At 35.6% G+C, this 144179-nt stretch overlaps 1 protein-coding gene across 1 annotated transcript; it reads right to left on the reverse strand.

The window, feature by feature from the left end:
- Positions 1-16346: 16346 nt before the first annotated feature.
- LOC143256520 (uncharacterized) lies at positions 16347-98823 on the reverse strand. Its single transcript, XM_076513859.1, has 17 exons — positions 98146-98823; positions 50140-50211; positions 46158-46229; positions 43099-43170; positions 39516-39659; positions 38760-38831; positions 38291-38362; positions 37517-37585; positions 37071-37214; positions 34359-34499; positions 33070-33135; positions 29560-29703; positions 28143-28214; positions 25494-25786; positions 24041-24220; positions 20879-21121; positions 16347-18869 (listed from the first exon to the last, which is right to left on the reverse strand). The coding sequence occupies exons 1-17, from the start codon at positions 98439-98441 to the stop codon at positions 16528-16530; spliced, it is 4494 nt and encodes a 1497-aa protein (XP_076369974.1). The 5' UTR covers positions 98442-98823; the 3' UTR covers positions 16347-16527.
- Between the last annotated feature and the right edge of the window lie 45356 nt (positions 98824-144179).

Here is a 144179-nt window from a genome sequence, read left to right on the forward strand (position 1 = left end):
CAATGTCAATGTAAAAACAAAAAACACTTTATATTAATAACAACACAAATATTGAAGCCTCAGGGAAGCTGTTAAGGAAAAATAATCTTACAATTATATTCAAGCATCTGAATAACGTTAATATAAGGGGCCCACCTGAGGGGGATGGTAACAAAACGGGCATCTACCTCCCTGAATTTGCAGTGCCAAAATGAAAAAAAAAAGACCTAAAAATTCTAATTAATGATTTAACTTAAGATTTATAGTTATTTAACAGCTACAATAATTATATACATATATTTTTTTTTATGTGCATATGCGTCTCTATTAAGCCACCAACCGCTGTCGAGGTTACGGTCCTGAAAGGCACCATAACTTTAAACAGAACAACAAGGTTAAAGATAAAATAAAAGTTTGCTAGTAACAGAGTATTTATTTAATTTCTTGTTCTTGTCAAACAAAGGAATCTGTTTCAGTTTGTTTGTTGTTCAGCTTGAAACGCTTTAGAATACAAAAATATCTCAAATAACATTAGAAATAACCTGACTTTAAATAGAACAACACTCAAAGGTACAAAATAAGGAGTTTTTTTTACCCATTCCATTTCTGTAAGAACTGCTCTGTAGATGAAATCGTAAGAAGTGTAAATAGTAAAATTTTTGAACATAACAAAGCAAAAAGACATTAACTATAGAAAAACGAACGATGCCATTTTACTTCATATCAGAAGAATTTCATAATGTTCATAATGCTGCGGGCCCGGCATGACCAGGGTCGCGGGTCCGAATCCCGGTCGCATCAAACATGCTCGTTCTTTCAGCCGTGGGGGCGTTATAACGTAACAGTCAATCCCACTATTAGTTGGTAAAGGAGTTACCCAAGAGTTGGCGGTGGGTGGTGATGACTAGCTGCCTTCCCTCTAGTCACTGCTAAATTAGGGACGGCTAGCGCAGATAGCCTTCGAGTAGCTTTGCGCGAAATTCAAAAACAAACATAACGCTGCTGTTTGAACTACCTATTAGTCATCCTGGCAAGTTATTATGAAAATTTTGTTACAAGTCTTTTAAAACTTTTATTACTTTACTTTCTGAAAATGGCCATAATGTCAAATAACTCGAAACCAGGACTGGAAAGGCCAACTTCGGTTGACTAATGATGGTTTTTGAACTTAACTATCAGTATTTCTGGCAAGTTATCATAATTACAGTTATGCTACAGAAAGTCCTTTACAACTTGTATTACTGTAGTTTTTCTCTTACTGCTATAGTCTGGATATAAACATTGGTTTTAATGCTATTTAGGTTTTGTTTTACCTTAACTTCCGTTTATAAATTTTACTAAATTTACTTTAATTTTAACTTTTTAATGAATGTTTGGCGCAGATAGTCCAGCTGCTTTGTGCCATAAAACACTAAACCAACCAACTTCATATGAGAGATTCTGGGCACCAGATCGAATGGTAATCAACAAGAAACTTATTACAAATGGATAGTACTCACAACAGAAGAGTTGGCCAAAGCCAAAAGTATCTATTTTCAACACCTCTTTCAGCTAAACAATTTCCTGACCTCATGTGTTCCTTAAGGAGTTTTGAAATATTGGAATCGCAGAGAAGCTTGCACCCTGCGGAGAAGTTTTGGTGTCCTGAGACGAGGGGAGACAGACGATGGCACTATTCCTTCCAAACTGGTTTTTCCCCTTGACAACGAGGAACTCACTTCTTAGAAAATAATTTTAACACAGTTTAACTGAATAACGTAAAAACTTTATAATAAACGTGCAGAGTTTCAACAAGGTTTTGTCATCCTCGGATATATTTATAATAAACTATTTTCATTACCCAGCCAAGCCCTCTTTAAACTTTTATTTGGTTTCTTCACTATTAAGACTTCTGAACATTTGTTTCATTTAGTACGTTTCTTTAATTAACTATTTCGTTATTACAATGACAATGTGCTACATGTCTGCAGATTTATATCGCTAGAAACTGGGTTTCGATACTCGTGGTGGGAAGAGTACAGATGATCCATTGAGTAGCTCTGTGCTTAATGACAAACAAACAAAGCTGCTCTGAACTTACAGTTCCAGCACAAATAAGTTTGCACTCCAATATATTGTAGCGTCAAATAAAATATACGTATTTAAAAAAGAACGAAGTCATTTTTTCCAGAAGATTAGTGCTTGTTTCAGTTTTCGTGGAAAGACTTGTATTCTTTAAATACTAATTAAACTGAAGTTATTTACTATTACAGCGAAGAGTTAACCATCACAGAGCACATTTAATGTTTTTGCTTTGTCAAATTAATATTTTAGACATGATTTAAACTCGTCAAGAGATGGCATCACATACTAGGTATTTTTTGCTAACTGGAGTGCAACAAATGGAATGGTGATGATACAGCTATTGCATACAAACTGTCTTGTACCACGAAACAAAGACAGAGCAACAGAAGTTTCATTTTTTAAACTTCAGTTCATGCACCTACATATCATGTTTAACTTAATTATCAATATGGTAGGTTTTTCTCTCGCGAACAAACCAGAATACAAAAAGTCAATAAAGTTTTCAGAAATCGCATAATTTTATTGTCATGTAGTAGAGATACTGAAAGAGTTGGCATATCATGCAGTAAAGATATAGAAATACTGAAGGAGTTGGCATATCATGTAGTAGAGACACTGAAAGAGTTGGCATATCATGTAGTAGAGATACTGAAAGAGTTGGTATATCATGTAGTAGAGATACTGAAAGAGTTGGCATATCATGTAGTAGAGATATAGAGATACTGAAGGAGTTGGCATATCATGTAGTAGAGATACTGAAAGAGTTGGCATATCATGTAGTAGAGATATAGAGATACTGAAGGAGTTGGCATATCATGTAGTAGAGATACTGAAAGAGTTGGCATATCATGTAGTAGAGATACTGAAAGAGTTGGTATATCATGCAGTAGAGATACTGAAAGAGTTGGCATATCATGTAGTAGAGATATAGAGATACTGAAAGAGTTGGCATATCATGCAGTAGAGATACTGAAGGAGTTGGCATATCATGCAGTAGAAACACTGAAAGAGTTGGCATATCATGCAGTAGAGATACTGAAAGAGTTGGCATATCATGCAGTAGAGATACTGAAAGAGTTGGCATATCATGCAGTAGAAACACTGAAAGAGTTGGCATATCATGCAGCAGAGATACTGAAAGAGTTGGCATATCATGCAGTAGAGATATAGAGATACTGAAGGAGTTGGCATATCATGTAGTAGAGATACTGAAAGAGTTGGCATATCATGCAGTAGAGATACTGAAAGAGTTGGCATATCATGTAGTAGAGATATAGAGATACTGAAGGAGTTGGCATATCATGTAGTAGAGATAGAGATACTGAAAGAGTTGGCATATCATATAGTAGAGATACTGAAAGAGTTGGCATATCATGTAGTAGAGATATAGAGATACTGAAGGAGTTGGCATATCATGTAGTAGAGATATAGAGATACTGAAGGAGTTGGCATATCATGTAGTAGAGATATAGAGATACTGAAAGAGTTGGCATATCATGCAGTAGAGATACTGAAAGAGTTGGCATATCATGCAGTAGAGATACTGAAAGAGTTGGCATATCATGCAGTAGAGATACTGAAAGAGTTGGCATATCATGTAGTAGAGATACTGAAAGAGTTGGCATATCATGTAGTAGAGATACTGAAAGAGTTGGTATATCATGCAGTAGAGATACTGAAAGAGTTGGCATATCATGTAGTAGAGATACTGAAAGAGTTGGCATATCATGTAGTAGAGATACTGAAAGAGTTGGTATATCATGCAGTAGAGATACTGAAAGAGTTGGCATATCATGTAGTAGAGATATAGAGATACTGAAAGAGTTGGCATATCATGCAGTAGAGATACTGAAGGAGTTGGCATATCATGCAGTAGAAACACTGAAAGAGTTGGCATATCATGCAGTAGAGATACTGAAAGAGTTGGCATATCATGCAGTAGAGATACTGAAAGAGTTGGCATATCATGCAGTAGAAACACTGAAAGAGTTGGCATATCATGCAGCAGAGATACTGAAAGAGTTGGCATATCATGCAGTAGAGATATAGAGATACTGAAGGAGTTGGCATATCATGTAGTAGAGATATAGAGATACTGAAGGAGTTGGCATATCATGTAGTAGAGATAGAGATACTGAAAGAGTTGGCATATCATATAGTAGAGATACTGAAAGAGTTGGCATATCATGTAGTAGAGATATAGAGATACTGAAGGAGTTGGCATATCATGTAGTAGAGATATAGAGATACTGAAGGAGTTGGCATATCATGTAGTAGAGATATAGAGATACTGAAAGAGTTGGCATATCATGCAGTAGAGATACTGAAAGAGTTGGCATATCATGCAGTAGAAACACTGAAAGAGTTGGCATATCATGCAGTAGAGATACTGAAAGAGTTGGCATATCATGCAGTAGAGATATAGAGATACTGAAGGAGTTGGCATATTATGTAGTAGAGATACTGAAAGAGTTGGCATATCATGCAGTAGAGATACTGAAGGAGTTGGCATATCATGTAGTAGAGATATAGAGATACTGAAGGAGTTGGCATATCATGTAGTAGAGATATAGAGATACTGAAAGAGTTGGCATATCATGTAGTAGAGATACTGAAAGAGTTGGCATATCATGTAGTAGAGATATAGAGATACTGAAGGAGTTGGCATATCATGTAGTAGAGATATAGAGATACTGAAAGAGTTGGCATATCATGTAGTAGAGATACTGAAAGAGTTGGCATATCATGTAGTAGAGATATAGAGATACTGAAAGAGTTGGCATATCATGCAGTGGAGATACTGAAAGAGTTGCCATATCATGCAGTAGAGATATAGAAATACTGAAGGAGTTGGCATATCATGTAGTAGAGATATAGAGATACTGAAGGAGTTGGCATATCATGCAGTAGAGATACTGAAAGAGTTGGCATATCATGCAGTAGAGATACTGAAAGAGTTGGCATATCATGTAGTAAAGACACTAAAAGAGTTGGCATATCATGTAGTAGAGGTACTGAAAGAGTTGGCATATCATGTAGTAGAGGTACTGAAAGAGTTGGCATATCATGTAGTAGAGATACTGAAAGAGTTGGCATATCATGTAGTAGAGATACTGAAGGAGTTGGCATATCATGCAGTAGAGATACTGAAGGAGTTGGCATATCATGCAGTAGAGATACTGAAAGAGTTGGCATATCATGCAGTAGAGATACTGAAAGAGTTGGCATATCATGCAGTAGAGATACTGAAAGAGTTGGCATATCATGTAGTAGAGATACTGAAAGAGTTGGCATATCATGCAGTAGAGATACTGAAGGAGTTGGCATACTTAAAGTATTTTGGTTTGTTTTGAATTTCGCGCATGTTTACACGAGGGCTATCTGCGCTAGCCGTCCCTAATTTAGTAGTGTAAGACAAGAAGCAAGGCAGCTAGTCATCGCCACTCACCGCCAACTCTTGGGATACTCTTTTACCGACGAATAGTGGGATTGATTGTCACATTATAACGCCCCATGACTTGGCTTAAAAGGCGAACATATTTTGTGTGACAAGAATTCGAACCCACGACCCTCAGATTACGAGTCGAGAGCCTTAACCATCTGGCCATGCCAGGCATTACTTTAAGTGCTGTATTTGGAAATAAGATACGAATGTAGTGATGAGATATAAATCGTTGTTATGGTTTAAGTAGTCTAATTGGTCATCCAAGTGTAATTATTAATTAATTATTAATATACACTATTTATTAGTTTATTTTATTCTCCATTTTTGGTACTCATCTTTTACTTTTTTCGGAAAAGTTTTAAGAAGAAAAAAATCTACGATAGTAAAATTCATGATTCCATCCTGGGTCTACAAGCCATAGAAATTCATAAAGCCTCAATGGTATTCACATCTGGACTACTGGGACTTTTCTGGAAACGATGTTGTGTTTGAGAGTGTCTTATTAGTTTGTTTTTGTTCCAGGTATCATTTTAACACGTGCTAAGGATGGTTGTCTCTCTGGTATTCTTTCCAAGAGAGTAATGGGTAACGAGTTCAATGTATGTGTCAGTTGTTGGGATGCTATTACATTTATATGAATCTCCAATAACACCGGCAGAAATTCAGCCTACATATTTTTCAACGTGTTTCACAATAGACGTCGTAGAACGTGACACCATTCTTGTTTCCGTCGTTATATTGTTGATGTTGCCAAGCAAGTTGGAGTTGGTTTGATCTGTAAAAATGTGCACTCTTCCAGCTTTGACTATCAGATTGTTTAAGTTTGATACCCATTTCAACCTTCTGGTTTGATTATATATATTCTGAGTGGTGATTTTAAGTTCTTACAAATCCATTGAGACTAATATGTATATTACTACTGTGGAAGTAGCATACACACTTGTAATTCCAACCGGATCATTACATAATATCACTTTTAAAAAGCTACATTTATTATTGAAGAGTCATATTTTTATCGAGAGCACTAGTTTCTTGTACATTCTTTAAAGTTTCAATACAACTTCTACTGAAACATTAAAGGTTACATCAACCTGCTCAAAACATTGATTTCCATACGTTTATCACCTTGTATTTCTCTCCTGGGAGCCGTGGTTGCATTCACCACACTACTGCTGGGAATAGTTTGATTGCTTGTAATATAAGAAGCGTCACGCTGATGTCAAATTGTCTGAATGGTTAAATGCTCACCACAAGTGTTAAATTTGGTCATAAGCTCTCAGACTTACTGATGAGCCACCAAGGGTCTTATTCGATTTTTTGTTTGTTTTGTTTTTGAATTTCGCGCAAAGCTACACGAGGACTATCTCCGCTAGCCATCCCTAACTTAGCAGTGTAAGACTAGAGGGAAGGCAACTAGTCATCACCACCCACCGTCAACTTTTGGGCTACTCTTTTACTAACAAATAGTGAGATTGACAGTCACCTATAACGCCCCCACGGCTGAAAAGGTGAGCATGTTTGGTGGAACGGGGATTCGAACCCGCGCCCCTCGGATTACGAGTCGAACGCCTTAACCCACCTGGTCATGCCGGCCCAGGCTCATTCAAATTTGCTTTAAATTATCCTCACAGCTAAAACGATCAGGACCCATCCATCTTGAAATAGACCCCTTAAAATGAATTTACTGGAAACCAAAGAGAGAAAGCGATTGTTTCAGGAATATTATCGTAATGGGTAAGAAAACTGACTAGATTTGTAGCTGTTAATATTTAATTTTTTTTAATAGAAATAAATACCGACTGCGATGAAAGATGTTTTGTATAAAGGTTTTATGTCATTCGTAATATGTGATCATTATTAAATGTATCATAACATGTTAATACAATCAAAGACAGTTCTAATTTGTTTCCTTCGTGTTTAAACAGAACGCGTTTCGTTCACACACACACATACACACACACATAAAATCGATATAATATTGGTATAGATTAATATTAACAGCAGTTGAAGCATGCTGTATTCGATCTTTTAAATGACACCATACGTTTAAAACTGGACAAAATTTACCCCGTCTTATTGTTGAGTGGCTTTTAGCATGATTTATTTAAACGCTCAAAAAAACTTTTCGCGGTGGGAGGACATTAAGAGCTTTTGGGCCAGAGTGAAAAATGATTTACTTTTAAAAGTCCATGAACTAATTTATATTGATATATTAACTTAAAGTGTTTCTGTCACTAGGGGGCTGGTGCTTTCGTTTGATTAACTTGAGCATTTCCCATCACTGAAGGCGGGTACTTTTGGTTAAGAATGTATATATTTATAAATCTAATAAAACATTTTCAATTTAACCAAATAATGATAAACAAAATGAAATAAACACAATAAATTAATATCAAACTTGTTATCGTTGTTTGCTTATCGACGACAAAACCTAGTAGTTGCATCACTTTACGTGGGCTTTTGAAGTTAAGCATTGAATAATTCATTAACCCTAACATATAACGGAAATATAAGGATGTTTATACAATGTTATATCAGACGTAATTAACAAATGTTTTGTTGTTTTTTTATATTAAAATAATATTAAATACTTTCTAACTAGATAATCCAGTTGGGAGATTTTGATCTTAAAATCTTCAGAAACGAAACTAGATACGTAGGAAAAAAATTGTATTATAACTACCTCAGAATCATAGTTTCAATTACATTAACTCTCACCACTCCAGCTAAAACTTAAAAGTAAATATTTGTATATTTTCATCACAACAACAAAACGGTTGATTTTAATTCTGCGAGCACAGTAAACTTTTTATATTGCAAAAGTGGTATTTGTTATTACCAAATTAGGTTAATTCAAGGGCCCTGACATTGCCTGAATATGTTTTATATTCTAAATATGTATATATTTTAAACATTGTATTAATTAGGTGGTGTTAATCGCCAAAATAATTTTTAAAGCATTTACAAATTTGGACAAAAGGTTGGCTTAAGTTGCTGTGTATAATGCAGCTTCTACTCACCTGAAAATTAAAAACGAAGATATTGCTGTTTTGTGTTTTCTTATAGCACATCCACATTGGACTATCTGCGGAGTCCACCGAAGCGAATAAAACCCCTGATTTTAGCGTTGTAAATCCTTAGACTTACCGCTGTATCGACGAGGGACAAGAGCTGTTGTTGTCCCAAGTATCTAAGATCAACAATTATTCAAAAACACAAACGATCGTTCGCTTAAAATTTCGAATTCGATTGAATTTAATAATGACCAGAGACTTCTGGATTTTCAGTTATACTACTTGTTTAAGGTGATTAACAGAAATACTATAAAAACAATTGAAAGTTTTTCTGTGTATTTTACTACTTTCAATAAAGGGAAATTAATAAAGTTTGTAGGAGTCGAGCTAAAAGGTGATTTGGATTAAAAAGTAGAATCTGATATACAGTTTTCTCTTGGAATATTTAAAAAACAATATATATTTCCAAAAGTTTACATAGTGTTCACATTTTCCTTATTAAATGCTAAAACGTTTTTTTTTTTTATTTTCCCTTTTCTTATTTTCATATTTCGAAGTTCTACTCAAATAAGTGGTTGAGTCTAACAACGCAAAATGCATTGTTTTTCTTCATGTTGATTGGTCTTAAGATTTTGGCCAGCAATGTATAACTATCACCTACTGATATTTTACTTTATCACTTGATGGCGCCACGTATGAATTTTTTTTTCACCAGGTAAAAAGTATATAAACTGAGTTATTTAACATAGTTTCAACTAATTTGCTATTAACTAAATATAGGTTAATTAAAACAGCAGGAATAAATATTAATATATTGATTTATAAATATGATTCGAATTAGCTAGAGTAAACCAATGGTCAGCACCAAAACGCAAAATGCAGTTCTTCAAATCTATATTATTTGTTCAGAATTGAAGCTGACTAGACCTTTCGCTCAACAATAGCTCTGTTCCCCATCCCTCATTTCACAGAAATCACCTGACGTACGTTATACAAAAATGTGCAAAATTTAATATATGTGTGAGCGCATAATGGTTTCTATTGGTTTTAAAAATTTGGGCTTAAATTTCCGAAACATATGTAAAAAATTGGCAGGAAGATGACGTTGCGTAACTAGATAGGTTTTGAAATGTGGCGTAAGCCCATACTGAGGCAAGTATTGTTAGATACCATCAACAGAATTCCAGAACGCACGTGACGTTAACATTTACGTTTCTTAGCTTGTCTAATTCTTGTTATGTCTATCCTTTTTTTTTCTTTCTCTCGTTTGTAAATAAAATGAGATAAAGTCCACAGAAAATGGGCGATGGAAAAACTGGTTAAATAATATATTTCTTTGGTTTACAGTTATCAGACTTCGTTAAGAAACAAGAATAATTATCACAAACTTTGACCATTTGTATTTTGTTTTTGAATTTCGCGCAAAGCTACTCGAGAACTATCTGCGCTAGCCGTCCCTAATTTAGTAGTGTAATACTTGAGGGAAGGTAGTTAGTCTTCACCACCCACCGCCAACTCTTGGGCTACTCTTTTACCAACCAATAGTAGGGATTGACCGTCACATTATAACGCCCCCACGGCTGAAATGGCGAGCATGTTTGGTGCGACTAGGATTCGAACCCGCGACCCTCGAATTACGAGTCGAACGCCTAAACCCACCTGGCCATGCTGGGGCCTTTGACCATTTAAAAACTTGTTGTCATTAAAACATTAACATTCATTTTATTTGCTAGTTTTTTTCTATTTGTTTGTTTTAGCGCTAACTTATAAAATTGTCGATGTGAATTGGTCCTCAGACGCACGCACGTCGGTATGTTTACCGAATCACACCGCTAGAAACTGGGTTTAGATAGCAGTTGTGGGCATTATGTAGTTTCGTGCTTAATTCTAAATGAAAAATTGAAATATTCTGTCTGCGTTCTGTTCACCACGTGGAAATCGACTCGCCGATTTTTGTGTAGTAGGCCCATAAATAAATCTACCGCTGATCCACTATGGACATTAATTTAATTAATTAACTTAATAATGAATTTATAATTTAAAACAAGTAGTGTTTATCTGTCGGTCATTTATTTTTGACTAACCATTTAATACTCACACATTTGAATTTCACTGATGACGCTGACGTAAGCAAGGCGAGTTTTTGTTTGCAATTTATTTATTAATTTATTCCTATATGTAAAACAGAAAACTAACATATCCTGAAATAGCGTTTAAACTGAAACTTAATCTAGTCTTTAACTAATAAACTCAATATCACACCAAACATGCTCACACTTTCAGCTTTAGGGGCGTTATAATGTCACAGTCACTTCGTTGGTAAAACAGTAGTCCAAGCGTTGGCGGTGGGTAGTGATGACTAGTTGCCTTTCCTCTAGTATTACACTACTAAATTAGGGACGGCTAGCGTAGATAGCCTTCGTGCAGCTTTGCAAGAAATTCAAAACAATCAAACGAACGAACTCTGACGGATATTTATCATTGTATAGAATGTGAGTCATTCACTTTTAAATGAAACTTTTTTCTCACGTCTACAATTCTAAATATTTGTTACCTTTATATTATTGATTACGTAAGCAAGGCCTTTTTTATATTCTGAATTGAAAGTTGTTACTATTATGTCTCAATAAACTGGGCACTCTATTATGACTGTCAGCAATCATGTGACAAACTAAATTCAGTGCGCAAAGGAGACTGACACATGCTATGTCAAGCGACAGTTTTGGTCTTGAATGCAGAAATATAGTAATATTTATTTGATTTCGTTTGCAGCAAAATAGATGAGAGCACGAAGCTACAAGACTTGGGTATGATGGTGGGTCTAATAATAATGTAGCTATTGAGAATTATTTCTCTGACCAGCTGTTCAGAGTAATTTGTCATCAGAGTCCGTCAAGAGTGTCAACCAACTAGGAAAACTTCTGTTGAACAAAACTGTGGCTACCAAATTCTTGAAAGTGCTTAAAGAAAATGGCAAATCAAACACTGTTTAAGCGTAAAGAGAATAGTTTGTTTGTTTGTTGAATTTTAACAAAGCCCCTCGAGGGATATCTGCGCCAACCGTCTCTAATTTTGAAATGATAAGCCACATGGAAGACAGCTAATCGACACAACCTACCGCAAACTATTGCACTACTTCTGTCGCAAACTATTGCACTACTTCTGTTAAACCAAACAGTTCGGTTCTCACCATCACACTTACAACACATCTACGGTTAACAGTTGCCAAGTGTGATTTTTCTTTTGCTATAAACTAACCACTTGACCTGTAAAGACAATAGATCGTGTCCTAGTTAGCTGATTCAAACAAAGAGGGAGGACATGATAAAGTTTCGCATTACAATCGAAAATCTGTATCAACACTGCACGCATCAAATGCAACCTGAAAAACAACAACATGTTTTTAATGTGGTCTTTACAACGCAAACTAAATCACTGAAAATGTTTAAGTTGGCCTGTTGAATTACTATACACCTTTTTCGCTCCTAATAATAGGTGAAAGTATAAGGAAAACCATGTGAAACATTTATTATTTCTGTAGTGTGAGGTGCTGGAAAAATTTAAATAGCATAGGTAGCTTTCTTATATCATGGAAAGAATTCTATGACTACTTTATGAAGTGAATAACTCCAGAATAAATACGGACGTCGTTACTGAAGAAGTTCACCCAATAATGTTGGAGTTCAATAATGATAAACAAAGATCCTTCTGAGATTACGTTAAAACAATCCACAGTCAGTGGTCATGTTGTTCAACATTGTTTCAAAGAGCGTGACAGCGGTTTCTTTCATATTGTTTAGTTAAACAGTATCCATATAAATATAACAGTCTGTCTGTTTTAAGTTCATGTATCTACTTCGCAGGGTGTGAATAAATCTTCACCAAAATTGGTATTGAGGTTCATTACATCCATGCAAGGGTAAATACAAATTTTGTTTTGGGTTTTTGTGGGCATTTTTTGCGTTTTCTATCACTACTTCACCCCCTGTTGACGGACCTTCACCAAATGTGGCATGAAAGTTGTTGGTTCATGCAGAAATACATGTAAATTTGCGGTTACGTTTTTGTGTTTTGCAATTTTTGGACTTTTTACATACAATTACATATAAGGGAAGTAACTTTTCATATCCTAAAATAACCTCTCATTAATCATGAATTTACACAACTTCCGTCCAATGGACGGGTACTCCAACTGATAATAACTAGATTTCAATTCAGTTGAATAATTTTGGAATGAGATTGGATACAACAGTTGAAACCAATTTCATCTTTTGACAGATGCGAACCCAGTTCTTTTCATACTCTGATGAAAGGGTTGTTACCAAATAAAATACATTCAAGTATCTTGTATAAAGTTGTTTTTTCACGTTGAAACTCAGCTGTTACTGTGGTTAAAGACGGTTCAATCTGATATAAGGTAAGTTTTTTTTATATAAAATAAGATAACCAATCAATAAATTCGATTGATTATTTTTCTCATGTCTTGCAGCTCTTGGGATGCCAGTGTGTCCACTCTTGATAACGGACTTTAAGATGCAATTAAGATTTGGGACCAAAATGTGTTTTGTTACCCCTTTTCGTTAGTTTAATCGAAATTAGTTGCTTTGTGTCTTGTAAACTGGAAAGCCTTTGAGAGGCACTGCATCACCATGCCCAGGATATACTAATAAAATACTGCCTCTATAACTTATTAATCCAAGCGCCCTCCAGTGGCACAGCGGCAAGTCTATGTACAAACAACACTGGAAGCCGGTTTACATCAGAAGAAGAGTCAACTCCAATACAATATTTTTTTTTTTTTTGGCACGAGCAGTCAATTGTTTCTCGAGTAATAAAAAAACAACAAAAAACACACAAAAAACTTATAACCTTTCGTCTTATTTAAAAGTGACACAAAACTAAATTTACAATTCTAGTTAATGGTTCTTTCGTTACATGAACATTTTATTTCTACACCAAATTTTACAAATAATTTAAATCCGATCTTAAAGAGAATGAGGCATAGAATGAGTAACGTATCATTTAACTAGAAAACAAAACCATTAACTTTTACTAAACATTATTGAGTAACAACAAAACTAACATATAGTTGTTCACGATTTTCCTACCAAAACAAACATTTGTGTTAAAATCATAATGATCCGAACCTTCTATGTTTCTTAAAACACTTCATCCAGTTTTATAACAATAATAGCGATAACAGTTTTCTAAAGTATTGTGGATTCAAAACACAGGTGTTTTAGGAACTGTTTAAAATAACCACAAAAAGTAGAAGGAAACACATGAACAAACCCAGGAACAGTAGACGCTGGTTTAATTAGATATATTAGGTAATAAGCTGAGAACAAATGTTATTAAAGACAATTAATATTGTTTCTTACACAATATACATGCATTGTATACGGACGTACAGATTGAAAACGAACAAATATTAAATACACATAGTTGTTTGAGAAGTTTTAAAGTACAAGCTGACCACGTGCAAGAAACACACGATTTAAATTACTAGAATCTGAATTACATTCTTAATTTCCGTGTGAGCACACGAAGAGCACGTGTGTAACTTTGAAACTAACTTCGAACCTAAAAACTTGCTTGAATTATCACTTAGGTCCTGGTGGTAAATTTTAACACTTTAAAACTCGTAATGCTCGTTTTATATCTGGTTTAAATAACGAGAAAACTATCTGAGTAAGACGACTGGTTTTGTGATTGATATTATGCAGAACCTAGTTAGTTCTGAAACAGTTTGTTTGTTTGTTTTTAAATTTCGCACAAAGCTACTCGAGGGCTATCTGTGCTAGCCGTCCCTAATTTAGCAGTGTGAGACTAGAGGGAAGGCAGCTAGTCATCACCACCCACCGCCAACTCTTGGGCTACTTTTTTACCAACAAATAGTGGGATTGACCGTTACATTATAACGTCCCCACGGCTGAGAAGGCGAGCATGTTTGGCGCGACCGGAATGCGAACCCGCGACACTCAGATTACGAGTCGCACGCCTTAACACGCTTGGCCGTGCCGGGCCGGTTCTGAAACAGAACAGAACGTTTAGTTAGCTTACAACAACAACAACAAAGTTTTAAAACATCGGTGAAATTTCTGATTTAAAAAAACTGTGAGTACGTTGATCATTTTGTTAATAATTATTATATAATATCTGTGATTCTGGGAGCAACAGCCAAAAATAAACCAATATTCCATTGTTTATTATTGTCTAAGAATGACGCAGTAAAAACTGTCATAGGAGCTCGTCGTACTGTCTCCTACTTGTTTCAAAATCAACACTCTGAAAACATACTTTAGTCATTTTAGCTCCGTTTAACTTAAATAAAATTGGTTGATTTTTGTCGGAAATGTGTTGGATCTTTTGAATAAAAAAGATCTTTCCGTACAGTGTTTAAAAAGTCTTTATAATACATCAAAGTTCTCTACACTTTGTTTTTAGTATCTTGCAGCTAGTGCTGTTAAATGCTTATCGTTGAAGAGGCAAACTTGCTAATAAACATACTTACGTAAACATATGGTACAAATACAGGTACAGGTTGTCCCTTACTCAACAAAGAACAAACAATTCCTAACGCAATTTCGACGACGTAGATAGAAATAACTTTTCTTATATCTTCTAGAGAACATTAGAGTACACCAATAAATACCATAATCTAACCCCAATATCACTTCAGGAGAAGAAATAAACCTGATAAGAGTGAGGATTTTAACATGAGAGACAAAAGAAAAACCTTAAAAAAAAAAAAAAAGAGATGACAAACGCACTTGTTAAGTTGTTGTTTTGAATTAAGCACAAAGCTACACAATGGGCTATCTGTGCTCTGCCCACCACGGGTATCGAAACCCGGTTTTTAGTGTTGTAAGTCCGCAGACATACCGCTGAGCCACTGGTGGGCCGCACTTGTTAAGAGAACAAACTTAGTGACTACCAGATAAAAGAAAATATAATAATTATTCTTACCTGTATCAATGATTTGATAAATCGAACTGTGGTGTCAGAAGTTAGCAAAATTTAGAATAACAGAGTTACTATAACGGTCAACAATTTATTTGTATATTAACAACGGATAAGAAATTATACCAAGAGTAAAACCAATGGACCAAAGTACAGGAAATTTCAGGCGTTTCTTGACCTACTTCAATTAATAAGTTTCATTATCTAGCTAACTTTAAGATCATTAACCCTTATTCATAATATTGTCAATTTTGCTGTTAAAACGTTCACGATACAAGAATTACCTCTGTTAAATGTTAATTTAAAGCTGGTCATATAACACTTACTGCCTCTGTTTTTTTCTTAACTCACGTAAACGTTTTGGATCCGAGTTATCGATCATCAGTGTTTCTCTAAATACAGGCTTCGTGTATTGAAATTAAACATCAATGATAAATGAATTATATTATAATAATTGTATATATTTGTGACAAGAAAGTTTTATGTATTTCTTGCTATACGAATTGATAACAAAAAAAATAATGACCCATTCCCGTTATTCAGAATTTTTAGCTTTTTTTTAAACTCGTGAAACAATGGAGTTTATTGTTCACATTGTTGTTACTGTACGTTTTCTTCTAATTATTTTATAGCACTAAATCGGTTTGTTGGTCTATTTTTTTAATATCACGTATGTATCCAAATTAAAAATATCTATTAGTTAGACTGATATCTAAGAAAAAAACAACAACAATCCACTTACACGTTAAGCTAATGTTACCAGAGAAAAACGTTTCAAAGATATTTTCTTAGATGTGACTTAAGATTTTGTTTAACACTAGCTTCTTTAGTTTGAGAAATTCGAAAAGCATGATGTGAAACAAAACTATGCACTTATCGGCAAGACAACAACACTGCTTTATTATGCACGACAGAGCTTTCGAAAGAACTAGAACTTTGAAAACAGAATCTATTAACCTAATACAACGTAAGTTTACGAGGAATATTCTATATTTCACACTTATCACAGTATTATATGACTTAGTCGTCAGTGTAGGAAACGCTATCTGTGTATGTGTTACTCTAGCTTCCACTTTGTTCATGAGGGTCACCTACAGAATATTCCTCGTTGAATAGTCTAGAAGTGTTCTTCTGAGCATCAGGTTTCCCTGTAAAGCGTGTAGATTGAGCTACACCAATCTGAAAGGTAGACTGACCTTTTATCTCGTTGCAACTATCGTATACATCAGAGCTGGAGTATCTTTGAGCGGAACGATCCAGCTCTTTTGAAGATGACAGTTTCCATTCTGTAAAGTACTCAGGAAAATATTGATGTATTGTGATTTCAGTTTTAGAAGATGGCAAGTTTCCCGCGAGGCTAGCCGTCAAAGGGTAATGGCTTCTGAAGTTTAGTTTTTGGATTTTTGTTGTGTTTTGACCAGATAGAGATCTAACTAAATCTGGAAGGATTTTGAGTGAAAATTTGTTAAGGTAGTCGTCAGACGCTACTTTCCGGCTGGGATTCAACTTATCGTTGATTTTGATACTGGTCATGTTTTGGGATTTGGGATTATGTACATTATCAGCACTAACGAACAGGTGCGAAGGATCATGGGTGATGTCAGCGTTTATAAGGAGCACCCCTTGACCTTGTTGAACGTTTTCTTGCAACCACTGGCACACAACACCTCTCTCACCAGTTTTGTCTTCTTTGTTTGTTGATTCCTGGTTAATTGCGATTTGTGGATGGACAGTGACATTACCGCCTTGGTCATCTTGAGTGGAAGAATCGGGAACGGAGATATCGTGGGTGTTCGACGGGTCTACCTTTTGACCTCCCGTGGACTGACCACTAGACATAATTACTTGATCGTCTTTATAAACAGACATGTCGCTGGCCTCATCGTGGTTAGATTCTTCTAACGTGCTGTAAAAACGGTTAAATTTCTCTTCGAGGTCTTTGCTCTTCAAGGTTAAAGGTGGGCTTCTGGAACAACTTGGACACAGGACATCTTGTCGTAAAGAAGAAAATGGTGGAGACTTCTGAACTCTCCTTGCGTCGAATCCCACGGCTGTTTCTTTCTGGCCGCACGTTTCGTCCACTGCAGCTTGTCGGCAAAGACGAGGGACGCTCACTATATTACGCATCACAAGAGATGGCGGATCTCCAGTGATGGCTGCTTTCTCACGACCACTTCCCAGAGGCCGGCTTGAGATACTTGTTTCTACGGGACTCGAACATTCTCGTATTCCAGGAAATATCGGTCGTTGATTTGAGGTGTCGCTGCTGACGCTTGACCGGGACATTCGAAAAGTGGAAGTAGAGGAGGACTCCTGGCGACTGGAGGACATGTTAGAATCCTGTGAAAACTTTCGGGGGTCATTAGAGTGCCCTCCTCGTTCTAATAAACGTAGTGGAATATTGGTTTGTCTCCAACTATCTGAACGAGAAGAGAAATTTTCGCTTGAGATACTTGAGGCTCGCTTCGCTCCACGTTGAATGTTTTTCTGAATCTGCGCTATAGCATACGTATAGTCGTTAGTTTCCGATTCATCCACGTGATCCTGGCACATAAAATACCTCATAGCCAACCTTTTCCACCGGTTCCTTCTCCCTAACAACCCAGTTCCGTCACTGACCTTATGTACAGTGCAGCGACAAGACGGCACGTCACTTCCGGCACTCTTTTTTTCCACAGCGGAATTCGTGTTAGCTGGTGTGTGTCTGTTGGAAAAATTTGAGCTGTGACGATATCGACCAATCCCACGAGTCACCCGCGATTCCTCTATTCTCTTACAGATCAACACGCACTCTTTCTTAAACTGTTTAGTAAAAATAGCGTAAAGAAACGGATTGGCACAGCTGTTTAGAGGCAAAATAAATATGGTAAATATCTTGGCTTCTTCCAGAGAGACGAGATTCAGTCCGAAGACAGCCGTTAGAGAGAAGAATGCTATTGGAGCCCAACAAATAAAATCAGTAAAGACAAGAAGAGCCATTCGTTTAGCAATTCTCGAATCATTAGAATTCCAAGCTTGAGATCCCCTTATGGCACAATACATCCTCAAGTAACAGCCCATCAAAATAAGAAAAGCCACGCCGTTGATAAGAATCAAAAATACGACGTAAGTCAGAGAGGCCGCTAGCTCAGTGTCAAAAGGAAGACAGACAGCAAATCTTTTGTAATCACTAATCCCAAATAAAGGCATTAAAGCCATGGCCAGAGCAAATATCCATCCGCAGATCATGATGTAACCAGCGTGTTTGAGAGAAAGCCGTTTGTTGAGGTGCATGGCATGAGTGATTGCGTAGTTCCTTTCCAGGGTGATCACGGACAACGTGTATACTGATAGTTCAGTGCTAAATACTCCGAGAAAACCAGCTATTTGACAGCCTACCGATGTTTGCCAGGCAATGGCAAAACCTGTAATTATAACAAAATATCTGGTTATGAAATAAGCAAATGATTACTTTTGACATCAACAACTGACTTCGTGAACTTTGGTAACACAAAATTTTTTGTTTGTATCTAAGTGACAGGAATACGCGAACAAACAAGTTCAGAAAAGTATTATCTCTAAAAATCGCATAAAATTAAAAAATCTATATATCTATATATATATACGAGTGAACCTATTTTAATGAAAAAACATTTTTTTGTAGAAGTTTTAAGCAAAACTTCACAAAGGTTATCCGCACATAAACTAACCTTACTTTTATCTGACAGACCAGAGGGAAGGCTGGTAGACAAAAAAGCTGACCACTTGTTCTTGGGCTACTTTTGCCTAACTGAATAGTGGAATTTGACCTTCACTTTCTTATGTGCAGTACTCATGGACCCAAAGTCCTAAACTTATTTCTGTGGAAAACTGGACGCAAGTCCAGATCCTTTAGAGTGGATTCACAATTTGGGCACACTAATCATCTAGCCTCGTTCTACCCTAGTGTTTTCGTAAAACCAACAGTGAATCAAAATGTTTTTTTTTTACTTATAATGCATAACACAAGAAGCACCTGCTTTATATTTTAAATAACACGACAAAAAAGAGTTTTTTTTCAAGTTCTTGTCTTTATTTCTACATTGTAATTGTTAAGTGGCACACCGATGACATGGTGCTTAAGGGCATTCGACTTCACAACCTGCGGAATCCAGTCACCGAACGTAGTCTACTTTCAACTGTAGAAGAATTATAATGTGATGGTCAGCCCACAATTTGATTATAGTTGCTCAAGATTTCGCGGGGTGTTGACTAGCCTCTAGCCTCCTTCCATTTAGTCTCTCACTTCTAAATTAGAAACAGTTAGCGCAGGTAGACATAGTCCTCGATTAGCTTTGCGCGAAATAGAATGAAATAGAACAACAGAAAAAGACATAGGGCTTGAATTTTTTCGTAAAGCTACACGAGGGCTACTTGCGCTAGCAGTTCCTAATTTAGCAGTGTAAGACTAGAGGGATGGCATCTAGTCATCACCACCCTCCGCCAACTCTTGGGCTACTATTTTACCAACGAATAGCGCAGAGGACCGTCACATTATATCGCCCTCCCCGGCTGAAAAGGCAAGCATATTTAGTGCAACCGGGATTCGAACCTGCAACCCTCGGATTACGAGTAGAGCGCCTTAACCACCTGGTAATGCTGGGCCCAAGACATAGGGAAGATGTCATGGAGCAAACAGTACTTAAAACCTTAAAACCTCGGAACAACTACTATATGTCTGAGGAAAATAATCAAATATATATTTTAATTTGACTTAAAGTGTTGACCTGAATACATCTAACACTACATACTGAAATGATTCAAAAAGTTCGTACAGAATTTTATTTCGCTGCCGTCTAATGAACACCATCTTTGTACTAAATGTAATTATAAACGAAAATGACATAAACATGATTTAATTTGACTTGAATTATTAGCTGAGATATATCAAACGCTACACATTTAGTGTTTCAAAAATTTCTTACAGAATATTAAGGCCCGGCATGGCCAGGTTGGTTAAGGCGTTCGACTCGTAATTTGAGGGTCACGGGTTCGAATCACATCACACTAAACATGCTCGCCCTTTCAGCCGCATGGTAGTTATAAAGTGACGGTCAATCCCACTATTCGTTGGTAAAAGAGTAGCCCAAGTGTTGGCGGTGGGTGGTGACGACTAGCTTCCTTCTCTCTAGTCTTACATTAGGAACGGCTAGCTCAGATAGCCCTCGTGTAGCTTTGCGCGAAATTCAAAACAAACCCAACAAAAACGGTTCAATGTAAAAATAAAGAACGTAATTGTTTTTCAAACCACATTTATTTATAAGGAAATGAAATTGTAATTTAACCTTACTTAACAGCTTTTCGTAATCTTAATGCGACACACTACCAGTAATAATACTGTATTGATAAAATCAGGTTGTGAACACATAATTTTATTGAGGTAGCATCGGTGTACTCACTCGAAACTCTCCAAGGGTTGAAGCGTCTACAACTGCCAAAATTCCTAAATAAACACCCATACAAAAGTCCGCTACTGCCAGATTGCAGACCAAAAATCTGGGAACATCCATTTTGCTCCTGCCACAAAGAAGAACAATAACAACGACTCCGTTTCCCAACATAGCAAGCAGGAAAACAATCCAGACTCCGCATCGTAGAGACCACCAGTCAAAGAGATCTTTGCAAGGCATAAATGGACCTGCGAACCATCCAGAAGAGAAGACAATATAAATGTTTCGTTTCTCTCAGTTTTTTTTTAACTACTCTTTAAATTTGATATTCTACTTAACAGCTAGGACTGGCAGTTAAGACGCTCTTCACGCAATCTGAGTGTTACGGTGTCGAATCCCCTTCACCGAATACGCTCTTTCAGTCATGAGGGCTTATAATACTACAATCAATCCCACTGTTTGTTGGTAAAATCAGCCCATGAGTTGACGGTAGGTAGTGTTGACTTAGCTACCTTTTCTCTAGTCTATCACTACTGGCCCGGCATGGCCAAGCGCGTAAGGCGCGCGACTCGTAAACCGAGGGTCACGGGTTCGTGCCCGCGTCGAGCCAAATATGCTCGCCCTCCCAGCCGTGGGGACGTTATAATGTGACGCTCAATCCCACTTTTCGTTGGTAAAAGAGTAGCCCAAGAGTTGGCGGTGGGTGGTGATGACTAGCTGCCTTCCCTCTAGTCTTACACTGCTAAATTAGGGACGGCTAGCACAGATAGCCCTCGAGTAGCTTTGTGCGAAATTCCAAAACAAACAAACAAACTATCACTACTAAATTAGGAACCGCTAACGCAGATAGCTCTCGTGTAAATTTGGGCGAAATTCAAACAAAACTTAAAACCGAGTTTTGCTTGTTGTTAAGTGCGAAGCTACACAATGGGCTATCTGTGTTGTGCTTATGAGAGGTATCGAAATTCATTCAATTTTTAGCATTGTAAGCCCTCAGACTTATCGCTGAGCCACTGGGGAGTGAAGAGATGTACTTGGAACTAATTTCATGTTGCTATATGATCTTTCTCAAGATGATTTACTCATTAAGTACAAAAAGAAATGAGTTCAAACAACGTTCTATAAAAAACCACGACAATATGAGTACTTTAGGAAAGTGTTTCTTGTAGAAAAGGCGTGGTGACCAACATGTCCACCTTCTGGAGAGTCGTGGTGACCAACATGACCACCTTCTGAAGAGTCGTGGTGACCAACATGTCCACCTTCTGGAGAGTCGTGGTGACCAACATGTCCACCTTCTGGAGAGTCGTGGTGACCAACATGTCCACCTTCTGGAGAATCGTGGTGACCAACATGTCCACCTTCTGGAGAGTCGTGGTGACCAACATGTCCACCTTCTGGAGAGTCGTGGTGACCAACATGTCCACCTTCTGAAGAGTCGTGGTGACCAACATGTCCACCTTCTGGAGAGTCGTGGTGACCAACATGTCCACCTTCTGGAGAGTCGTGGTGACCAACATGTCCACCTTCTGGAGAGTCGTGGTGACCAACATGTCCACCTTCTGAAGAGTCGTGGTGACCAACATGTCCACCTTCTGAAGAGTCGTGGTGACCAACATGTCCACCTTCTGGAGAGTCGTGGTGACCAACATGTCCACCTTCTGAAGAGTCGTGGTGACCAACATGTCCACCTTCTGGAGAGTCGTGGTGACCAACATGTCCACCTTCTGGAGAGTCGTGGTGATCAGAATTTACCGATATTGGTTTCTTTGTCATTAAAACCAAGTAACTGTGTTTCTGGCATTTGTACTAAAGTTTTCATCTGCTGTTCTTAATTTTGAACTACAGATCGGATGGTTTGTTTTGAATTTCGCGCAAAGCTACATGAGAGCTCTCTGCAAAGGGAAGGCAGCTAGTTATCACTACTCACCACCAGCTCTTGGGCTACTCTTTTACCAACGAATAGTAGGATTGATAGTGACTTTATAATGCCCCCATGGACGAAAAGGCATTGTATATTAAGCACATTACTATAAAATTTACCTTAAAAATAGAAACGTTTCTCAGTGCAGTATAAATCTCGACGTTCCGAGAGCAGAAATTTGTCGATTTTGTTGTTGTTTTGAATTAAGCACAAAGCTACACAATGGGCTGTCTGTGCTCTGCCCATCACGGGTATCGAAACCCGGTTTTTAGCGCTGTAAGTCAGCAGACATACCGCTGAGCCACTGGGGGACGTTTATCGATTTAAAAATGTGCCCACTCTGAAATATTCGGCGATATTATGTTTGTAATAAAATGTGATCAAAGTTCGTTGGTAGAAACAGTTGAACACTTGGGCTTGGAGAACAAATAGCAAGATATATTGAAGGTATTAAAAATTACATAGTAATATTGATAGTAGTAGAAAATCAAGTGTTTGTAGTCAAGAAAGGGACAGGAATTTTTATAATAGTATTCGGGCTAAAACATCATAACAGAGTGACAACAATAATGCCCCTAATACTGTCAGATTAGAATTAGTGTATCTACCATTACTACAAATTGTCTCTTTATCGTTAAATTATCAATGTTCGTATGACTGTAGACACTGTCAGAGTAACTTAGTTGTATTAAAGATTTGAATATCGTAACAGTGATAATAGGTATGGATTGTTAAAGCAGAAGACAGTAAAAAATAATGTTATAGAGACTAACATTATTTATGTTAATATTATAAAGACTAACATTATTTATGTTATGTTAATGTTATAAAGATTAACATTATTTATGTTAATGTTTATAAAGATTAACTTTATTTATGTTAATGTTATAAAGACTAACATTATGTTAATGTTATAAAGATTAACATTATTTATGTTAATGTTATAAAGACTAGCATTATTTATGTTAATGTTATAAAGACTAGCATTATTTATGCTAATGGTATAAAGATTATAAAACCTTTGGAATATATATATATTTGTGACAGAGAAAACATTATGTTTCTATCGAACTTATGTGAAGATGAAAATAAATATAATACCATAATCGTATAGCTAGAAGGGTAATAAATATAAATAAATAAATAATAAATTTTAACAATGTTATTAACACTGGAAATGTATTGTTGAACTGTCAACACTGTAGCATCATGTCCAAAGTAAAATAAGTTGTTTAATACACACCTGGTTCAGGTATACACTTGACTGGGTAGGTGGTAAGTAGAGTCTCTTCATTGTTATATCCTGAATAATCTTCAATGTATTCTTCGACGTAAGTATTTACGTCGTCAGGAGCAATGTAATCCGAACCTCTCGATTTCCACAGAACATCAGCAAATTCGCCAAATTGAGATGAAAAGTTTGCTGTAAAAAACATTCGTTATTGTTTATATATATATATAACACCATGTTGTTTTATAAAGTTCTAGAAAGTTAGAAACACTGACATTTAATCTGAATGTTTGTTTGTATTTTGAATTTCGCGCAAAGCTACTCGAGAGCTATCTGCGCTAGCCGTTCCGACGTTAGCAGTGTGAGACTAGAGGGAAGGCAGTTAGTCATCACTACCCACCGCCAACTCTTGAGCTACTCTTTTACTAACGAATAGTGGGATTGACCGAACATTGTAACGCCCTCACGGCTGAAAGGGAAAGTATGTTTGGTGTGACGGGGATTCGAACCCGACCTAATCTGGATGTTACGAGCTGAACAAATTATAATATTTTATTAATTTTTGTTCATGGATGTTCGTTTTAATCGCTAATTATTTTAGAATAATGCCTCAGTACCTTCCAGAGTTCTGTATCATCGTTTCATAATTAAGCTTCTAGAAATGGATTAAAACATGAATCACATTTGGTAATAACGTTATTTACTAAATTAAAACATAAAAAAGATATTTTATTGTTTATTAATTTTAGTGATTTAATCAAGTGTAAAATACGTATTAATATTTCTTATTTTGTAGTTTATTTAAGAAAAAGAAACGTATCATTATCTCGCAGATTTGATATCCTATAATGTTTATATTGTAGCCGATTTCATTTAGATCGTTTAACTTGTGCGTGTGTTTTCTTATAGCAAAGCCCCATCAGACTATCTGCTAAGTCCATCGAGGGGAAATCGAACCCCTGATTTTAATGTTGTAAATCTGTAGATCTATCGCTGTATTAGCGTGATACCGTTCAACTTGTGTTCGGTTTTCATGATTTTTTTGTTTTAAATTTAGCGCAAAGCTACACGAGGGCAATCTGCGCTAGCCGTCTCTACTTTAGCAGTGAAGGACTAGAGAAAAGGCAGCTAGTTATCACACCAAATTTCGAGTTACTCATTTACCAACGTGTAGTGGGATTGACTGTTAGATTATAACGCCCCCACGGCTGAAAGGGCAAGCATGTTTGGTGTCATAGGCTTGATCAAACAATCAAATTGTACAGTTTTTGTACTATTAGCACTGATGAAGCCTTAATGGGAAAAAAATTAGTTAGAATAAAAGTTTTTTTTTTATATTATGAGCTGAATATTAAAGGTCGTTTTTGACGCTTTTGCCAAAATATCTCAACCTGTCCAGCAAACATTATAAATTCTAAAAGAAAACTAAATATTCATCAGACAATGGTACATAAAGAAACTCTACCGTAGTCCGGCCAAACGGTTGAAATATTACTATTCCAAATACTCATGTCCACTTCATCCTCGGACAGCCACACTATTGTCTCTTGCAGTGAGATAGGGACTGGAGTGGACTTTGGAATAACGTCTATGAAAGCGCAGCAGTGATAGGAATACGACAGAGCCAAAGTATGGATCCGGGGGAAGGAATCGGGAGAAAGAAAATCCTTCAGGTTAGGATTGTTGAATGTTTTAAGTTGACGTAAATTTTGTAAACCTTTGGTTGGAAGTACAGAGAAGTGGTTGTTTCCAAGATTTCTGAAATTAGAAAAAATATACCCAGTCAAACAGAATAGTATCCCATAACCGTGATTCTAGAAGTCTTAAATTAAATGGGTGATGTAATATAATGTTAAGTTATAAAACACGCGCTTTGAAAAACACGTTTTTTTTATACCTAGAGACACGATGAAGATGTTTCAAAGAATGGATATTGTAAGCTGTTTCCAGATAACTGTAGACAAGGAAAGGTTACCAGGGAAGGAAAAGTAATTATAACCAAACATTCCTTAATTATGTATGTAATATTGTCTACATAAAAGGTCAAGATAACTCTGATTTTGTTATGATATTAAATGAATTATACAATGTTTACAAATAAGTCCTCTTTAACATACTTTATGTTAATGATAAAGAAACTTATTTAAAAGATACCTGTATAACTGTGTTTGAAGACATCTTTGGTTGTAGTTAAAGGCAAAATTTACACGAGGGGCTCTCTGTACTGTTCCTCTCACCACGAATTTTTCTTCTTTTTAGCATTGTAAATTTTCAGACATACAGCTGAGCTACTGGTGTGTGTGGGGTGAGGGGGTGGGGAGAGCGTTTGTAGAAATACCGAGAGAGTCTTATTTCATTTCATATAGTAATAATTCGAATAAAACAAATATATATAAGTATAGGGAAGACATTACAACTCTATCAGCGTGGATGTAACTTCTGTAATCATCTTACTCTGTGACTCAAAGTAAACATTTCATGAACAGAAACAAATCAAACATATATTTTGACAGAAATAAATTGATTCACCTGTAAACAATTAACAAAATCAAAACCTGTATATTTTTATTTAATAGTGACGAAATAAGGTATCTGATAATTTTAGCAGAAAATAACATACGACTACTGAAATTATTTAATATTTTAAATAATGTGTAAATAAACACTTTTCTTATTGTGACGCGTTCCTGGTTTTTAATCATGTTTTTCGTGGACTGTTCTAATAACCATACATATATGTGTTTTAATAAGAGCTTTGAGGCCTTTAAAACCTTAATGAAGACATAATATTTTTACACAAAAATGTTTTAAATCGAGTGTCTTCCAGAGGCACAGCAGCATGTTTGTGGATTTACAACGCTAAAAACCAGGTTTCGATACCCGTGGTGGTCAGAGCACAGATAGACCGTTGTATAGCTTTGTGCTTACCTACAAACAAACATTTCAGTAGAAAAGATTTTCTTTACTCTATAAATTAATTACTTTAATTTTTGATACTTTGCATATCTTTGATGGGAAAAAACGAAACTGAATTTATAAGAGGTTATCAAATAACAATTGAGCTGAAATCAAAATTGAAAACGGACGGTTTTAAGTACACTGCTAACACATTTCTGAGTTACTTGTAGTGTTTTCGTTGTGACCAGAAACAAGATTAACGTATCGAACTTCAGGGTTATTCAGATGAAACTTATCCTGTTCTGTCAAAGTGACCTGAAGACATCTTAGATTAAAACGCTCTTTTTACGTGTAAAAATTAACAAATTTTGAGAGAAATCAATGAAAACACGCAAAAAATATTTAGTAAAGTAAAAATAGACAGAGATAGAAAAATCTAAGACCCACCATCTAGACTCATGATTGTTGTACTAAAAATCTTGTAGTCCAAAGGTACAATAACATTAAAGTAATTGTAAAAGGAAACATTGGCTCTAATCGGGAATTGGGTGTGAATTACTACAAATAAGTAAACGAGAAATGAATTCCACTAATTTCTTTTTTAGTGTACCTCAGAAACAGTAATATAAGGACAAAACCATTCGGTAAATGTACTACTCAAGTAGTTTAACGTTCCTCATTACGTAACAATGACATTAATCAGGTAGCTTAACGTTCCTCATTACGTAACAATGACATTAATCAGGTAGCTTAACGTTCCTCATTACGTAAAATATCATTGATCAGGTAGCTTAACGTTCCTCATTACGTAAAATATCATTGATCAGGTAGCTTAACGTTCCTCATTACGTAACAATGCCATTAGTCAGATAGCTTAACGTTTCTCATTACGTAACAATGTCATTAATCAGGTAGCTTAACGTTCCTCATTACGTAAAATATCATTGATCAGGTAGTTTGATCAGGTAGTTTAACGTTCTTCGTTACGCAATAATGTCACTTATCAGGTAGCTTAACGTTCTTCGTTACGTAACAATGTCATTAATCAGGTAGTTTAACGTTCTTTATTTCATGTAATATTCGACGTTTGCGAAATCACAGGATACCTTAACGTTAAGCTCTGTCCGTGTAAGCTTTTTTCTATTTTGAAAACTACTGAATTTTCTTCCATATGAATATTCAATAATAACTTTTATTTCCATAAAAATCAACTTACAAATCTCGAAGTCCGGTCACTGGCACAAAAGCATCATAATCAATATATACAATGCGGTTGTTCTTCAAATCTCTAAAACAAAGAATTGATCTTTAGTAATGCATAACATACATATAATTATATGTTTCCAAGAGAAGTTTTATTGTTTCAAATTAGTATTGAGAAGTAATTGATTTGCGAGGTCGGGAAATCATAATGATTCGGTTTGGTTTGGTTTGAATTTCGCGCAAAGCTACACGATGGCTATCTGCGTTAGCCGTCCTTAATTTAGCAGTGTAAGATTAGAAAGAAGGCAGCTAGTCATCAACATCCAACGCCAATTCTTGGGCTGCTCTTTTACCAACGAATAGTGGGATTGACCATCACATTATAGTGCATCCATGGCTGAAAGGGCGAGCATGTTTGGTGCGATGGGGATTTGAACCCACGACCCTCGGATTACGAGTCAAGTGCCTTAACCACCTGGCCATGTAGGGCCGAAATCTTTAGGTGGGTCCACATAATGCAGCGCAGATACAACCATTACTCTACAGGTTCTCTTTATTGTCTTCTCGTTTCCCAACCTTGAGTAGCTCTGGCAGTTTCGTCAAAATGTTCTTTCGCAAACAGATAATACTGTCATGCCTTTATCCGAAAACAACAGAAATATTTAAAGCAATAATCATAACAACAAACCAAGAAATTATTAAATATGTCGATAAAATAGAGTTAATCTTGTTCTAGAGCCAACAGTATGAGCAGAACAGTCGTAAAATCTTATAGAAGAGCATGCGAAACGAGTAGAAATCATATACGTATGCATTCAAGTGTAATGTTTTCATGCCTTGTTAAAAATTTCTCCTTTATTGTGCGTTTTGTTTTTTAAATTGAAGAAATGTATTAGTTCACATTCATGGTGGTTCAAACGATTCTTGGCCCATAAAATATGTAAGATCATTCAGCGCTTAAGAATGAACATTATTATGTATTCTTAAATGTTGAATGTTTTTACTTAATTTATGAAATCTGTCCACAAATACTGTCATATAATATACTGATGTTAGGCTTAGATTGACAAATAACAACTATTACCATTTGATGTTATATATCAAATATTATCTACACAAAGTAGATTCAAATGTGAAGAAACTATTTTTGGTGTCACTCTATATAAATGATGTTTTATAAAAATATAACCAACTGTAACTTTTGTGTCACTATATACGCAAGTAAATCATGTTTCATAAAAAAAATATAATCATTCCGCATTGTTATACTTTTTTCTGTTGTTAGATGACTTGGTAATTTAGTTTCAGTTTTAATGTATTACAGCAAAGTTATGTTATATACCACACAGGGTTTACTGAACTAAACAAACATACGAGAAAATGTTTACCTCTACAATACAATAAGAAATATAAGATTTTCTTATACTTACAATACTTGAAGACTTGTTAATCCAACAAATGTATTCTGGAAGATGCGCTCGATAAAATTATTACCAAGAAAGAGATCGATTAAAGCATTTTGAGTTCTGAATGAGAATTCTCCCAGGTATTCAATATGGTTGTAGCTCAAATCTCTAAGACATAAAAATATTTTTATTTCATAGATTCTTCGGTGGAGATATTCGCCATGTTTTGTGAAACCTAAGAGCTACATCACGTACAATAACTTTCATACTAGTATGTTGTTCATAACCTCAAGTTTAGCGAAGACTACTAATTAACTAAAAAGATAAGTGAACTGTTTAATTCATGACGATATCAACTAATAGTTAACTTACAACTTGTTTCCGTAAGTTGAGAGTTAACCTGAAACGTAAACATGTATTGTTTGCTTGTTTTTTTGAATATTTCCGCCAGTGGTTCCAAATTTAGCATTGTAACACTAGAGGGAAGACAGCTAGTAATCACCACACACTGCCAATTGTTGGAGTACTCTTTTACCAACGAATAGTGGGATTAACCATCACATTATAATGCCCCCACGACGGAAAGGGCGAGCATGTTTGGTTTAACGATAATTTTAACCCGCGACCCTCAGATTACGAGTCGAGCGCCCTAACCACCTAGCCATGTCGGGCCTTAAACATTTATAGAAGACTTGATGTCTAAAACAAATCTTTTGGAAGAAAACTCGAACTTGATTTAACACTGCCTCCTAAGAAACAGCAAAATATTTCTTAAAGAAACTCTTCTTTCGAGTTATTCATAAATACGGTTTATTAGTAAACAATCGTTAAAGTAGGAAATAACACTAGTGACGAAACTTCGTAATTTCCAGAAACATCTAATAAATATTATTATTTATAAAGTTTATACACAAAGTTAGAGTTACTTGACTGTCCTATCGCCCGTAAACCGAAAACTACTCATCTCCTGTAAAGCATTACTACAGTGCTAATAACAACACTAGGATAGCTTTACAATATCTCCTGTAAAGCACTGCTACAGTGCTAATAACAACATTAGACTAGCATTAAAATATTTCCTCTAAAGCATTACCACAGTGCTAATAACAACATTGGAATAGTGTTAAATTATCTCCTGTAAAACATTACTACAGTGCTAATAATAACATTGGAATAGTGTTAAAATATCTCCTGTAAAACATTACCACAGTGCTATTAATAACATTGGAATAGTGTTAAAATATCTCCTGCAAAACATTACTACAGTGCTAATAATAACATTGGAGCAGCCGTAAATATCTTCTGTAAAGCATTACTACAGTGCTAATAACAACATTAGACTAGCATTAAAATATTTCCTCTAAAGCATTACCACAGTGCTAATAACAACATTGGAATAGTGTTAAATTATCTCCTGTAAAACATTACTACAGTGCTAATAATAACAATTGGAATAGTGTTAAAATATCTCCTGTAAAACATTACCACAGTGCTATTAATAACATTGGAATAGTGTTAAAATATCTCCTGTAAAACATTACTACAGTGCTAATAATAACATTGGAGCAGCCGTAAATATCTTCTGTAAAGCATTACTACAGTGCTAATAACAACATTAGTTTTACAATATTACTACAGTACTAATAACAACACTGGAGTAGCGATAAAATATCTCCTGTAAAACATTACTACAGTATTAATAACAACACTAAAATAGCTTTACAATATCTCCTGTAAAGCATTACTACAGTGTTAATAACAACATTAGAGTAGCATTAAAATATTTCCTCTAAAGCATTACCACAGTGCTAATAACAACACTGGAGTAGCGATAAAATATCTCCTGTAAAACATTACTACAGTATTAATAACAACACTAAAATAGCTTTACAATATCTCCTGTAAAGCATTACTACAGTGTTAATAACAACATTAGAGTAGCATTAAAATATTTCCTCTAAAGCATTACCACAGTGCTAATAACAACATTGGAATAGTGTTAAATTATCTCCTGTAAAACATTACTACAGTGCTAATAATAACATTGGAATAGTGTTAAAATATCTCCTGTAAAACATTACTACAGTGCTAATAATAACATTGGAATAGTGTTAAAATATCTCCTGTAAAATATTGCTTCAGTGCTAATAACATTGGAGCAGTCGTAAATATCTTCTGTAAAACATTACTACAGTGCTAATAACAACATTGGAATAGTGTTAAAATATCTCCTGTAAAACATTACTACAGTATTAATAACAACACTAAAATAGCGTTAAATATCTTCTGTAAAGCATTACTAAAGTGCTAATAACAACAATGGTATAGAACCAAGATGCTATGAAAGCTGTGAACAAAAGGAACAACCCATAAACGAGGCTTCTTATTCTAAGTGTAATAAACCGTAGTTGGACAAATTGGATCTGTTGTTGATTCAGCTTTCATAATGATCGCTCCATACCACTAGGTGTAGTTGTGGCATAAATTAGATAAACAGTGGTTGCTTTTAAAGGAAATCGCTAAATACTTAGGTGTTTTGGTGTGATGTGGGATTAGAACCTGCAACCTTCAACTTGCGAGGAAAGTGCCCTTACCACCTGGCCATGTTGTGTCAAGACGTTGCTGCTCAACTCCACATTACAGGGGCTGTCAAGACGTTGCTGGTTGACTCCACATTACAGGAGCTATTTAAACGTTGCTAGTTGACTCCAGATTACAGGAGCTATCTAAATGTTGCTGGTCGACTCCACATTATACGGACTGTCAAAGCGTTGCTGGTCGACTTGAGATTACAGGAGCTATCTAAACGTTGTTGATTGACTCCAGATTACAGGAGCTATTTAAGCATTGCTGGTTGACTTCACATTACAAGAGCTGTCAAGACGGTGCTGATCGACTCCACATAATGCGCTGTCAAAACGATGCTGGTCGACTCCACATAATGCGAACTGTCAAAACGTTGCTGGGATGAGGGAGCGAGCGATCAGCTCACATTTCTGTCGTTTCTTGTTGTAGTTTACATCACGTATATCGTGACGGGCCCGATACCTTGATAGACACGAAGTATTGTATCAAACACGAAGCACAACCTTTTGAAATTCTGACTACAAATACTCTTCATCAATGTCGTCATGTTCTCTCACAGTACAATGAAAAGTCGTCATACAGAACGGTTTTCCTGGTAGTAAATAATTTTGGCGCTGCAATCGGCTATCTTATCATTTCGTTAGTTAATCTATCAAATATTCCAATCCTGTGATAATAAATTTTTAAGCTTTGAGCGTTGGTGTTGAACAATTAATAATTAATGTTAGGTTCGGATCAAAGCAAGCTACGTGCTCAGACGAAAACTAAACTTTAATTTTAAACTAGTATAGCTAATTAAAGATATTTTTCTCAGATTTTTATTTATAATAATTATAATGCACTGTTTCATAATTTGGATACCCTCTATTTGAACGACATTTTCAGCCATAGCATTATAATAATCTTGTACAGAACAAAATAAAAGTTTCAAAGCGTGAAAGGCCTTACATGAGTCGTAGTTCCGTACAGTTTATGAGCTCAGGAAGTTTCGAAAGTCGATTTGATTTAAGGCTTCTGTGAAAATAAATAAGAACATATTCTTCATCAAATCAGAAATACTTAAGAAACTACTGAGAACTGAAAGAAAGAAAAGTAAATAAATTTACTTTAAAAACTGAAATTTTAGTGCTCGAATAATTTTATAAAAAGTAGTAAGCCATTACAAAAATCTGATATTCATTTCTGTGAGTTCCTGACACTTTAGATTTGCACGTGTGCATATTAAAACATGTAATGAGTCATCTTAATCAAACTGGTAATATTTTTTCACAGTTTACCACCGCCACTACCATTAAAGTAAACGAGCTGTTATAACGCTATTAATAAAACTACTATGAATTTTTCCTAGAAGAATAATTATTACTAAGTACGGTTTTAGCAGCTTGGTTCTGGATCTGTAGTTTAAAAACAACAGAAGTTTACTGCTATAATTCATACGAAAGAAAACTAGGACACAAATATTTGACATTAACTAAGATAACAAAAGCGTGAACTGTAATATTAGGTATAACTTTTAACAGCTTCATTAATGGTGTAATATTATCAAGTCATAAAGACAATTGCTGAAGAAGACGTAATCAGGTTTTTTGCGTTCTATTATATTAATGTTTACGTTATGTATGATTGGATTTAAAATAATCTCAAATAAAAACAAAACACAGGTTTAGAATTTCTCTTCTAGTGTAAAAGAGATTGTATTTCCAAATGGATACCTTTCTGTCAAGTAATTTAGTATAAAAAATCCAATTATCAATGAGTCGACCTATTGAAACAAAACCACATGTAATATAAATGTCAAAAGTAAAAGTTCAATGCCAGTCTTATTTTTCTAATTACTTTGAGAAAAAAAGTCCTTTACAAAAGTTATATCCATGTAATTAAAATTCTCCACAAAATATTAAATATTGTGATATTTTTTTCATAGTGATAAATGTTTGATGGAAAAGTAAACTAATACTGTAGGTAAAGAATTATAATCTCAGTGTTGTTTATTCTAGGAAGTTTAGCATTAGTCATATTCTCACAGTAAGACATAACACTGGAGCAGTGCATGTCAGTGGGCTATAACGCTGAAGCAATACGCATGTGTGGGTTATAAAAGTACATCTTCTTACGTAATAACGCTCACAGAAAAGAAAAAAAAAAAACGAATCTGATCACATAGAATCCCTCAAAATGATCAATAACCGTAGCACGAGCATATAAAATATCAAATATTATTCAAAACTATTTCTTACAAGCTTCTCAAGAGTGGAGTCTCTGTGCAAAACTTAGTAGGCACTTTTTCCAGTAAGCCTCTGTCCAAACGAAGATATTCCAATGCACTTGTACCAGTTAGATCCGGGAATTCTTTTAGATGTCGAGCTTCTCCAAGAACTCTGGAAAGTTAGAGAAAACACAAGTATTTTAAAAACGACTTCTGTGTTTACATTCAGTTTTCCGGTCCGGCATGGCCAGGTCGGTTAAGGCGTTCGACTCGTAATCTGAGGGTCGCGGGTTCGAATCCCGGTCGTACTAAACATGCTCGCCCTTTCAGACGTGGGGGCGTTATAATGTGACGGTCAATCCCATTATTCGTTTGTAAAAGAGTAGCCCAAGAGTTGGCGATGGGTGGTGATGACTACATGCCTTCCTTCTAGTCTTACACTGTTAACTTAGGGACGGCTAGCGCAGATAGCCCTCGAATGGCTTTGCGCGAAATTCAAAACAAACAAACAAACAGTACATTAAATTTCAATATAGAAACAGATTGATCAACTTTGAATCTGTATCTATGAAATTTATCTTAAAAGTTCGTCAGGCATGGCTAGGTGGTTAGGAATCGCTTGACTCGCCATCTGAGGGTCACGGATTCGAATCTGCCTCCCACTACACATCCTCGCACTTTCAGTTATATAGGGACGGCTAATCTGCTATCATTGGTAAAGGAGTAGTCTAAGCGTTGGTAGTGGGTGGTGGTGAGTAGGTGCCTTCCCTCTTGTGTTACATTGGGGACCACTAGTGAAGATAGTCCTCGTGTAGCTCTGCTCGAAATTCAAACCTCAGTTTTAATTAACATTGCATGTCGTTGCTATTTTTACTTTTCTACAGATCGTATGGACGTCTTAATGAGTTAAAGTGTTAAATATTGTGTTTATAGCACCAGATCTACAGATCGTATGGACGTCTTAATGAGTTAAAGTGTTAAGTATTGTGTTTATAGCACCAGATCTACAGATCGTATGGACGTCTTAATGAGTTAAGGTGTTAAATATTGTGTTTATAGTACCATGTCTACAGATCGTATGGACGTCTTAATGAGTTAAAGTGTTAAATATTGTGTTTATAGTACCATGTCTACAGATCATATGGACGTCTTAATGAGTTAAAGTGTTAAATATTGTGTTTATTGTACCAGATCTACAAGTAATTAATTTTTCTTCTGAAACATTTTGATAATTTAGAAACAAACGACCTCTATCTTCAGATAATAAAACAAATACGGTTTTACAACTTCATGAAGATTTACTGTTTATAAGGTCTCATTATTACGAGCAGCTGTAGCTGTTGATTATGTTGTATATCTGAAACGTTGGGAAATTAACACATATGTGTATAAATATAATGCTGTAAAAATATTCAGACAAGAGAATATTTAGTCATTATTTCTATTTTATGGACTACTTCTTCCATGTCATTACAGAATGTAAATTACAACACTATGATAATGCTTCACTGTTGATAACTGAATAAACCAGGGTAAGAATACTTATCATTCTTTATAATTATCATATACTTGTACCAAGGGCATGTCATAAGGGTTCTGTTTGAATGAACACAGTGGTCAAATTTATGGTCTGATATAACTGTCATGGTATACCATGAAGTGTCTTTACTATATGAAAAGAAGCTAGCAAGGAGCTGGCATATGGTACTGGTATATGCTAGAAGAAATTAATTTAAAAGCACATCACAGAGAAACCTTGATAAAAACAGTGTTTGACACTATATATTAAAGTTATGTCGTCATGCCACGGCCCAAAAAAGCGTAGAGAATTGTCTGTATAAGAGAGAGTTTTCATAAAAGCTTTACGTCATGCTGGCTGAACCCTCCCATAAATTGCTGCAGATATGAGATGTTCCCCAAACAAGGTCACGTACATCCTATATCGTGAGACCTAGACAAGCAAACTTGAAGATGGGAAAGTAAGAGGTTGAACACCTAAACTCAAGGATACTAATGTTAAGTATCTTTGTTTATGTTGCCTTCAGGACAAAAGAAAGACTGGTACTGATCTCAAGCATGAGATAAACAACCATGAACCAAATAATAGAAAAGTGTCCAGATCTACAGTATCATGAAGACTCAACCAGAATGGAATATTTGGTTGTGTGGTAGTTAAAAAAAAAAACTTTTACTTTGATCTTCAAATATTGTAAAGAGGTTAACATTTTCTATAAAAACTGGACCGCTGATAACTGGAAAAGGGTATTATGGACGGATGAGTCCAAGTTTGAAATACTTGGTTCATAACCTCTTTATGTAACCTCTTCGCAGGGTGATAATGAATCTTCCTCCAAATTAGTATGGAGGTTCATTAGACTCACACATTTTACATTAGTTTTCTGTTTTGCGTTTTTTAACACTACCTCGCCTCCTGTAGATGGATCTTCAATAAATTTGGTATGAAGATTTTTGGGTTCATGTGGAGTCGAGGTACATGAAAAGGCGGGATTTCACATTTTGTGTTTTACAGTTTTTATGGGCATTTTTACGTTTTTACAATTGCATATAACAGAAGCAGCGTTTCACATTCTAAGATAATATTTCATTAATCATGAATTTACATAACTTTCATCCAGAGGGCGGGTACTCCAGCTAGTATATACGTACATAAAACTGAAGATATAGTTTATGTGCAATATGTTAAAAAACCTAAAAAAACTACAAATAGATTAACCGGTCTTACAGCTCTTTTAGGTCCGGAAGGTTGGTAAAGGTGCGTCTTCCTACATCTACAATAGGGTTATGACCCATTTCCAACAGCGTAAGTTGTCGGTTATTCTGGAAGGCATTTGCTGATATGTAGGTAATCTGGTTTTCGACAAATGTGCTGAAAGAGACAGAATAAATTGGTTAAAAAATGACACGTTTAGAATGGAATCACCTACCTGTGGTGAAGATTCCTTGATATCTATTCATTTATTTTCAGAAGTACTTTTTGCTTTCTTCTTGCTGATAATACCCGTTCCTTATCAGTGGTAACTTAATAAAGTGTATTCTATACAGAATCTCATCAAGGGTTTAGATTAGTTTCTCAAAATATCCACAAACGAGCTTTAGAAATCTGGCATGTAAGTTTTGAACGTTAGATCATGTAATGTTAACTCAGTTATGAATTATAACTGTACTTACAGTTCTTGTAAGTGTGGAAGACACTGGAGGGCTTCAGGTATCTTCTTTAGTTTATTTCTGTTTATTTCCCTAAAGATACAACAATATAAAAAGTAATTTATTAACATATATTTTCATATGAACCAAAAATCTCACTTGCAAACTCTCGCTGGTGCGCATTTTACATTATTGAAACCACAGAACTGCGGTTGTTTGTTTTTTCGAAAGCGTTTCATTCAAAACGGGGCCCGACATGGCCAAGCGTGTTAAGGCGTTCGACTCGTAATCCTAGGGTCGCGGGTTCGAATCCCCGTCGCGCCAAATGTGCTCGCCCTTTCAGCCGTAGGGGCGTTATAAAGTGACGATCAATCCGACTATTCATTGGTAAAAAAAGTAGCCCAAGAGTTGGCGGTGGGTGATGATGACTAGCTGCCTTCTCTCTAGTCTTACACTGCTAAATTAGGGACGGCTAGCGCAGATAGCCCTCGAGTAGCTTTGCGCGAAATTCAAAAAAACAAAACAAGCATAAAATATTTCATATCGAACAGTAACGTTTATCTTCTGATACATATTAGTACCTTCATCTAGAAACCTCAACGTAAAATTTTTTAAATGTGACCCGATACTCAATTACTTTAATCGACTGAAACTTGTACACAAGTCATTCATTGAAAATTACACTTGTTTGACGATCGCGTTGCATGGAAGATGGTAAAATTACGAATGAAGCTATATTTCAAATTTATCTACACCAATATATATTTGTAATATTAATATAATCTATAGTATACTTACAAAACTTTGAGAGAGTAGAGACCTTCGAAGGCTTTTGGTTCAATTACCTCGATACTGTTTCCTTGAAGTATCCTAAAAATTAAAGACACGGTTACTTATGAAATATTATTATTTGTTGAGTTGTTTTAGTCTGTAATTTTTTTTCAAGTTCACAACTCTTAAGAAATTAATTGATCTTTTTTGAAAGATTTGGATCAACTTGAAATATGAATCTTAAAAGTAAAAAAGTAAAAACGTCAACGGTCCTAAATATCTCTTAAAATTAATAAGTTCGATTACAGAGAAGACGTTAAAGTTATTTTCAATTCAGTACCAGAAGTATTACGTAAACAAAATTCCATAAATATATCATTCAGTCATATATGTATAATTATTTGTAAATTGGTTGAAAAACCACGACGTTATGTACTTACAAAATTACAAGCTTGGTTTGTAGATTGGTTGAAAAACCACGACGTTATGTACTTACAAAATTACGAGCTTGGTCAGATTTGTGAAAGCATAATTCGGGATTACACGAATGTTGTTAGCAGCTAGGTTTCTACAGAAAGCAAAAAAAAAAAAACAATTAAAATATTTATCAGATGAAATTTGTTACAGAAATGACGTTTGTTTTGTTTTTAATGTAAACACCATTTGAAACTCTACAAAGATATCACTTAGCAAATTAATATCCACAAATAATTAGAAATTACTTTTGGAGCATTCATCTATTTTTCGAAATAATTTTGAAGCATAGTAAAATGTGATTAATGCCTCCTTGTAAATTAAGAATAGAGCTACAAAGTAACACAGGCTGTGCCTCTGACGGGCAATTTGTTTACAAAAGAGAAGAAAACTGTTCGCCGATAGTTTGTGGATTTATAACGCTCGAATTTCGGATTCTAGCTACGAAAATAACAGGAACATTAACCAACTATCATTATATTTCTTAAGTTCCATGTTGACCAACAGAGAAGAGCGAAGATGGTTAAAATTAGAATTTAAACCCTTTTGGTGTTTCGCAAAGTTTTCAAAATTCCTTTCTTATTACACGTGTTTCAGAATATGTAAACGAAACAAGTCCACAAAGATATATTTCTGAGTTTTTTATTTTTTACATGTAAAACTTAAGCTGAAACTAATAAGCGCGTCCGTACAAAAATGTTTAAATGCACTTCGGTAAACACTAATAGATATCTTTGAAATAGCAAATATCTTAATCGTAAACGAAATATTGACGTACACGGCCTGCAACTGTGTTAAGTCCGCTAGGGCTCTTACTGGAACTTCCGTCAAGAGATTTCCATCCAGCCATAGCTTCTGTAAATTCTTTAAACTCGACAGGCTTCCCTCGGGAATATGTGTGAGTTTGTTCCCATTAATATGTCTGAAGAAATATAGCCAACAAACGTATAAATATTCTGAAATTATCTAAACATATTACATAAGCTTACTAGTTTAATATATCAAGCTAATTAGGAGTACGCAAAGTCATATAATAAACACTCACAAAGTTTAAAAAAAGTATCCATTCATCAGCTGGATTCTATTGCTGTTATCGGTATTTTTTGTCACAATCACGAGGTTCGCGACTTTTAGGGACTTGCGTTAATTTAAAATTCAAGCATCAAGCTAACAAAAGCACAAAAATTCTCATAACAATTTCTTAATATACAATAAATAAATGAAAATAATAACAAATATATATCTACACATTTTAAGCAACACTCTTAACGTAATTAACCTTAAAGTAAAATATAAGTTAATTCACAAAACATCTCAAACCCCAGTTGCTTGGTTCAGGCATTATCATTATTTTCTTGTCTTCTAAAACACGTGAAACCGGTTTCACAGAATATATATTTATGCAATCCTCTCTAACAAAGTTCAATGTATACTGAAAGTCCATTAAATGGCTGTGACTTGGCATTTGAAATGAACAATCGTAATTGTTTGTAAAACAACAATGCCCTCTGTATGTCACGGAGAATCGAACTTTGGAGCTCAAGGTTTTATGTCCGTAAAGATAGCGTTACACAGGTTGTTGTTTACCTAAAGTGTCGCTTAGCAAAATGATGCAGATAATACAGTAACTTATCGTTTGCAGGGAAAAATAGAATAAATAACAAAATTATGCAAGAAATAGTAAACACATGAAAAATCCAGTTAAAAGCAACCAATGAAAAGGTCACACATAGAGTACTCAATTGTCTCAGTGGTCAGCTTAAGGACTCATGATGGTAAAAGTTCGGGCTTCAATTCCACATCATGACCACAGCGAATATAGTCTATTGTGTAGCTTTGTGCTTAAAAACAACAACAAAAAGCAACAAAAAGAAAAATAAATTATTAAACATTCTATAAGTTGTGTTGATACACATCAGGTTAGCAATGTGGTATAGCTATGGATTTCGGAGCCGCAAAGCAGGGTTCGAAAGCTTGTGGTCCGGCATGGCCAGGCGATTAGAGCGCTCGACTCGTAATCCGAGAGTCGCGGGTTCGAATACCCGTCACACTAAACATGCTCGTCCTTTCAGCCGTGGAGGCGTTATAATGTTACGGTCAATCGCACTATTTGTTACTAAAAGAGTAATGGCGATGACTAGTTGCCTTCCCTCTAGGCTTATACTGTTAAATTAGGAACGGCTAGCGCAGATAGCCCTCGTGTAGCTTTGAACGAAATAAAAAAAAAAAAACAAACCAATCGAGTGCATGCGGGGCCAAAAATATATATTCTCTTCGCTTTAAAGTGGACGTATTATAAAAGTGTCTATCAATCCTCGGTGTGGATTGCAGGTGGTGGGTACTGGCTGCCGTATCACTGATTAGAAGTTCAAAATTAGAAATAGCGATAAACATTTCTGGTAGTTTTCCCATAAATATAAATAATTTACCCAATTAATACGACTTTTAAGACCTTTCTTTGTACACGTGGTCAGTTTAAAGTTCACGCAGCCAAAAGCAATAAAGTCAGAACTGAAATGTGTGTAAGCGATTCTAAGAAATTATGAAACTTGCGATAATAATATTGACTTTAACTTTTAAACAAAAAAGCAGAGATGGTAAGCGTGACAGCTAATGCTGTTAATAAAAACATATTTAATAGCTAAGTTAATGGATTAATAGTGTAGTACTATATTTAAAAAAGAATAAATAATTACAGTTTAAAATAACGAAAACAAAGTAAAACCAACAGTGGACGCCATACTAAGTGTGTTAATTATCAACTAAATAAGAGAGAATCCTCAATAGCCGCGGCTTGGATTTTGTTTTGAATTTTGCGCTAAGCTACTCGAGGGCTATTTGCGCTAGCAGTCCCTAATTTAGCAATGTAAGATAGCTAGTCATCACCACCCATCACCAATTCTTGACACTACTCCCACGAGTAGTGGGATTGACCGTCACATTATAACGCCCCTACACTAAAAGGGCGAGTATGTTTGGTGTGACGGGGATTCGAACTCGCGACTCTCAGATTACGAGTCGAGCGCCTTAACCACCTGGCCGTACCGGGCTATAACCGCGCCACTTGAGATTATATTAGGGAGGGTTAGAATAAATTATCTATGAGACTTCCCCCCCTATTTTGTATTAGCTGTATTTTTGGACGCCATCTTGGGACGTTCATACACCCGATTCGATTTTGTTAACAATCAGGATCTCTACATACCTACTGTCAAATTAAATTTTTTTAAGCAGGATTAGAGTAAATTAATCTATAAAACTTTACTCATGGTCAAATAAACCACTCGAAAGGGTTTGACTTCCCGAGTCCAAGACTGTAATTAGATCTAAAATCAGTCAAGAAATGACGGAACTATGAGCAAAAACTTTGGAAAAAATCAATTCAGTTCTGTTCTATGAGTCACTATGCTGCGACTCAAATAACAAGTAAATATATTAAGTTACATATGTAATAGTTTTAAAGACTATTGAAATTATCACAAAATAATTACATTTTTCAAAAAATGGTAAATGATACTTTCTTTGTGTTTGTTTTGGTTTTTTTTAGGCGCAAAGCTACACAATGGACTATGTGTGCTCTGCCCATCGCATGTATCAAAACCCGAACTTTAGCATTATAAGCCTCCAGAATTGTTGCTGAGTCGCTAAAAGTGAGTAAATTCTTCATGAAAAATAAGAATAGATTTATGAGCTATTTCAATAAAACCATGTAATGTTGGAAAAGTTTATGATATCTAATGAACTGCATGAGACTTATTTGGTGATTTGTATTCGAAAAATTGAGAAATTATATTCTCAAACTAGAAATGTCTGTTTTATTGGAAATGTTGATTTCTACGTATGATTATAAGTCTAGGTAGTGCGTTTTGTTTGTACTGAAATAATATTTCATACAGCGTTTAAATGTGTTTGTTATTGGTGAGAAACCCCGATAATTCGATATAACAAAACATCCATCTGTTGACGTTTGAGACTAATAATATTCATCTCGATAAACAACAGGCTGTTAAATTAATCAATAGTCGCCCTCCATAGAATTTGTTTTTGCTTCAACGGGCCTCTCCAAAGCACAGATAGCCCTCGAGTAGCTTTGTGCGAAATTCAAAAACAAACAAAGCCTCTCCAAATATACATTTCAAAGATCCAAAGAAGCTGAAAATTTGTACGTTTTTAGGCCTAATTCTATATTAAGTAACACTTTCGATAATTCATTTAAGAGCAATATTTCCGCATATTTTACATCTCATTGTGCACAGTATCTCCAATTTATTCATTGTGCACGGTATCTCCAATTTATTCAATGTGCACAGTATCTCCAATTTATTTATTGTGCACAGTATCTCCAATTTAGTTTTACGTACAGAGTTTCTAAAGTTGGAATTTCACGCAAGGCTTCAATTGGCACCTTCTGTAGTTTGTTGTTTTCCAGTGACCTGTAATACAAACAAAATATAAGTAATTATTTTGTAAGTAGATAATCTATCAATGCGTACTATTACGAGAAAGCAAACTACATAAAGTATTTTAATTGGATGATTTTGCAAATGAAACTGATAAACATTATTGATGTTTATGGGAACCTTTCTGCGTAGTCGTAAGTGTTATAAGGCTTAGACGTTAAATAACCCAGTTATTCTTTAGGTAAAGCGTAGTATATTATTAAACACGTTTTGAAAGGTATTGTACTAACAATGGTTTTCTGTAACAGCCACCAGAACTACTTGTTCTCATTTCATGTTATTAATCTTCCTACAAAATTGTATGATCCGAGCATTTATGAAAGGAGAAACTAGGTAAATAAAGAGTTTATTAATTGCATGTTAGAAGTGCAAATGCAATACATTTGCGAACAAATGAAGTGCATGATATGAACAATACAGAAATGACCAATGTAGTGAAAAAACTCAGACAGCCAATAAAGAATTCCTTGTTACAAAGGTTAGCAATTTAAAGCTCCAACTAACAGCAACGTATTGAAACAGATAAAAAGGCTCAATAACATATGTTGTTGTTGATGTTGTTGGGTTTTGCACAGTTACACAAGAATTATCTGTGCTAGTCGTCTTTAAGTTAGAAGTGATAGACTAGAACGAAGGCAGCTAGTCAACACTACCCACCACCAACTCTAGGGCTACTCTTTTACCAACGAAAAGTGAGACTAACCTTCACATTATAGCGCTCTCCTAGCTGAAAAGACGAACATGTTTGCTGACGGGATTCAAACCGGTAATAAGCACATTGCGAAACAAACGCCCTAAGAATCAGGCCAAACTAGGCCTGCATAACAGAGAAATACAGAAAATAGAGATGCGAAAACAAGACATGCAAACATAAGGAAAAAACTGCTTCGTGTAATATCGTTTTTGTTTTACTCCCAGTTTATTACCCGTTCTTTTTATGACAAAGATAATTAAAATGCCTCTTTAGAAAACCGGAAAAAAGAATAATGTAGATTTAGTACCACCGCATTATGGTACCTCTGTAGAGGTACAGTTGCCAGTGTCGACATTGGTATTTCAAATGAAGATATACAACTACACCAGCATTGCACATAGGTATCGCTAAATGAAATTGTAACGAATGTAACCGCAATACGCGTACACGAATTAAATAGCACAATCAGTTCTACCATCACAGATGGTGAAGCAGGTTTCTTTGAACATGCGCAAAGTTGTATATGACGTCTGTGTACGCAAGCCGTCTCTAATATAGCAGTAACAGACTAGAGGAAAGGGCCCGACATGGCCAGGTGAGTTATGGCGTGCAACTCGTAATCTGAGGGTCGCGGGCGAGCATGTTTGGTGCGACAGAGCTAGCGGTGGGTGGTATTGACTTCCTTCTAGTTTTGTTTGTTTGTTTTTTGAATTTCGCCCAAAGCTACTCGAGGGCTATCTGCGCTAGCCATCCCTAATTTAGTAGTGTAAGACTAGAGGGAAGGCAACTAGTCATCACCACCCACCACCAGCTCTTCGACTACTCTTTTACCAACGAATAGTGGGATTGACCGCACTTATAACAACCTAACAGCTAAAATAATGACAGAGATTCGAACCTCCGACTCTCAGATTGTGAGTTACGTAAGTTAACTACTACGTCATACTATGGATGAAACGCTAAAAATTAATGTAGAAATGCACAGGTGGTAAAGTATAACCTAAATTTTACAAAAAACAAACAATTACCTTAATAAAATTGATAAATTACTGAAAGATTTGGGATGAACTTTCAACACAGTGTCCCCAAACACAGTGTCCTCTATATCAAATAAAGTTCTTTTTTAACTGTATATTTACACAATGTTTATGTAGCTCAGGGTTCTGGTGGTCAGAAACAGTCTGCGGGTCAAGCACGTTCGCGGTAGTGAATTGGTAGCGAGCGTTGTCGACTAGCTGTCTCCCTTTCAGTCTATCACTTTGCGTGAAATTACTTCCCATGATGTGCAATTTAATATAATGATTTTTATAAATGCATAAATAAATTATATACATGTGTGTGTGTGTATAGGGAGAAATAAAGAATTTGTGTCTCACTTGAAATGAAAAGTGATAACCGATTAGGACATGTTTAGAGATTACCACGATAACAATATTGTGTAATTATACCCTAGAGATACGAGCCAATTAGAGTCAACATGACATCAAATGATTTAACGATGGGTTACTTGGTTATATTTGCCTTAAACTAGTTGAGCGAGTTTTATCTCAGCAAAATTTTGAAACCCTACGATACTTGGGAAAAATGATGCCAGATAGAAACATTGAATTAAAGACACAAATGGAAACAGAATTTCAAAGAAGGGATAGGACAGACTTTAGAGTTGAGTGGAGATAAAAGTGTAATAAGCAAAAGATAAAACGCTTAGAGAGTTATAGATAGAGCCAAGTCCACGTGACAACGTGGCTTGTTTTGTTTTTGAATTTTGCGCAAAGCTACACGAGGACTAGCCGCCTCTAATTCAGCAATGTAAGATTACAGGCAAGGCAGATAGTCATCACCACCCACCTCCAACTCTTAGGCTGATCTTTTACCCAAGAATAGTGAGATTGACCGTCACTTTCCAACGCCCCCATGGTTAAAATGGCGAGCAAGTTTGGCACGACGGGGACTCGAACCCGCGACCCTCGGATTACGAGTCGCACGTCTTAACACGCTTGGTCATGCCGGACTGGGAGTGTAAGGACATAGTTTATGTATTACCATATATGTAGTATGGACATAGTAAAAAAACTACTTAAAATTATCACTAGTATTTGTTACACAGAGTTTATTAATGATAAATATAGGGATATTCAATACAATTTCGAAAATATTTTGACGAAATATTTCTGTACAGAGAGAATATGTTTGAATTCAAATAAGTCGGGTTTATCATATTTCTAAAAATATTTTATTACACACTAGTTATTTTTTAAATACTTACAGCGTTTTGAGATGAAAAAGTCCGCTAAATACGTTTGGAGGTAGGGTTCTGATGCTATTACTGCCCAAATCTCTGAAAAGAATACAACAGAAATAAAATACTGAATACATATAATGTGGTAGGCCTGATTATTAAAACAACAATGAAAAAATGTAGGATTTATAAATGTTTCTCTTGCCCAACATACGACTTTTCATTTGAATTTATCTATGTGCTTCCTTTGTATAATGTCAGTGTATAGTGGTATATTAGCTGTGTGCTTCCTTTGTATAATGTCAGTGTATAGTTGTATATTATCTATGTGTTTCCCTTGTCTAATATCAGAGTATAGTGATATATTGTGCATGTGCTTTCCCGGTCTAATGTCAGTGTATAGTGGTATATTATCTATATGCTTTCCTTGTGTAATGTCAGGGTATAGTGACATATTATCTATGTGTTTCCCTTGTGTAATGTCAGAGTATAGTGGTATATTATGCATCTGCTTCCCCGGTCTAACGTCAGAATATAGTGGTATATAATGCCGCATTTGTCTCAATTAATGCGGTACTCACAACATCATTTGAACGAGGTGAAAGAAAATAAAAGCTTTGTCATTAGTCCACTAAATATTTTTATTGTATAGTCCTGTGAATTATTTGTATGTGGTTGTCACTTTATCACGTTCTCCAATCAATGTGTTTTTCTCATCCCTAACGGCAGGATGTTTCCGTGTTTAATTATCTAGGTAATTAGTACACTTTTTCACGTTCGCCTAAATTTATTAAAAGTACGAGGGAGGGGACACGTGCAAGGAAGAAGAGTTGAGCAAATGGGAAAATGTTTAGAAAAGAAACAAAGTAGGAGGCACGTGCTCCATCTCTACTTGAAATTGTCTTCTGCTACTTTCCATCTCTTCAGGACTTTTTGTCTTTTTAATTTTTGGGGTTTTTGTAACGTAGTTTCCCCTTTTTTTCGATCTTTCTCAGACAGAGAAATATAAAGTGAGTATAACTGTTATATTTTGTGTACTAACGTTGCACTAGTAATATTTTTCACAAGGGAAGTTTTAGTGATAGGTTTATTTAAAGTACAACCTATAATATATTTACTGTTACACATTTATTTTAATACCTAAGTTTGTTTCAGTTTGATGCATGTGGCGTATTGTTGGATGTGTACTGCGCAAGTCCCGCCTGTTGTCTAAATTTGTAGAACATTCTCGAGAGCAAGAATCACCGATACGAAAATACTAGCCTGTCTTCGAATATTGTTGAACGTTCGAAAATCTCGCGTGATTGGTAAAAAAGCTCGCCGAGAGATTGTAATAGAATGTACTGTTGGTTAGCTACCGTTAGTATACTATAAGCCCGTCAAGTAACATGTGTCTCTGTATCAACATAAAAGTAATTTGTGCTTCGTGGGCCTGGACAGTTGATGAAATATTCAGCTCCAGATCAGATAGAAGAATGAATGTTGTTTGTGAATTCATACAATTTTTGTATGTAAAGCAATATTTTAATAACTATTTTTGTGTGTGTATTTTCATATTGCAAAGCCACATCAGGCTATCTGCTGAGTCCATCGAGGGGAATCGAAGCCCTGATTTTAGCGTTGTAAGTAACTACTTGTAATAACCGTTATTATAAACTGTATTATTATTTCTACATTAAAATATATTTGTGTTAAGAAAGAAAATTCTGTGTATCAATCTTGTTAGCATGTATCATAAATTTAATACATATCTAAATTCAATTAAGTTTTAAATTATAATTAAAATTTTCGGCTATGTGTGCTTTTGAACTTTCAGAAAACTGAGTAATGTTGTTTGCAACATTAGTGTTTCTCACTACATGTCACTATAGTGATAAGAAACAATAGCGTTTTTCACTCTAGTGATATAACATTGGCCGTTTTGTGTTAATAAAATACGACGTAATAACGCTAAGTATTATTTTAAAATCATTAAACTTCACATCTTCACTTGTTATTGGAATTTAAGCTTCTAAATAATTGTCTTTTATACATTTCAGATTACCGGTTCTTGAATTTGATCAGTTGACAAAGGAAATACGAATTTTGTTAAAGTTTATCTCTTTGGTTTTACAACGTTAAACATCGTGTTTCGATATCAATGGAAGGCAGAACACCAAAATTACATCGTGTAGCTTTATGTTCAACATTAGTAAAAATAAATCAACCACAGTGTGGGGTTATGTATATATAAATTCAAATTTTACTGTAATATTCATTTGAGTCTCCAAAAATATATAAGAGAGTTAAGAGATGTGAGATCAGACTCATTTCAGCCTGTAAGAAATATACCAAAGTAAAGAGATGCGAGATCAAAACCATCTGAGCCTGTAAGAAATATAACAAAGTAAAGAGATGCGAAATCAAAATCATCTGAGCCTGTAAGAAATATAACAAAGTAATGAGATGCGAATTCAAAATCATTTGAGCCTGTATCAAATTTAACAAAGTAAAGAGACGCGAGATCAAAATCATTTGAGGCTGTAAGAAATATAACAAAGTAAAGAGATGCGAATTCAAAATCATTTAAGCCTGTAAGAAATATAACAAAGTAAAGAGACGCGAGATCAAAATCATTTGAGGCTGTAAGAAATATACCGAAGTAAAGAGATGCGAGATCAAAATCATTTGAGGCTGTAAGAAATATAACAAAGTAAAGAGACGCGACATCAAAATCATTTGAACCTGTAAGAAATTTAACAAAGTAAAGAGAAGCGAGATCAAAGTCATTTAAGCCTGTACAAAATATAACAAAGTAAAGAGACGCGAGATAATTTCCTTTAGGCTGTAAGAAATATAAGAAAACAAAGAGTTGAGAGTTCAACATTATTTGAGGCCGAAAGGAATTTCAAAATCATTTGAGTAAAGAGACGAGAGACCAAAATAATTTGAGCATATAAGGAATATAACAAAGGAAAGAGACGCAACATCAAAATCATTTGAGCTTCTAAGGAATATAACAAAGTAAAGAGACGAGAGATCAAAATAATTTGAGCTTCTAAGGAATATAACAAAGTAAAGAGACGAGAGATCAAAATAATTTGAGCTTCTAAGGAATATAACAAAGTAAAGAGACACGAGATCAATTCCTTTGAGCCTGTGACAAATATAATTTGAGCAGAGAGTTCAACATGATTTGAGCCTTTGAGAAATATAACAAAGTAAAGAGACGAGAGATCAAAATAATTTGAGCATATAAGGAATATAACAAAGTAAAGAGACGAGAGACCAAAATAATTTGAGCATATCAAAGTAAAGAGAAGAGATCAAAATAATTTGAGCTTCTAAGTATAACAAAGTAAAGAGACGAGAGATCAAAATAATTTGAGCTTCAAAGGAATATAACAAAGTAAAGAGACACGAGATCAATTCCTTTGAACCTGTGACAAATATAAAAAAATAAAGAGCAGAGAGTTCAACATGATTTGAGCCTTTGAGAAATATAACAAAATAAGGAGACGCGAGATGAAAATCATTTGAGGCTGTAAGAAATAAAACAAAGTAAAGAGACACGAGATCAAAATAATTTTCTTTTAATTTCAGTAGTCACTAAAAATGTTTTCTCAATATTAAAGCTGCTCTTGAGATTATAACGATCTTATTAAAGTGAACAAAGTATTCAACTTGTATATACTTTCCCAATGTTTGTAATCATTATAAAGACATAAATGAAAGACTGGAATATTATTCAATAAACATCACTCATATATACATATATGTACTAATAAAAGAGAATGATTTATGAGTTTAACCTTTTTTATTACTGAAATTCCTGCACCTAAAATATTCAATTAAGATTTTGTTGTTGTTTTTTCACACACCAAGGATGCATTTGAGGTATATATATATATATATTATGTTTTAACATACCATCCATAAAAAAAAAGCACACGTACACCACAGTTGATCATTATTGAGAATTTTACTGGCAAAACTGATTCTCGTATAGTCGAAGCTTTATTATACTTACAGGTTTTTTAAACTCAGAAGATGTCGAAATGCAAAATCTGGAAGGTGACTGATGTTGTTAGTCCTGAGAACCCTAATATAATACAAAAACGTATCATATATATACAAAAGCGAAGGGACTATCTTTAAGAATAAATTGACAGTGAAGATCCTTATATGTATAACCAAAACACGTACAAACTTCTGCACGTGGATACGATTCTAAAACACAAATATTGATTACTTATACAATGTTGTCATCTATCTCTCTATATATATACAGCGTACGTTTTCTTAAACTTTAACTCTAAAAGCTAATATTACAACAAAGCTGTATATTTCTAATACATAATAAAAGTATATTTAAATGTTTTTCTGCTGATTTTTTATGAATTAAGCACAAAGCTAAACAATGGGCTATCCATGCTCTGCCCACCATGGGTATCGAAACCCGGATTTTAGCGGTGTAAGTCCGCAGACATACCGCTGAGCCACTGGGAAGCCTTCTCTGCTGATTTATTACCCTCACTGTACTTTAGCTATAAAAACAAACTTAAAAAGAATGAAATAAACATTTTTTGGGTTAATGCCACACCATGATTACAACAGAAATGACACAGCTTGTAATAACAAATAATGTTTGTTTTAAATTGCACGCAAAGCTTCACGAGGACTATCTACGCTAGCCGTCCCTAATTTAGCAGAGTAAGAGTAGAGGGGAGGCAGCTAGTCATCACCACCCACCGCCAACTCTTGGACTACTTATTTACCAACGAATAGTGGGAATAGTGGCAAGCATGTTTGGTGTCATAGGTTTGATCAAACAATCAAGTTGTACAGTTTTTGTACTATTAGCACTGATGAAGCCTTAACGACAAAATATTAGTTGGAATAAAAGTTTTTATATTATGAGCTGAATATTAAAGGTCGTTTTTTTACCTTGACGCTTTTGCCAAAATGTCTCACCTTATCCAGCAAACAAACATTACAAATTCTAAAAGAAAACTAAATATTTATCAGACAATGGTACATAAAGAAACTCTACCGTAGTCCAATCAAACGTTTGTAGTATTGCTATTCCAGACACTCATATCATCGACACATTACAACGCCCTCACAGCTAACAAGGGCGAGCATGTTTGGTGCGACTGACATTCGAAATCGCGACCCTCAAATTACGAATCGAGCGTTCCAACCACCTGGCCTTGCCGGGCCGTAACAAAGAATGAACTTTTATAAATGTCTTCTGGCAAACTGCGACAGGAAGCGGAAGAACACATTTGAATTACTGGCTCGTAAATCTAACGCTTTACACACAAGAAAATATTTAATTTCCCAACAGCTAATGCAGATTAAGTGCGGTTCAGTAAGATTCTAATACAGAAGTTTACTCCCTTCTTCACGTACATATAAAAACAGTAAAATAACAAAAATGAGTATATATGTTTACAATACCGAAAATTTTACTAATTTGTTATCGTCTATATCGAATATTATCAACACATTTAACAGGTATTGCGTCTGCGTGTCTTCTAATCCGCAACACAAGAGTCGTGGGTTCGATTCCCGTCCCACTAAACATGCTCGCCCTTTCAACGGTGGGGAGTTCTAATGTGATGCTTAATCCCACGATTCACTAGTAAAAGAATCAGCCCAAACGTTGGCGGTGGGTTTCGGTGACTAGCTGTAGTGATTTTATTAATATGCATCTTTCCTTGTAGTTGTTTGATTTACGCGTTATAAAGTGTCATGATGACATATCGAAACGCCATTTATCATCATCATTATGCTTCTACTGAGGAGCTTCGCTGAAAACTCGTGCTCGCTTTCATGAATTTTAATGTGCCAGGTTAATTACTTATACTTGCACGTGAAAAAAATCAGTATCGTCTGAACATGATTGAAAAACAGCAACAATATTAATGCTTCTGTTTTTTTAGCTCCCTTCCTCACAACAGACGCTCAATGGTATGTCTAAAGATGTTTTACGCTAAAAACTTGGTTTCGAACCCGCAATAAGCAGAGCACAGACAGCCTCTTGTGTAGCTTCGTACTTAAAACAAAAAAAATGTTTTTCAAGGATATAAATGAACTAAAGTTGATTATTCTTACTAGAGGAGGACGATAAAGGATTATATTCATCAGAATTATTTTCTTTTATCCAAAGTAATTTGTTATTTAAATATATTCATTGTCATCCTATTACAATATTAGTTTTGCAAAAAATACTAAATGCCAGGAAATCTAAGAAAGATTTTGATTTAGTATTTCAACTATTTTAGTATTGGAAAAAACAAAAATGAAACAATCAAAATGTGATAAAAAAGGAACATTGTTACAGTGTTACCCACTGCAGTTAATTATGATTTTTATATTAATATTATTTTATATTATCTATTAAATTTCTAATATTTAAACTTACCAGTTAAACTATTAGAACATACATTTTTCAAAGAACATATAATTATAATTCATAAATGTTGAACGCTCCAAGTGATAAAGCTTTTATTAGTAAACTCAAGCTATCTAGGCTTACACAACTCATCACACTTACATCAGGTAGTAAAATTATTCATTTGAATTTCAGTTATCTGTGTTTTTCTGAAGAATTATAAAATCCTGAGCCAATTTTAGGAGGTATTCGATAGTTAAAATAACTGCTGCCCATGAAAGCTCATGTGACTTTTACAGTTAAGATAGTTTTCCACGTTTCTGAATTTGAAAATTATATATATATAGTTTCGTTGTTATGTGACATGGAAACTTTAATCCTTAAGTAATTGCCAATATAAATTTTAATCCATAAGTTATCACGAATGGAAACTTTAATCCTTAAGTAACTGCTATTGTAAATTTTAATCCATAAGTTATTACCAATGGAAACTTAATTTTTTGTTTAGTTTAAAATATTATCATTTACTTTGTTCCTGTTTTAAACGTAATTATAAGCAAGACCGTTTCCACAAAACAAAACTCGAGGTTTAGTATTCTAAACCGTCAAGAGTACAGATACTTCAAAACAGTTCTGGATTAACAATAAATGTCTGAGTTGCTTTAAATATATTCTTTGAAGTTTAATAAAATACAACTTTAAAGATTATACTTTTATTTATTTTTAGTCTAAAAATAGTACTGTACAGTTTTCTCGCTTTTTTATATTATTATTGAAAATGTAAATTGTATTTATTTCACACTACTTTTAAGGTTAGTTAACAGATTTTATACAAACACTAATAGGTACTAATCTGATACCTTGTTTAGTTACTGATTTCCCTGGATATATCAGTCTGTACAAATATTGTAACGACAGTTCTTTTAATAAACGAGACGGTCCCGGTATCAAATTGAGACGTTCGAGATGTCAGATCCTGACGACTTAGGTGACGCAAGCCTAAAAGTCTTCCTCTGACAGTAAATCTAATCTTTGTTTACCACGATTTAAATAAGTTTTTTTATTATTGTTGCATTTTACGAAAGTCTAATGACAAATTTTCTCCATTCTTTTTCATCTAATAATCAGTAGGACAGGAAAACAAAGTAAGTCTAAAGTAGTGTTTGTTGAGCAACATGTAGTCTGGAGCCGTAGGAATATATACCCATTACTCTAATAAGCTTAACGTTGTAAACAGGTAACTGATAACGTATTTAAAACCAAAAATTTATACTTCCTTTAACCTACTCCATATTTAAAAATATACATTGCTTCAAAGTAAAGTAACACACTTAAGTAAATTAACTCTTTTCTTAACGCAGTATAACGAAAAACGAATAGAATGGCTATTGAGTAATCGTTTTTCGTGCAAACGTTAAATATACTTACGAATTTTACTTAAGCCTTTTCAGAGCTAATAATCACACGTAAAACAGTCTATAGATAGTAAGTGTTGTATTATATTAATTTGTTGTTGTTGGAAGTTGTGTGTTCTTCCATACAGCTGATTTGTACTGAAATATTACATCATTTGTAAATATATAATTAGAGCGTTGATGTTAATGATACATAATTACATAATAATACATTATAATACAATATATAATACATAATTACAAAAATGGAGTAAAAATATAACCAACCCCAAAGTACCCCACTCGTGCATTAATTTTCATTCCACATACCACAAGGTGTGGGGTGGAGGTAGCTAGTAATCGTATTCAGACTTAACTACTGGAACCGAAAAAAATAACACTAAATCATATACGCGAAAGTAAAAATACATTTGTCTTTGAATTCATAATGGCTTCAAATTTTATTCGCTCTGATTAACTTCACTCATTACTAGGACATTCATGAATCATGCATTCTTCATAGACAAAAATAGTGTCGATTTTTCTACTTACGTATTATTTCATACTTTTATTTTCACACGATGTCAGTGCATCTTATACAAACGCAATTAAAACGTAACTAGAAATCGGTGTGGTTTCTTTTGAATTTTGCGCAAAGCTATACAAGAGCTATCTGCCCTAGCCATCCCTAATTTAGCAGTGTAAGACTAGAGGAAAGGCAGCTAGTCATCACCACCACCCACCACCAACTCTTGGGCTACTCTTTTACCAACGAATAATTGAATTGACCGTCACATTATAACGTCCACAGGACTGAAATGGTAAGCATGTTTTATGTGACGGGGATTTGAACCCGCGCTTGAAATCTAACAAACATAAATTCACAAATAGATCCCCTACTAAACACAATGGAACATTTAAGGAAGTTAAGTAAGTGTACGAATGTTTCGTTACATAGTGTATTAAAGTATGAATTATATGCTTTTTTATTATATTTTTAGTTATACAGCAAAATGAAAATATTCAATAGTATGAAATGTGGGTAAATAAATAACGTATATAATACTTATATATTTCTTAAAGTTAAGTAACTTAAACCGGGAAAGGCAATCATTATTGTATACATATTTTAATATTTTAAATTTTATCACCAGCTGTTTCGGTTAGTTTAGAGAGTACAACTATTTCTATATAGCTAATGCAGTTTGTAAAAAAAAAATATTTTTTTTTGCAAGCCGGAAATCAAAAAATAAAACTTGAATATTCTTTTCGTTGCTTACGTGCTGATGTACTTTTATAGTAACCAAGTCAAAGTTTGCTAACACATAAATGGACAGGTTTTACATAGAAACACACTCAGACGAAAACGAGTCACATCTGACAGAAAATTGTCACACAAAACAAACCAAGGCAGTTTTGACACATGGATTGTTATACGAGTAGGGAAAACATATATAGTTTCTCGCTTGAACTAACCGAAAAGAAAGACATTAATAATGGAAATAAAATCATAAAATTCAATTTCAATAAAGTGACATTAACCATTTTAATAGGGTAGAGTTCTAGACTTTATCTCTCAATGACAAATATTTACCCATATATCAAGTTTTTCCTACAAATCTTATGAAGAAATATTGAGGAACACTGAAAACCAGCACGAATTTAAGAAATCACTTCTTAGCTTTTATGAGTAGCAAAACCTTTATATGATCTAAATTTAAACTTTCCAATTGCCTGAATAAAAATGGAAGTTTGCATTAGGTATTCCTTCGGATTTAGTAAAAAATCTCATTAATGAAAGGTATTATATGCACAAAAAGTGCACAGTAAAAAATATAATATTGTCATTTGTACTTAATTAAATACACAGAATTAATTTTTAATGTCTAATAATTTTTCATATTAAAAGCTATAAAGAGACTGCATTAAATTCATGCCCTTTTCAAAGGATAATGATCATTAATTAGTTTCACATTAAGACACGAAACTTGTTAGTAAGTTGTACAAAGTGGTTAACTGTATGTAGAAATGTAAATTATTATTACCATTTATTAAATACGTTTTCTTCTTTGCTGTAAAATGAAAACGCAAAATATTCTTACCATCAAGAAGAGATTTGAAGTCAGTGCATAAATGTAGTTCGTTCGTTATAAGTTTTATGCACTCCTTAGTTTATCTAATCTATATAAAAGCCAGTGAGTACCACGTCACGTCACGCTTGATTCCTTGAAACAGGAGTTATAAAACCAAAATGCATTTATCCAGATAGAATAGTTCAATTACTGTCTGCCCATTACGTTTTTAGTGACGACTTTGCAAGGGTGGTGTGAAACCTTATAAGTGTTGTTAGTGTTTGTATAATAAGTCTAAAGTAAAGATATAGTGTCCATTAAAATTATCATGAAAGTAAAAAATATAAATTAAATTGTAAATTTAAATCGTTTTTGAATTATTTTCTAATATACCACAAATATTCTTAATAAAAAGCAAACTCTTTAATCATGGAGATTCTAAATTAAGAAATCAACAAATATTTTTCAGTACATAAGCTAACAGCAATATTATGTATACTTTTTTTTGATAAGCGACATGACATAAAATTAATTGTTGGAACATAGTGTTACCGAAACGCACTGATTTTTCTATACATTAAAAGTTGTTAATCTAACTGATTTTTCCCAATACTTATTTTATGAATACGTTACAAATCCATTTCATGAATGATCCTAAATTTGATTGGCTAACGAAGGAATTGACACTTTCAACTGGGCCCGACATGGGCAGGTGGTTAAGGCACTTGACTCCGAGGGTCGTGGATTTGAATCCCCGTCACACCAAACATGCTCGCCCTTTCAGCCGTGGGGGCGTTATAATGTGAAGGTCAATCCTACCATTCGTTGGTAAAAGAGTAGCCTAAGAGTTGGCGGTGAGTGGTGATGACTAGCTACCTTCCCTCTAGTCTTACACTGCTAAATTAGGGACGGCTAGCACAGATAGCCCTCGAATAGCTTTGTGCGAAATTCAAAATCAAACAAACTGGACTTCCTGCAGCGTATTCAAAATTCGTGAAGTAAATAAACAATTTCAATTAATATTATTTTAGCACAGAAGGAAATTGAGACTGTGCTTTAAATATTCTATATTTCAGTTGTTAATTATTATAGATGTGTGGTATTCAACATATATAATTTACGTTTCTACATACAGTTAACCACTCTGTTCAACTTACTAACAAGTTTCGTGTCTTAATGTGAAACTAATTAAAGATCTTTATCCTTTAAAAAGGACATGGTTTTAATGTCGTCCTTTTATAGCTTTTAATATGAAAAATTATTAGACATTAAAAATTAATTCTGTGTATTTAATTAAGTACAAATGACAATATTATATTTTTACTGTGCACTTATTATGCATATAATACCTTTCATTAATGAGATTTTTTACTAAATCCAAAGGAATACGTAATGCCAACTTCCATTTTTATTGAAACAATTGGAAAGTTTACATTCAGATCATATAAAGGTTTTGCCACTCATAAAAGCTAAGAAGTGAGTTCTTGAACATGTGCTGGTTTTCAATGTCCCTCAGTTTTTGGTTATAAGATTTTGCAGGAAAAACTTGATATGTGGGTAAATATTTGTCATTGAGAGATAAAGTCTAGAACTCCACCCTATTAAAATGGTTAATGTCTTTTTATAGAAAATTAATTTTACGATTTTACTTCCATTATTAATGTCTTTCTTTTCGGTTAGTTCAAGCGAGAAACTATATCAAGTCGTCTCAAAACTTTTAGATATCAGATGAATATATTTTGAATCTCCGTCCCACCAGCCGTGGGAGCGTTGTAATGTAACGGTCAATCCCACCATTCATTGGTAAAAGAATATCCCAAAAGTTAGCGGTGGGTGGTGATGACTAGCTGCTTTCCCTGTAGTCTTCACTGTTAAATGAGGGACGGCTAGCGCAGATAGCCCTCGTGTAGCTTTGCGCGAAACTCAAATAAACCCAAGTTGTTTCATTACATATCAGTTGTCAACAAGGATCTATATATTCTATAAAATGTCGTTTATCAATGTAACTGAGAACCAGTTTAAATCCACCTTCTCTTCACATCACATGCACACAGATATTAATACTTATTTGCTTGACTAAACCATCATTTTAAAACTGTTCATAAGTAAGCAGGACTTAGACGTATACCACCAGAGGACCCAGTTCTGCATAGTTTAAAGAAAGTCCCATGAGATTCGAAAAGAAAGCATATTTCCAGTTGTTACCCCACCCCACCCCAACGTAACATTTACCTCCCTTTACCATTTAATTATCAAAGTTATATAAAACCTTGTTTAAACTTTACAGAGTCTGTTTACAGGAAACGAACAAGCTAAGTTTGAAACTGTTATTATCCAAGAGTAGTTTACGAATATCCCCTACCACCACCACAAAAACAAAATCAACAAAAAACGCGTTAGAACTAGTTAATTAATAACTTCTGAAATTAACTTACTAACTTCACCATTAATAATTTTTGGATGTTTAGGACTAGTATTTAGGGTGTTTTTCATTAAGCACAAAGCTATATAATTGGCGACCTGTGCTTTGCTGTGGGTGTCAAAACCTGAATTTCAGTGTGATAATCTGTGAGGATTGCTGAACAACTGTGAGCACTTTAAGCGTTAAGTGAATATATTCGTATATTATTTGGTGAATCTCTTTTCCCCCATTTAAATAGGTGCACTATGTTTGTTTATTAATTTCGCGCAAAGCTACACAAGGGCGACATGCGTTAGCCGTCCCTCATTTAACAGTGAAAGACTAGTGGGAAGGGAGCTAGTCATTACCACCCACTGCTAATTCTTGGGCCACTCTTCTACCTACGAATTGTGGGATTGGTCGTCACTTATAACGCCCCCACAGCTGAAATGGCGAGCATGTGTGGTGCGACGGAGTTTCGAACCCGTGACCCGCATATTACAAGTCCAGCGTCCCTACCATCCAGTCATGCTGGACCAATAGGTTCTCTAACGTTGGAAACAGTTCAATAAAAAATAAATTATTAATTTATTAATAAATTCTAAATTAATTTTTTGTTTGTGAATTTCGTGCAAAACTACACGAGGGCTATCTGCGCTACCCGTCTCTAACTTAGCAGTGTAAGACTAGAGGAAAGGCAGCTAGCTATTATCACCTACCGCCAATTCTTGGGTTACTCTTTTACAAATGAATAGTAGGATTGACTGTAACATTATAACGCCCCCACAGCTGAAAGGGCGAGCATGTTTGATGTGATGGGGATTCGAATCCGCGACCCTCAGATTACAAGTCGAGTGTCCTGTCAACCTGATCTAACTATTAATAGATTTCCCTTTCAATTATCCCCTCTTGAGTGACAAGTTATCTACTGCGGATAAAGTTTTTTCGTCTGCAAACAACAACTTCCCATTGAAGTTATTTACCTTTTTTCCTTATACGGTTACAATTCATTGTTTTGAAATAAATTACCGCAAGAACAAGTGTACATCTTGTTAAAGGTTAATGTGTTAATACAATCGCAACGATTTTACCATTAAATTGTTACAATTAAAAACGGATTATTTTTCTTTATTTCGAGATCTGAGGCTGGTGGCGAGCGTTGGGTCACCCTAAATGTTAATGCATCATCGGCGATTCTCGGGCAGATTTACCTGGTAGTGTCCATATGTTCTCCAGGTGGGCGTGACTGATTTATCAGTGAGAGACTACAGGGGAAGATTAACTTTTCAATAACACTCATCGCCAACTTTTGAGTTACACCCTCACCAACGAATCGTGCGATTGACTGTCATATTATAACGCCCTATACGGCTATAACAACAAACAGATTCGACAAGGGTGATTGGAAGATTGCGTTTCGAGCGCCCTTCTTCCGGGCCATGATAAACAACAATAACAACAAGCATATAAATCAGAGTTGAATTTCTCCTTCTGTCAGGAGAAGCAGCCAGTGAACGCACATTGATCGATATCCTTTGTAATGTTTCGTAAGATTACTTCATCTGTTAACAAAAGAAATATTATCTAGCGAAGCAAAACAACGAGAACTAAATCCGAAATATCAATAAGAAAACAAAAGTCTAGAAAAAAATGCCAAAGATTTAACCGTATCATGTCTTGCTAGCAACTCTGCAAATGGTTTACAAAGAAACTAAAGACGCGTCTGTTTCAATTCTGTTCTGTTAAATTAGTTTGATCTCTCTCTTCCTCCATGTTTTCTCAATAAAATGCTTTAATAGTGTTCCCTAGCTGAAAATTAAATAAGTAATTGCAACTGTGAATTATTTTTAAAAGTTCCAGCCATTCTGTATAGACTCCAAAAGTGGTATGTTGTCTTTGACATAGAATAAGGAACTGTGGTTTTGTTAAATGAATGCCTTAGATTAGCTGAGACTTTTTTAAACAGTGTTCAAACTGAAATGAAAACAGTTTTAAAAATTTTGTGAAAATGAACTGAAAAAGAGTCAAGTTATACTTGTTTCATAAAAGAGTTCTTGTTTTGAAGTTACACAATGAGCTATATGTGCTCTGCTCACCACGGGTATGGAAACCCAGATTATAGCGTTGTAAGTCTGAGCCACTGGATGGCTCACCAAAGGGTGTTTGAACTATTATAGAAGTTAAAAATGTAGTCTTAACGCGGCTTGTATGGGTACTAAAGTACAGAACAATAACGTTTTGACCTTCTTAGGTCATTTTCAGGTTAAGAAAGAAAGTTTGCAACTGACCGTTGCAGGACAAGAAGACCTCAGATTATCATTGAAAAAGCCAGGTCTCACAAACAGGTCGTCGAAATTCTCAGAACATTATATAAAATATATACCGTATTCTAACAGACAGGTTGACTTTCTAAATCGTTTAGCGATAAATGAAGAACGTCGTGTTTCTTATGAACAAATATACGTTTATGTACATTCAAAAAATTTATAACTCACGGCGAATATTTTAAGATCAATATAGTTGTTTCTTGACAAAAACAAAGGTGGCCATTTATATTTATGTTAAACGTAAAAATAATTCCAGCATATATAGTGGAGTATGATCATATCATTTCTGGATAAAAACGAACCAAAATCATTTTAACTACGCTTTACACACTGTAGGTGACACTGAAATGGAATTTATATTTGAAAACAACACGTTATTTCAGCCTTCACACACTGAAACAGCAAATACAGAGCTGTAAAGATGTTACGTTGAAAACTTTAATAAACGTTTTGTGACCTTTGGTTAAAAAACAAACAAACACCATTTAACACTAAATAAAAAAATTCAGGGCTTCGATTCCCCTTGATGGACTCAGCAGATAGCCTGATGTGGCTTTGCTATAAGAAAACACCTACAGTTAAATAGAAAATACCCATTTGAATTCCAGTATTTTCAGTTTATCTATATCTGTATTTAAAACGTTGATAAATTTTGAAAACCAATCACAATCAGGACAACACTTGTAAGCATGGCTTTGTTTTTTATCCTAAAATGGTTATGCAGTTTAAGGTTTATACATTTTTTTAAGTCTATGGAACTTTAACATTTCGTTCAACATTTTGTTTTTGTTAAAAGCAATTTGATGTATTAATTAAAATTTATTTTAATTTTTTTGAAGAACAGGTTAATACATAATTAACTCTAGTTTCAAAGATTACACACACATTTTACTAGTCTGCAAAATAACCGGTTGTACGAATAATTTTAGTAACGTTTATAAAGTTGGATCTGTTGTAGCAAACAGGTTTACACGTTATATGTATCTACACAGCAAATATCGGTTAATATGAATCATTTATATAATATTATTTTAAGTTCGTCTAAAAGCTCATAGTATGAATAACCATGTACTACATTAACAAAGGCCCCTGGGAGTTGTTTAAAACATCAGTGATATGATAAACACAGTAATATACCTAGAACTGCCTCCAGTCAACTTTTTTCTTTTTTTTTTAATTTCGCGCAAAGCTACTCGAGGGCTATCTGCGCATGCCGTCCCTAATTTAGCAGTGTAAGACTAGAGGGAAGGCAGCTAGTCATTACCACCCACCGCCAACTCTTGGGCTACTCTTCTACCAACGAATAGTGGGATTGACCGTCACATTATAACGCCTCCACGGCTGAACGGGCGAGCATGTTTGGTGCGACCGGGATTCGAACCCGCGACCCTCGGATTACGAGTCGAACGCCTGAACACGCTTGGCCATGCCAGGCCTCCCTCCTGTCAAATGATACAAAATGAAATAGAAAAAAACAACAACTTTGTTGACGAATAAATTGTTGTTAAACTTAGCAGCTTGATCATAAAGCTTTCTTTAAAGCTCTACCGATTTGTATCTTTATAACAGTATGGCTATTGAAGAGAATAATAATGAAAAATTATAATGTTTTGAAAAGAAAAATCAGAAATATAAGGTGTGTAGACATTCTGCAAAACAAGAATTTAAATAAGGAGTATTTGTAAAGAAAGACCCCAGAAAAGCTATTTTAATTATTAAAAACTAAACACACTGAAAACGACAAATTAACATTTTTTCTCAATATTCTTGAAACCTACTGAACGAGCTGTTTAATAAAAGAATTCAAGTTTTATTTGTTTAAGTTTTCACACCATGTGATAAATCCATACGTTTTAACACTTATCTATTTAAGGTCTCGGCACTGTGGAAGGACCATAGAACCGAACGAGACAAAATGTATATTTTTATCGAGCGTACGTAAGTGGATCGAAACTTTAACCAGCAGCTCATAAGGCATATATAGTTTATGTATATTTTAACATCTTTTTACTCTACTCTACTCATTATATCATTTAAACAGCAATTATTGGATGTTTTTTTTATCATGTCAAGTTTTTTTTTGGAAGAGCTCATAATGGTGCGTGTGTGTTTTCTTATAGCAAAGCCACATCGGGCTATCCATTGAGAGGAATAGAACCCTTGATTTTAGCGTTGTAAATCCGTAGACTTACCGCTGTACTAGCGAGGGGCCTTAGAATGGTATAAGGATTCAGAACCAGTGATTTGTTACTTGTCTTAATCTGGTGTATTTATGAGATAATTATATTATATTATATATGGTATATTAACAATTCAAGCGAGAAATAACGAGGTAAAATTACAAGGGATTACAATGTTTTTGAGATGCATTTTTTTATTCTTTATGACGTTTTTTCTGTATATGAGTGTTGATGAACTTGTATATAAAACATAAAATAAAATTTTAACATGAGCGTTTTGTCTTATTTCGATGCTCAAATAGAGTAAATGAAAATATGAACGAGTACACTATTTTATAAAAAAACAACATATACATGTGTGTGTGTGCATTCATATTAGGAATAAAATCCCAAAGAGTCGATCCTCTTTTATATACACTTCGTAAGCTTGCATAAAATTGTCAGTTCTCTGTATTAGGTTAATATATGTACGACTTTTATGGAAAAAATATATAGTGACAAGAAACTCCCACTAAGTAGGAAAGCATTATAAAAGGATATAAACCCTACTTTCTATAGCCAGGTTTATCTCCAAACTGACATATTCCTCTACGACAGTATGTGTGGCTACAGTGTCCAATAAAAAGTTTAGACAGCTTTCATAAAAACGCAGAGCAAGAAAATCAGACAGTTTGATATTCCTTTCCTGAAAAGCATCGTGAGAGGCGTGAAAAAAAAAGCGTTCTCGTGAATTTTAAAACCCATAGAGTTTCTGTACATACACCAAGCAAAGCTAGCTTTAAAATGGCTTCATGTAACTAAGCTAGGATTTACTGTATGTTTTGTGCGTTGAAATCACAACTTTTGAATATATTCGGAATGTTATACCAGCGTCATTGCCCTGTTTAACGCTACCACGTGGAGCATAAAAACAGCGTGTTATATCTCAGAAAGAATCTTGTGGCGCGCAGAGAGAATCATACATGTGATTATATGTAGAATATACTGCAGTAGAAAGGATGAATGAACTTCGGAAAAACATTGTAACACTTAGCCAAAATCCCGTTCATCTTTGCTATCATCAATGGCTCAGGTGGTTATGATCGACGCGATTTGTGCCACGACACTTTCCAGTTTCGTTTTCTCTTCTCATTTTCTCATAGAGATAACGTCTTTTATGTGTTCTACACAAGAGATCTAACAATCGCCAAATAAATGATAAAATATGATTGTCTGTTTTCATGAGGTACGTCACTAGAATGAACAGCATGAATACATGCTTATTGTACACAAATGTGCCACTCTGTTTATCAAAAATTGGTGAATCAAAGACCTTTTGGAGAACGAAAACGTCTTTTAAATATAATATGTGACTTCACTGGCTGAACCACGTGAACGCTTATCATTATCTGAAAAACATGTTATTGTCTTTAGTGTTTTTGTTTGTTTTTTGAATTTCGCACAAAGCTACTCGAGGGCTATCTGCACTAGCCGTCTCTAATTTAGCAGTGTAAGACTAGAGGAAAGGCAGTTAGTCATCACCACCCACCGCCAACTCTTGGGCTACTCTTTTACCAACCAATAGTGGGATTGACCGTCACATTATAACGCCCCCACGACTGAAAGGGCGAGCATGTTTGGCGCGACGGGGATGCGAACCCGCGACCCTCGGATTACGAATCGCACGCCTTAACACGCTTGGCCATGCCGGGCCTATATTGTCTTTCTAGCAATGCCATGTATAAGAAAGGTTGAAATATTTGATACGATTCTCTCGAGTCCAGTGAAACCCTAAGCCTAAAAGAATATGAAAAAGTTGATTACTTCTGTGTAGTAAATAGTCTTGTGCAATGATATGCCTGAAATTTCATATATTTTTGTAACGTATGGAGTGGTATAAATATCCATGATATTCTAAGCAAATTTGAAGTATGCGAGAGCTTAACAGATTTCGTTAAAACACTGTGTGCACGTGACTTGGGTCGTTTCTCCAGACAGAGATTCTAATTAGTTATGTTGCATAATGTTGCCTAGGTCACATGGACGCCTCTTCTTACTGATCTTTGTGCTTATGAATTCTCACCTGTACTTTTTTCACCGTGGTTTTGAGTACAAATTGTTGAATGTCTCTTTTTGAATTAGGGCTCGGCATGCCAAGCATGCCTGCCCTTTAAGCCGTGAGAGCGTTGTAATGTGACGTTTAATCCTACTATTCGTTGGTGAAAGAGTAACTCAAGAGTTGGCGGTGGGTGGTCATAACTAGTTGCTTTCCCTCTAGTCTTACACTACTAAATTACGGACGGTTAGCGCAGATAGCCCTCGTATAACTTTGCGCGAAATTAAAAAAACAGACAAACATCCTTTCTGAATTACATTGGTGATCCAACATGCTCCATATTACTTCGTTTTTCAATGTTCTTAAATATAAAGGACATACTTGTTTTGGAAATTCTAAATATTCAATCTGAAGACGTATTTCTGATCTAAATTTATTATTATTTTGCGCCTGGTTTGATTTGGTTTGTTTTGAATTTCGTGCAAAACTACAAGAGAGCTTTTCGCGCTAGTCGTCCCTAATTTAGCAGTGAAAAACTAGAAGGAACATTGCTAGTCAACACCACCCACCGCCAACTTTTGAGCTACTCTACTACCAACTAATAATGTGATTGACTATAACTTTATAATGCCACCACGGCTGAAAGAGCGAGCATGTTTGGTTGGATGGAAATTCAAACTTGCGGCTCTCAGACTGCCAATTAAACGAACTTACCTTTTTTTTATCGTCAGAAAGTGGTTAATTTTCTGTAGTGTTACACTACATACAAAATTAGATACTAAAATAAATGTCAAAATGTACTTCTGATACATTCAGTGGCGTATTTAGTTAGGGGCCATGGTCTTAAGGTCTACCAGAGGTTTATTGCTGATAATTACATGGGACGTTCAGCCCATAAAAATTATTATAATATATATACATGTTCAAAAGTACAATGAGCTTTTAGGAACTCTGTCTGTTGTATGAATATATCATTTATTCTGTTTCCAAAATACTCCAGTACTCCTTTCACAATAAAGGTTTTTTTCTAACTTAGTAAGCCTGCCATTTCATTGAGTTTTTACACCCGCGCCTAAATAAAGTACAATATGACGTTTTAAATGTAGTTATCATAAAACAGTAATGAATCGTAACATCACTACGCAGTTGCGTAAATGGAACGACTTTCACTAGAATTTGCTGTGAGGAGTCGACTTCATCCTTCATGATTTAAGTTCTCTTAAAAGATTTTTCCACCCAAGAGGAATCTGACCCGACAGACTAGAAACTTCCGTCTTTGGTAACCTATGGTGACTGGACAAGCACAAACGACGTGGAAGCTCAGCTCATAGGCTATAAGCCCTTCAGTTTCACATATGGTTACGAAGTTCTAAGATTTGTTGGTTATTAAGAAGCGTTGCCTAGAGGCACTTCACGCATTCCTAGTTGTCTGCTAATGGGCTTTGTTCGGATTTATTGGATATTATAGGAAAGTCTATGAGGGTCTGTAGTTTCATGATCAAGAAAACAAAAAATGATTAAATCTCTTCGAAGGTTTTTCATTAAAGTCTAATCACATTTCACAAAGTCATGTAGGCAGCCAAATAGGTATTGGCTCTCCCAGGGTCAATTTTAAGTTACTTTATTTTTTATTTTGTACGTATATAACAAAACAATCATAGTAACAATGTCTACAATAGATATGTTTTATTATATTTAAAAAACAAATTAAATATATCTACATTTAAAAATATAACCATTGTTTCCTACGTTTATTGATTTTAACGCCATAATTGAGCTCTATCTTCCTACCCATATACTGCGTAAGTTTGTTTGTTTGGTTTTTTGAATTTCGCGCAAAGCTACTCGAGGGCTATCTGTGCTAACTTTCCCTAATTTAGTAGTGTAAGGCTAGAAGGAAAGCAGCTAGTCATCACCACCCACCGGCAACTCTTGAGCTACATTTCTACCAAGTAATAGTGGGATTGACCGTGACTTTTTAACGCCCCCACGGCTGAAAGGGCGAGCTTGTTTGGTGTGACATGGATTCGAACCCGCGACCCTCGGATTACGAGTCGAACGCCTTAACCCACATGGCCATGCTTGGCCCCACGAGAAATTAAAACCTAAATGTTACTGTTATTAGTCTATAAACGTACCACTGACCCAGTGGACGACCACTTAAAAAGAAACAAACAAACTGTCTGGAATAGAATGCACACCTAGTTTTGTTGTTTTACAAATGTTACACGACCGTGATAAGTGACACATTAGATGTGATGTATGCATATTTTTATCCAATTTATATTATGGTAAGGAATTTCTATTTCATGGAGGAAATTTTAATTACATCTTCAGCACTTTTCTTAAACATCAATTTCTAATTTATATCGTTCTATTACGTGAATTTTCTCGACCATAGTATATACGTAAAACTAACAATGAAATATAAATAAATATACAATATATATCAAACACTTTAAACATTCCTGCTAATGAAACAAACATTAGATAAACAGTAGAACATAGAAACTAGAAGAACCAATTACGCGTTTCGTGACAATCTTGACGCCAGTAATATGCAAACCTTAATACCTTCCAGTGGCCAATGAAAGCACATTAAACGCTTCCGACAGTGTAACTTTAGAGTATCTTATCATCTGAAATAAAATGTTATGCCACATTATTTAATGCCCCCAGTGGCTCAATGACAGCCATAGCTTTGTGTTCAACATTCAACAAAAATATTGATTGATAGTAACAAAATCTGCACACCAAAACGTACAAAGCACAGCAGTAAAACAGATCAACTCTCCGTGAAAAAAAGAAAAGAACATCTCGAAATAGATAGTAAAAATATTGATAGTCCAATTGAAATAAAACAACTAATTGTAATAATACAGTAAAATTATTGATTTAAAATACTAAATCTGTATTCAACGCCCCCCGCTGGTACAGCGATAAGTCTACGGATTTACAACGCTAAAATCAAGGGTTCGATTCCCACCGGTTGGCTCAGCAGATAGCTTGATGTGGCTTTGCTATAAGAAAATAAGGCCCAGCATGGCCAGGTGGGTTAAGGCGTTCGACTCGTAATACGAGGGTCGCGGGTTCGAATCCCCGTCACACCAAACATGCTCGCCCTTTCAGCCGTGGGGGAGTTATAATGTGAGGGTGAATCCCACTATTCGTTGGTAAAAGAGTAAACCAAGAGTTGGCGGTGGGTGGTGATGACTAGCTGCCTTTCCTTTAGTCTTACACTGCTAAATTAGGGACGGCTAGCGCAGATAGCCCTCGTGTAGCTTTGCGCGAAATTCAAAAACAAAGTGTATTCAACACAGCAAAACCGAGTTGAACAATCTTCTACACTCATGATCAACCACCAGTAAGCATTGTTAGTATTGTCGAAATTAAAATCTCGAGTGCAATTTTTTTTTATGTAAGTCAGGCCCATTTGTTGTCTTCTGTGTAAACGAGATGCATAAGAAAAGAGCGAACTTTAAGACTTGTCATTCTTTCTGCTTTTTAAAACGTTCTTTAACTTCTATTCTTAACAGTTTTTATCTTCCATAACTATCTACAAGTCATTTCTCTACTCTTCGATTGACGTTTCCATAACCGAACTTGTCAAACTTTTTTTTGTTCTAGTAATTTAATACATCGATAGCCCCCGTGTGTGCCTACGCTTTTGCCGAGGAGTCACGTTCGAGTAGAACATTAACCCCAAACTACAAAGATTTTATGTAATACTGTAGCACAGAATCGATAAAAGAAGCCTGAGAGAATATATATATATATGCTAAAAAGAAAATTCACATTTTCATTGCGTGTCCTAAAGATAATAACGTTATCTGTATGAAAAAGGGCTAGTTAAAGGCTGGTAATAAACTTTACAAATTGTTACTTATTTGAACTTGCACAGAAATTTATAAAACTAACTTTCGGATGGTTTTATTTTGCGTAAGGTATATTCGTAATTAAAATTAATTATTTTAATAAAACAAAAAATAACGATAAAATATTTAAAGTTAATGTTTAAAAATCTGCTTAATTATTAAGAATAATTTGTGTGATTCAAATGCGATCGGCAGTTCGGTGAAGCTGTCGCTAACAGATATTTATATTAATGTATACTTACTAAGCAAATTGTAAGTACACTGTGATAAAATCGGTTAAACCTTTCAAGTGTCTTCTGTCTGACGTAATGGACATCTCTGGAAAATGATTACCACTGGACGAACGTGTGACAATTACAGAGCTTAAAAATACGTTCTGGGTAACAATAATATCTGTGACATTTATCAGCTCAAGTGGTTTAATGTTAAAAGTAGAAAAAGGGTGTAACAGGAAAAACACAATATACCAGTATCGTTAGCTTTAGTGCCATCTGTCACGTGTCAACGATAATAACGAAGACGTTTGGTTGTCTCCAATGACATAACTTATATACAATGATTTATGGTGAAAAGACATACCACGTATATAGATTTAGTCTGGTCTTTTCTTAACTTTTTATATTTTACTTGATAAGTAGTTAGTTATTGACCAAAGATAAAAGTATTTGAATTAAGTTGTCATAACTTTTCAACCAAAATTTATGGAGCGATGCACGAGGTCTTTACCGCGTTAATTAACTGAATTTTCTTCGATTACTTAGCAGATAGTAGTGTAAGAAGATAAAATATATATTAGTTTCTGGTAAAATATTGATGGTGTTTTTATTACATTATGCCCCGTTCTGTCAATTTTACATATGTAAATTACACAGATAAAAGTTTTCATCTATAGCTTAACCCAAGAATTGCAAATAGCTATCAAGTAATTCGTTTACTTCAGTTGTTAACTTCGATGTTTTTTTTTTTTTTTAATACTAAGAAAACTAGGGATGGAGAAGTTGAAGTTTAATTTCTAACAACAATCATTCAGGTCAGCGTGGATAGCATGCTGGGCTCCTGATCGAAAGGTTCAAAGTATGATCTTTGATATTTTATACTGATCACGTTTCACACTTTGAGATGTGAGAGCATTATAACCGTGACAATTCGAATTTCAGGCTAGTAGTAGGTGTATATGTACAAGGTGTTGCTAACTGGTTTTTATCAGTACTAGGTGGGCATCTGAGAGATGATACTGACTGGTTATGTCAATATGTGGCACCTGTTGCTGACTGGTTGTATCAGTACTAGGTGTGTATGTGGCAGGTGTTGCTGACTGGTTATATCGGTACTGGGTGTGTATGTGACAAGTGTTGCTGACTGGTTATATCAGTACTAGGTGTGTATGTGACAGGTGTTGCTGACTGGTTATATCGGTACTAGGTGTGTATGTGACAAGTGTTACTGATTAGTTACATCAGTACTACGTTTGTATGTGACAGGTGTTACTAACTGGTAGGTTTTATAGCAAATAACAGTATGTCAACACTTTTATAAAGTTCGGTTTGCATTTTACTAAAAGTCACATGAGGGCTTTCTGCGCTAGTCGTCCCTAATTTAGTAGTGTTTGACTAGAGGAAAGGCAACTAATCATCACCACTCACCGCCAACTCTTGAATTGCTCTTTTACCAACAAATAGTGGAATTGTTCGTCACATTATAACAACCCCACGAGTGGAAGGGCAAGTATGTTCGGTGACAAGGATTCGAACCCTCAGTTTGCGAGTTAAGCTCCTTAACCACCAGTGCATGCCTTGTATTTTTGATATAGTAGAAGATATATCTGAGTTTGTGATACCATTTAACGTACAAAGGATTTGTTTTTTCTATATGAATTATCCTAACTGTCCAGTTCATGAGGGTAGTTTAATTGTTTAACACTGAACTGGTATTTCAGAAAAACAATACAACAACCGTATTGATAATTCTCACTCGAATACTTTCGGTTTTTTATTCTTTATGTATAACTCTGATAAACATACTTTATCAGTTATCGGTTTGCTCACAGCTATCCTGTACATACTCTCTACAGTAAATTGTTTATTACTTGCACATTTTCTATTGTTTGCATATAAGTAGGATAATAATGTCTTTATAGGGTGTTGTTTGTTATAGTATAGCTATTAATTTCCGTTTTAACCACTTACACCATTATACAATAGCGTGTCATTTGTCATTCAGTCTGTAAACACTAAAATGACGTTACATGCTGGACGCTTAACGTTGCAATTTCTACTGTTGTATCGACAGTAAAAGGTTAGCATGCCACGAATCACGAGAAGAATTATACACTCTGACCTATGAACTTTAAAAGCAAAGAAATAAAAACATTTTATTACTCTTAACTTTGATTTTTTTCACTTCTGATACAAAAGACTTTCAGGAACGCTGTAGAAGTGCTTCTAGCAGTGTATTGTTTCTTTTACTGTAGCAGTTAAATAATGCATATCTTTCTGCTAAGATATAAACTTAATACCTGTTACTGACGACAATTTTAATTACATACCGTTTGGCATCACATAATATGTTGTGTGATTTTTCTTCATTTTTATACTCTTCTAAGCTCCGAGTTTTACTCGGTTTCCAATTACAATCTAAACTTTAAAGTAAAACATTCCTCTAATACACTACATGGCAAAAAATATGTGGACACCCGACCACCACACCCATATGTGCTTATTAAACATCTTATTCCAAAATCATGGGCATTAATATGGAGTTGGCTCCCCCTGCTGCTATAACAAACCTTTACTCTTTTGGGAAGGCTTATCACTAGATTTCGGAACATGGCTGCGGGGATTAGTTCTTATTCAGTCACAAGAGCATTAGTGAGGTCGGCCGAAAAGGCCTGGCTCGTAGACGGCGTTCCAATTCATCTTAAAGGTGTTCGATGGGGTTAAGGTCAGGACTCTGTGCAGGCCAGTCAAGTTCTTCCACACTAACCTTGGCAAACCATGTTTTTATGGGCGTCTCTTTGTGCACGGAGACATTTTCATGGTGAAACAAAAAAGGGCTTTCCCTAAACTGTTGCCACAAAGTTGGAAGCACACAATTCTCTAGAATGTCATTCTTTGCTGTAGCATTAAGATTTCCCTCCACTGGAACTAAAGAGCCTAGCCCCTAACCATGAAGAACAGCCCCAGACCATTATTCCTCCTCCACAATATTTTACAGTTGGCACTATGCATTCAGGCAAATAACCAGATTTGACCGTAAGAGTACCAGATAGTAAAGCATGATTCACACTCCAAAGAACGCGTTTTCCCTGCTCCAGAGTCTAATGGCGGTGTGCTTTACACCACTCCAGCAGACGCTTGGTATTCCGCATGGTGATCTTGGGCTTGTGTGTGGCTGCTCGGCCATGGAAAATCATCTCATGAAGCTCCCGACGAACAGTTCTTGTGCTGACGTTGCTTCCAGAGGCAGTTTGGTACTCGGTAGTGTGTGGTCTACCGCTTCGTGGCTTAGCTGTTATTGCTCTTAGACGTTTCCACTTCACAATAACAGTATTTATAGTTGATCAGGGCAGATTTAGCAGGTCAGAAATTTGACGAACTGACTTGTTCGAAAGGTGGCATCCAATGACATTGTCACGTTGGAAGTCACTGAGCTCTTCAGTACGATCCATTCTACTGCCAATATTTGTCTATGGAAATTGCATGGTTGTATGCTTGATTTTACGCATCTGTCAGCAATGAAAGAGCCGAATCCACTAATTAGAAGAGGTGTCCACATACTTTTGGACATACAGTGTGCTTCATGTCTCTTAAATTTATCTTGTCCACTTCTTAATATAGATTTAGTCGCTGGTTTTTAAGTACAGAAAACAAATATACGTTACGTTAAGCCTCTTCGCGTAATGTTTGTCATTGATTTCTGCTATTGCAATAGGCCGTGTGCTTTCCTGACTACGACTGAATATTATGGGTATACAAAAATACATAGAAATATTTAAAATAATATTCGACATCCATTTATTTTGAAGAAAGTAAACTTCACACTAGTGTATGAATACCACTGCTTATTTTACAAGGGCTGACCAAACGTCTGAAAAATAAAATAATATTAATATTAAAATTAAATCGCGGGTTCAAACCCCCGTTGCATATAACATGCTCGTCCTTTTGGTCTTACACTGCAAAATTAGGGATGGCTAGCGCAGATAGCCCTCGTGTAGCTTTGAGCGAAATTCAAAAACAAACCATAATGATAAATTATAATCATTGATAAAATTGTATTGAACGTATTTTGAAAACACAGTGTTCTTGAAATTACGTTTTTTGTTATAATTTTAAAATATCCAATTCGAAAGATTTATGTGTATATATTACACAAATATTGTTTGTTTTCGCCATAAAATATATTATTAAACGACTTTCGAAAAAATCGTTTTGCCCATCATGCTATCAGGAAGTGAAAATTCATTTACATTCATTGAAGCAAGTTTGCTTTATGGTAGATCTCTGAATTTCGCACTTTAAGCTGTTGGTACGTTATAAGAATGACAGTTAATCCCTAAGATTTTTTTTTTTTAATTTCGCGCAAAGCTACTCAATGGCTATCTGTGCTAGCCGTCACTAATTTAGCAGTGTAAGACTAGAGGGAAGGCAGCTAGTCATCACCAATCAACACTAACTCTTGGGTTACTCTTTTATCAACGAATAGTGCAATTGACTATAACATTATAACGCCTCCACGCCTGAAAGGACGAGGATGTTTGGAGCGACAAGGATTTGAACCCGCAACCCTTAGATTACGAGTCGAGCGCCTTAACCACCTGGCCATGCCGGGCCTCACTAAGAATGGATGATGGATTATAGGTTAATGCTGATTGACTGCCTCTCTTGTGGTCGGGGACAATACACAAATACTGATCTAACTGAACAGAACTAGAAAAAAATGCGATTTCTCTATTTTGATAGCATATTCTCACTGAACTTCAGCTTATATTTTGTTTATACAAATACATCTACATTAGGGACGGCTAGCGCAGATAGCCCTCGGGTATCTTTGCGCGAAATTCAAAACAAACAAACAAACAAACTTTCTAATAAAAGTTCCATAACGGCGGAGTTGCATCCCTGTTTTGCAAATCTTGTATTTATTAAATTCAACGAATAAAACGCTATCCAAAAGAAACCATACACAAAAACAAGAGATAATTTCAATTTCTTAGACTGTGTTTCTTTGAATAAGAACAAATATATCCATAACTGTATTCTTATAATCAATGTTAGACATGTTGAAGTTGAAAGCGAAAAATGTCATCAAGGTAAATAACTCATGTAGTGGCCCTTCATCCAGAGTCCTGTAATATAAAATTAACCATATTCCTCTGAACATGAAATTACAGACGATCATAAGAAGAGCTTTTTCACCAAATGTGTTAGGTAATATGGTGCAAGTGATTCTGAGTATTAGGTTTGAAAATAACTATTCTTTATCTCTCTTTACACTAATAGCAACAATTTTAATTTTAAGCTTCTCATAATATTTATTTTTAGTTTAAATATTTTAAAAGGATTATAGTTATTTCAAAGTTTACTAATATTTACTGTCACAAACATGCGTATTCAATTTTAGATTATTAAGCAGGCTAACAGAAACACACTTAAAGCTTGCTAAAGCAGAATAATAGATCTTAATAGCACTGTGCAACAAAATGTTTACTTTTTCTTGTTCCTGGACAGAAAATGTTATTTCTCAATTGCTTATGTCTAAAGTAAATGGAAAAGACCTACTTTTCTCTTCAAACTTTGCTTTTGTGACCTCGGAACGTGTAACGAAAACATGATGAGAGACTGTATTTGGGTGTGATACGTGAAAATGATTTACGTTACAGTCGCAAATCTCGAAAAACTACTCACTTCTAAACATTTTTGTATAACTTTAGTATAAATACATGTAAATCTTGATTCATATGTTTTATTGAGACCTTATATGAATGAAAATGTGTAAATATGTCCGTTTTTACATAGAAAATAGGTTAATTTCTAAATTTCATTATCCAGGTCACAAAAGCAAAGTTTGAAGGGAATAATGACCGTTTTATGTACTTTTACAACATAAACAATTAAGAAATAACACGTACCATCCAGGAAAAAATTTGTGTTACATGGTGTAATAATAAGAAAATAATCATTTGTCTATCCTAATAAGATAAGAATTAGATTAATCTAAGATTTGCTGACGAAAAGACGATATTATAAAGTCCAATACTTTTCTCTATCAATTAATAGAAATTCAGTTCAATTGGAAAACTCTGAAGTTATGTAAAGATAAAGAGGTTCAGAACTAAAAGAAAAATTAAGTTTTTGTTTAAGTCTATTGTCGAATTGATTATTTAAATAATGAGATTATGTCGATGTTCCTTTTTCATAATATAAAAAGTGAGTACAACAACATGTGATATAGATTTCATGAAATTCAGATTTATATATAACAATATGCAAATCCATTAAACTGGAGTTTCGTAAAAAAATTGCAATGCAATCTGTCCTGTAGAGGATATCGTTGTAATATATACACATGTACGTCTGAATGATTTATGACAGTGGCTTCACAGCGTCATTCATGACAGTTAATGTTTCGTACTAAAGAAGCTAGAAAAATAGGTTTAGGCTTTCTCGTATGATACCTTCATACTGTCCTGACAAGTCATAATGCTTGGATGCAGTTTTATAGCAGCCCGACTTACAAACTTTCGGTAAATACATCATTTATAATTATGTAGATACAGCTGGAGAATACGTGGAGAAACCCATTGGTTTATTGTACTCACGCTGCAACTGTAATACCAAACTAACGCATTAGGAATGTAAGAAGACAATTTCAATTATTATTCTGTAAAACAAAATGACGTAGAAGATTTAAAACCATTTTTAGTGCCATCAGAAAGAAGTGTTGCTTGCTTTAATATCATTATTCCAAATTTTATTAACAAACTCCATTAACCACAAAACGATATTATATGTTTTAAAAAAAAATGTCCGTGTTGAAATAGTTTGCGAATCGTAGCTTCTAAGACTTGTCGAACTTTAATTTGATTAAGAAAAGTTACACCCCTCCTTTGGAAGGAAAAGTCAAGTTTAAAAACCAATATCAACGCTAAAGGACTAAGCCTATGTAGTTTTAAACGAGTACTGCAACTGAAGGGGCTAACAATTTCGAAATGTAGCTTTTAATTGTCTTTCCAACAATACCTCATTCGGTATTTCTGCCCTCGTTCCTAGATATGTTTTCTGTGGCCATTACAGTAAGTATCAGTTTTAATGAAGTTAAATATTTTCTCTTGAATATTAACGTCTTCTGTTATTCGAATTTCCTGTCTCTTGTAATCATTACAGACATACGTCTTAGTAACTTCTAGTGTCTCTTAAATCATTATTTTCTTACTTAGAAGAGCAAAGCTCGAGGTGTTTCACTTTACGAGTGTTTAATTCAAATGATTCCAAATGTTTTTGTTTTGTTACATAATAATTCATTCTTCCGCGCATCCATTTAGTACTGGATGAAAATCCTCCACTAAGCGGCCCGGCATGGCCAAGTGGTTAAGGCACTCGACTCGTAATCTGAGGATCGCGGGTTCAAATCCCTGTCACACGAAACATGCTCGAAGTTTCAGTCGTGGGGGCGTTATAATGTTCGGTTAATCCCATTATTCGTTGGTAAAAGAGTAGCCTAAGAATTGGCGGTGGGTGATGACGACTACCTGCCTTCCCTCTAGTCTTATACTGCTAAATTAGGAACGGTTAGCGCAGATAACCCTCGTCTATCTTTGCGCGAAATTCAAACGAACAAACAAACCTTCACTAAGCCCAATGATACATCGAGAATTTTCCACTTTGAGGAATACCACGAATAAATATTATGTTACCAAAATTCACTATTGTAACAGTTGGTTCCTTCAAATACAAATATAAAATACCTCGGAATGCTATAACATATGTATTAATACATAATAAAGTTTTTATCAACTTTAATTATTAAATGTATTAAAGTCATATTCTATAATTTGAGAACTATCATAAACCAACGACTTGATAAAGTACAAATAAAACAAACTAGCGTGAAAACTGTATATATTTAGACTTTCAATGAAAATGTACACATCCAACACGTATTTTATAAATGAACATTTGTTGTGCAACTTACAGTTTGTTTGTTTGTTTTTGAATTTCGCACAAAGCTACTCGAGGGCTATCTGTGCTAGCCGTCCCTAATTTAGCAATGTAAGACTAGAGGGAAGGCAGCTAGTCATTACCACCCACCGCCAACTCTTGGGCTACTTTTTTACCAACAAATAGTGGGATTGACCGTCACATTATAACGCCCCCACGGCTGAAAGGGCGAGCATGTTGGGCGCGACGGGGATGCGAACCCGCGACCCTCAGATTACGAGTCGCACGCCTTAACGCGCTTGGCCATGCCGGGCCCGCAATTTACAGAAAAATTAACATCAGTTCGAATCAAATATTCACCTTAAAGTGTCCTAGATAGTTTTTTTTTTTTGTGGGAACTAACTGGTGTATCGGGTGGCAATTGTTCAATGACAGAGATACAGAAACAAGCAAATAAAAGAAACGTTTGCACGAGTTTAAAGACCGCCAGAAATATTAATCTGCTGTCTCACGTGCAACCAAAATAATCTTCGGCTTTAAAACTTTCCTCATAATCATTTCTCACAACGAAACTCTTCTGACTAAAATATTTTTCAGTCGTAGACTAATGTCGTTGTTTCTTAGTAGTTTGTCATTTTCTGTAATAAGGAGTTTCATTGTTATCGAATACTTTTGTCATTTATGGTAATCGTGGATTACTTTGTATACGTGCGTAATTGTATGTAAAGATATTAAGTTTTTTGTTAGAATAATCCACACATATGCTGACATTATACAAAATTACTCAACAATTTATAGGTAGCCAGAATTTCTGCTCATTTGGAGAAAAATATAAAATAACCTCTTACTGCTGTTGTAAACAAATTATATACAAAATGTATTTAGAAACTGACACAAAAGCTCACTGTAAACACGTCGTTGTTTGTTTTTTTAATTTTTCGCAAAGCTACATGATGGCATTATAACGCTCCTACGACTGAAAGGGCGAGCACATTTGGTGTGACGGGGATTTGAACTTACAACCTTTGGATTACGAGTCGAGAGCCTTAACCATCTGGCCGTGCCTGGCCTAACACGTCTTCGCGTGCTAATGTGTATATATATATATGTAAGTTTTTGTTGTTGTTTTTTTTTACTGATATTAACCAAAACGAATTCCCTTAAGTACAGTGTATCCCAGAGGTTTGGTTTTATATGGAAAATAAACATTATATTCTTAAAGTTAAAACAAAACGAACTCTTTTCTAATGTTAGTTATACAATTTTTCCAAAACAGAAAATACCCTGATGGCACAGTAAACCAAGAGTTAATACTTTTATGGTTGTAGATAGCACGTAATTTGTAATTATATATAAATTAAGAAAAAATTCAATATTTTTCTCTAAGAATCCAAACTTGTGGGCAGCCGTGGAGGTGTATAATGTGACGGTCAATTCCACTATTCGTTGGTAAAAGAGTAGCCCAAGAGTTGGCGGTGGGTGGTGATGACTAGCTGCCTTCCCTCTAGTCTTACACTGCTAAATTAGAGACGGCTAGCACAGATAGCCCTCGAGTAGCTTTGTGCGAAATTCCAAAACAAACAAACAAACAAACAAACTTGTGGGACACCCTGTATATGTATGTTATCAATTAATTAAAAACAGAAGTTAAAAATTCGTACTCAAATTGTTTGACACAACAACACTTTATTAAACACAGGCTATTTGCATTCCTGTTTACAAACGTTTTTGATCAAAATAAAAAACAACTTGGGAATATAAACAAAACAAATTTCTTCGTATCTACGTATTAACGTACCCTACATCCAGTTTTCAAGAAAAAACAGAGAAAATTAGTGGAACGGCCCAGCATGGTCAGGTAGGTTAAGGCGTTCGACTCGTAATGTGAGGGTCGCGAGTTCGAATCCCCGTCACACCAAACATGCTCGCCCTTTCAGCCATGGGGACGTTATAATGGTACGATGAATCGCACTATTCGTTGGTAAAAGACTAGCCCAATAGTCTTTTGGCAGTGGGTGGTGATGACTAGCTGCCTTCCCTCTAGTCTTACACTCCTAAATTAGGGACGGCTAACACAGATAGCCCTCGAGTTGCTTTGTGCGAAATTAAAAAAAAAAAATTAGTGGCAAACTTTAGAAATGTTATTCTCATCACAGTTAGATAAATATTAAAATATCTGGTCGCCCCAAGATTTAATATGAAAATATGAATTTCTGTCAACAGAGATTTTCTTAGAATTTTAACAAGTCGACCATTTGTTGCTGGCCAGTTGGCTTCAATCAACGACAATGCGTCTAAAACAGGACTCGAATGAAATGTATCACATTTTAACGAAGTTACCTCGTCTCGTTATCATCTGTCTGTTACAGAAACGTGATAGGTCCCGCTAGTACAGCAGTAAGTCTACCGATTTACAACGCTATAATCAGGGGTTCGATTCCCCTCCGTGGGCTCAGCAGATAGTCCGATGTGGCTTTGCTATAAGAAAAACACAAGAAACGTGGTAACAAATTCCCTTACATTTTTATCTCACTTTAAGGCTACTTTGAAATCCATATCCGACTGTTATTGAAACGTGATAACTTAATGAATTACCTTACATTTTTATCGCATTATAAGGTTACTTTGATATCATATTTGTCCATTATCGAAAGTAATAATTTATCAAATTTTCTTATTTTTTATCGCACTTCAAAGCTACTTTCAGGATGAATATTTTATTTTTTCTGATTTAAAATATATACTTGTCATTGATTGGTGGACAAGATGAATAGGACTTTGTAATCCTATGAGAGATGTAAAGGTTAAATGTGTCCTGATGTCATATGACATCGTGCGTTTATAACCAATGAGTCAAGTGGTTGGAGAAGACTAATTAACTGTTTCTCAAGCAGACCTTTTAACCCAAGCTACACTTATCACAAATGTCAGCAAAGAAGTGTAATATTCTCAGACTTCGAAGAAACTAAAAACCGCGTGATATTAACATATCATTCCCAAAAAAAGAAGGTGACTTTTAACACAAATCTACACGGAGGGTTCTATGCGCATAACCAACCTTAATTTTAAACTGGTAGACTAGAAATTAGCTAACAGAGCGTACTGCCGGCTCTTGAGCTACTCTTATCTGACCGAGGCCCGGCATGGTCAGATGGGTTAAAGCGTTCGACTCGTAATCTGAAGGTCGCAGGTTCGAATCCCCGTCGCACCAAACATGCTAGCCCTTTCAGCCTTGGGGGCGTTATAATGTGACGGTCAATCCCACTATTCGTTGGTAAAAGAGTAGCCCAAGAGCTGACGGTGGGTGGTGATGACTAGCTGCCTTCCCTCTAGTCTTACACTGCTAAATTAGGGACGGCTTGTGCAGATAGCTCTTGTGTAGCTTTGTGCGAAATTCAAAAACAAAAACGAACTTATCTGACCGAAAAAATGGAATTTTGGTCATTATTATGGTGCATCCAGGCCCAAATAATTGAAGCTAGTGATTGCGGTAATGGTCAGCGCGACATGAACCATAGGATCTACATTTCGGCCACGCTAGCCACAAGGCCCGACCAAATCAAGGCTAGACATAATTAAAACATTTTCGCGCAAAAGAGTGAAAATGTAAGTGGATAAAACAAATTATTTGTTTTCTAATAAACCGTTATCATACAAAATAGACCTTGCAACCCAGAAGTAAGCTAAGAGGGCTTAAAATGCTAAAATTCAGATTTCAATGTATGTGGTGAGCACAGCATAGATAGCCCAATGGGCAACATTGTGCTCAATAAAAATGAAAGCAACACTAAAAAAATAAATGTGTCTGATATACACATATAAATATATAACTGGAATGTAGAGATTTATATTTGAAAATTGATTTTGTATTAACATTATAAACACATGATAAGTAAAATAAACATAATCAACCACACACGAGTTGTTGTTGTTCAAAATTGTTTCCAAATTGTTATTTTAAATAAATAAAAGTGATGCCGTTTTGTAACATACATATTTATTAACTGTTATTTGTAAATGTAATGTTAGATATCTAAATCATTAACATGATTATTGTAATCTGAATGCGACTGTTGGCGAATACTTCGAAAACATCTGTTTACTTATATAAGTGTGAAGAAGCAGGTAGAATCATAGTGGCTAAAGTAGACAGGGTTTGTTTTTTGGTGTTTTTTTTTTTGCAAATTAGAATTCCAAGTATGCGTCAGTCAATTTCAAATTAAGTTGCTAGTCAAACAAGCTATTGTTGTTGCGCTCGAATATTACAAATTTGTTGACTACTCATATCTTAGACAGTAAGTATAACTCTACAGCAGGGCTAGGCGTGGTCTAGGGTTAGTGTGTCAGATTGTAGGTCATATGATTCAAGGTTCGAGACGTAATTGACACTTTCAGCTATGGGCGCGCTATAAAAATGGTAGTCAATCCCTTTATACAGTTTAAAGAGAATGTAAAAGCCTTATGGCGGCAGGTGCTGTTAGCTAAATGTCCTTCCTCTGGAAGTAGTTCAGTATTAAGTAGAGATATATCTGAGCCCTAGGAGCCTATAACCCGGCCTTTTAACCCATGTAAGCATATCGTTCCTTTCAGCTTAGAATTTCAACACTAATTATCTATATTTTGGTAAAAATTTGGAACGGACATTAGGCCTAAATAAATTTATGATTTGTATGGTAGAATAATTTAATAGCTTATTTATCATTAGCGATCTACTGAAACGTGAAAATATTTTAGTAAGTGAGTTATTTTAATACCTATAATGTACACTATGGCTCCTTACTGTGTCATTGAACCATTTTAAACAATCTGTCTGACATATAGGTCCCTAAGTAAACATGTTTATGATATCACATTAAAACCTGATCCCTTAATGGATACGTTCAACTCTGGGACCCGGCAGTTTTTAAAGGAGAGTTGTCAACCCTTGTTGTATTTCAACGTTTGAAACTTCCGTTTCAAAGCTTTGTAGATTTATCGATTTTTTTTCTAACATCGAACACTTAAAGCAGGCCTCTACGTCACAAACTTTCAGTTTTAAACATTCAAATTTATAAACAGGTTGTTATAATCGTAAGTAGTGTCAATTATTTTTTTCTAAATCAAAGTATTACTCGAAGACTGAAGCTCTAAAATTGTAGCTGGTTTACCGAAGTGCACGAAAAATTAGCTTAACAACGTTATATATCAAAAGTTATAGTTACTTATAAATGTTTGTTTTTGTTTTGTTTTATGAATTTCGCGCAAAGCTACTCGAGGGCTATCTGCGCTAGCCGTCCCTAATTTAGCAGTGTAAGACTAGAGGGAAGGCAGCTAGTCATCACCACCCACCGCCAACTCTTGGGCTACTCTTTTACCAACGAATAGTGGGATTGACCGTCACATTATAACGCCCCCACAGCTGGAAGGGCGAGTATGTTTGGTGCGACTGGAATTCGAATTACGAGTCGAACGCTTGGCCACGCCGGGCCTACTTATAAATGAATAAATATTGTGCATTACAAAACAGCAACAGACATTACGAAAAACAAACTATAGTCTGATTATTATTCACTGATACTTAATGAAGTCTTAGGTTTAAATATGAAGCAACCCCGTAATCTATAAATATTATGCATTTCAAACAAATAACAGCTAATATAACAAAGTCCAACGGTCATACAGTTATGTATGTATATATATGTGTGTGTGTGTGTATTTGTTGAACTCTAATAATGACTTTATCCTTTCACACAACGCTGAAATTCAAAATAAAAGTTATAATGAAAAACATGTGTGTTTGACTTGCCTTAATAATAAATATCTACCCGTTTTTGGTTTTATATCTCTGAGACACTTGCGTTCAAATAGGTTCTTGTTCAGAGAAAATGTTGCGAAGTGATAATATTTTTGTAGCTAACTAGTTACACGACATGCTTTCACTGTGGGGTAATGGGGAGGAAAGACCACGATTTGGTAGTAAAGTGAAAGTTCTAACGGTCTAACCGTAAGAAGCAAAACGTTTGTGACATATTTAGCATGTTAAACTGGATCGCATGCTCGAATACGCATAAACACCATTTTTCCCATAAACGAATTTCCGTTCTACGTGACATATAGAACAGTTAACAACAACAAAAACCTGAATCGGTTCTGAATGTCAAAACGAATGAACTTTAAAAAAATCACTTTCTCCTTTTTTGTTTAAGAATGTCCAGTGCTTAATCAAAAACTGAACGTAGTTACCTAAACACAATAACTCGCTGGTTACAGCCGGATATTCCTAAAATGTAACGCATAGGCTTAACGTATGTTATATTATATGTTATATTGTATGTTATATTAGAGATATGAGATGATAACATTTTTAAACATTTCTATAATCATTCCAGAGACCGATACTCTTGTCAGAATTTTCGTAATTATTATTATGGTTGTAAAAGCAGGATAAAAAGGTTCAACAACAATAAAAATAATAAAGCATACTTCAGCCACTAGTGGCGGGAATTTTCTGGAATAGATTGTCACAGATTGTCTCATGATCAAAGTTTACACATACGCAAGAATAATAAAAAGCATGTTAACACTTTTTTTTTATCCTCTCTCGCTTCTGGAACTTAAAAGCAACTAAACGTGTAGGCCTAACGTTCTCAACACAATAATGAGTCGGTTACAGCCCGATATTTCGAAAATTTAACGTTAAAGCAAATATGTACAAGTGTAGGTCTAACGTTCTGAACACAACAACCCGTCGGTTACAGTCCGATATTTTCATGATCAAAGTCTGCATATACACAAGTATAATGAAAAAGATGCTCAATTTTTTGTTTTATCCTCTTCTGCATCTGGAATATTTATTCACTCATTCAATTATAGTGAGAAACCTCCTGAAGAACTATATGAAAAACAGTCATAGGAGATGGTCTGTGAATACTTATTTAACATCACACTATTTAATAACGAGATTGACTGCCACTTTTATAACGCACCTACAGCTAAAAGTGCGGAGCATGTTTATCACTGTCATAATCTTGAACCCTACAACCTGCACCACTGCATCATGCCCTTCCCATTATAACTAAAAATTCCCCTCTTTGAAGACAAATTTCCGCATTTTATAAGCAGCATGGTAGCAATAATATCGGACGATTTGCACAACGAATATTTTATTTTGGTTTTTTAGGCTATATGTACAGGTTTCAACAGAGTCTTAATATGTGTTCGTCAAGTACAGTTTGAATTTAATACTTCTCTCTTGAGTTTATCAAGCACCCAGTGTGACAATACTTGTCAATACATCATAAGTTAGTGAATACTTGTGCTTATTTAGCAGTCAGTACTTGTCTATACATCATAAGTTAGTGAATACTTGTGCTTGTTTAGCAGTCAGTACTTGTTTATACATCATAAGTTGGCGAATACTTGTGCTTGTTTAGCAGTCAGTACTTGTTTATACATCATAAGTTAGCGAATACTTGTGCTTGTTTAGCAGTCAGTACTTGTCTATACATCATAAGTTAGTGAATATTTGTGCTTGTTTAGCAGTCAGTACTTGTCCATATATCATAAGTTAGTGAATACTTGTGCTTGTTTAGCAGTCAGTACTTGTTTATACATCGTAAGTTAGTGAATACTTGTGCTTGTTTAGCAGTCAGTACTTGTTTATACATTATAAGTTAGCGAATACTTGTGCTTGTTTAGCAGTCAGTACTTGTCTATACATCATAAGTTAGTGAATACTTGTGCTTGTTTAGCAGTCAGTACATGTTTATACATCATAAGTTAGTGAATACTTGTGCTTGCTTAGCAGTCAGTACATGTGTATACATCATAAGTTAGTGAATACTTGTGCTTGTTTAGCAGTCAGTACTTGTCCATACATCATAAGTTAGTGAATACTTGTGTTTGTTTAGCAGTCAGTACATGTGTATACATCGTAAGTTAGTGAATACTTGTGCTTGTTTAGCAGTCAGTACTTGTCCATACATCATAAGTTAGTGAATACTTGTGCTTGCTTAGCAGTCAGTACATGTGTATACATCATAAGTTAGTGAATACTTGTGCTTGTTTAGCAGTCAGTACTTGTCCATACATCATAAGTTAGTGAATAATTGTGTTTGTTTAGCAGTCAGTACATGTGTATACATCATAAGTTAGTGAATACTTGTGCTTGTTTAGCAGTCAGTACTTGTCAATGCATCAAAAGTTAGTGAATACTTGTGCTTGTTTAGCAGTCAGTACATGTTTATACATCATAAGTTAGTGAATACTTGTGCTTGCTTAGCAGTCAGTACATGTGTATACATCATAAGTTAGTGAATACTTGTGCTTGTTTAGCAGTCAGTACTTGTCCATACATCATAAGTTAGTGAATACTTGTGTTTGTTTAGCAGTCAGTACATGTGTATACATCATAAGTTAGTGAATACTTGTGCTTGTTTAGCAGTCAGTACTTGTCCATACATCATAAGTTAGTGAATACTTGTGCTTCTTTAGCAGTCAGTACTTGTCCATACATCATAAGTTAGTGAATACTTGTGCTTGTTTAGCAGTCAGTACTTGTCCATACATCATAAGTTAGTGAATACTTGTGCTTGTTTAGCAGTCAGTACTTGTTTATACATCATAAGTTGGCGAATACTTGTGCTTGTTTAGCAGTCAGTACTTGTCTATACATCCTAAGTTAGTGAATACTTGTGCTTGTTTAGCAGTCAGTACTTGTCCATACATCCTAAGTTAGTGAATACTTGTGCTTGTTTAGCAGTCAGTACTTGTCCATACATCATAAGTTGGCGAATACTTGTGCTTGTTTAGCAGTCAGTACTTGTCTATACATCCTAAGTTAGTGAATACTTGTGCTTGTTTAGCAGTCAGTACTTGTCCATACATCATAAGTTAGTGAATACTTGTGCTTGTTTAGCAGTCAGTACTTGTCCATACATCATAAGTTAGTGAATACTTGTGCTTGTTTAGCAGTCAGTACTTGTTTATACATCATAAGTTGGCGAATACTTGTGCTTGTTTAGCAGTCAGTACTTGTCTATACATCCTAAGTTAGTGAATACTTGTGCTTGTTTAGCAGTCAGTACTTGTCCATACATCATAAGTTAGTGAATACTTGTGCTTGTTTAGCAGTCAGTACTTGTCCATACATCATAAGTTGGCGAATACTTGTGCTTGTTTAGCAGTCAGTACATGTTTATACATCATAAGTTAGTGAATACTTGTGCTTGTTTAGCAGTCAGTACTTGTCTATACATCATAAGTTAGTGAATACTTGTGCTTGTTTAGCAGTAAATACTTGTCCATACATCATAAGTTAGTGAATACTTGTGCTTGTTTAGCAGTCAGTACTTGTCCATACATCATAAATGAATAAGTATCCCTTCTTTAACAGTCACTTTCCTTCCATACATGATATATCACTGCAATATGTCCTCTCAGTCCAATAACACAGTTTTACAAATAAACAACAATCAAATTGTGTCTTATATAGGAACATAACCAAAAATAGCGATGTGTTAAGTGACATGCTCTAACGTACAGCGATATTAATAAAACCAAACAAATATTTTGTTAGCTATTTAAAAACAACGTGCAAATAATTCTATTTAAAATTAAATCTACGACACACATGTATGCGTTTTGACCTTTCGGGTTGTTTATATGGTCTTACTTATAACTGTTTAGGTGAAATGTGTTTGTTAAAACCGTTCTTCATCAAACGCAATTTTCAGGCGGTGTATTCTTCAGGCCTTCTTATAATTGTTTTGGTGAAATGTGTTTGTTAAAATCGATTGTCTGCAAATGCAATTTTCATGTGGTATATTCTTCAGGCCTTCTTATAATTGTTTTGGTGAAATGTGTTTGTTAAAATCGTTTTTCACAAAATGCAATTTTCAGACGGAGTATTCTTCACTTGTGTTGGATGCGTGTGGGTGTATTATTGTGAGACTAGCAATGTTTTACTAAAATAATAAAGTTATTGTTCAACTGATAATGAAAAATAGTTAAACCTACATATGTATGTATAAACTAAGTGGAGCATTGCAAGGTTACATGGTTTCCAGCGAGGGATAAAAAAACAGTTCTCCACATTGGTATGAAAAAGACGGATGATACCAAAACGTGGAAAACATGAAACCGTTTTATCTCAGCGAGTGTAACAGAACTTTAAAATTAGATTGATGTAACGTTTTTACATTTAACACAATTAACAAAATACGTTAGAAGATGTAGATTCGTAATTAGGTAGTTATTTATATTGTGCACAATAAACGGGAAATATAATAAAGATATAGAAACCAGAAAATCATATAAGTGTGTTTTAAATATCAAAGTTAGCACCTAGATATCATCTGTCTACGAAAAGCACAGTTTCGAGAGTATTCACATATCATTCATAATCACCGTCTCTTCGAACATGTCACATCATTTATCGACATTGATTCACGATATTTCTGACAAAGGAAATTTTTCGTGACAGTTTTCTTTTAAAATCAATTGCTTTTCATGTTGACTTTGCTAATATTTCAGAGTTAAAATCGTTAGAATTGTCACTGCTTTGTCATCACGAATCTTCCGTATATGTGTTTTATAGAAATACATTATCGCTGTTAACAGGGGCGTAGATCTTGGGGGGGATGGTGGGTATACATCCCCCTTCATTTTATGTGGGGGTTATGGTGCATACAATCATCCCCCCCTACAGTTTGGTCTGTTGAATTGTTTTTTTTGCATCACAGGCCTACAAATTGTGTGTTTGTTCTTGTGATTCTCGTGTTCTAACCAATCGAATTACATAATTAGGCCTAGATGTAGGCTTTTTCAGTAGCCGAAATGTACATCTTTAATATAAGCGTGCTTCTAAGCTTTTCGATCTGAGTTATAGTTCGTAAGTATCAGTCAGTAGGCCTAAGTATACATGCAAGTATCGTGGTAACAAGATTACTCTGTGACTGCATGTTTACAGCTTTCAGGTTCACGTAATCAGAGATCACCAATTTGCAAATTGAATAGTCCACATAAGTGGTTGCAAAAATCATCCCCCATTTCGGGTGTAAAAAATCTACGTCCCTGGCTGTTAATCTATCATTCACGGTGTCTTATCATATTCCGGAGGTTGACAACCATAATTCCCCTTTTTTTTTTTCCTCGATGTCTCTAAAAACGTTTCTAATTCAATTCTCTCATCTCCATTTTGTGACGTCATCGAGTCTCTGCCTGGCTCCCTCTCTTTTGCAACATCGATTTTTACCCACCAGTAATTAGTATTTAAAAGAATCACCTTACATTGGTTCACTTGAAAACTGTTAATACAAGTGACTGCTACTCTAGTTTGTGTCTGTTATCCACTCTGTTGTACTCGTATCACCTGAAATAACAGTGAAAGCTTTATATACATATATACATACATATGTAGATAACTTGGGTTTCGTGTTTCTTTCTCGTCAAAATTAGCAATTTTGTTTTTGAGAGAAAGAAAACTAAACAAGCTGAAGTCTCATCTACAGAAAAGATTTCCAACTATAAAGTCAGTGGTCAAAGGGAACCAGATGTTAGATCAGGTTTTTCGGCCATGATCAGCTAGTTGATAACACCAGTAAAAACTGCACTTATTAACAAAAGCTTGAGACTGTCAACACAATAAACGCTAAACTAATTGAAATTATCGTTAGAAATTCAGCGTTTATCATAAACTCGGGCCCGAAGTGACAAAGTGGTTGAGGTACTCGACACGTAATCTGAGGGTCGTGGGTTCGAGTCACCGTCACACCAAATATGATCACCTATTCAGCCGTAGGGACACTATAAGTTTGCAGTGAATGTCACTGTTTGTTGGGAAAAGTGTAACACATGGGTGATGACTAGCTGCCTTCCCTTTAGTCTTACACTGCTAAATTGGTGACGGCTAGCGCAGATAGCCCTCGTGTAACTTTGCGCGAAATTCAAAACAAACGAAACTCAGAAACTTGTGCATGAGTTCCTAATTAATTAATTAATTCATTACGAATGCATGAAATAGTTAGATTCCCCAGTTGATTGTACATGGCTAATATAGATGCATTTCGATTTTTAAATATAACAAAAGAGGAGGAAATTGGTCGAATGAAATATAACATACGACAGCCGTTTACCAGAAGCTTTTAGACAAATTTATTTCTTCTCTATTTTTAAAATAAAAAACAAAGGCCTGAGTGCCCTTTCAGCTGTGTGGGGGCGTTATAAGTGTCGGTCAATCCCATTATTCGTTGGTAAAAGAGTAGCCCAACAGTTGGCAGATAGTCCTCCTGGAGCTATGCGCGAAATTCAAACAAAATATTATAAATTTAGTAATGAAATATATTTATTGGACTAAAATAATCACTTTCGACATTGGGGGTGGTATATAAAATTTCAAACAAGCTTTAACTATACATACAACTACTGGATTGTCTTATTTAAAACTTGTAGATTTTGTAAATTCCTCTCTAAAGCGTTTACATATATCATATTAAATGCAATAAAAAACCTAATAATTATTTTGATGATGACGTATTAGTAGCTAATATGTTATTCTGTTTAACCATCACTCTATCAAATATTTTCTTGTATCTTAAAGTTGCCATTCCATCTCCATCTTAAGCCGTAAATTACATAATCATAAAAGGCTGATTTATTTAAAGCAAGTAATGTTATTCTGTTGAAATGGTCTATACTCTCGTTATTACTTATTTGAAGCCGCAACGCTATTTTCATCTCTTACTCAAAATAGTTTTCCTTGATTAGCGTGTTCGAGCTGTGAATCCGAAAAATAATGTTTCGTGTCCCGTTGGCGCAATAACACGCTCTAAAATATGAGATCCTTGGTGCGCTATAAGATTAGCAGTTAAATTTTACTATTCGCTCTGGCAACATCATCTAAAACAGTTGGCGGTGGGTCTTCTTGACGCGCTCACTTCCTTCAAACTCATCAGCTGTGTAGCTTTGCGCGAATGTTCTAAGAAAGCAGTTTTTGGTGATAAGAGTCAATTATCTGAGAACCGTTACTTTGGAGGAAAGACGTGTTCTATAATCTATATAACTCTATAGCATGATGGTTAAATAGAAGTCAGAGTTACAATTTGTTTATTTCTTACTTTATCACAAATGATAAACAAATGCGAAGCGTGACTATAATAGTGTCTCTAAATAAATAAAATTAAAATGGTAGTGTCATTTGGTGATCTGTGCTTTGTCCATTATACAGACTAGATTTTTAGCGTTATAAGTCCACTGACTTATCATTAAGTCACCAGGGGGCGCAGTGAACAAGTCTTATATGTTCATATTTGCATATTCACTTCCATGTACACACAAAAATGTCACTTTGTATTACATGAAACGTTTCGTTTTTGGTCCTTTGGGTACATATAACATCACTTCGCTTAGATCATGTAGGTGTTCAGAGTTGGGTGTTTGTTTTTTATTACACCTGTAATAATTTGTGTATAGCTAAAATTGATTTACTTGTTAAATGCCAGTTGAAACATTTTTCTACCCCTATGTGCAAAATATTTTTAATAGTCAAGAATAGGTCGAATCATCAGCATTGATAACGGGTGGGCGTTTTTATTACATTTTATTTTCTATTTCTAGCAGTAATTGAAACACTCACCAGCTATTAATACTGATGATTAGACCTATTCTTAACTATTTTGGGCAGCTCTACTCTCAAACATTACCTACTCTATCGTTTTGGGTAAAGAATACCATAAGGATTCATAACGGTCTTGAGCTGCCTTCAGTCATTAAATCGACGAAAACAACACATTTTCCATTGTTGATTCATTGAACCGTGTTGAACTAAAGGTTTGTTTTGTTTGTTTTTCAATTTCGCGCAAAGTTACACGGGGGCTATCTGCGCTGGCCGTCCCCAATTTAGCAGTGTAAGACTAGAGGGAAGGCAGCTAGTCATCACCACCCACCGTCAACTCTTGGGCTACTCTTTTACCAACGAATCGTGGGATTGACCCTCACATATTAACGCGCCCACGGCTGAAAGGGCGAGTGTGTTTGGTGTGACGGGGATTTGAACTCACGACCTGCCGATTACGAGTCGAGTGCCTTAACCACCTGGCCATAAGAGAAAATGAAACACATTAAACGTGATTGCTTAAACCACTAAAGCCCCCTAGTGGCACACTGGTATGTCTGCGGGCTTACAACGCAGAGCACAGATGACCCCTCGCGTAGCTTTGTGGTTAACTGCAACCAAACAAAACCATTAAAAATAATTTGAAAATGAGTGTAAGGTATACGAAAGTATTTGCTTGTAGACATAGTAATGTATTTACCAAATATGTCTGTATATATTTTAGTATCTGAATAAACTGTCAGTAATATGAAACATATAGTTTTACATTCTTCCTTTTCCCACCAGGCCTAGTATGGCCAAGCGGTTAGGGCACTCAACTCACGAACTGAGGGTCGCGGGTTCGAATCCCCGTTACACCAAACACGCTCGCCTTTTCAGCCATGGGGCGTTATAATGTTACGGTCAATCGCACTCATTGTTAATCAGAGAGTAGCCCAAGGGGATGGGTGGTAATGACTAACAGTCTTCCCTTTAGTCTTACACTGCTAAATAAGGGATGACTAGCGCAGGTTGCCTTCGCGTAGGTTTGCGCGAAATTCAAAACAAACAAACCATTCACTCCATCAACATCAGTACAGAGTTTGAATGAATTATATTAAAATTGATTTAGAACAACATTCATTAAAAAGCCATGTGACGGAGCCTTTCACACTCTACCTGACGACCGTGCATCTTGACAATATTCCTGCAGCGTAGTTTCAATTGCAAAAGACTCTCTCGTGTTCATCTTATGTATAAAGATGAAGTTCCCCAGCGCCCGTTTCACCAGTTCGATATCACAGAAATCCAAAGGCACTGTGTCTGGCGACTCCACCTGTTTGACTTCATATACAATAGCATAAATACCCGTTTCATTATTCAGATGCTTAAGGTATGTGACGATTGAACAAATATGTCGTGGGGAAGTAAACAATGTAAACGAGGCTTATCTCACTTTTCCAATTGGAGGTCATTCTTTATTATGTTGGATATTGTGGACGGCCTTTACCATTAATCATATTTCTTCTAGATTCTCAACTATTACAAGACGTTCACTTTACTTACCAAGACTGTGGTACGACTTGTTGCAGGTCCCTTCCAGGATTGTCCTGGTGCTCCAAATTAATCATATGTATTCCTTTGTTTTATTGTCTCATTAAATGTAAGGGATATCTCCGTTATGATAATTCTAAATTCTTAAACCAAAACATATCTTTATGATCTGAGAAAAACCAATATTTTGTATCTGAAGGAACCGTTACATAGCCTTAAATATCGAAGGTATTACCGAAATAACAATTCGTTTGTTATTAAGCAGCATAAAACTACACAATGGATTATGTGTGCTATGTTCAACGTGTATATCGAGACTAAAACTTTAAACTTAGTTGTCCTCAGACTTACTGGTGAGCCACGGGGCGACGTTTGTTTGTTTGTTTTTTGGAATTTCGCGCAAAGCTACACAAGGGCTATTTGCGCTAGCCGTCCCTAATTTAGCAGTGTAAGACTAGAAGGAAGGCAGCTAGTCATCACCACCCACCGACAACTCTTAGGTTACTTATTTACCAACGAATACTGAGATTGACCGTCACATTATAACGAACTCACGGCTGAAAGGGCGAGCATGTTTGGTGCGACGGGGATTCGAACCCGCAACTCTCAGATTACGAATCGAACGCCTTAACCCACCTGGCCATTCCGGCCCGGCGGGGGGATTCACTACCTACCAACCACTAGATAATCTCAAATGTTAGCAGTTTGTTTATAATTAGACACGAAGCTACACAATGAACAATCATCTCTGCTGTAACTTCCACGGATATCGAAACTCGGGTGTTAGCCTTATAAATTCATAGACTTACCACTGTACAACAGGTAGGAGACATCCCCAAATGTAGTCCTGGTACATGCGATTTCATCGCGAATTTACATCAGTTCGTGGCTGTCACTTCACTCGCCTATTTCTATATTCTAAATCGTTTTGTTATAATGTACTAAGCTCCGTAGAATCACCATCTACTAAAAATAAAGCAGTTCAAGAACCTTCTGACTGGCGTTAAGCATTCAATCAACCATCATAAAGGTACAGGGAACAATAAAGGCTACAGCAACAAGACACAGTCTAGTTTGTACTAACATTAAGATCAATTACTCCATCAAGCACTGGAAGTACATTAAAGCGAAACGGTTCCTAAACACTTGTGTGTACAAACCCTATCAAACTGAACCCGTTCGCTTACAATGACAGTTGCAGAGAAACGGTGATGAGAAAGAAACGTAGAAAAGACAGAATCTTTCTTACAGTGGAATACATTACGAACATCCAGACTTGGTTAATAAGAGAATCTGCAGGATATTGGAAGATTGGGAATAATTATGAAAAGTTGGGTTAGGCGTAGCTTCCAGTTAGTTTTAAATTGGAAGAAGAAATACGAAATTTCGTGAAAACTAACCTTTAGTTCTGCATAGTTAAAGTTTTATTAACGATTAAAATTACAGATTGGGTGGGGGTCGTTTTAATTAACTGGATCTACTAACTTTATCATCCTAACCTCTAGAACAGTGACTCTCAGAGTTTATTAACCAAACGACCACTTTTAGCTTATATTTTTTTTTTGTGGCTCCCAAATTTAAATTTTATGACAAATATTTATTTTATAAATTTATTTTTTTAAATACCTTGTTGAAAGTTCGGACATGACTCGTGCTTGCTTTCTTATAGCAGAGTCACATATATTGAGTAAAGTCGGTAAACATCAAGACAAATGAACACAGCAAGAAAAGTTACCTGCACTGACTGTCCCCAGTTTTGAAGTTAGAGGGTAGATAGAGGGCAGTTAGTCGACAACACTAACTACCAAAGCATTGAGCGATTCTTGTTTGCTTGTTTTTGAAATTAAGCACAAAGCTACACAACTGGCTATCTGTGCTCTGCCCACCACGGGTATCGAAACCCGGATTTTAGCGGTGTGCGTCCGCAGACATAACGCTGTGCCACTGAGGAGCTGAGCGACGAATAGTTGAATTGATCGTAACATTATAACGCCCTGACGGGTTTCGGTTCTTCGACCGGGAAATTGCGAGAACCACCAAACGATGCCAGACTTCAAACACCATGACTTTAGTTTCGTGTAAGCCCAATATTTATTTTTTGACGTTTCACATTTGTGGACATGCGTTTTATACGCTTTTTCGTTTCCGTCAGATGATCACTCAGTTCTTAATACCTCACAATACAAACAGTTAACTCTGAACTATCGAGTAATATTTCTTCAACTGCGTTGTCCCCTCTCTACCACTGAAAGGTTCAGCAGAAAGAATGACCAAGCGTATGATACAAAAAACCAGGTTTCCATACCCGTGGTGATCACAAAACACATGGCCCATTGTAACGAATCACAACAGTTTCTAAGTTGGGAGTTGTTATTAATAAACGAAATTATTCTGTTGTTGTAAAGCGCAAAGTTATACTCACAAACAGGCTACCTGTGCAGCGCCTATAATACATATTCAAATCCGATTTCAAGAGTTTAGAAGCTCTCGGACTTGACGCTGACCTGTGTGGAGGGAAGGTTTATATATTCCGTAAGTACTATACTCTTTAGTGCTACTGGATTTTTATCTTATTTTGTAGTTTTTTGTTTTTTCTTAAGAACATTATATTTTATAATTTAAGAAATGTTGCATAGTAACTAGTGGGTTGTCTTGATAACTCATTCACGTGAATAAGTCCGATCAATAATATGTGTTCTCACGGGTTCGTATCCCCGTCGCGCCAAACATGCTCGCCCTTTCAGCCGTGGGGGCGTTATAATGTGACGGTCAATCCCACTATTCGTTGGTAAAAGAGTAGCCCAAGAGTTGGCGGTGGGTGGTGATGACTAGCTGCCTTCCCTCTCGTCTTACACTGCTAAATTAGAGACGGCTAGTGCAGATAGCCCTCGAGTAGCTTTGTGTGAAATTAAAACAAACAAACAAACAAATTGATATTCATCTTATATACCCTTTATAACATCAACACACTTGTGCTCAAAAATGTTATCGAGATAATTATTATATCGCTTTTTACAAGCGGACCAAATTTTTTCATAGTTATAAAAACAAAATGAACACGCTGGAACATTCACGCTATACCAGAAAAAACAGTGTTGTTTCATTCTTTCCCTGTATAGGATTTCTTCAAACAAAATAAGGACATGACAACTCGCATTTGTAGATGAACATATGTTGAAGCACAATTTACCATAAGAGACATACATACCTTAATAAAAGCATGTGTTTACTAGTGTAATATACCGGCACTTACTGTGTTCGTTTTTTTGATACTTTACAGTTGCTTTCGTGTCAATAAGGAATATTAAAAAAAATTCTGAGCTCATCAAAGCAACATATGAGAGTAATACCATTATAAGCATAGAACAGCCAAACTGATACGTAACTGGCTTTAAAGCAATCAAGGGATTGAAAGTTAAAAATAAAAATATTATCAAAAGGCTGGTCATAACCTAATGGATAACGTGCCAGACTGCAGGTCTCACGCTTCAAGTGAATGTCGGAGACGAACCAATAAAAAACTTTTGTGTTCTCCGCTGTGGAAGTGTTATAAAAGTGATAGTCAGTCTTGCTTTAGGTGGTGGATACTACCCATTGACTTCCCTCCAGCTAGTCCGCAGTTATAAATTAGAGGCAGCTATATTTGATATTGTGTGTTTTGGGACTAGTCGTTTAGACCACATGTGGCATGTGTGTTTTGGGTCTAGTCGTTTAGACCACATGTGGTATGAAGTGCCATACTGGTTGAAAACTCAGTTTCATTAAAACGAGTGTTATGTTTTATGAAACGAGAATTTCTGATTACACTACAATAACATGTAATAATAATTTTATAATATTATGTCATTAAACATTACTTAAGTCCACATTAACCATAGAAGCGGGCATTTGTTTAAAGTCTGGAATGCATCCTTTGATTTATATATTGTATTACAACGTTATTACAGGCTTAATGTAACATTATAACTCGACGACTGATAGCTCTGTTTTTGCGTATTTTTTCATATTTATTTTTGTATTTAGATACATTATAATTTCGATGGGATAGGTAAAAAGTTTGACACATATATATATATCAGAACTTTCGTTGTAATTGAATTAAAAGAATAACTGAAGCATATGTTATGACAGTTTTGGACTAGCTGATGCATATTACATGTTTATATACGCCATCAAGTTTCAGTTTGCAACTTTAATAAATAAGCATATGTTAAAATGCTTTAAGAGTTGTCTGAACACAGAACGATAATGTGTTTACACAGTAGTGCAACAAACGGTAAAAACTTTATAAAAAAGTCGTTGTTTTGAAACCAAGTTATAACTTACTCTTGCGTGAGATTTTTTTTACATATTTCATATTAAGTATTGTTATTTATTATTTGGAGAATCAGTGTAGCTAATAATGTGTTTGTTCAACGTTACTGGTCTTATAAGCAGCAACGTTGCAGCTAATTATGTGTTTGTTCAACGTTAGTGGTTTTATAAGAAACGTGCGCGTGTTTTCTTATATCAAAGCCACATCGGGCTAGCTGCTGATTTATAAGAAGCAGCGTTATAGCTAATGATGTGTTTGTTCAACGTTATTGGTCTTATAAGCAGCAACTTGTTTCGCTTTTTTATAAAATAACATACATTACTCTGAAAAATCCAATTTAGTTATCTCTGTAAACACCATTAACACCAATTTAGTTATCTCTGTAAACACCATTAACATCCCTCTTAACATATAAGTTCAGTACATAACTACATTTGTACCTATAAAAGTACTCAAACATCAAATACAGGGTGTTCGGAAAGTCACTGTGCACTTATAGACATGTTTCAATATAGAATACAGGAGGTAAATATGAATGACAATTATAAACAATGTTGAAAGTGACCCCAGTTGTGCATCAATACAGGCCTGGATCCTTCTTATTTTGTTTCTAAACACCGCTATCAGTTGCTGGCTTGAAATAGACTGAATAAAATATGATTACAAAACTAACTGTACGGTGACTTTCTGAACACCCTGTATAATCAATTAATATGAACTGATTTCTCACAAGCAAAACATTGGTTTTTTTTCATCAGCAATAGGAAGACGTGTGTTTAAACATTGGTCAAATATAGAACTTAACGACACCTTTATTCAAATTTTACTTTACAAATTATTACCTTCATGACCCATACCTTCCAAACGCAGAAACAAAACGATGGATAAGGTTTAACCATTTGAATTTGAGTAGGATTCTGATGTTGAAAAATGGACTGTTTCTTATTAATTAACCTTCTATCCATCACACACGTTTCTCCATGTACGAAGTGTATATACAGTTCTACCCGAACTAAAAGGTGCGAATCAAGGACAAGAAAATGTAGGTTTTGCACCTAAATTCCGTTTCACCTACTATTTTAAAAAATCTATTTTATCACAGCACTTGTACAGAATCTACTAATGTATCCGCAACGGTGAACAAAAGAGATTTTCAGTTTGTTAATCTAATCTAAGAGAGAGAGATAAGATGAAAAAGAACCAAACCCAACAACGCTTTGTATGACCCAAACCGTGATGACCCCTAGTTAAACTGACTATATGTAATTAACAACCCCTCATTCTTATAAATTAAAGTTTTAACGTATTATTACTTTTACCAACGACCAATAAAACGGTCAAATGAATATGTTTTATACCTCGGCAATCTTGTGAATCTACTTTATTAATACATCTTACATTTCTATCAACTTAATTGTTTTATTAAAGTCCACCCAAACGACAGTATAAATGTCCATCGTTTGACAATGGTTCAGTAACTGACTGAAAGTAACCGAGGTAGTTACTTTTAACCGGTGACAACAACACTTACCAACTCTTCATATCACAAGGATAATTCCAGCCTATCACGACACTGACATATAGATAAACATCACACACACACATACATACATACTGTAAAATGTAAGCTATGTATATTTAGTTTTACGTTTTAGAATAAATTATTTCTGAAAGGTGTTAGTAAAACTTAGCAATGCTATGGTACACAGCAATTCATGGGACACCATAAGAAAAGCCATTTAAATCAAACTTACAGTGTGTCAACATCTGGGTTTCTGATCGACGGTACTGATAATAGACCTAATTTGGAACAGTCAACTTTTAGCACGTTAGCGGCTTTCCCACAGAGACATTCATCAGGACAGAAATTGTTGACTTCTGCTGAAAGGGTTCCCTTTGCTTCGCTTGGTGAATATCCGATGAACAGCAACGCTATAACGTTAATGAAACATTTGCCACTAATAATTTTGAAGTTAAAGAAAGGTGTTAAAAACGATTTTTGACACCAGGGCCGCACGTGGCAAAGAGATACACCTTGGTAACGTTTCATCTCGGAAAACTTGATAATTGGAAAGCGCGATGCAGGCTAAGCCTGAGAAACTGCGCTCGAGGTCCGTGCAGCTCGTGCGTCGTCCGGGAGTAGATTGACTGAACGACACGTGCTAGGTAAAGTCTTTCGAAGAGAGTGGTTTGTCGCATCAATTTAAAGACTCCATTTGCGAATTTTTTGTTAACACTTAAGTAAGTACATTACCTTTTAAAAACGTTACTTTGGAACACAGGGAAACTCTAGTAAAAAACCAATTAGAGACATTTCTACCTTACGCATTGGTTGTGAAAGAAAGCAAATAGTATTTATCATTGTTAGCAAGTGAAAGCACAGTACCGACAGCGCGGGCCACGAGCAGAACGTGGCGCCAGAAGTTACTTGTTTCGACTGTGACGTCACCATCTAATCCATCAGTATTTTACTGTTGGACATTTTTACATAGAAGCAGTTTGCGCGGGAGCGTAAGTACCTTAATACCTGTAACGCATTCATAAATAATGTAATTGAAGTAAAATACGTTATGATCTTATATTAGTTCAGAATTACTTTATTTCAACTTATTTTATTACAGTAAGTCAACGAACTCGTAAGATCTAGAATATATTTAATATTTAAATTAATTTAGATGTTTTTTTTTTCACAACTGAGCTGCTTCTTCAGATAATCCCGGTCGCAAAAAAACATGCTCGCCCCTTTCAGCCGTGGGGGCTTTATAATGTGACGGTCAATCCCACTATTCGTTGGTAAAAGAGTAGCCCAAGAGTTGGCGGTGGGTGGTGATAACTAGCTGCCTTCCCTCTAGTCTTACACTGCTAAATTAGGGACGGCTAGCACAGATAGCCCTCGAGTAGCTTTGCGCGAAATTCAAAAAACAAACAAACAAAACAATCTTCAGATAATTTCACTTTCTGGTTCTAAATAGGTTGTAGTTCCGATCCCCACCCCCAAGAGGGGGTTCTCACAGTACGGAAAATATGAAACGTACACACGAACACATAAATCAAGTACTTCAACACACTTCAAAACAATCCACGTTTTTTTAAAGCAGGGCTCACTCTAACGTTATTTTTAAACATTCACAAAGTTAACGCTAACATACGTCACCAGTCAAACAACCTATTAATTTTCACCATCTTCAAAGGCCATTAAAATAGTAAACATGAAGATCAAAAGTAACAAACTTAATTTATTACTTTAAAAACTACAGTACTAAATCTTTATCAATTATATATTAAAACATGGAGGGTGCGATAAATAATTTTGTGACAGAGACAGTTTTTCTTTCCAAAGCCGAATAAGCTGAATTTTCATACACAGTGACATCTACATCTCCTGAAAAGAATTACGTGAGGTGGCCGTGTGATAGAGCTCAATGCGTTATAAGAGTGAAAGTCATATCAATTCCGTGGCATGTGGTAAGGGTGCTTGATTCGCAGCCATAAGGTCACGGTTTTGACTCTTCATCCTATCAAACATGCTCGCCCTTTTAGCTGTGGGGAGGTTATAAGTACGGTCAATTCTACTATTCGTTGGTAAAAGATTGTTTGGAATTAGCACAAAGCTACACAATAGTGCTCTGATTACCATGGGTATGGAAGTCCAGTTTTAGTTGTGTAAGTCTGCAGACATGCCACTGTGCCACTGGGGATTTGTTGGTAAAAGAGTAGCCGAAACGTTGACGATATGTGGCCGTGACTAGATGCCTTTACTTTAGTCTTTCACTGCTACGTTAGGGATTTGAGACATTCAAAAGAAGTAAACAAACGTTTCCGTGAGTAGAAGAAATGTTCCTGATCCTCTCAGGTTCTCAACGACCTAAAACTCGATGTGTGTAGATAATGGATGGCGGAATGTTGCAGTAAGCTTCTTTCCCTCCTCCTTCAGAGTTAGGGATAACAGAAGATAGCCTTAGTAGCTTTACCATAAATTGAAAACACAATACAATACAACTAAATATGGCATTCATCAGCTAGCTCATGAAACTACTGAAATGTGTCGTTCCTAATTCGTAAAGTAAGATGTTGAAAATATTTCTTTGTTTTTGAATTTCGTGCAAAACTACACAAGGGCTATCTGCGCTAGCCATCCCTAATTTAGCAGTGTAACATCAGAGGGAAGGCAGCTGGTCATCACCATCCATCGCCAACTCTTGAGCTACTCTTTTATCAACGAATAGTGGGATTGATTGTCACATAATAACGCTTTCATGGCTGAAAGGGCGAGCATGTTTGATTTGACGGAGATTCGAACCATCAACTCTCAGATTACAAGTCGAGTGCCCTCATCACCCGGTCATAATTTTAAAAAATAAAGTTAAAGAAAACATCATCAGAAGTTAAAGGAGAAATAAATAAAATTTCATCGGTGAAATTATTTTATAAAAAAAATATTAGCTACTGGGAACGAAAGTCGGTACCAAAATCAGTGATACCCTGACAGAGTATCAAACTGTTACTCTTTGGCTCTCATTGTTTTGTCTTCCCGTTAATATTATTACGCTTTAAAAAAATAATTCCTCGCAGTTAATTGAATAATACTATAGTATGAATGTGCCCGACATGGCCGAGCGCGTTAGGCGTGCGACTCGTAATCCGAGGGTCTCGGGTTCGCATCCCAGTCGCGCTAAACATGCTCGCCCTTTCAGCCGTTATAATGTGACGGTCAATCCCACTATTCGTTGGTACAAGAGTAGCCCAAGAGTTGGCGGTGGGTGGTGATGACTAGCTGCCTTCCCTCTAGTCTTACACTGCAAAATTAGGGACGGCTCAGATTTCTCCTCCTGGCTGAGGTTGGGGGTAGGCTCACAATCTGCTCACTTAAAAAACCAGCCTGTTAATGAATCCGCAAGCGATTGCGGCCCTATGTTCCTTCATGGAATCGAGTGGAATAATAATAATAAAATAATAAATAGTAAGAATATCTGAATATGCAAAATATTTCAAATATACGGACAATTAAATGCTTTGGCTGAATCTTTATCGAGATCGTTCATGTAAACAAAGTTAACCACAGGCCATTTTTCATACAACGACCTTATATATATATATTAACAATGCAAGGTTAGATTAAACCTTTTTTGTATACTTTCATATGACCTGCTGTGGCTCAGATGTAGGCAGGCTGGAGAGCAAACAACGTTAATAACTGAGATTTGAACCTTGCAGTGGGCACCACGCACATAGCTATTCACTGTACAGCTTGGCACTCAACAGCAAAAAACAATATTTCTATGTAAATCTGATTGGATAATTTAAGGAATAAGATCATAACAATTAATAGAATTTCGTCCTCGAGAAAACAATTATATTAATAATTAATATTTCATGGTCATGGCAGAACTTTTGTGAACTGACCTATTTTTTGGCTACCAAACAGACAAACTAAATGACGTATATATTCATCTACCATCACTTAACCGATCTAAGAACTAATTGCATCCACCGTCACACCAAACACGCTTGTCCTTTCAGCCGTGGGGACGTTATAATGGTTAGGTCGATCTCACTATTCGTTGGTAAAAGAATAGCTCAAGAGTTGGCGGTGGATAGTGATGACTAGCTGCCTTCCCTCTAGTCTTACACTGCTAAATTATGGACGGCACGCGCAGGTAGCCCTCGTGTTGCTTTGCGCGAAATTCCAAAAGAAACAATTATTTTGCATCGTTTAAACTACCGACCGAAATGTAGTATCTCACTAGTTCTGAATTATAGTACACGAGAAAATGTATAAGATCGTGCCAATGTTGAATTTGAAAGTAAAATAGATTACGTTTATAAATTGACTCTAAAGGTTGGAGAAAGTAGTCTAAGCAATGTATTTCGTTCTAAATAATTTCTTTAGCATTTGATTTTTTTTCTCCAAGCCAGACCCCTTTCGAAAATATCTTTGTTTCTTACACTTTGTAAAGAAAATAGGAACCGTTACATCAGAAATGACTACAGTCACCAACTGTACTGGAACAGCTGCACGCAGAGGAAGTAACTTGAAAGCATGTGTTGCGTTGTGTTGTGCGAAGTGCCAAAATCATGATAAACTAGTACCCTGGGCGTAACAGGTGGCAAAGAGCTGAAGGCCTAACGTACATTCAAACAGAATCTTGTGCAAAGACACTTTCGATTTTAGAAGCAGAAACAAAGAAGTTAATAAAACAGAATTGCCTGAATTATCAAAATAACTGTAAAAAACAACAAAAAACTCGATATTACGTGACAAAAAATATAATATTTTCTTAGCTCAGCAACGTTAGAGGTTAGTCTATTTATTAAAAGTATAAATACGTATCATGGTAGGCCAGAGAATTTCGCCAATGAGGTTCTCTGCATTTTTATTTAAAACAACTAGAACGATAAAAACTTAACTAATTTTTCCAGCATGCTTCAGAAATGTGTGCTTTACTCGTGATAGATGGCGGGTATAAAACAATTAAATATTTAGACTGAAAAATAATAATCAATCATTAAGTTACATGCAAGCGATAGTTCGCAGTCTAACCGCCATAGATTCAAATTATCTTGTATTTTTATTATGGAAATAATTATTTCTGATCAAATGGTCATAATATTGAATTCAATGTTTATAAGTTACTTTTTAGAATATCATTGAGTCCTCAGAATATATTTACACTTTGTAATAAAAGTTTTCGGTTTACATAAAAAAACTAAATGTTTTACGTTTCTAACACACAAGTTTCAGTTTTGTCTAGGAACAAAAACAATATGGCTTACATTTAAATTATTTACTTGACTGTTTCTAGAAATTAAGTCGTCAATATTAATTTTTTCCGTTAACCAAAACAAAAACAATCGTGTTCCAGTGGACTTATTTTAGTCCATTTAAAGTTCAGATTTTACAAGCAAGATTAAAACTTATTACAAAAGAAATCATGTTATGTCATACAGTAGCCGAAGCAACTGCTACATAATAAATTGTGAGTAATGCAGCTTTAGGCTTAACAGAAACAGTTCTTTTTATTTTCCGAAATTTGCTCAGAGTTATTGAAGACCTATGTGTTTTGAACCAACAAATAAGAGGAAGGGCAGCTCGTTGACATTGTCCACCGCCAACTTTACTGATCAAATAGTAGGAATTAACTGCCCGTATAACTAGTGGCGGCGATACAGGGGACAATTTGTTTGTTTGTTTTGAATTTCGCACAAAGCTACACGAAGGCTATCTGTGCTAGCCGTCCCTAATTTAGCAGTGTAAGACAAGAGGGAAGGCAGCCAGTCATCACCACCCACCGCTAACTCTTGGGCTACTCTTTTACCAACGAATAATAGGACTGACCGTCACATTATAACTCCCCCACGGCTGAAGGGCGAGCATGTTTGGCGCGACGGTGATGCGAACCCGCGACCCTCAGGTTACGAGCCGCACGCCTTAACACGCTTGGCCATGCCGGGCCCACACAGGGGAAAAGGGGGACGTTTGTCTACCCAGATATTTCTCCCCCACTTGTGTATAACAAAGAAACGTGTTTCCACGCTGACGTACCGTTTAATGGGATGTTTTTAATGTTATATTCTTTATTTGTAATGAAGTATACAGTTAGACAATGAGCTCTCTGTACTGTGTCCCCCCCCCCACGAGCATCGAAACCCGGTTTCTAACGCATTAAATCCACAGACATTCCATTGTTTCAGTGCTAGAAGTCAACCAGATTTATCATAGAATAATATGTATTCCCTTTAACTCTTTGACCATTCTTCTTCGGCTCTTGGTGGTAATAATTAGCAAATAATTCGCCCTCAGATCAAAAGTATGGCACCAACAAGGCCATATTCTATCGTCTTGGCATGGCCAGGTGGTTAAGGCACTCAACTCGTAATTTGAGGGTTGCGGGTTTGAATTCCCGTCACACTATACATGCTGGTCCTTTCAGCCGTGTTGCGTTATAATCCCACCATTCGTTGGTAAAAGAATAGCCCAAGAGTTAGCGGTGGGTAGTGATGACTGGCTGCCTTCCCTCTAGTCTTACACTGCTAAATTAGGGACGGCTAGCACAGATAGCCCTCGAGTAGCTTAGCACAAAATTCAAAATAAACCAAACCATATTCTATCAACAAGAGAAATAAAGCCACGCTAAACTGTATATTATTGTTTTCTACTCTATTAAAGCCCTAAGTGCACCAGGGATGGGAAATGGGTTTAAGGAGATACCATGTAACATTCAAAATTCAAAGCTTCAAATATTTCCCGCGTTTACGAAAAATACGAACGTGTTTATTCCGAAGATATGTGGAAAACTAACGATTATATTTAAAAGAATACGGGACGGCTTGCACAGATAGCTCTCGTGTAGATTTGTGCGAAGTTAAAAAAACAAACAAAACACACATACTTTTGATTTTTCTGTTGCATGTGTTCATTGATTTCTCATATTTACTTTAATGTTTTAATTTCTTTTTTGAGAGTTTCCAAATCCGCTCTTTTTAGTTAGTTTATTACGTTCATTTGGGACCCGATTTCCTGTTACACTCATTTTCTTTCTTAGTTGTATTTTTATATTTTACCTTAAAGATACTCGGCAGAGCCCCTAGCGGCGCATATTAGAATAATTCGTTCGAATTCAATAAAATTGTAAGACTTGTTTATACATGTTTAAAAATAGTTAAATTTCGTCAAATCCACGAATAAAAAACCTGCAAGAAGCCATATCTCAGTCACACTAAAGAGGGATCCCTATCTGGAAATAAAGCCAGTAGGATGGGAGTTCACCAATATATGTCTTCCAGAAATACTTTCCGTTGAGTCATTATATGCTGGAAGCAGGTGGAGAATTAAACAGGTATTAACACCTTCTCATATAATCCTATCGAATTTTTATGAGATCAGCCGCTGAGGAAATGTTATCTTTGCATACTAGATGAATTATTGAAAGCATTCGGAAAAAATGATCTGCTTTGGACATGACAAATTTACGACGGAGCTTTTTTTAATGAAAACTAAATTGCAGAACGATTGTCAAGATGTACCGTCGGCAGATAGAGCATGACCGGACTCGCAACGGCACGGGCTGTAACGACATAGTGAGTTTTCGAGATGATTCTAATGTAATAGACTCATTTCTGTTATGTTTGAGAAAACAATAAAGATGTTAAAAACATGCCTTATTAGGTTTAGTATATAAGTATCTAATAACTTGTTAACTACAACAAATATTGTAGCTATTAAACAGTCATAAATATTGATAAAAGAAAAATCAAAGAAACATACTTAAGAACTGAGTAGGAGTTTTGCTATTGGATACCATTTAAATAAATATGAAAACATTTAGAAGATTAAACCAAACTATTCTGTTTGGTGACAATCGAAATATACAAGTAGATTAAAGCACGAAACCCTTCTCCAAAACAGGAACAAAGCACACACATACACAGAACTTAAATGATACAACAAAATTTGCCCGCCATGGCTAGGTGGTTAGGGAGCTCGACTCGCAATCCGAGGGTCGCGGGTTCGAATCCCCGTCACATCAAACATACCCGTCCTCTCAGGCATTGGAGCGTTGTAATGTGACGGTCAATCTCACTATTCGTTGGTAAAAGAGTTGGCGGTGGTTGGCGATTACCAGTTGCCTTCCCTGTAGTCTTACACTTCTAAATTAGGGACGGCTAGCGCAGATAGCCCTCATGTAGCTTTACATGAAATTCAAAAACAAACAAGCTAGCATCAAAATTTCTGTGTTGTAGAAAACGGTCAAAAAATTACAAAACTTGTATCGACAAAAAAAAATAAGTTAAATATTTGCTACATTTTCGCCCCCAGTGGCATGTCTGTAGGCTTGAAACGCTATAAACCGGAGTTCGATACTCGTGGTTGGTAGTATACAAACAGAAACTAAGTTTTGTGTTATAATAAATTTATTTTAGTTGAAAATGAACTTCCCGAAAAAGATAGTAGTTATTCCGATAGGTGGCCCCCGCTAGTACAGCGGTAAGTCTACGGATTTACAACGCTAAAATCAGGGGTTCGATTCCCCTGGGTGGGCTCAGCAAATAGCTCGATGTGCCTTTGCTATAAAAAAACACACACACACACTCCGATTGGTGAAAAGTATTCTGCCAATATTGCTAGTCTTTTTTATGAAAATAACTTCGTTAAAAATGCCTTTAATTCTGATTTATGTTTTGTTAACATGTAGGTACATCGACGGTTTAATTATCAAAATAATCAATATCTGTTATTTTTTGCTCTTTAGCAAAAAGCTACACAATTGGCTATCCGTGTTGCGTCCACAACAGGAACTGAAACCGGTTGTTTCTTAACTTAATAACCCTTCAGTCTCACCACTGACCCGCTGATATAGGCTTAATATGTTTGATAAAAGAATTAATTATTCGTTTTCAGTTTACAGCGTCCCCTATTTTAATAGTAATGCTCAAAAATATTCAAACAAAAATACCGAAAATTCGGAGTTATTTTTGTCCGAAAATTAATTTGCAAAGAACTTAGTCAACAAACTACAACTAAAATGTTCAAACTATTTCCTACCGGTAGTTTACAACTCTAAAATAGGGGATTCGATTCCTCGCGTTAGACACAGCTCAAATAGCCCATGTGTTGGTTTTTGTTTAAACAAGCAAATAAGTTCTTTATTTCTAGGTCATTCGTGTTGATTCAGTGGTAAGTGTGAGGGATTATAACATTAAACATGAAGTATCAATATTCGCATTAAGCATAGCATAGGTAGCTTATTGCACATATTTAACAAAACAACAACAAAGTAATGAAATTGTTTCGTTATAAATATAAAAATGTTTTATCTTAATATTAACAAGAAAAGTATGAATACTATAAATAAAACTGTTAATATTGGCTTTCTTTAAAATAAATATTTATAATATTGAGGTGTTTTGTCCAAAAAATGTGCGTTTTGTATGCTTGTGTGCTTTTCGTATGACAAAACCACATTGGGCTATCTGCTGAGTCCACCGAGGGGAATCGAACCCCTGATTTTAGCGTTGTAAGTCCATAGACTTACCGCTATAGTCCAGAAAAAAAGTAAAACATTTTAGGTACTTGCAAGTGCGTTATAGATTAGGCTGTCAGTTCCTGTAAATAAAAAAAATCACTTATCTGTATTATTGTTCAATGAATATTTTTTTGTAAAATTCTGGTTCTAAATTGTGTTTTTATCTATATATTTATAGATCTAATACAAACTGTAAAGATAAACATCACAGCTGATTTTTAACCTAATTGTTACTCAACAGTTTTACTCACTATATGATCTTTAAATTAATGGCAGCTGTAACTTTCTAACAATAATTTAATGTACACAGACATACGCAACTTTGCTCAGAAATAGGTTAAAACGAATCTGTTGTTAGTGGCGAAAACAAAATAAAATCAAAGAGAAAGAGGTCAGAGAAGTGGAGTTCCACAAATGAGATGTTATTTTCTAAACACGGAGAAGTGAAGTGTAAATATAAGAAAACCGGGTAACATGAAAAGATTGAACAATCGCACGAGGCTGATAGAATAAAACGAAAATGTGAAAGAAAAATACAGCAACGAAAACGTGAGGTGAAAGAAGAACTACTTAAAATTATCTTTTAACTTAAGAGAGAAATACATGGATTGAAAGTCTTAAAAGTGTAGAAGTTTCACTGTGTCGGTATTTGGTTATTGATGTTGTTGAATACCCAGGAGGGTCAGGTACATTTGACCTCTTCCTCCCTCCCGAACGATTATAGCGTCTGTCTTTAGGGTTTTTTTTTTTTTTTAAGCTTTGGGCCAGAGTAAAAGTATAACATCATACTCAGGCCCATTTCAGGGCTCAGTCCATGCATGGACGAACAAGAAGTTTTTTTTTTTCTTTTTCCTTTTATTATTTCTGTTGTGTTTTTTTTTCTTCATTTTTTATTTTTTTGTATTTTCAAATATATATATATATTTTTTTGTATTTTTCTCCTTTTTCTCGATAGAGAGAATGCTACTACTACTTGTAGTAACACACACACGCACAAAAGAAAAAAGTAATAATAATTATTATTATTCAATATTTGAATAATAATTCAAAAAGAGAGGAAAGAAAAAATAATAAAATGATTTAAAAATAATAATAATTATTATTATAATAATAAAAAGAAACAAGGACTAAGTGTCTAGTGCATAGTGGCCAGCTTGTGTTACATTTCTTAAATATATGTTAAAAGGGGAGAGGTATTTAGGACCATTTACATCATGTACGTGATATCTGTCGAGATCACACATTAAGTCATTTTTATGCCAATTCTTATTGAAATATTTTAGAGAATTATGCAAGAGTCTTTCAGATATTGTATCTATGTTTGCATACTTGTGCATGAATGTGGTTGAGGTGCTACGTGGTACTTTATATGCTGAAGTTAGTACTGAATTTTGTATACGTTGAAGTTTCTGTACATGTGTGGGTGCTATGTTAATCCAGGCAGGTGATGCATATTCTATTGTTGGTCTAATGTACGTTTTGTAGATTTTAAGTATGTTGTCTGGTGATGTTCCTTGGATTTTACCTGAAAGACTTCTTGCATAGTTTGCTCTTTTCCAGATTCGTATCAGTACATTTTTAATATGTGGTAGCCACGTTAATTTTGAATCATAGGTTAGACCTAGAAATTTAGCAGAAGTAGCAGTCAGTAAAAGTGATCCATTCATATAGAGTTTTGGTGGATCTTTTTTCAGCTTATTCAGTCTGCTGAATAACATGACTTAGGTTTTTGGAATATTGATTTTGATTCTGTATTTCTGGCAGTATTCTTCGATGTTATTTAGGACTGGTTGTAGGTTCGTTGCTGCTATTGACGGAGTGGGGGCACTTTTCCAGACTGCTACATCGAAGTATAGAAAGAATGATTGGTTTGGTTTGGTTTGAATTTCGCGCTAAACTACTCGATAGCTATCTGCACTAGCAGTGTAGGACTAGAGGGAAGGGAGCTAGTCATCACCACCCACCGCCAACTATTGGGTTACTCTTTTACCAACGAATCGCAGGAATGATGGAACCATTATAACGCCACACGGCTGAAAGGACGAACATGTTTAATGTGGCAGAAATTCGAACCTGCGACCCTCAGATTACGAGTCGAGTGCCTTAACCACCTGACCATGCCGGGCCTAGATGGGATGGACAAAAAGGAGAAGAGAGAGAGAATCTGGCACAAGAAGAATAAAGGTAAATAAAGTAAACATCATGTAGGAACTAGAAAGATGGTTTTGCTGGTTTTTTTTTAATTTCGCGCAAAACTGCTAGGGCTATCTGCACTAGCTGTCTATAATTTAGCAGTGTAAGACTAGAGGGAAGTAGCCAAATCGTCATGACCCACCGCCAACTCCTTTACCAACGAATAGTAGGATTGTTGTTGTTTGAAGTTAAGCACAAGGTAACGCAATGGGTTATCTGTGCTCTGCTCATCACGGGCATTAAAACACGGATTCTAGTATTATAAGTCCACAGACATTCCGCTCTGTCACTGGAGGGCACAGTGGAATTGATCGGACAGTATAATTCCCGACATACCAAATGTGTTCGGCCTTTCAAATCTACGACCTCTCTAGATTACGAGTCAACTACCCTAGCCACCTGGCTGTGCTGGGCCGAACTAGGAGGAAGACGTGAATATAGGAATTAGAAACAAAACAAGAAGTTAGGAAAAGGATATAGGTACAAGGGTTAGAAAGAAGACGCTGGATACAGATGTTAGAAAGAAAACAAGGATACAAGAGTTAGAAAACAAAGATATATCAGTTAAAAGGACAACATTAAACTAGAACTTAGAAAGAAGACATGGATATAGGAGTTAGAAAGCATGCCGTATTCAGAGAAAATTCGATTAAAAGGAATCCATGAAATAAAAGACTGCTGAAGTTAAAAAGACATATATATTTGAGAAAATTTAGAACGAATGATGAAGTTTAATCAAATCGTGAATTTTGAGATCTCACACTTCTTGAATTAGGCTGCTTTTTGTTGTTGTTTACTTGTTTGTTCTTAAGGTCAAAACTACATTATGGGATATTTGTGCTGTGCCCACTGCGGGTATCGAAACATTGTTTTCGGGTTTAAAAGATCCTCAGACTTAATTCTGCGCCATTAGTCATTGATATCAAGTTTGGATTAATGTCTGTGCATTGTATAAAGTTTGGATTAATGTCTGTACATTGATATTAAGTTTGGATTAATGTCTGTACATTGTATAAAGTTTGGATTAATGTCTGTACATTGATATTAAGTTTGGATTAATGTCTGTACATTGTATAAAGTTTGGATTAATGTCTGTACATTGTATTAAGTTTGGATTAATGTCTGTACATTGATATTAAGTTTGGATTAATGTCTGTACATTGTATAAAGTTTGGATTAATGTCTGTACATTGTATTAAGTTTGGATTAATGTCTGTACATTTATATTAAGTTTGGATTAATGTGTGTACATTGTATAAATACTTAATATATTAAATTTGAGGTTTTATCTCATGCAATCAAAGCATATTTCTTAAATATCCTAATACTATTTTTCATTTCATAATTTTTGTAGGAAATAAATGTACGTACAATTAACTAATATCATGTTCTATCGCGCATGTCTAGTGAGTACGTCTTCCTCTACGACTCAATGTCGAAAATATTTTCCTAAAATATATTTTTCAGCGATTTTAGTTAATGTACATTTACTGAGTAACGTGCCCTGATGTGACTGATTGGAAATAAGCACAAAGCTACACAATGGGCTATCTGTGCTCTGCCCATCAGGGGTATCAAAACCCACTTTTTATCGGTGTGAGTCCGCAGGCATACCGCTGTGTCTCTGAGAAGCAACAGTCTTGTGCAAAATGTTATGATAAAGAATTATATTTCAGGCTACTTTTAAAGAAAAACAGAAGGTAAATCACAGGTGAAACATCAAGATTTTATTAATTTTCATATATAGTACAATAAAACTTTCGTGAGGTGGTGTTTGAATACAGCAGTTAATATTTTGTGTGTTTCATTTTTGTTTCACTGACTGCAGACGGTATTTCAGATATTGTTGTATCATAGTTAATTAGAGTATCCAAATGTCTCCAATACACTCCCATAAAATTTCTTCGGAAATAACCTTTGATTTGGCAAGTTTTTGATCTATCAAATCAAAGGCCTGCTTAACTGGGTTGAGATAGGAACACTGTGGGGGACATTGTATCATTTGAATGACTCCAGTAGATTCTTTCTTAGCTAAGTACTTTTTACATAGGTTGGATGAGTGTTTGGGTTCATTATTCTTGGTAATAGAATTCTCTACCAATAAACCACAATAGACCAGTAGCTGATGATATCTGCACTTGTCTATTTTTCTAACTGCTACACAGCCAAATATTCCATTCTGGTTGAGTCTTCATGATACTGTAGATCTGGATACTTTTCTATCATTTGGTTCGTGGTCGTTTATCTCATGCTTGAGATCAGTAACAGTCTTCCTCCTGTCCTGAAGACAAAGATACTTAACATCAGTATCACTGAGTTTAGGTGTTCAACCTCTTACTTTCCTTATCTTCAAGTTTACTTCTCTCGATCTCACGAGCTGGGATTACGTGACCTTGTTTGGGTAGCATCTCATATCTGCAGCAGTTTATCGAAGGGTTCAGCCAGCATGACGTAAAGCTTTTATGTGAACTCTCTGCTCTATTGACAGTTCTCTACGGTTTTTTGGTCGTGGCATGACAACAAAACATACAGCGTTAAACACTGTTTTTATCAAAGTTTCTTTGTGATGTGCTATTAAACTGATTTCTTCTAGCATATGCCGGTACCATATGCTAACTCCTTAATAGTTTCTTTTCTATAAAGTTTAAACACTGCATGGGGTACCATGGCAGTTATATCAGACCTTTATGACATGCCCTTGGTACAAGTATATGGGAATTCTAAATAACCATTAAGTATTCTTATCCTGGCTCATTCAGTTGTCAACAGGAGTCAGTGAAGCATTACCATAGTGTTAAAATTTATATTCTGTAATGACATGGAAGAAAGCCCGGCATGACCAAGCGTGTTAAGGCGTTCGACTCGTAATCTGAGGGTTGCGGGATCGCATCCTCATCGCGCCAAACTTGCTCGCCCTTTCAGCCGTGGGGGAGTTATAATGTGACGGTCAGTCCCACTGTTCGTTGGTAAAAGAGTAGCCCAAGAGTTGGCGGTGGGTGGTGATGACTAGCTGCCTTCCTCTAGTCTAACACTGCTAAATTAGGGACGGCTAGCACAGATAGCCCTCGAGTAGCTTTGTGCGAAATTCAAAACAAACAAATCAATAATACATATTGGAAGAATTAGCCCCGTAAAATACAAATAATGGTTAAATATTTTATTACTCTAACACTTTTGCACAATATTGTAGTTTAAAAACACACCGAGAAAATACAGAATAACAAGAGAAATGTGAAAAATTGAACAAAGAAGAAGTTAGAAACACATAAACTGTACTTTTTAAAACTTAGAAAGATTTTCCACTGTCTTTAATCTACTATTTATAGCGAGACAAATAACTTTGTTTGGAAAAAACGTGTTTAACGTTTGTTAAATTGTTTAACGTGGACAAAGAATGGTACAAAGAGGAAGTACTGTTTCTGTATTCCCCGAGCTGATCATTTAAGTTTAAAACTTAATACTGAAATAACGGATTAAGAATCCGTTTCGTGTGATCATTTTTTATGGTAATCCCTAAAACATAATTGGTTCATATTTCCTTACACTCAGCTGCTATAAATACGTTGTCCACTTTCAATACAGTAGAATGCGAACTTCAACATTAAATCCAAACAGAAAATAGATTGAGACATTGCTAGTTTGTTTGTTTTCGAATTTCATGCAAAGCTACACGAGGGCTATCTGCTCTCGCCGTCCTTAAGTTTGCACTGTAAGACTAGAGTGAAGGCAGCTAGTCGTCACCACCCACCCCCAACTTTTGAGCTACTCTTTAAACAACGAATAGTGGGATTGACCGTCACATTATAACGCACCTACGGCTGAAAGGGCGAGCATGTTTGGTGCGACGGGGGATTCGAACTCGCAACCCTCGGATAACGAGTCGTATGCTTTCGCCACCTGGCCATGCCGGACGATTGAGACGTTAGGAGGGTTGAACATTGACATAACAGAAGTTTGCAGCCTAATATGATTAATAGTGGAAAAATATAATAACATAACATTCCTGACAATATAACATCATCAATTTTAGCCATGACAGAATCAACTAAAGGTCCTTCAAGTGTCTTCTGTAACTAATACGTTATGAAACATAATAAATTGATGGAGGAAAGAGAACATAGAAAAGATAGAGTAATTGCTACTTTAGAATCTTAGATCACATCATGTTAGTGATGTTATGGAAAGGATTCCTGAAGAATTCAAACATAAAACTGTTTTAAACAATTGCTAAATTATACAAGGCTTAGCTTAGGCCTTCCTATTGAATTTCGGTTTCGAATAATCGCTGTAAGGACATTGAAATTGAACGTTTAATTTTGTTCTCTTATCACTGAGGTAATGTTGTTCTCTCATAGACCTGCGTTAATGATTGCCCTAAATATCGTTTTTTTCAATTTTAAAGTTGTTTATTTTGACATTTTATATACTAATAATAAGTATTGCAAAAAGCAATTGGATTGGTTTGAAATTTGCGCATAGCTACACGAGGGCTATTTGCACTAGCCGTCCCTAATTTTGCACTAGCCGTCCCTAATTTAGCAGTGTAAGACTAGAGGGAAGGCAGCTAGTCATCACGAACCATCGCCAACTCTTGGGCTATTCTTTTACCACCGAATAGCGGGATGGACCGTCACCTTATAACACACCCATGGTTGAAAGGGTGAGTATGTTTAGTGCGATGGGTTTCGAACCCGCGACCCTCGGATTACCAGGCGAGTGCCTTAACCACTTGTCCATGCAGGACCCGATGAGAAATTAACAGAAACATTGGTAAACAAAAGAAAGCTTTTTTGTTTAGAAAGTAAGCGCAATGGGATATATGTGCTCTGCCCACCAGAGATATCGAAACCCGGTTTCTATTGTTCTAAGTCCGAGGACTTGCCGCTGTGCCACTGGGGGGAGGCACATTTACTGGATATAATACAAAAATTATACTATACATAAAACTTATATACACGAACAAAAGTTACAAAATATTAGAAATTGTAGAAAATATTAGAAAGTGTAGTCGGATGGGTCAACGGTAGTTTTATAGACAGGCACTTCTAAAATTCAGGCTTTGATTTCCCGTGGTGAGCGAAGTGCAGATAGCTAACTGTAGAGCTTAGCACTGAGAATACAACTACACTAAAAGATTATTGTACCCCCAGCTGGGTGAGAAATATGAGCGCTTTTGACACAAAAAATCAAATTTAAACATCCGACTAATAATTCATCGTTTACTTTTGTGTTTAACAATAAAACATAAGAGAAAAAGAATAAATATTGTCTTAGGCGTTTGCTCTTTAGTACTGGTACTAAGAATTCTTTGGATACGTATAAATACAGTGTGTATCAAGTTATATTAGTGATGAAGAAAAAAACGCTTTCGAATGTATTGGAAATGATATGGTTTTCAATTTCGCGCAAAGCTGCACGAGGGCTATCTGTGCTAGCTGTCCCTAATTTAGTAGTGTAAGACTAGAGGGAAGGCAACTAGTCATCACCACCCACCGTCAACTCTTGGGCTACTCTTTTACCACCGAATAGTGGGATTGGTCGTCACATTATAACGCCCCCGCAGCTGTAAGGGCGAGCATGTTTGGTGTGATGGGGATTTGAACCCGCAAATTACGAGTCGAGTGCCTTAACCACCTGGCCATGCCGAGCCTGTTGGAAATGGAAACAGAAACTGTTGAAATATACCTGATATAGATTACAAGCTTAATAAAGTATTACAAACACAAGAAAAACGTTTATATTTCATACACGTCTTAATAACTACGACTTTATGACCAGCTTGCAACAGTTAAAGTTGACTGACATATATATATGTTGGCCCGGCATGGCCAGGCGGTCAGGGCGTTCGACTTGTAATCCGAGGGTCGCGGGTTCTAATCCCTGTTACACCAAACATGCTCGCCTTTTCAGCCGTATAGGAGTTATAATGTCTCGGTCAATCCCACCATTTGTTGTTAAAAGAGTTGGTGGTGAGTGGTGATGGCTAGCTGCCTTACCTCTAGTGTTACCCTGCTAAATTAGGAATGGCTAGCGCAGATAGCCCCCGTATAGCTTTGCGCGGTATTAAAGAAAACAAACGAACAAACATGCATGCACATGATAAAATAATTACACCATTCTATCGGTAACATAACTAAAGAAACAGTTCCATTCAAAGTTTTACACGTTCACTTTGTATCATGGAATACTTTCACGTAGTGAGGTGAGTTATCTTCTACTTTCACGTAGTGATGTGAGTTATCCTCTACTTTCACGTAGTTCATGTGTACTTTTTCATTTTTCATATAACTCTTCCCTCTGTGAAGTAAACAAATCTCTAAGTAAATAAATATTCTGTTCTCAGTATTAGATATTTATGGTAATGTACTGAAAAATAACATTTGAATAAGCGTAAAGTATTTTTAATTTAGTCATAATTTAGAAAAGGTAAACGAAAAAAAGACATTCACTTGGGGGCTAAGTGTTTATATTCTCATGTGACTCACAATGTTCCGAGTCCGCCAGCGAGCTGATTTTAAGACAGAACTGTAAATTATCGATGCTTTCTGCGTACTTAGTTTGACGTAAATCAAAAATTCAGAAGAAAGTTTGTGTATGTGTGTGTGTGTGTGTTACTATTTAATAAGTTATGTCTCTTAGATTATTTCTAGTTTTTCTCTGGATATTTTCGAAACATGGTGTTATAACATAGGCGTAAGGATGAAGTTAGTAGTTTCTTTCGAATGTTTAACGAGAGCATTAAAATTATCCCCCAAATGAAAGAAAAAATAATCCAGAGCTTAGAGGTTTTTTCGGATTATGTTTACTTGGATCAACCTCACTTCAAAAAATCAAACTGAAAAATCGCACTCAGGGTTTGACTTCAAAATAGGATATGCTTTTCCTTTTAAACTTAGGAAATGCTTCTAAAAGTTGCTTGGGTTGTTGAACTTTAAACCAGATCTGACAGACATTATAAGTCTAACTTGATTCAAAAGCTCCTAGCTACTAAAATTATACATATGTCGACAGAATACAATTATATCTTCTAGTTTGTGAAATCACTATGTTATTATATCTATGTGTATATATATATATATATATATACATACATCTATATCATGTTTGAAATACGTAACTCATTTGATTTGCGAAATAATGTTGTACCACACACATTTCATTGGCTCTTGGACTCCTGGGATTATCCAAGTAAAAAATTCGAAAATAAAACTCTCAAATATTAGCCAAACGGGAAGAACGTTGTTATGTAATCTAAAATGATGTATGAGCAACGTTATTGTTGATGTTATTGATGTATTTAGATTATCTAGATCTCAGGATACCCCTCTTAAAAATCTTTGGAATTCTGAAGGCCCAGTGATCATTAGAACAACGAATTTCCACCATACGTTTTTTTTTATATTTTTTTCAAGGAAAAGAAGAATTCATACACGTAACTCAGTTCCGTAGTTACTGGATCGTTTCATTCTGTGGTGGTATCGATTCAATTCTGACTGACTTCAAACTTACGTCCGGCTTACTCTGAGCTGTAAAACAAAAGATAAATGAATAAAACTTAAAGTTACCCGTTCTTTTCTTGTCATCGATTGCTGTTCGCTTGCAGTAATTTATCAGAACAAAAAAAGTATTTGCTTATTTTGTTTTTAGCTTTATATCTGCTACAAACATCTTAGAAGATATTTTGATCTGTTATTACACAGCTTTTACTTTGAAGATATCAGTTCTCTGTCATGATTAGTTAATATATTTTTTTTTTTTTTGCAGTTAAGCGCAAGAGTACACAATGGAGAGTCTGAGGTACACACATCACAAGTTTCGAAACCCGCTTTCTAACTGAGCTACTGGTGAGAGGGTCCGGCATGGCCAGGTGGGTTAAGGTGCTCGACGTGTAATCCAAGGGTCGCGGTTTCGAATCCCCGTCACATCAAACATACTTGTCCTTTCAGCAGTAGGGACGTTATAATGAGACGGTCAATCCCATTATTCGTTGGTAAAAGAGTAGCCCAATAGTTGGCGGTGGGTGGTGATGACTAGCTGCCTTCCCTCTAGTATTACACTGCAAAATTAGGGGCGGCTAGCACAGATAGCTCACGTGTAGCTTTGCGCAAAATTCAAACCAAACCAAGCATATACTTATCCTGACAAATTTGTGTAACGCCATCTGATGTTCATTTAACTACAAGCTCAACTGAAATAAAATATAAAAACGAGTACAGATTAGTTACATACAACCAAACACACAGAATATATTTGTATTTAGATAGCCCTCCTGTAGCTTTGCGCGAAATTAAAAAAATGAATTACTGGTGAGAGGGATTAGTTTAAAAACATTTTTGTATCTCTACATATAATTTAGGTATTTGTAAAAGATGTAACAAAATATGTGTCTCCCTCAGTGGCTCATCGGTAAGTCTTAAGGTTTATTATGATAAAAACCGGGTTTTAATACCCATGGTAGGCACATCACAGATAGCCCATTGTGTAGTTTTGCGCCGAACATCAAACAATGAAAGCGCGTAAGGCGTGCGACTCGTAATCCGAGGTTCGCGCCCGCGTCGCGCTAAACATGCTCGCTCTCCCAGCCGTGGGGGCGTATAATGTGACGGTCAATCCCACTATTCGTTGGTAAAAGAGTAGCCCAAGAGTTGGCGGTGGGTGATGATGACTAGTTGCCTTCCCTCTAGTCTTACACTGCTAAATTAGGGACGGCTAGCACAGATAGCCCTCGAGTAGCTTTGTGCGAAATTCCAAAACCAAACAAACACACAAACAATCAAACAATCAAACAAACAAATTTTTCACCTAAAAGCACTACCAACTCTGTCCTGCAAACGGGACGGTTCTTCAAAAGTGTGTTTCTGCAAGTCTCAGAAATATTGAAGCCTGTGGAACTGAGGGTGCTTTGACCCCCTCATTTTTCAGTTGTGTGTAAAAAATTTTATTAAATTAATTCTAAAAAAAAAAAAACGAAATATAATACGAGATATGTGATAGCTTGACTGATAAGAATACATCAGCAATGTATTAATAGCTGACGATATTTGGTGACGAACGAACTCCCCCTGTAGCGACTGAAAATGCAACCGCTATTATATAACTCGTGATTGCTCAAAATCACACGTTTTATACTTCCTATGTTACTAGTTGTGCGGTATCGTTGGTTCGGGAACACGAATACAGTATTATACATAAAATATATTCAAAATCTGGGCCACCCCTTTCAAACTCGTTCCATGGGGACTCCGTGCAGCATTTCAACAAATCACAAAATGGATCACGTACGGGTGTTAATCCTTTACATATAAAAAAGAAATTGGAGATCATGAATGGATGTTAGTTGCTAAGCAACTCTTCTGTAAAAGAAATAGATACGTGTTTTACATAGAAAGTTTGTTCTTTTTTTGAACATGTCTAGTATCTATAGAACAACATTCTGCGATTTACATAAAATCTAAAAAGCAGTTGTCACAGGTGAGAAAAATGATCTTTTATTCAGTTATCGACGTTGAGAATTATAATAATATATTCTTCGAACACTGTCGACCAAAAGGTCAAATGTTATCTCCAGAAACGAAGTGTTACCGTTTTGACTGCTGTATCTTTGAAGTATGCTGACAAACTTTTAAGTATATGGATAACATATCCTAGATAACCAAATAAATGCTAAACTCGAAATTTGCCGAACAAACACGAAAGATATATATTTTATATTACAATAATTTTATTGTTTATTATTAAGCACAAAGTTACACAAAGGGCCATTTCTGCTCTGCCCGTCACGAGCATCAAAATCCGGTTTTAATCATTACAGGTTCGCAGATATCCCGCTGTGCCACTAGGGGTCCTATCACGAGAGTTCTTATGAGTTAAAGTAAAAAAAAAAAAAATAAGTACATCAACCCTCAGAGCTTATTCATTAATAAAGAAATATAAACGAAGAAAAAAACGAATCTTTAAATGAAAGTACGGAAAGTCTCTGAAATTATGTATCCAGTGATATTGCGTAATTGATAAAAAGTTTGCTGCTTATAATTAAATGGATAGTTTTACAAATGTAGTGGTTCTGAATGTATGACAGACGCGAGACAGTACTTAAGAGAAAAATTCAAACGATGCCCTGTTTAAATAGTGTTATCTCTCTTCAGAGCCTAACCCTAATTGAGATTTTGATAAATCAGTGAAGATTAAATTCGTTGTTTGTATCTTACCTCTTTGTGCACTCCCACTGTAGTAGATTCTGTGAAATTACAACTAAACTTTGCATAGTATTTCAGGTATTTTTCCTCACCCTAGAATAATATTCAAAAAATTAAAATGCTAGAATCTTGTTTTTTTGTTTGTTTTTTAATTTCGCACAACGCTACACGAGGGCTATCTGCTATAGCTGTCCCTAATTTAGAACTGTAAGACTAGAGGGAAGACAACTAGTCATCACCACCCACCGCAAACTCTTGCTACTCTTTTACCAACGAATAGTAGGATTGATCGTCACATTATAACGCTCCCACGGCTGAAAGGGCGCGCATATTTGGTGTGATTCGAACCCGTGATTCTTGGATTACGAGTTGAGTACCTTAACCACCTGACCATGCCGGGCCCTGTTAGGATCTAAGAGCAGAATTTAAACCAAACGTGAAGTAAGTAACCGTTTGTGTTTTTGTGTGTAATTTTCTACGGAAGCTTTAAAAATATTGACATATTTAAAACAGCGTTAACCATATTTTATGAGAATTAATTGCATATGCTGATACAATGGAATATTGACGTAGAAGTGACTTATTTGTTGGTTGTCAAGCGTTTTCTACCCACCAAGGATATGGAAATTCTATTCTTTATCATTACATGCCTTCAGACTTACGGTTGAGCCACTGAAACCCAGTGGGAGGTGGGGTTAATGTAAATCATGATGTCACTTCAATATATATGGTTCACGAAGTGTTTTCAAATGTATTACAGTGAAATATCGCCACGTGGTTAGAAGAAAGTGGGAAACTATATAACATTTAAGAAGGTAAAGAATTCCGAATCCACATCTCGAGCCAATCAGGAACACCACTTTCATCAGCCTCAAATACGTAGAGAAATGAAGTTAGGCATATATCCTGGTAGGGTTAATAAGATAAATAGTATTTGAACTCAGTTAAAGACTTAAAGGTTTCCAGCCATATCTCGAAGTCACCGAAGAGAAAACTGAAGAAACCTAGAATTATGGCAAACTTGTTCGATCACATACCTTTTAAATTTCGCGATGCAGCTCACTGAATTTTAATGTCTTTGGTCTGTTTAAAGAGACTTTCACGTAAAATACAGAAATGTAGAGCCTTTGGAACTTTGTAAGTATGTGGTCAAAGGTTGATGTCACGTTTCTCATCGGACTTATTAAAAAGGAACTGGTTTGGTTTGGTATGAATTTTGCGTAAATCTACACGAGGGTTGTCTGGACTAGCCGTTCTTAATTTAACAGCGATGGACAAAAGGAAAGGAATCTAGTCAACACCACCCACCGTCAACTCTTGGGCTATTTTTATACCAACCAATAGTGAGATTATAACGCTTCTACGGCTGAAATGGTTACCATGTTCATTGACGAGTATTTGAAATCGTAGCCCACAGATTGCAAGTCGAGCACCCTAACAACCAGGTCATGTCAGGCCTAAAGGAATTGAAATGTCTGTGCCAGGTAAGGATGCATTATATAGGCACCAGACTGTGGGTTGTCTAGAATGGAGGAAATAATAAGAAGAGCTGTGAGGGACAAGGAAACCGTTTTATTTATTTCAGAAGTATAATTTTACATCAATTAACTATTCCTTTCACACTACAAACCTGTAATACTGAAACTGTTAATTCAGTAATACTGTTTTAAAACCATTTGGTTTAAATACTCATGAAAATTAACTGTAATACTGGAACTGTTAATTCAGTAATACTGTTTTGAAACCATTTGGTTTAAATACTTATGAAAGTTAACAACAGTTAAAACACCTTTGTTAGTTTTTTAGAACAAATACACATAGATTAGCTGTTGTGTCCACCGAAGGGACTTGAACCTTGTATTTTACCATTGTATATCCCTAAACTTATCGCTGTCTCACGAGGGTATAGTAAAACTGTATTAACACGTGGCAGGCTTTATTTGTTTACTTTAGTTACATAACAAGGAAAAATACTAAATATATTAAAAATTATGAAACGTTTATAATTATGTAGGATTCAGAGGAAAACAAAAACTTAATATTAAAATACTTGTTAATAGAAAAATATTTTGAATTTTTAACTCAAAGCAACCGTAGGTCGTAAATTACATTTTAGTTATGTATAGTTTTATCTTATCTCTTTTTTAAATATTAAGTCATATGTAATTATATATACATAAATATAACCCTGTTAATGCTGTATCTTGAAGCGTTGTCTCACGAAATAAATATTTTAGTGTTTGTACAGCTTTCTGAACATTTTTTCTATTGACTGTAGTCTAAAGAGTGCTTTCTGTTTTCCATCTCCACAGTATTACACTCATGGCTACGAAGCGTACCAAACTAAGTAAATAAATTACATGGAATTCTAGTGTTCCTTTGAACTGAGACTGATATTTTGAAATGGTAATTTTTAGACATAAAGAGCCGACGTTGTACTTTGATTTTGTATTCCTGAATTTTTCTTTTGGTTTTTTCTCAAACTTAAGAAACGAATCTGGTTGAAAAGATTATTGGTCCCCGACATGGACAAGTATGTTAAGGCGTTCGACTTGTAATTTGAGGGTCGCACCAAACATGCTCACCCTTTCAGCAGTGGGGGCGTTATAATGTGATAGTCAATCCCACTATTCGTTGGTAAAAGAGTACTCCAAGAGTTGGCGGTGGGTGATGATGACTAGCTGCCTATCCTCTAGTTTTACACTTCTAAATTAGGGACGGCTAGCGCAGATAGCCATCAAGTAGCTTTGAGCGAAATTCAAAAAAACAAACAAAATAATTGGTGTAAATAGCAGGCACAAAAATTATTTATTTTTAATTTTGCCGTCTCTAATTTAGAAGTGTAAGACTATGGAAAAGGCAGCTGGTCACCACCATCCACTGCCAACTCTTGGGCTACTATTTTACTAACGAAGAGTGGGATTGACCATTACATTTTTACGACCCTGCGGCTATTTGGGCGAACATGTTTGGTGTGGCGGGGATTCGAACCCGTGACCCTTAGATTACGAGTCGAGTGCCCTGATCTCCTGGTCTTGCCAGACCCACTACACAAAACTACAACCGATTTGTTTATTTATTTAAGAGCTAAGCCATGTTGGGCTGTCTGCTGTGCTCACCACGGGGAATCAAACTGTGGATTTTAACGCTGTAAATTCGTAGACTTACCGCTGTCCCACCAGGGGACAAAGGAAAGAGAAAATTAAATTTGTATTCAAAGAAAACCTATTTAGACTGTCTGCTACTGTCAGTAATTCTAAACTGTTGACCAGAGGGAAGGCAGTCAATGATCTGTATCCTACCATCCAGCAGTCATGCCAAGGGACTAGTTGTCACTCTAATAGCGCAACCATCTCATACAGTCGGGAGATGTTTCTAGAATTGCATGGATTCGAACGAATCTTCGCTAGTTCCGAAATCGAGAGGTCAATTTCAGAACCATTCTGCGCATTTAAAGAAAGGCTGTGTAAAGCTTTTTTTATGTGAATTTGTGATAAATCTACATGAAACAGGTGATATAACAACCATCTCTTTCAATCCTAAAACCGGGATTGAAATCAGGTTCGAAATAAATAAGAAACATCTATCTAAATAAATGTTAAAATATATACATATCAAATCACATTATTTCATGTTTTTTAACTGTTGGAAATTTAAATGTCGTATTTCCACAGTTACTTTGGTTCAGGAAAACAGGTTACAATTAAATTGTCGCTCCCTAGTGGCTCGTCAGTATGTCTGCGGACTTACAACGCTAAATCCGGGTTTCGATACCCGTTGTGCTTAATTCAAAACAACAACAGCATTAAACTGTTGCTCGTACAATTCGTATGCATCAAGTGGTCGAACAAAGAACTATTTTTCATATATAGTCATTTTTTTAGTCATATTTAAAAATGGTATAATTTTAATAATGTTGTGTAGAGCATATACCGTTGTTCTAAATTGAAGTCTGAAGGCTTATAACGCTAAAAAAAAATAGTTTTTATACCGATGGTGGGTATGGCACAGGTAGTCCATTGTGTAACTGTTGTTTTTTGCTTACATATAAAACACAGAAACATACACGAACTATGTTTAATTATATTCGTGGAGCAAAAGTGGTTTTCTTTATCAATTAAATTTAATCAAAGCACGATTTATTACAGTGTATATAAACCTGATTTATGTGAGTGGCTCTGAAACGTAAGTGCCTCCAGTAGGAGTTTTATTATAACTTACTCGTCAAAACGTCTACAATGGAGAAGGAAATAGCTTGTGTATAAAAGATTTTTCTCGGGACTTTCGTTTTAATACAAAACTAGAAATATTAATTCCTGAGTGACAACAATTATCACAAAGAAACAGATACGACAAAGTAGCTGTCACAAACTGCATTAATGTGAACTATATATCTTGTATTCGCATCAATAGCAAATGTATATTTTAAAACAAGTAAAAGAACAATGTTGTGTCTTTTTCTGAAGATTACAAAAGTCGATTAATTATTAGTATATTGATAAATAATGGGCGCATGTTTGCCCTGTGGTAGAGCTCTGGATTTCTAGGAATATTACGCGGAATTTAACAAAAATGAAACGGTAGCAGGTAGGAGCTTTGCCATACGTACAGAATAAAATACAGTACATAATAATTAGTTCGTTAAAATATTGTGAAATATTTATAGAGGAGAGCTATGGAGCACGGAAATATCTATTAGTAAATTTATTTTCTCCTGTTTGCAGAATTAATTATGAATGATTATTGATATTTCATTTCAATGAATGGTGTGTTACGCTTTTATTATCCACCGTCGGTACAGCGGTAAGTTTTTGGATTTACAACGCTAACATCGGGGGTTCGAGTCTCCCTTAACTGACACAACAGATAGCCGTTGTGGCTTTGCTATGAGAAACCCTGCACACACCCTCTTCTTTAAATGGCTATATCATATTGATATCATATTGATATATCAATAGAATAACCGATTGAATAATATTCTCTATGCATGATCGTTATTCTGTAATACACATGACCACTAAATCAGTTGTAGATTTTTACGTTAAAATGTTTTAGAGTAAAACTAAAGTTAAGGCCCCGGCATGGCCAGGTGGTTAAGGCACACGGCTCGTAATCGGAGGGTCATGGTTTCGAATCCCCGTCACACCAAACATGCTCGCCCTTTCAGCCGTTAGAGCGTTATAATGAGACGATCAATCCCACTATTCGTTTTTAAAAGAGTAGTCCAAGAGTGTGCGGTGGATGGTGACGACTAGCTGTCTTCCCTATAGTCTTACACTGCTAAATTAGGAACGGCTAGCGGAGATAGCCCTCGTGTAGCTTTGCACGAAGTTCAAAAACGTACGTTTTGAAGTTAGAGGAATTTGTAAAAAGTTTAGACGCATGGTAGTGAGCACTTAATAAATCGTTAGTCGTATGAAAACACATGGTAACATGGTAATTTGAGTTACAGCTTCGTTAATTAGGAATCAGATATAAATAAAAGTTTGATAAATGGTTCAAATGATTAGCATGGCTAGCGGTGTTTCATTACTTGCTTAAATATTCCTCGTGATATAATATTGCTTTAGAAATTCAATCAAAACTGTCATTTATATTTCTCTTGGAGAAGTACTGATGTTGACCTGCTTACTACTAGCCTTTTTTTTTGGAAGTTTAAGATACATATTAAAAAAAACATATTTTCCTCACATAAATCATATAAACCGTATGTTTTACGCAAAGTTCACAATCCATAAAAGTACAGTTATTTTCATGTTTTCTCTCATTTTTATTGATTCATAGCAGCCTGAACAAAAAACGTACTATATATGTTTTTGTTTGTTCGGCCAGGTGGGTTAAGGCGTTCGACTTGTTATCTGAGGGTCGCGGGTTCGAATCTCCGTCGCACCAAACATGCTCGCCCTTTCAGCCGTGGGGGCGTTATAATATGACGGTCAGTCCCACTATTCGTTGGTAAAAGAGTAGCCCAAGAGTTGGCGGTGGGTGGTGATGACTAGCTGCCTTACCTCTAGTCTTACACTGCTAAATTAGGGACGGCTGGCGGAGATAGCCCTCGTGTAGCTTTGCGCGAAATTTAAAAATACAAGCAAACAAACGTATGTCAAATATCTTAAACGCAGACTTCAATAAATTCTAATTAAGATGTATTAACATTAGGTGCAAAATGTTTTTACCCATGTCGCAGATTTTGGGTTTTATTTTCCCATTTGTATATGTACGTTTTTATCGTTGATAGAATAGTTTAGTTTTGAATTGTGATATGATACGGATTTGTTCATTTGTTTCTCTTTCACCGATTTACATCCTACTATTCTCCACGTGAATATCAAAAGCCAAAGACAATGATCAGTGTTGAATTTAACTAAATAATACTTCAACAGTATTAAACCATTTTGTTTTTGGTCGTCGCTTAACTCCAGAAGAACAACCAGAATTTACCATATGGTGCTTACTGGGTGTGACAGTTCATAGCGTATTACAGATTTATTGAATGGTGTTGTTTAATACAATTCTACTTTAAAACTAATACACAAGATAAATCAGTATGGTTTCGTACTGTTAATGCTTTTCACGTACACTCGGGCACCTTGTTTGTTTGTTCGTTTTTTAAGTTACAAAAACAACTGTCTCTATTCCTTATCGTTATAATCAGATCACTGCGTCATCGAGTTTAATGTTACGTCTCAAAGATTCAGTATTTATCCCTAGGGATTTTTAGATCTTTGAAGATAATCTAACGAAACTGTAAGAGTGCTCATAACTGGTTTGTATTTAGTTTTCCAAACTAATCGATTCTGACGAGTTCCGAACCAAACTTAGATAATTCCAAGAGGATCAGGTTTTGGAACATTTGTGTATCTCGTATCACGTTTTCTTTTTATTTTTGTTCATTGGTCTAAGGGGAGACTAAGTTATCCAGTAATAAGTGATGCTGTCTTTCAAGTTAAATCATATTTAATCCTCTACGATCGTAAAAGTTAGACATTGTGATAGTTTGTATCGATCTGGTTTTCCATCATAATATTTAGTTTCACATTTGTTTGTTTTACAATTTTCCTGGAAAGTTATCCAAGAGTTTTCTTATCATAATCGTCCCTAGTTTTGAGCTAATACCCTAGAGGGAAGGCAGCTACTCAAGTTTACATCTTATCTTCAGCAACGTTACTCTACTCATGTTTCACTGCAGAGTGAGAATTAACTGTTACTCTTATAGCACAGCCAATACCCCAAAGTGTGTAGGCCTGGCATGGCCAGGTGGTTAAGGAACTCGACTCGTAATCTGAAGGTCGCAGGTTCGAATCCCCGTCACGTCAAACATGCTCGTCCTTTCAGTCGTGCGCGCGTTATAAAGTTACGGTCAATCCCACTTTTCGTTGGTTAAAAAAAAGTAGCCCAAGAGTTGGCGGTGGGTGATGATGACTAGTTGCCTTCCCTCCAGTTTTACACTGCCAAATTAAGGACGGCTAGCGCAGATAGTCCTCGTGTAGCTTTGCGCGAAATTCAAACCAAAGTGTGTAGCGCGTTAATACAGCACTAGAACTCGAACTCTGAACCATCGGATTCACAGTCCGGGCTCGCTAACCACTTCGCCACACCACAATTTTTACTTTAATTTCTAGTTAAGTTTAAATTTGAAACAAAATTAAAAAATAAACATTAATTACATGGGAACTCTGTATAGGTATATGTGGTTTTCTCATAGCAAAGCCACGGTGGGTTATCTGCTGAGTTCATCGAGAGGAATCGAACCTCTGATTTTAGCGTTGAAAATCCGTAGACCTATCACTGTACTAGCGGGAACCAATGTGTAGGTGTGCGTGTTAATGAATTCATATGATTAGAGAGTTTCTGTGTTACACACACACACACAAACACATCTATATATTTCCAAATTTAATATTAAGAAGAAGCCTAATGCGATAAGTCTTCTGTGATTTTGAAGTTATGCCTCACACTTTTATCTATAAAAGAATGTTAATTGATGTCCAGTCCCTTAAACCTTACCAACTTCCTTTACATATCAATGATTAGACACTGTTCGTTTTCAATTAAATCGTTTTTTTCTTTATCCTCGTTAACAGTTTGTTTTTCACTTGTCTATTCCAGTTACTTGGAAATGTGCACAAAAGGAAATAGGCTTTTTTTTCTTTCTATTACTGATATTGTTTTTCCGCCAACAACAAAATAATGCAGTAGATCGTGTCTTATTACAGTATACAGCAATCATCAGAATGTATAGACAGAGAAATATACTCACTAACTTCTGATTACACGGTAATGACTCGGTAAATAATGCTGCTTCTTTATCCTTGTCTAAGATTTACTGTCATATAGCAGCAGAATCATTGAAGTGTGCTTCTTGTTATGGAGCCCCCAGTAAACGTGGTTGGTACACCAGAAATAGACCATTGTGTAGCTTTGTATTTAGCAATGAATAAAACCATATTATTTATAGAATTACGTGGATAACTCTTAAGTCGATCAGAAGGTGTAAGAGAACGCATTACTTGTGAAAGCAATAACAATTAATGTAAGTTGTGTGACTTGCAGCTGAAAATAAAATAAACCAGCCAGTTGACTGATATTATGCACGATGTTTAGATGTGAAGTAAAGAGTTAATATTTTCCAAATGAGGTGGAGCTACAGTCGTTAGATTAGACTTGAGAACAGAGGACATGAATCCTAAGCTCAACAGTTCTGGAAAAGCATAATTAAGGTCGCTAATTTATAACCTATTAATACATGCATACATATGTAAGGTCAACTTGTCAGAGATCTTTATTAGTCTTATAAATTGAAAAGTTATATTATAATGATTATTGGTTGACGTTAGAATTGACGAGAGAAATAGAAGAAACCCTGACTTAAAACTTCTTTTTTCACAATGTTTGTTTGTTTGTTTTAATTTTGCGCAAAGCTACACGAGGGCTATCTGCACCAGCTGTCCCTAATTTTGCGGTGTAAAACTAGAGAGAAGGCAGCTAGTCATCACTACCCATCGCCAACACTTGGGCTACTCTTTTGCCAACGAATAGTGGGATTGACCGTCACATTGTAACGCTTCCACGGCTGAAGGAGCAAGCATGTTTGGTGTAAAGGGGATTCGAACCCGCAACCCTCAGATTACGAGTCGAGTACTTTAACCACCTGGCCATGCCGGGCCTTCTTCACGATTGAGTGACAGAAAAACTGTTTTTGCAATAAGATGTAAAGTTATTATTTAATTTCAAAGTGGAACGCTAAATAAGATTCGTAAGCCTTACTAATTTGTTCGTAGAGTATAAATCAGTTTTATTGATTGTACAATATTGTGCTTGTACGAAGTCTGTCGTGTTATTTTGTGTTAAAACAGAATACGTATATATACAACGTTGTTGCATTTATTTATTTCTTTTGAAGCACGAATCTGAACAAATAAGCTATCTGCGCAGTGTTCAGTGTGGATATTGAGCCCGCAATCTCCAGTGTTAGAGACCCTCAAGCTCACCACTGAGCCAAAGGGGAGCATAATATCATTTGTTTCAGAGTTTGCGCACATGGCTATTTTTTGTCTTAATTAATTACAAAATTTGACTGTACTTTTACAGATTAATCACTTCCTCAAAGTGCGGAGCACATTTTGAAGGAAACGAGAAACAAACAATAAATCCTCTAATCATGTTAACTATTTACAAAAACACTGAAACTGGTCATAACTACTATAAATCGTACTATGATACCCTCTAGTGGCTGTAATTTCTAAAATCAGTGTTTTGATACTTGTGGTGAGCACATCAGATATATCACATTGTATAGCTTTGTAATCACAAAATGGAATCAAATTGGATACCAATAAACAAATTAACAGATAACAGTTATTCATATAGTCACTCAGTGGCTCAGCTGACACTCCAAAGGCTTACAACGCTAAAAGCCAGATTCCTACAGCGAAGATGGTTCATTTTGTACCTTTGTTTCTATAAACAAATTAAAATGTTCACCACCTTGAATCATTATTGGATAGAAGATGGGACTGATATTTCCACCTTGCGTTAATCATATTTTTAAAATTCTTTTTTAAATATATACTTCATTATTTATTGTGAATTTCAGCGACGAAAAGATGACGGAGAAATATACTGTATTTGATTTACCACTTCCATTACAGTAGGCTAGTTCTACTGGGTTCACTGATTTACTACTTCCATTACAGCAGACTAGTTCCACTTGATTCACTGATATACTACTTCCATTACAGCAGGCTATTTCCACTTGATTCACTGATATACTACTTCCATTACAGCAGACTAGTTCCACTAGATTTACTAATTAATTACTTCCATTACAGCAGACTAGTTCCACTAGATTCACTAATTACCTACTTCCATTACAGCAGACTAGTTCCACTGAATTCACTGATTTACTAATTCCATTACAGCAGGCTAGTTCCACTGGATTCACTGAGTTACTACTTCCATTACAGCAGGCTTGTTCCACTGAATTCACTGAATTACTACTTCCATTACAGCAGGCTAGTTTCACTGAATTCACTGATTTACTACTTCCATTACAACAGGCTAGTTCCACTGAATTCACTGATTTACTACTTCCATTCCAGCAGACCATTTCCACTGAATTCACTGACTTACTACTTCCATTACAACAGACTAGTTCCACTGGATTCACTGATTTACTACTTCCATTACAACAGGCTAGTTCCACTGAATTCACTGATTTACTACTTCCATTACAGCAGGCTATTTCCACTGAATTCACTGATTTACTAATTCCATTACAGCAGGCTAGTTTCACTGGATTCACTGATTTACCACTTCCATTACAGTAGACTAGTTCCACTGAATTCATTGATTTACTACTTCCATTACAACAGACTAGTTCCACTGGATTCACTGATTTACTACTTCCATTACAACAGGCTAGTTCCACTGAATTCACTGATTTACTACTTCCATTACAGCAGGCTATTTCCACTGAATTCACTGATTTACTAATTCCATTACAGCAGGCTAGTTTCACTGGATTCACTGATTTACCACTTCCATTACAGTAGACTAGTTCCACTGAATTCATTGATTTACTACTTCCATTACAGCAGACTAGTTCCACTAGATTCACTAATTAACTACTTCCATTGCAGGAGACTAGTTCCACTAGATTCACTAATTAACTACTTCCATTACAGGAAACTAGTTCCACTAGATTAACTAATTAACTACTTCCATTACAGCAGACTAGTTCCACTAGATTCACTAATTAACTACTTCCATTACAGCAGACTAGTTCCACTAGATTCTCTAATTAACTACTTCCATTACAGCAGACAAGTTCCACTGAATTCACTGATTTACTAATTCCATTACAGCAGGCTAGTTTCACTGGATTCACTGATTTACTACTTCCATTACAGCAGGCTAGTTCCACTGAATTCACTGATTTACTACTTCCATTACAACAGACTATTTCCACTGAATTCACTGATTTACTACTTCCATTACAGGAGGCTAGTTCTACTGAATTCACTGATTTACTACTTCCATTACAGCAGGCTATTTCCACTGAATTCACTGATTTACTAATTCCATTACAGCAGGCTAGTTCCACTGGATTCACTGATTTACAACTTCCATTACAGTAGACTAGTTCCACTGAATTCACTAATTAACTACTTCCATTACAGGAGACTAGATCCACTAGATTCACTAATTAACTACTTCCATTACAGGAGACTAGTTCCACTGAATTCACTGATTTACTACTTCCATTACAACAAGCTAGTTCCACTGAATTCACTAATTAACTACTTCCATTACAGCAGACTAGTTCCACTAGATTCTCTAATTAACTACTTCCATTACAGCAGGCAAGTTCCACTGAATTCACTGATTTACTAATTTCATTACAGCAGGCTAGTTTCACTGGATTCACTGATTTACTACTTCCATTACAGCAGGCTAGTTCCACTGAATCCGCTGATTTACTACTTCCATTCCAGCAGACTATTTCCACTGAATTCACAGATTTACTACTTCCATTACAGGAGGCTATTTCCACTGAATTCACTGATTTACTAATTCCATTACAGCAGGCTAGTTCCACTGGATTCACTGATTTACCACTTCCATTACAGTAGACTAGTTCCACTGAATTCACTAATTAACTACTTCCATTACAGGAGACTAGATCCACTAGATTCACTAATTAACTACTTCCATTACAGGAGACTAGTTCCACTGAATTCACTGATTTACTACTTCCATTACAGCAGGCAAGTTCCACTGAATTCACTGATTTACTAATTCCATTACAGCAGGCTAGTTTCACTGGATTCACTGATTTACTACTTCAATTACAGCAGGCTAGTTCCACTGAATTCGCTGATTTACTACTTCCATTCCAGCAGACTATTTCCACTGAATTCACTGACTTACTACTTCCATTACAGGAGGCTAGTTCTACTGAATTTACTGATTTACTACTTCCATTACAGCATACTAGTTCCACTAGATTCACTAATTAACTACTTCCATTACAGCAGACTAGTTCCACTAGATTCACTAATTAACTACTTCCATTACAGCAGACAAGTTCCACTGAATTCACTGATTTACTAATTCCATTACAGCAGGCTAGTTTCACTGGATTCACTGATTTACTACTTCCATTACAGCAGGCTAGTTCCACTGAATTCACTGATTTACTACTTCCATTACAACAGGCTAGTTCCACTGAATTCACTGATTTACTACTTCCATTCCAGCAGACTATTTCCACTGAATTCACTGACTTACTACTTCCATTACAGTAGACTAGTTCCACTGGATTCACTGATTTACTACCTCCATTACAACAGGCTAGTTCTAATGAATTCACTGATTTACTACTTCCATTCGAGCAAACTATTTCCACTGAATTAACTGATTTACTAATTCCATTACAGCAGGCTAGTTCCACTGGATTCACTGATTTACCACTTCCATTACAGCAGACTAGTTCCACTAGATTCACTAATTAACTACTTCCATTACAGGAGACTAGTTCCACTAGATTCACTAATTAACTACTTCCATTACAGCAGACAAGTTCCACTGAATTCACTGATTTCCTAATTCCATTACAGCAGGCTAGTTCCACTGAATTCACTGATTTACTACTTCCATTACAGCAGACTAGTTCCACTGAATTCACTGATTTACTACTTCCATTACAGCTGACTATTTCCACTGAATTCACTGACTTACTACTTCCATTACAGCAGACTAGTTCCACTGGATTCACTGATGTACTACTTCCATTACAGCAGACTAGTTCCACTGGATTCACTGATTTATAACTTCCATTACAACAGGCTAGATCCACTGTATTCACGGATTTACTACTTCCATTACAGCAGACTATTTTTACTGAATTCACTGATTTACTACTTCCATTACAGCAGACTAGTTCCACTAGATTCACTAATTAACTACTTCCATTACAGCAGACTAGTTCCACTAGATTCACTAATTAGCTACTTCCATTACAGCAGACTATTTCCACTGAATTCACTGACTTACTACTTCCATTACAGCGGACTAGTTCCACAAGATCACTGATACACTACTTCCATTACAGTAGACTAGTTCCACTGAATTCACTGATTTACTACTTCCATTACAGCAGACTAGTTCCACTAGATTCACTAATTAACTACTTCCATTACAGCAGGCTAGTTCCACTGGATTCACTGATATACTACTTCCATTACAGCAGATTAGTTCCACTAGATTCACTTACTTACTATTTCCATTACAGCAGACTAGTTCCACTGGATTCACTGATTTATAACTTTCATTACAACAGGCTAGTTCCACTGGATTCACGGATTTACTACTTCCATTACAGCAGACTATTTCCACTGAATTCACTGATTTACTACTTCCATTACAGCAGACTAGTTCCACTAGATTCACTGATTTACTACTTCCATTACAGCAGGCTTGTTCCACTGGATTCATTGATTTACTACTTCCATTATAGCAGACTATTTCCACTGAATTCACTGACTTACTACTTCCATTACAGCAGGCTAGTTCCACTGGATTCATTGATTTACTACTTCCATTACAGCAGACTAGTTCCACTAGATTCACTGATATACTACTTCCATTACAGCAGATTAGTTCCACTAGATTCACTTACTTACTATTTCCATTACAGCAGACTAGTTCCACTGGATTCACTGATTTATAACTTTCATTACAACAGGCTAGTTCCACTGGATTCACGGATTTACTACTTCCATTACAGCAGACTATTTCCACTGAATTCACTGATTTACTACTTCCATTACAGCAGACTAGTTCCACTAGATTCACTGATTTACTACTTCCATTACAGCAGGCTTGTTCCACTGGATTCATTGATTTACTACTTCCATTATAGCAGACTATTTCCACTGAATTCACTGACTTACTACTTCCATTACAGCAGGCTAGTTCCACTGGATTCATTGATTTACTACTTCCATTACAGCAGACTAGTTCCACTAGATTCACTGACTTCCTACTTCCATTACAGCAGTCTAGTTCCACTGAATTCACTGACTTACTACTTCCATTACAGCAGACTAGTTCCACTGAATTCACTGATTTACTACTTCCATTACAGCGGACTAGTTCCACTAGATCACTAATTTACTACTTCCATTACAGCAGGCTAGTTCCACTGGATTCACTGACTTACTACTTCCATTACAGCAGACTAGTTATACTGGATTCACTGATTTACTACTACCATTACAACAGGCTAGTTCCACTGGATTCATTGATTTACTAATTCCATTACAGCAGAGTAGTTCCACTGAATTCACTGATTTACTACTTCCATTACAGCAGACTAGTTCCACTGAATTCACTGATTTTCTAATTCCATTACTGCAGGCTAGTTCCACTGGATTCACTGATTTACCACTTCCATTATAGTAGACTAGTTCCACTGAATTCACTGATTTACTAGTTCCATTACAGCATGCTAGTTCCACTGGATTTACAGATTTACTACTTCCATTACAACAGGGTAGTTCCACTGAATTCACTGATTTACTACTTCCATTACAGCAGACATGTTCCACTGAATTCACTGATTTACTAATTCCATTACAGCAGGCTAGTTCTACTGGATTCACTGATTTACTACTTCCATTACAGCAGGCTAGTTCCACTGAATTCACTGATTTTCTACTTCCATTACAGCAGACAAGTTCCACTGGATTCACTGATTTACTACTTCCATTACAGCAGACTATTTCCACTGAATTCACTGATGTACTACTTCCATTACAGACTAGTTCCACCGGATTCACTGATTTATAACTTCCATTACAACAGGCTAGTTCCACTATATTCACGGATTTACTACTTCCATTACAGCAGACTATTTTTACTGAATTCACTGATTTACTACTTCCATTACAGCAGACTAGTTCCACTAGATTCACTGATTTACTACTTCCATTACAGCAGGATAGTTCCACTGGATTCACTAATTAACTACTTCCATTACAGGAGACTAGTTCCACTAGATTCACTAATTAACTACTTCTATTACAGGAGACTAGTTCCACTACATTCACTAATTAACTACTTCCATTACAGCAGACAAGTTCCACTGAATTCACTGATTTACTAATTCCATTACAGCAGATTAGTTCCACTAGATTTACTGACTTACTACTTCCATTACAGCAGACTAGTTCCACTGGATTCACTGATTTATAACTTTTTTTACAACAGGCTAGTTTTACTGGATTCACGGATTTACTACTTCCATTACAGCAGACTATTTCCACTGAATTCACTGATTTATTACTTCCTTTACAGCAGACTAGTTCCACTAGATTCACTGATTTACTACTTCCATTACAGCAGGCTTGTTCCACTGGATTCATTGATTTACTACTTCCATTACAGCGGACTAGTTCCACTAAATCACTGATTTACTACTTCCATTACAGCAGACTAGTTCCACTAGATTCACTAATTAACTACTTCCATTACAACAGACAAGTTCCACTGAATTCACTGATTTACTAGTTCCATTACAGCATGCTAGTTCCACTGGATTTACAGATTTACTACTTCCATTACAACAGGGTAGTTCCACTGAATTCACTGATTTACTACTTCCATTACAGTAGACATGTTCCACTGAATTCACTGATTTACTAATTCCATTACAGCAGGCTAGTTCTACTGGATTCACTGATTTACTACTTCCATTACAACAGGCTAGTTCCACTGAATTCACTGATTTTCTACTTCCATTACAGCAGACAAGTTCCACTGGATTCACTGATTTACTACTTCCATTACAGCAGACTATTTCCACTGAATTCACTGATGTACTACTTCCATTACAGACTAGTTCCACTGGATTCACTGATTTATAACTTCCATTACAACAGGCTAGTTCCACTATATTCACGGATTTACTACTTCCATTACAGCAGACTATTTTTACTGAATTCACTGATTTACTACTTCCATTACAGCAGGCTAGTTCCACTGGATTCATTGATTTACTACTTCCATTACAGCAGACTACTTCCACTAGATTCACTGACTTCCTACTTCCATTACAGCATCTAGTTCCACTGAATTCACTGACTTACTACTTCCATTACAGCAGACTAGTTCCACTGAATTCACTGATTTACTACTTCCATTACAGCAGACTATTTCCACTGAATTCACTGACTTACTACTTCCATTGCAGCAAACTAGTTCCACTGGATTCACTGATTTACTACTTCCATTACAACAGGCTAGTTTCACTGGATTCACTGATTTACTACTTCCATTACAGCAGGCTAGTTCCACTTGATTCACTGATTTACTAATTCCATTACAGCAGAGTAGTTCCACTGAATTCACTGATTTACTACTTCCATTACAGCAGACTAGTTTTACTCTATTCACTGATTTACTACTTCCATTACAGCAGACTATTTCCACTGAATTCACTGACTTACTACTTCCATTGCAGCAAACTAGTTCCACTGGATTCACTGATTTACTACTTCCATTACAACAGGCTAGTTTCACTGGATTCACTGATTTACTACTTCCATTACAGCAGGCTAGTTCCACTTGATTCACTGATTTACTAATTCCATTACAGCAGAGTAGTTCCACTGAATTCACTGATTTACTACTTCCATTACAGCAGACTAGTTTTACTCTATTCACTGATTTACTAATTCCATTACAGCAGGCTAGTTCCACTGAATTCACTGAATTACTATTTCCATTACAGCAGACAAGTTTTCCAGGATTTATAGCTTATAGATGATGAATAGAAAATCTACATTCGTCATGACATTTACATTTCGGGGAAAATAATCTATTCATAAATAAATACGCAACTGGTGAATCTCATGAATAATAATAAATAATTACGTTGTGACGATACGTTGTATGTTATCCAAACACCTGAAGTAAATCAGATTATTACACCATTCTAATAAGTTTATTCTATTCTACTCTACTGACTAAATAAACTTCGTGGACGTACAGTTACGTTTGAAAGTGTTTGTACCCCTGCGTCCCGAGTAGTTTTTTGCTCACAATTTAAGAATGATCACGATTAGGTAAATAGAACTATAATATATTATAAATATTATATTAACACACATCTACATAGATTACATGTAAATTAAATGACAAAGAAACTGTTTATAAACAAATAACCAAAAATAGGAGGAGCAGAAAGTGTTCGTACACTTCAGAACTTGTGAAAAAACTGATATTCCCTTTTGTTTAGTTTGGTGAATAAACTATATTACACCATTCCAGAACTAGACACTTGGTTCATAATTATTGGAATTTACATAGTAAAAAATTTACTTCAGGCAATTTAGCGCCGTCTCCGTCATTATGGCAAACAGGAAACAACTGTTCTGTGATTTAAAAAACCTAGTTATTGTAAAATACAAGTCTCATGTGTCTCTTTCCAGTATTGCTACACAACTTATTGTACCAAAATCTACTGTTCATAGAATTATCGCCAAGTTTAAGCTTACAGGATCAACTGCTAACCTCCCTTGTTTCGGACGCCTCACCAAAATTCCAGAGAGAACCAAGAGGAAGGTTCTCAGAGAAGTTAGTAGGAACCCTCGTTTAACACGTAATGACATACAGAAACTGGTAAGGAAAACTGAGGTTGAAGTAAGCACCTCTACAGTTACGAACATGTTACGCTCTTTTGGGTTCAAAGCATGCCGTCCTCGTAGAACTCCATATTTAAAGCCTGTTCATTTAGAAGCACGATTGAGGTATGCAAGAAAGCATGTAGATAAACCCTTTACTTATTGGAAGAGTATTCTTTGGTCAGACGAGACTAAAATCAAACTTTCCGGCCACAATGATGTTCGCAATATTTTCCGTAAGAAGGAGGAACGAAATCTTCCAAAGAACACCGCCCCTACAGTTAAACACGGAGGTGACTCGATCATGCTATTAGGTTCCTTCAGCTCTTCTGGTGTAGGCAGCCTTCACCACGTCAACGGAATCATGAAAAAAGAAGAGTACGTTGATATATTAGGCACTTATATCAATAATGATGCTTGGAACTTGCGGCTTGGGCGTCGTTGGATCTTCCAGCACGACAATGACTCTAAGCACACATCAAAATATGTGCAATACTGGTTGCAGAAGAACCATATAAGCGTTCTGGAGTGGCCATCGCAGTCATCCGATCTCAACCAATTGAAAACGTTTGACATGAGTTGAAGACCAGGGTACATCAGCGTCAACCGAAAAACTTGCAAGAGTTGGAGGTTTTCTGTGAAGAAGAATGGAAGAAAATACCAGTCGAGTACTGTGAAACGATCATGGAGGGCTATGAGTAGAGATTGCGCCAAGTAATTCACTTGAAAAGCTACACAACTGACCATTAAAGTAGACGCACAAACACTTTCTGTCCCTCCTATGTTTGGTTATTTGTTTATACACAGTTTTTTGTTGTTTAATTTGCATAAAAATTTATGTACATGTATGTTAGTATAATATTTATAATATACTATACTTTCATTATCCTAATCGTAATACTTTTTAAGTTACGAGGAAAAAGCTACTCACGACGCAGGGGTACGAACACTTTATGTCGTAACTGTAAATCTAACATTAAAAAATGGTGTTCCACATAACGAGAGCACAAGTAACCCAACATGTAGTTTTGTACTTAATTAATTACAAACAAGTGAGTTATATGGCGATTCGTACCGAAAACCAAAACACACACAAAACGCAGTATCAGATTCAATTAAGAACTTAGATTAAAGATGATGGACTCTGACTGTAAGAACTATGAACGTTCATTAAGTTTTCGAAACAAACTATGACTGAAAGAGGTTATAAACAAAACACTATACAAGTTAAGAAAGTTAACAATATGTCACGTGAATCTGTCTTAAAATAATTACCTAAGGTACAACAGAAACGTTTCTACCTCCTCCAGTTTAACGATCGATTAAAATCCATTTCTATAGAAGTTCCTGTCGTTTCTTTCAGAAAAAGTAAAATATAACTTTGTATTCCCATTTATTTCACGCTAAAGTAAACTCTTTAAATCGACATCAGATGAAAATAATCTCCACAATAGCAAGAGATGCGAAACCTGGAAATTCATGCAGAAAATGGACTATTTTATAAATATAAAAACAACAAAAAAACAGTCCAAAATCATTAAACACATAACCTGCAAATTTCAATATGTAGGTCCAACCAAAACAACTGTATGGGAACGTATTAATAACCATATATCAACAAACAAAGAACTTCCTGTCAAATCACTTTAACGTGTCTGGATCATGTTTGGTTTGTTTTGAATTTCGCGCAAAGCTGCACGAGGGTTATCTGCACAAGCCGTCCCTAATTTAGCAGTGTAAGACTAGAGGAAAGGCAGCTAGTCATCACCACCAACTATCGGGCTACTCTTTTACCAACAGTAGGATTGACAGAATCACGACTTTACCTCATCGTGTGATAATCTAAGAAAGCAAGACAAATACGATCTTGATTATGTGAGAAAATATTAGGCTTACGAAAGACTTACGTTGTAAATAACACCACCAGGAGCAGAATGTTGGCAACAACTTGCCGTGTTTCTCCGAAAATAAGGCAGGGCTTATATTAATTTTCACTCCAAAATATGACACTAGGGCTTATTTTCGGGGGATGTCTTATTTTGATATATTAAAAAAATGAAGTTACAAAGTAAAACTATTAAACTTACCATTTAAAATAAACTATTATTAAACTATTAAACTAACTGATTAATACTTAAACAAACTAATTAACTAACTATTAAACTAATTAATAAATTAATTTTTTTTAATTTCTTTCCTTTTCCTGCCACTCTTAACTAGGGCTTATTTTAAGGGTAGGGCTTATATTAAAATTATCCCCAAAAATCACACTAGGTCTTATTTTATGGGTAGGTCTTATTATCGGAGAAACACGGTAACAAGTTACATGCTGCAAAATAGAGGATATGAACAACTACATATAATAAGAACAATGCACTCGAACATAGATCTCTTTAGTCTGGTCACTGATAAGCGAACATTACGCATGCGCTTAAGAACCGACCACAGCGAATGTGAAGTTTATATTATAGTCACGTTTTACCAAACCATGACTTCTAATAAGAATTACATTACACATTCAGCCTACTAACAAACAATGTGACTAAACTTTACGCACAGTTTTTATACATTTGAACAACAGAACTTGTTTCTTTGTATTCTTAACGAATCCAACTGTCCCCCATCCTCTTTTGAGTTAGTGCTAATTTTACAAACTTACAATGTTAAGATCTGGGTTTAGATTCCTGCGGCGGGCATAGCACATGTAACTCATTGTGTAAAAACAAAATAATGAATACGATTTTATTTAGGAAACAACTGGCTTTATTCTCACTGTCTTCTGACACAAGTTTCGATTGTTCAAAGAGTTTTGATGTTGACCGTTTAATCCAATATACATTTGTTTCTTGTTTGTTTCAAAAGCATGCGAAAAGCTGCTCGAAGCCTGCCTTCTGTGATAATTCCTAATTTTGAACTTTTACATAAAAGGGAAGCTAGCTTGTCAATAACAATCGCTGCAACTCTTGGGTTACTATAATGAAATGACGTCATTCTTGTAAAGCACAAATACGTCCTTAAAGGTTTTTAATTTCGCGCAAAACTACACGAGGGCTATCTGCGCTAGCCGTCCCTAATTTAGCAATGTGAGATTATAGGGAAAGCAGCTAGACATCACCATCTAACGCCAACTGTTGGGCTACTCTTTTACCAACAAATAGTGGGATTGACCGTAACTTTATAACGCCCCCACGGCTGAAAAGGGCGAGCATGTTTGATGTGACAGAGATTCAAATCTGCCACCCTCAGATTACAAATTGAGCGATCTAATCACCTGGCCATGCCGGGCATATCTCTAGAGAGCGGAACGTAATTTTGCGGAAAATGGGACGCGAAGGCGGAACCCTCAAATTCACATTTTGGCATATAAACCATAAGGTCCAGCTAAGAAAGTGATGATTTGTTGAATGAAAAAGAAAGTCTTAAAACTCGCATGGAGAAATAAACATATTAAAGTATGAGACACTAGATTGTAAAACATAAAGGAATATGTAATCTATATTTTGCTTTTCAAAGATTAAACGAATAAATGAAAGTTTGAAATTATTTAATACTTTATTTATGGAGAACACAAAAATGGTTAAAACCATATGTAAGTATTTAACTACTAAGATTACGTCAAGGGTTTGACATTTACAAATTGTGATGAAATATCATTCGATGCTTAAAAGACGAAGTTAGTCTAATTCTTACAAGTTAAAACTATCATATGGTTATGATCTCATCACTCACCGTAGTGACGTATTTTGGAACTATTTACACCATAGTAACAGTTTACAATTAGTCGCTCTTAACAATACAACTGAGAAATATTAACCTCTAGTGGCACACTTTGGAACTATCCAGCTTCTAGTGCCACCTTGAAGAACTATGACATCATATGGCTTACCAATCTGAAATGATACATTTTCCACTTTGACCATAAGCGGCCAATTAGTGCCCATGACTTCAAAGATCAGCTAATCAAAGCGAGGCGGTATCCTATAAAAACTGTTCAGCTAATCAGAACTCACAGTAAGTACGACTATGACACATTTATCGAAACAAAAAATACATATAAAATGTGTAACACATGCATTATAAGGTATATTTACAAATGACTAAATAAACCTACATTTATTAATAACTGAATCAAAACTTCTTCAGATTAAAAAAAGATAAATGTTACACAAAAAAAACAGATTTTTTTAATTCACGCACAAGATATTTTGTTATTATTTTTGTTAATTATGTCTTCAGTATAATGTGAAAAAAAAACACATTCTAATGGAAAATGTACTGTAATATTTCGATCGTGGAACCACAAGTGGCATTCGTATGATTGACAGCTTATTGTATCTGATGGTTACGAATTCCAAAACGAACATGATATGTGAACCTCTGACGTATTTCATACCTGAATTCTCATTGGCTGTACACAGATGTAAAATTTGTATTATGAATAGGTTAGGGAAAAAACAAGGTCAGATGCTGTTTTGAAATCAAATAGAACATTAATTCATTTTAAAAAAACTAACGAATATGTGAAACATGTTACTCCATTTTCAATTGTTAACATTCGCCCATTAGTTTAATTTTCAAGAAAACAATTTTAAAAACAACAGTTTTAAATCTTCCATTAAGTTTTACTTTACTTGAAGTAATGCACATAGCTTGCAAATTAAACTATCTGTTGTTGTTTTTTTATCAATATAACCCAATCTGAAACTTGGTAACCAGTAACAGAAGTAGGAAAAATAAAGATAAAAAAAAAAGAAAATGTATTTTTAAGTCTATGAAACATCTAACCGAGAGTGCTCGGGCTTCGTGGCAATCTCTCCCAGTAATTAGGTTAAAAACAACGACTCTTATCTGTAAAAAAAATACTAAAACATGGAGTAATGTCAGTAGAACTTAGACAGTCTAGAACGAAAGTGAACGAACTTTTATATAGATTACGAATAAACATTTAAAGTAAGTTAATTGAAAACCTTCTCAAGCATCTCAACAAATACTCTTGAAAAACGTATTAGCGATGAAAACTTAGGTTTAATCAAAAGTAAGATTTTATTTATTCATTAGAAATTTGTTTGTTTTAAAATACCCGCGCAAAAGCAACTACAATCAAGTTATATGTGCAAAGAACCAAAAGCAATTATATACTTAATTTGGTTTGAATTTCGCACAAAGCTACTCGAGGGCTATCTGTGCTAGTCGTCCCTAATTTAGCAGTGTAAGACTAGAGGGAAGGCAACTAGTCATCAACACCCACCGCCAACTCTTGGGCTACTCTTTTACCAACGAATAGTGGGATTGACCGTCACATTATAACGCCCCCACGGCTGAAAGGGCGAGCATGTTTGGCGCGACGGGGATGCGAACCCGCGACCCTCAGATTACGAGTCGCACGCCTTAACACGCTTGGCCATGCCGGGCCTAGAATATGAAGAACCAAAGGTATCCATTCGTCGAAGAGACTTTAGTAAGAAATGAAAAAATAAAAACATCGTAAGATTTATTCATTCAAATAAATGTTCATTTCTTCAGTTCAGTAACATGCCCCTAAAGAGACTTCATTAAAAAGTGAAAACAGAACACAATGTAAGATTATATATAAAAATAGATACTTACTTCTTTCCTTCAGTTCACGAACACATCTATAGCTACTTTTCTAATAAACTGATATAAAATATTTTTACTTATCTGAATCACGTGCGTTTGAAGATTGCTTCCAAATAAAAGCATCGACGACGCTTAATGTTTTATTTTTGTCGTTCGGTGTAAAATGATTGACGTTACGTTTTTTGTTGTTTGTTTCTTAAGAGGTTGCGCCATGTATTCGACTAACCGGTGTTTTTTCATGTTAGGTTTAATCAGGGCGAATCAATATATCGACTTAAGACCACCTACGTAAAAACTAATTGAATATTTATTATCTGTATGAAGATTCTAAATAATAGTATAAGTAAAAATTCAGATATTGTTATTGTTGTTTCACCAATTCACCAATAAGCCCAAGATTTATCGCAACAACCTGCATACTACTTGCTTCGAGTTCATTAACAAGAACTTGTTTAGCTGCATACTACTTGCTTGAAGAAGGATTTTGAGAAGAACGAACGAACAAGAATTGTTTAAGAACTTGTTTAGAAAGAACGTAACTGACGACAGAAGTTTGGCTTGTGAGAAGGACCGAACTGAAGAATGGTAC

This window comes from Tachypleus tridentatus, chromosome 7 (assembly GCF_004210375.1).
Source record: "Tachypleus tridentatus isolate NWPU-2018 chromosome 7, ASM421037v1, whole genome shotgun sequence".
Lineage (NCBI taxonomy): Eukaryota > Metazoa > Arthropoda > Merostomata > Xiphosura > Limulidae > Tachypleus > Tachypleus tridentatus.

Bases quoted from the DNA above. Each gene is read 5' to 3' on its own strand.
- LOC143256520 (XM_076513859.1), bottom strand. From the start codon at position 98,441: ATGAAACGTTACCAAGGTGTATCTCTTTGCCACGTGCGGCCCTGGTGT. The intron at 37,586-38,290 runs GTAAGTATACTA...TTGTATCTTTAG, and splicing joins CTCTACTCTCTCAAAGTTTT to GGAAATAAACAGAAATAAAC. The intron at 21,122-24,040 runs GTGTGTATTAAA...GATGGTTCGCAG, and splicing joins CAAGTGTATACCTGAACCAG to GTCCATTTATGCCTTGCAAA.